The sequence below is a fragment of the Ursus maritimus genome, unplaced genomic scaffold (genome assembly GCF_017311325.1).
Source record: "Ursus maritimus isolate PB19 unplaced genomic scaffold, ASM1731132v1 scaffold_7, whole genome shotgun sequence".
Lineage (NCBI taxonomy): Eukaryota > Metazoa > Chordata > Mammalia > Carnivora > Ursidae > Ursus > Ursus maritimus.
The window spans coordinates 40,457,108-40,566,673 of record NW_024426885.1 but is presented as its reverse complement, the minus strand read 5'-3'; the positions used below and the strand labels follow the sequence as shown (position 1 = coordinate 40,566,673).

General features: G+C 47.4%; 1 protein-coding gene across 1 annotated transcript; it reads right to left on the bottom strand.

Annotated features, from left to right (window-relative positions):
* Positions 1–13,532: 13,532 nt before the first annotated feature.
* Positions 13,533–90,545, bottom strand: FRMPD2 (FERM and PDZ domain containing 2). Its single transcript, XM_040623772.1, has 28 exons — positions 90,076–90,545; positions 88,375–88,532; positions 86,063–86,128; positions 83,494–83,685; positions 81,444–81,576; positions 80,567–80,654; positions 78,892–79,027; positions 76,590–76,661; positions 74,321–74,495; positions 71,212–71,362; positions 70,421–70,559; positions 64,303–64,458; positions 59,153–59,338; positions 52,814–52,961; positions 47,201–47,417; positions 43,271–43,371; positions 42,060–42,152; positions 40,373–40,480; positions 40,170–40,286; positions 36,955–37,160; positions 33,331–33,435; positions 32,432–32,525; positions 31,468–31,553; positions 29,474–29,621; positions 27,770–27,984; positions 25,256–25,354; positions 18,730–19,073; positions 13,533–13,688 (listed from the first exon to the last, which is right to left on the bottom strand). The coding sequence occupies exons 1-28, from the start codon at positions 90,248–90,250 to the stop codon at positions 13,640–13,642; spliced, it is 3,957 nt and encodes a 1,318-aa protein (XP_040479706.1). The 5' UTR covers positions 90,251–90,545; the 3' UTR covers positions 13,533–13,639.
* Positions 90,546–109,566: the final 19,021 nt, after the last annotated feature.

The window sequence follows — 109,566 nt, the reverse complement described above, 5'->3', positions numbered from 1 at the left end:
CCCACAGACACCACCTTCCAATGGCCTCCTGTGGGGACCAGTGACCAGCCCAGAGATATAACGCTGATTCTGCAATCTCAGTCTGCCTCCCCACCCCTGGTCTGGGTCTGGGCATCAAGGTTCCCTCCTGGATGGACCAGAGGGCCAGGCAAATACCTGTTCTCTGCTGAGGTGGGGTCCGTCTGCTTCTTTCAAGTGCAAGAATTTACTGTCAAAATGGCCCCTCATCCCAAGGCATGGGTCTCCAGACACAATCAGAGAGAAACCATGAGGGGCTTCCAGACCCCACTGAACAGCTCGCACCCAGGACCTTGCCACCCAAAGTCATGTTTTCACAGTCCACAAGGTCCATGCTCAAGTTCAGAGTTTTCTAAACCTGGCTGGAACCAGGGAAGAACACATAATGAAGAATAAGAAACACTGACATAAAAAGAGAATCATTTCAGCAACACTACCTTCCCTAGGATCCATGATGGTACAGGCCTCTGCTTGGCAGCCTGATTTATTTTTAGATGATGTTCTTCACACCCAGCACCACCAAGTGTGAGTCGATGGGGATCGTGAGCTTGGAAGAAGCCGTAGGGCCTTCCTGTGTGTTTCTTTCTCTCTACTTAGCTTTGAGACACTGCACATAAAAGGCTCTATAAAAATAAATTGTGGAAAGTACAATGCCAATAAAAATCCCAGTGGAAGCCGAAAACTATTTTATTTAAAGAGCAGAAGGACATGCACTTACCTCATTGTGAATTCCCAGCTGCCTAGTCCCCGAGCCCAGCACATGGCAGATGCCCAATAAATATTAATTGATTGATCTATTAGTCAGTTGCTCATCTGTTTGCAGAGCTTCAACCAGCCCATCGCTCTGCCTATACACCCCGCAAGGAGAGAGAATCCTTAGGCTCTGACAGGAGAGCTGCTAAGTTAGCAGGCGAGCCTGCCGCAGACTCTTGTACATGAATGCCCTGCATTCCGCTTCCAACTCTACTTTTCGCGGTAAAATAATGATGTGGCAGAAAGGGAACTGCAAACACTGCCAAATTCTAACAGAGGAGCTGGATGCGCACCTGTCAAACCTCATGTATGACCCCTTGGTCTGTGCCAAGCCCTGGGCTTTCCAGCAAGAATACAGATGTCATCATCTTATTGCATCTTATTAACTAGACAGAATAGGGTGCACACAGAAGGCAACGTCTTGGTTTCTCTTCAAAGGCATTCAAGCTCAAGGTCCAGATGCATTTTTTCCTGGGTCCTTACATATAAAATCTTGGGCAGGTCCATAACTTTGAGCACCCAGAGCAGTCCCATTTCAGTGTAAGATTCCCTCTACCTTCCTACCCGTTAGGCTCTCTCGACCCTTGAGGCCAGGACTGTTTTGGACTGCAAACAGGCATGGGAAAATGGGCACATCCATTTCTCCTTCCTCACCAGGCTGCACACCCACCTCCCCCTTTCCAGACTCAGCGTCTGATACCTCTGCAACGGGAATCCAGCACCAGGCCCTCCAGGCTCTGCAGGGATTTTAGCCGGCTGTCTGTCCTGAGAGAGAACCTTGTGGTTTTTCCCTACGAATTCCCCCTGCAGGGTGTCTCCGAGGGCATCTCCACTGCCTGGGTGATGTTGTCTCTGGCCGGCTGTGGACAATGCCCTCCCTCTGCTCTGCCCGCTCCAGACTACCAAGGAGTTTATGTAGTCTGTGCTGTGAGCAAAGGCGTCAGACAAATGGGTAAGTGGAGGCCAAAATGCAGACTTGGTTTAGTGCCCCAATGAGGGACTTCTCAAAGGGAGAAAAGGCCACTTTTGTATCATTTATCAGCCACAGAGGGGTGTCTTTTTATGATTCTCACTAATATACCCTCCGTGAGCTGAGGCTCTGACTCTTTGGCTGGGCCCAGGTCATGACTTATTTTACAAGGGCTCCAGGCTGTTCCCCACCTGTAGGGCTACGTGGCTATAAGAAAGGCTACTGCATCCATACCCTACCAAGGGTATGACAATTTATTCCCGGGCAGTCCTTTTTCTCTTTACTCTCCCACCAGGCTAGTTATTTCTGCCATCACCTGTCACCTTTAGAGTCCTCAGGCTTGGATAAGACACCAAGCCCTTTGTATGGTATGTTCTGGATAGCTAGCTTGGGCAAGCACACCCTGAACGTCCCTGGTAATCACTACCTTGAGAATGTAGAGATCCCATCCTCTTTTGTAGTCCCATCAGGCAGAATACACGGAAGAACGTGTTGTTCAGCACTCGAGGTCTGGGGCTCTGGGGATAACCAACCTGGAGTGTCTCCCTTGTAAAGAAGAATGTCCAGAGAGCAGGTCTTCATCTCCCTGAAATCCTGGCCACGCAAGGAGGGAGAGGCTACAGATAGTTGCTGGGCCAGCAACTTGTTTTGTGTAGGTCCCAGCAGCAGTTCCTTTGTCCAGCCAATCACTTCTGGACTCCCCGTACATAAGTTGCACCAGTCACCCCAAGTCTTGACCTCTGTGCCTGACTCTTTTCTTTGGCCTCACCAGACCATCACCCACCCCTGGCTCAGAGTCTGCTGGGGTACAGCTACACGCCCTTGTGCCCCCCCACCACCACCAACTGCAGGAAACCCATATCAAGTCTTATAAATTATTCTCTTATGCCAGGGGAAGCACTGCTCTCCCTCACAGGCATAGAAGCAGAAATGTCATAGCATTCCAACATCTGTTTCCAGAGGGATTGTCCATTCCTGGCCTCCTTATCCTTTAAACCCTTACAGGCTATGGGTGGGTGATCACCAGTGCTGCTGGCTTGCCAGACGAAGCGACTCTTGAGTCATTAACTGAATGAAGAAGGGGGCGTGTACTACACGAGGGTGTCCCTTCTGCTGCTGCTCCTTCATACGTTAGAGCTTTGTAGCGCGGTTACCTTTGGCGTCTGTTCTAGAGAATCTCTTGCAGATAAAACCATGCCGTAGCATTGCCTTGAGCCCTCAGTAATGGTACCTCTTGCTGTGAAATTCATGTTAGTGAATCTATCCCTCTGGGGTACCTCATATCCAGAGATAGCTCAAATTCAGAATGCACAAAAACAAACTGATTGTTAAATATGATATTTCTTGATCATCCTCCATCTCAGTTGATGGGCCCCCCATTCCTTCTGCTCTGGAATCAGCAGTGGTTTCCAAAGTGATCTGATTACTGCTTGTCTCTCCCACACCAATTCTTCCTTCATCCTACAAACCAGACTAATTTTTCTGATTAGAGTTCTGATTATAACAAACGCTGCTGAAAAGCCAACCGTAGTTCATAATCTGTCCACACCCCATGTCCTGGCTCCTCTCCTACCTCTCAGCCCCCCTGGTCACTGTTTGTATGCTGCATCCCCATGCCCTTCAAGGCTTAGACCTCTCCTCTTAGAGGAACATCTTGCTACCCCATCCCTGGCCCTTCCCTCAGGCAGGACTGATACTCCCTTCTGGGAAAAATCCCTTTTCTCTGTACAACATGTTTTTCTAGACCCTCATTCTAGCATTATTCCCATTGATTATGGTAATGTGTTTGTATTTTATCTCCTTCACAAGACACAAGCTCCCAGGGAGTAATCAGCATCCACAGTCACCTCTATCCCCCCAGCCACACCCAGAGCCTGCTATATAGTAAGCACTCAGTGAATGTCTGTCAAGCCGAAGATGGGGCAGAAACATGTAAAGCTGTTCCAAAAGTCTTCCTGTTTCTTTTTCTCTAGGATTGCTTGACACCGAAGCTGAGTCCCTTATTCTGCAGCAGAGATTTGTGTAGCTGAAGGATGGAACGGTAATTTATGAAAAAAAAAAAAATAGTGCAAGTGCCACGAAGATAGCAAAACGTAGATGTGCTGTGTGAGAGTCGTGTGCGCTGGGGACACAGCCGGGCAGCAGAGGCCAAGAGCCCTCACTCTTGGTCAACAGATCTGTAACTTTCTGTGCCCTGCCAGTACACGGAGCAGCCATGCCATGGTTAAAGCAGAGTGGGGAAGACCATATTTTTTATTAAACTTTTTTCATTTTGAGATAATTATAGATTCACATGAAGTTGTAAGATACAATACAGATGATCCCCTGCACCCTTTACTCAGGTTGCCCTAAGGGTAACATGTTACAAAACTATCACAGCCAGGATATTGACGTTCATCCATCTCTCTTATTTAGATTCCTTTCATTTTACTTGTGTTGGGTGTGTCTGTGTGTTAAGTTCTATACGATTTTGTCGTATCGGTAGGTTCACATATCCAACACCACAGTCAAGATATAGAACAGTTCCATGACCATCAGGGTCCCTCCTGCTGCCCTTTTAGGCTCACACTCACATACCTGCCCCCTCTTCCCCTCCTCCCTCCTTAACCTAAGGTAACCACGAACCTGTTCTCCATTTCTAGAACTTTGTCACTTCAAGAATGTTATATAAATGGAATCACACTGCACACCCTTTTGTGACTGGCTTCTTCTTGGTGTAATTTTCCAGAGTTCCACCCAAACACGCATAATTCACATTTTGGATATTCGTGGATCATGGTTTGTACAGCCATTCACGTGGTTGAAGGGCATCCAGATTGTTTCGAAACTGCTGCTATGAACATTCATGTACAGATTTTTGTGTGAATATGTTTCCATTTCTCTGAGATAAATGCTTAATATGCAGCTGCCGAGTCTTATGGTAACTGCATATTTACTTTTTTTAATAAGAAACTGCCACACTGTTTTCCACAGTGACTACAGCATTTTACAGTCCTGCTGGCAATGTGTAAGTGACCCAGTTTATCCACATCTTCACCAGCATCTGGTATTGTCACTCTTTCTTATTTACCATTCTGATATGTGTATAGAGGTATCTTTATTGTGGATTGATTTTTGCATTTCCCTAATAGCTAATGAGGTTGAACACCTTTTCATGTGCTTACTTGTCATCTGGATATAATCCTCGGGGAAATACCTCTTCATGTCTTTTGCCTATTTCCTAATTGAATTTTTGGCTTTTTACTGTTGAGTTTTGAGAGTTCTTTATATATATGCAAACTAGTCTTTGTTGTATATGTGGTTTGCAAATATTTCCTCCCACTTTGCAGTTGTCTTTTTATCCTCGTATTAGAATTTTTCACAGAGCAAAAGACCAATTTATCCATTTTTCCTTTGAGGTGTCATGCTTTTGATGTAAAGTCTAAGAATGCTTTGCCTGGCCCTGGATCCCAATGCTTTCCTGGGTTAGGTGTTTCGTTTTGTCTTTTTTTTTTTTTTCCCCTAAAAGGCCCATAGTTTTATATTTACAGTTAAGTCTGTGATCCATTTTGAGTTCATTTTTGTATGAGGTGTGAAGTTTGGGTCAGTTCTCTCTCTCTCTCTCTCTCTCTTTCATCTATGGCTGGCCAATTGTTTCAGCACCATTTACTGAAAGGCCATTATTTCCCCCATTAAATTTCTTCTGCACCCTTGTCAAAAATCAGTTGGAAATACTTGTGTGGGTTTATTTCTGGGTTCTTTATTCTATTCCATTGCTCTGCATGTCTACCGCTCTGCCCTACCACACTGTCTTACTTACGGCAGCTATATAGTAAGCCTTAATGTTGGACACTTCCACTTGACTCTACTTTTTCAAGATTATTTTAGTTTATTCTAGGGCCTGTGCCTTTTCAGAACATATTTTTTATTTATATAAATTATATTTAAAATATAAAATAAAATTTATAAAGTTTAGAATAAGCATGTGTGTATCTACAAAATACCTTGGTGGGCATTTGATAGGCATCCCATTACACCTCTAAATTAAACTTTGTGGAGGAGCATTCACATTTTCACTACGCCGAGTTGGGAAGCCCACCTTAGCTCTACAATGGAGTGGTGAACGTGTCTGTGTTTGAGCAACCTTATACAAATGGTGTGCTGGCACATAACAGAAGCTTAATAGATATTTACTGACGAGTTTGCATCAGTGGTTCCCAAATCTGGCCATACATACAATCCTCTGCTGAGCTTGAAAGAAGGACAGATTTCTGGGCTTTACCCCAGCCTTGCTGATTCAGAGTCTCCAGGGCTGAAGCCAATGAAGCTGTATTTTTTTTTTATTTTAATGTTTTTTTATTATATTACGTTAGGCACCATATAGTACATCCCTGGTTTCTGATGTAAAGTTCGATGATTCATTAGTTGCGTATAACACCCAGTGCACCATGCAATACGTGCCCTCCTTACTACCCATCACCAGCCTATCCCGTTCCCCCACCCCCTCCCCTCTGAGGCCCTCAGTTTGTTTCTCAGAGTCCATAGTCTCTCCTGCTTCATTCCCCCTTCTGATTACCCCCCTTTCTTTAGCCCTTTCTTCCCCTACCGACCTTCCTAGTTCTTATGTTTCATAGATGAGAGAAATCATATAATTGTCTTTCTCTGCTTGACTTATTTCACTTAGCATTATCTCCTCCAGTGCCGTCCATGTTGCAGCAAATGTTGAGAATTCGTTCTTTCTGATAGCTGAGTAATATTCCATTGTATAGATGGACCACAACTTCTTAATCCAGTCATCTGTTGAAGGGCATCTCGGTTCCTTCCACGATTTAGCTATTGTGGACAATGCTGCTATGAACATTGGGGTGCATATGGCCCTTCTCTTCACTACGTCTGTATCTTTGGGGTAAATACTCAGTAGTGCAATGGCTGGATCATAGGGTAGCTCAATTTTTAACTTTTTAAGGGACCTCCACACTGTTTTCCAGAGTGGCTGTACCAACTTGCATTCCCACCAACAATGTAGGAGGGATCCCCTTTCTCCACATCCTCTCCAGCAATTGTTGTTTCTTGCCTTGTCAATGTTTGCCATTCTAACTGGCGTAAGGTGGTATCTCAGTGTGGTTTTGATTTGAATTTCCCTGGTGGCTAATGATTTTGAAGCTGTATTTTTAACACCCTCTATAGTAGAGTCCTAGGTTCAGCCGGGTTTGAGGATGTATAATGCAGAAGCCAGACTTGGAAGCAGTTTGCAGGCAATGGGCAGAGTCCCTTAGGACTGCACTGTCCTTTCTGACTTTTGCCCTGAAACAAAGCAAGTAGCAGCTACAATCAAGCCCGCCTAAGGCAAATTAACATTTTCTTCAAGAGCTAGGGCTCCAAAGGAGTAAACAGACCTGGGGCGTGGGGGGAGGAGGAGTTCCTCTCCTATAAGCAGGAGGACTAGATTCATTTGGGACCTACAGGCATCCATTTCTTTTCCAAAGAGGATACAAGCAACTAGGGTTCAGCAGAGTGTGAGCAGTTCCAAAATTGTAAATACTGTTATTTATTCACTTCGTTGCATCCTTGATGAATCCCCTAAACTTGAGGCCAAGGAAACTGTGTAACAGTCCTGAAGGGAGCTGGCTCGGCCCTGAGCGCATTTAAACAAGACTGTTCAGATGCCTGGACATTTCTTTTCATTAATAGCAAAACCGCCCAAATGACCTGGAAGACTTCTCTCACAAAGAGAACAAGAAATCAGAAATAAAATCACATAGAGAAGTGTTCATAAATTAAATTTTAGACGGCTTTTTAAACCTCTGTCTTTATTTCTTCTGTTGTCTTTTTTTTTTTTTCCTGTTTTGGTCTCTTTCTTTTCAACTTAAAATTCATGATACAATTAATAAGTATAGAAGAGTAAAGGGATTTTTAACAAAATATATTCTCTTAATCTATCACCCAAACGCTGGGTGATTTCTCTTCCGTCACTATACTTGTCTGTGTGTACTCATAGACGCCCTTCTGTGGATGTCACCAGTGTGCCATTCCAAATGCAATTTGGAATTATATATCAAACACTTTTTAAAAAAAGATGTATTTATTTATTTGAGAGAGTGTGTGAGTGGGGGGAGGGGCAAAGGGAGAGAGAGGGAATCTCAGGCGAACTCCCCTCTGAGCACAGAGCCCGACGCGGCTCGACCTCACCATCCATGAGATCGTGACCTGAGCCAAAATCAAGAATCAAACACGGAACAGACTGAGCCACCCAGGTGCCCCATATATCAAACACTTTTCTAAATTGTGACCTTTTGTACTTGTTTTATTGTCTTCTTGGCTACATAATATCCCATGATGTTACTATACCATAATTGTCCTTTTTCTTTTACCATTCTGTCTTTAATATTACCATATTTTATTGTTGCCATTTCTATGCTATTCATTTTTTTCACCACACTGACATAACTGTCTTCAATATTACTACATTCTAACGCGTTTTCATCTTTTTCAAGTTGATTTTATCGAGAACACTGCAATGAACATCTTAAACAGATTTTTTTCTTATTCTGAATTATTCCTTTGGGATAAATTCTCAGGACTAGCATTGCTAGGTACTAGGCATATGCATTTTTATGGCCTTTAATATTTCTGAGCATACCAATTTCATTCAAATTTTGCCAATATTGGATAGTATTTTTTTTAATTTTGCAAATGTAGTGAACACAAATTAATCCATTGACATTATTTTGATTAGAATATGTATCTTTCCACCATTGCATTTTTATTGTGTCCATTGTCTACTGAAATCCTTTATTAATGTATTATAAACCATCATGGGCTTTCTAAATATTATAGATATTCATCTTTATTCACAATATGTAAATGCTTCCCAATCCATTGCTCCTATTTTTACATCAATTTTGGCATTTTTGCTGTGCAGAAGTTTTAACTCTTTCAATATTGTCAACTTAGTAGTTCCTCTTTGTTATGCCTTGTTAGTGCTGTAAGCCGGAAGTGTTTTATTCCTCTGTAGAGCTGATAAAACTAGAGTCCGCTTTCTACAGCTATTCTGTTTTTTTTCCTAAATCAACCCATCTGTAATTTTAATAGATGAAATGAGCTTTGAATCTAAACCCTCTTTTCCAGCTACCCCAGTTCTCTCTGTGAAGGTGGCTTCCTTCCCCCAAGTTGAAATGCCGACTGCCACGTATCCATCATCATGTCATGCCAAGTGTGTTCCTTGGCTCCCACTGTGGTCCACCAGCTCTATTTCTTTTGTGCATCTGCTAATCCCACATGGTTTTAGTTTCTTGTTATGGCGGAGGCTGTGTGTCATAAATTCTGGCAATGCTGGATCTACCACTTCTCTCTTTCTTTTTTCATTAGATGTCCCCATCTTATTTTTCCTTCATATCGTCTTCAGGATCAGGTTGCTGAGTTCAAAAGGAAAATGCTTTTAAAAGAATTTATAACCATATGGAGTTGCATAGGAAGAACACAGAAAGATGTGAAAACACATTACTCCCATGGCCTTGAGCCAAGTCTCTCAGTAGATTCCCTTGAGGGAACTGACAGCACCTTGAAATCTGTGGAAACGCCCTCAATCAATGGAGAACTAAAAAGTACAAACTGGAACATCGCATCTGTCCCAGAAACTGTGTCCGAGCGCAGCAGTGAGACCTCATCCTGCGCTGGCTTATCTTGATGTCAGTGGTTGGTTCTCAAATCCTTTCACAAGAGGGAAGCCCCCCGTGAGTACATGTGCGTGCACGCATGCCCATGCGCGCGCGCGCACACACACACACACACACACACACACACAGAGCTTTAAGAGGGAAGCCCCCCGTGAGTACGTGTGCGTGCACGCGCGCCCACGCGCGCGCACACACACACACACACACAGCTTTATTCAACATAAACCCCAGAATGGGAGAGAGGTCATGATCGCTATTCAAAATGAGTCTCAGAAGTGACAGACATGATCGCTTTAAAGTTAGTTCTTAACTAGGCCAGACCCTCCATTCCCTGCGGCTTCCTCAGGGACCCACAGGCTTCTTCCCCCGTTGTTGAGCTCGTATGTACATTCTCTGGACCAAGGACATCTGAGGGCTTTTCCATGTGATCACCGTCAAAAGGGTGTCCAAGCAGAATCCTCAGGGTTCTGCCTCAGGCGACTCTCAGTCTTTCTCTGCTCACCTAAAACAATAGGCAGCTTTCACTGGCTTGCCTTGCCATTTGGCCAGCAGCCTTCACTAAAGAGAACAGTTCAGTTGCCTTCTCAATCCCACCAGACAACAGGGATTGTTCTAGCCTCCTAAGAGAGAAATATTTTGTGAGAGAAATAGTAAGACTCATGACACGTGATGGAAAGACATATGTGTCACACAAGTCCACGTGGAAAACACATTCTAGGGGAAATGCAAAAATGCACCAAAAGTTGAATCAGACAGATGCACTGTGAATCTGCCCCTGCTACCTTTACGATCTTGGACAAATTAAATAAACCTTCCCAGTCCCATTTATAAGAGAGGAATAAGAATGCCATTCAAAGTTGATATGAGGACTAAATGAAATTATTTATGGAAACTACCTATGTACCATTATTATTTCATTGTCTAAAAGGACCAAAGAAAATAATTTGTTATACAGTTTAAAAAGAGGCACAACTCCATCCATAAGTAAAGTCCTCTTTATAACTTTTAAAATTTCTCCCCACTTCCAGGATAAAAGAGAGAATATATACAACAGATAGCCTTAATCTTTTGGGGATTATGGACCACTTAGAGAATTTAAAGTATGTTGAGAGTTGCTTTTAAAAAGGGGGGGTGCTTTTTCCAAAAGAAGCATGGAAGTCAATATTCTAACTGTAGAGAAGCCCATCTGTGGGCTGCTCCACGGAGCCCAGGCTGTGAACTCACACGCTGAGCGGTAACCTGCAGGCCTGCCTTCGATCAGCACAGTAGAAGCGACTGCGGCAGGCCTAGACCTAATTACATCCCAAGCCATTGTCCATAGCTGAGGGCTGGTCAGTCCACCCGCATTCAGACACTCTTGCCATGACCCAGTACTTCTCCCCAACCCACCCCTCACATTAGAGCACAAGTCTGACAAAGTTACCTAGTTCCTTTGCCTACGTGGAAAAAAACTCAACAGGGTTGAATACATTCATAGGGTTGCTTCATCTCACTGAAGTACTGTCCTCCTTTATGATTTATGACTAAAATGAACTAACACTTTTTAAGTCCTTACTATGCACCAGGCAGTGTGCTATACCCCTGATATGCACTGTCATCTCTCACAGTAACAGTACGAGGTGGCTTCTGCTATCCCCATTTGGTAGTCAGCTGAGTCTTCGGTGGTTTAAAAGTCATCTGCTACAGGTCACCCAGTAAGTGGCAGAGGCAGGCTTGGAGGCTGGGCCTCTCCAACCAAAAAGCCCTCTTGTCACTACACTGCTCTCTGCTCCCATCCCTGGGGGAACTGCAGATCTCCTGGGACATCTCATGAAACTTGGGGGTCCTAAGTTGCTTCCCGGTGTGTCCCCAAAGCATTGCTTACCCCATCTTCTTTTAGCTCCCCAGCCCTGAGGAGCCCACTCCAGAAAGATTGCCCTCCACATAGAAGCCACTCTCTGCCTGTACCACACTTCTGTGAATCCATCATGCATCATCCCCAAAGCTGTCAGTGTCCAACTTCCCCATGAATGGTGGGCATGGTCTTCAAAGCCTCCATGTCCTCCCCTCTATTAACCTGTTGCTTCCTATTTCAGATCAGAACCAGTTCTTTTGTCATATTTGAGTTTCAATTATCCACCCACCTTCTCAGCTTGCCTGCCACTGTCCTCTAAGAATCCAGGTCAATCATTTGCAGTGAAAACGTAGCTAGGACACAGTGGGATGAAGGTGAACAAGACTGTTTCAGTCACACCCAAATCTTCATGAGCCAAGGCCTCAGTAAGTTTCAGTGTGCCTTAAAAATGTGTTTATGTGAAAGTTCCTTGAACATTTAGCATTTCAAAAACACTGGAACAACATATGCTGTAAGCACTTTAACAGAATATTGGGTGGTTGACCAACCTGTCAAGAGTTTAATCCACTCTGCTCCCCATCTGACAGTTTTTGTTACACTTACTCTTCCCTTGTCTTCATCGGTGCCATCTGACCCCAGCTCTCTGACCCAGTCCCGACTTCTGGTAGCATCTTCTGTTAACAGATTGACTTTCTTGATCAAGAAAAAGCTCACTGTGTTGAGACACAGTGGTGTTGAGAAGGGCCACATTACATGAGACCACGGCTCTTCTCTGAAATATATTGAGCCCGAGGCCAGGCAGGAGCACACAAAATAGGAGTCAGCACCTCACAAGCAGCCCACCAAGAGAGACGGTGCACCCTGCCACACGCTGGCGGCAGCAGGGAGAGCACTGAACACATGGTCTGAGGAGTGGGAGAGCCAGGGATGAATTCTGACTCTGTCACTTACCCACTGTGTGACCTTGGGAAAGTCCCAAATGCGTCATCTGTAAAATGGGAATGACAATAACCTTATTTTATAGGGTGGTTGTCATGGAACACAGTCCATGGTAAGTGCCATGAGGAGGTGTGACCCCCTGAGGAGACGTAAGGGGAACGAGGAGATGCCCATGGGCGGTCACCCAGCCAAAGTGGACTGAAACACTGAGCCCCACTAGAAGAACTCAGACCAGCCTCAGTCTACCCAGAGTGATACCAACCTGAGGGTGCCCTCATCCGGGTCCACAGCCTCCTCTAGGTCTTCCCACTCACTCTCACTGTCACACGCCTCTTCCGCAGGCAAAGACTCCGAGAGAGCACGCCAAGAACAGAACTGCGGCAAGGGAATGGTCCCCGAATCTGCCTCCAAACATTCTTCACAGAGTAGCTGGCCTTCCGATGTAGAGCTGATGGTAAGATAGGCTTCATTTTCCACAGTGGGGGAAGGGGCTTCGAGTAGATGACCTGTGTCTCCTTCCTCATCATCTGTATCCAGCTCAGGACTAGAAAACAAAAACCCACGTGTCTTCCAGCATTGATAAGAAATTCCTCTCCCCACCTTTCTTTCCCTCAGGATGCTGACACAGCACAGGAGAGCCAGCCAGGGTCCAAACAGCTCCTGCCAGAGACTGCTCTAAACAGTGAGTAAGGTGTGGCCCCTGTCCTTGAGGGTCCCCTGATTTAATGAGACGAGCAAGCGGTGAACAACTGTTACAATCCAGAGAGAGAGAGTGCTATGGTAGAGGCAGCACAGAGCATTATGGGAGCAGGGAGAGCTCCTGACTGAGCCCAGGAGGCCACAGAGGACTTGCCGGAGGACATGGCATTGAAAACAGAGCCACGACTCTGCTCTAGGACTGACTCTTCATATGGGGAGTGTCAGGGAGACCTCAGGCAAGTTTACTAACTTCTCTGGGACCTCGGTTTGTTCATCTGAAAATGGGAAGGTCGAAAAATTTATAAGATTGCTGGGATGCTTAGACTACATAATTCTGAAGCGTCCGCCTGTGGCTCCGGGTACAGGGTGAGTCCTCAGTAAATGGGAGGGGCTGTCATCGAGAGGATTAGGACTAGGATTTCAACAGAGGCGTTAGAGGGAAAGGGCCAAAGCAGGAGGCTGGGAGCAACTCAAGCAGGTGAGCTTCGAAGCACTTCGTGCACGTATGGAGGCCTTTTCGGAGTGCTGAGAGAGGGCCTATTTGGAGAGGCAGCCAGCTGGAGTGACATTCAGTCCCCGTGTGACGCAGGAGGCAGATGAGCGGTGAGTGAGGCGCGCTGTCTGGCGGTGAAGACGCAGAGACACAACAGCCGAAGGACAGGCTTTCCAGGGGCCGCCCAAGGGTCGCCCCAGAGGCTCTCTGATTAGAAAAAGCAGTCCCGACAGACGGCAGAGCGCTTTGAACAGCGCTTCAAGCATGCAGAGAACTGCTCAGAAAATATCTGTCGAAAGCCCAGCTAGAGAGGATGAGGAGGAAAATCTAAAAGAAATGCACGCAGATTTAGCTTTTCATCAAACACGCAAATCCCCATTTGTCAGCCTCCTTCCCCACACCCGATGCAATGACTTGGCTTTATTACGTGCCCCTGCCCTCCCCACCCTGCCCTTTCCCCAAATGCCCCTTCTAAGCTCAGCTCTGGTGCCTCCCAAGAGCTCCAAGCCCCCAAGCACCCAGAGGGTTGGTCCCCCTCCCCAGCAGAACTGGAGTGTCTGTCCCCACCTGAGTCTCACTGTCAAAAAGACAGTATTTCTGCTCGTGAGGCCTGCAGCGTATATGTAAATACGTGTTTCATGTGAGCAGAGCGCACTCCTGTGCAGAGGAAGGAGACTGTGTGCTACCAGGACTGAAGAGAACACTAACGTTAAGAAAGTAATATTTTAAAATCGCCAAGCACTTTGAGGGAAAATCGGTTTAAAACCTTAAAGCACTTGACCAAATTGCATAGAAAATGCATTTTCTTATAAACGTGGAAGGAATCACTGTGGAAGTTTTGTCAAAGCACGGGAAATCCAGCCTCTTGCCCAGGCCCACCCCACACCCTGCCGCACCCCACCCCTGTCCTCAGCAGGGGCCTGCTCGCTCCCTCCCTCCCTCCCTCTCTCAGGGTGAAGAAGAAGCACAGCCAGGCTACCTCAGTACCCGACTGCTCATACCTGACCTCCTGACACCGTCCTCCTCCAACCTCTCTAATAAGCTTCCTGCAGGAGGCGAGGTGTCAGAGTGTCTGGAGGGGGCGTGGTGACCCCAAGGGTGAACCTGCAGTGTCTAAGACAGCAAAGAGGGAAGGCCAGTGGACTGCGGAATTTGAAGCTCACGTGACAATCCTGAGATGAAGATCAGTGTTTAGAAGTTCCTCGAGTGGTGTGGCTGGCCATGTGTGGTTGGGGAGGGGGCTGGGGAGCGCCCCTCCGGAGCCCCTGAGTGTGCAGGGTAGAAGCTTGCTGACGCAGCACCAGGCCCCAGTCTCACTGTCGGCCCCAGCTCTGCTCTTAGACGATAGCCATTCCCGGCCAGGCACCTGCCTCATTCGCTTCCCTCAGGCACGCTCCGACCTCACAGGGGTCCCCTGTGCCCTCCTATCCAACCGACAGCCCCCTCGCCCAGCAGCCTCCAGCCTCGGCTAGCTACACTGATGTCACAGAGGGCACGACAGCTGCTGCTGAGTTAGACCTGTAGTCTCCTACTCATCCTTTGCTAATCCAGGAACAGCTCCCGCCCCAGAAGGCAGACAGTAATTTTAGGTTCATCTCATTTTGCATTCTGGCTTCGTTTTGCATTCTTAATGACCATGAAGACTTACAACATCACTTTCATTACGTGACACTTGTTCAAACTACATGCATTTGATTTACCTGAATTTAACTATATGTTCTAGGCAAGAGAGAGAGAGAGAGAGAAATAAGCATATACCAATCCTGCTACGACCAGCCTTCCACTCCATGAGCGGAAGCCTGGGAATGAACACGCGTGGAAGCCTGGACTCTGCCACCCCCATTCATTCCGATGAGCCCAGCATGTAAAGATAAGCATTGGCATCCAGCGAGGCCCTTCCCCCAAAGCTCCACCAAAGAACAAGTGATCTGTTCCCACACCAGGGGAGCAAAGAACACCATGCCTTTCAAAGTAGTGTTCAAGTGCAACGTGACTTGATCGGATTTTCGCTACAGGCCCCAACTTTAGAAACCAACCTCGCGTAAGATGCGACTGCAGCCAAGGGCCAAGCCCTCCCTCTGGCAGGCACGCAGTTCTAACCCTCCTCCATGAAAATGTACGGTACTGCCTTATGAGCCTGCTTTACAAGCGTCTCCTGTGACAAGGCCGAGCCTCTAGCTGGACATTCGTAAAAGAGAAGAACAAGGAAGGAAAGTAAAATGTCATCTCCTCCATGAACACTCTGGTTGGCTGGGGTGCTGGCAGCCACCTGGCTTTTTTAGCCCCTGGCAGCTGGTAAATTCTGGCCATCCGCTGGGCACTGTAGTTCACGGGACCTGTTCTTCAGCTGGCAAGAAAGGCAAAGAAAGTGGCTTGTGTTAAGGTCCCGCGGGGCGCCAGGCAGCACTCAGCAGGTGTGCTTTCTTTTGACCTGCACAGTGTCCGGCTCTTTGTTGACATTTGAGAAGCCTCGAGCTCAGAGGCGTCAACAGTCCAGGCACACTGAGTACATGGTAAAGCTGAAACCAAGGCTATATGTTCGAGAAGTCCAGGCTCTTTTGGTTCCAAACTGCAGCAAGAGAGCTTGACTCACAGATGCCAGAAACAAAGAGGTAGTTGCCGGGGACAGCCACCTCGGAACTGAGGAACTTCTAAGAAGAGCCTGCAAAGAGCCACAATCCCACCGGGAGCTGGGGGGATGTGTTCAGGGACTGCTGGGCACGTGCCAGGCTTTTCTTCCTCTAGGGGACAGTCACTATGTATGCAGCTAGAGCAAGCTAACGTCTTGTTAGAGTTAGAGGAGAAGCTAATAGGGTTTGAGTCCTTCCTTCAGAGAGAAAGAAAGGTTCCTGAGTTGGGGGAAGAAAACACAGCAAAAATGAAGCCAGGAAATGTGAGGAGGCAGAGCACTGTCATGACCAGGACCACCACCACAGGGAGGCCAAGTATAAGGGGGAGGTGTTGGCCATGGAGGGAGCCACCATAGAGAAACAGTAAGGCTGCCCGCCTGTGGCTCCATGGACCACAATGGCCTGGGTAACAAGCATGTGGCAGCAACCATGACCAAATGAATACCAGAAGGTCCACCAGAATATTCCGGAAAAGCCCTCAGGATTCTTGTGTAACTCTAGCAGAGGCAACCCCCTCCAAAAATGGCATCTTTTGGACATCAAGAATACCCTTTCACAAAGAAACATGAAGCCAAATTTAATTTGATTCAGACAAATAAAATAATGTGATGTTTCCTGCAAAAATAATGACGAAAAGATGGGAGGAAGTAGGCGTTAAAGCAGATTTCACCTTGATATAAGGAAGCACTTTCTGATGAACAACCGCATGGTGATAAAATGGGCCACTTCGAGAGGTAGCAAGTTCTGCACCCCTGGAGGTATTCGGTCGAAAGCAGGCCCCTTACTTCGGGGATGCTGCAGAACAGATTCGGCATGGGGATGAGGTTGGATTCGACCATTTCTATACTGAACAACCTTGACATTCTGTGACCCCATGAATGAAACAGCAACTAAACGTATAATTAGTAAAAAAACAAAAAAACAAAAAAAACCCTATTGTTAATGACTGGTAACTATATTAGATTAAAGGCACATGGCAAATCAAACTCCAGGCTTGTACCTAAACCCAGAGTCACTTTATAATCCATTAATCCAATGCTCAGGGTTTCTGTCCATCATCCTGAACTATCTGGCAGTAAAACCTTTAAAAATCCAAAAACCTTCAAAAATCTATAAGGAAGTACAGGTCCTTTTATATTTCCTATAAGATCACACTGATAGTTGTCCTTGGATAAACCTCTGGAAGGGCTTTCCTTTATCACGTGACCAAGTATATCAATTACTGCCTAGAACACAATTGTAAGAAACTATAAATACACTTTTATTTATGCATTTTCAGACAATGAAAATGAATACCACTGATGAATGTGCTTGCCCACTCTGCTCTACTCTGCACACGAGTTAGTTTTCGTTTGGCTGGTATGGTATTCTTATAAAGATTGTACGTGAATCCATTTATTTATTTATTTATTTATTCATTTATTTATTCATTTATTTATTTATTTTGAAAGAGAGACAGAGAGAGAGCGCGCGCAGGGGAGGGGCAGAAGTAGAGGGGAGAGAGAATCTCAATCTGCTGAGCCCAGAGCTGGATGTGGGGCTCGATCTGACCTGACATCATGACCTGGGCTTTAATCAAGAGTCAAATGCCTAACCGACGGAGCCCCCCAGGCACCCCCGAACCCTTTTAGAGAATGCACACCTGGCTCTTATTAGTCACAGATCTCACCTTGCCTAATTACATCACACGGCTGCTTCATATTTCATGTCACCGACCAGTCCCTCTAGATCTGCCCTGTGCAGCCCTCTAGGATGAGCAACAAAGAAGAGCCATTTCACAGCAGCGAGTTTATCCAGTGTCACGCACAGCCGCCGTTCCGCACTATGTTCTGCACTAGATGCTGGCGCATCTAGCTAGCAGGTGCCTTGCAGCAGTATCACACCCTTTCTCAGTATTTGCACCCTTCTCACTGCTCCTAACAGGTTCCCATGCACCTTCAGTCTTTGTGATAAGTACTGTCAAACTGAATCAAAGAGAATATTCTCTATCAGCACAGGATGGGAGACTGGAAATACTTGTGGGGGATGGGCACAAAATGAAGGCTAAGTTAAACATGGCTATTAATATGAGCATTTCAGTCTGAGGTTCAAAGACATCGATTTTTTTTTAAAGCTGCTGTTGACTGTCAAGTATTATTTTGCAATAAAAATGGTGATGCATACAACGGAACTTCTTTCTTACCGTAATACTTTAAAAGGCCATGCAGGGGGGTGGGGGGCACCCAGGTGGCTCAGTCTATTAAGCTTCCAACTCTTGATTTTGGCTCAGGTCATGGTCTCAGGGTCGTGGGACTGAGCCCCATGTGGGGAATCTGTGCTCTGCGGGGAGTCTGTTTGAGAATGCTCTCTCTTTCTCTGCCCCTCCCTCCCCTTCTCTCTCTCTTTCTCTGTCAAATAAATAAATAAATCTTAAAAAAAAAAAAAAGCCACGCAGGATGTAGCACAAAGGTTCATATGCTGGGAGAAGCACCTGAGGCCCGCCATCTGTACGCTCTAAGGGCACTGGAGGACCCCTGGGCGGGATTCGCTTTCCCAAAATCTCACAAACTGTGGTTGCAGCAGCTCCAGACCTTATGCTTCTCTTTTTTCTGCCACACCCCCCCATCGCCCCTGCCGAATGACTAGAACAGTGCTGGGCCTAGTAAGCATCTGAACACAGTTATGAACTGCTTGATTGTAATTTCTAGCAATGAAATGCATACCATTTACAAAATATCTGCAAACGTAGTGATCCTTACCTTTCAAGTCTCCTGATATCACAAACTGAATAGCAGTTTTGCCTCATATCCTTCTCCAAAGAGGTGGCCCATGTTGATGCATCCATTTCCTGCTGAAGTCTGCACAAATGAGGGGGGGAGTCCTGACGATGCATCAGGGAAGTGGCCCAGGGTCTCTCTAGGTCTTGGTCCCACTGTGCCTCCCCGGTGGCTTTTTGGAAAGACTCTGGCCTAAGACCCAGGCTTTCCCCTGCATCTGGGGAGGCACTGTCCCTCCGGCTGTCCTCTTGATCCAGACTAGGGCTCTGCTCTGAGTCAGTGCAAGCTGCCCTGGTGAATTCTTTGTCTGATGAGAGCACGGGCGTCTATTAAAAGAAATGCTAAGGGTTATTGGATTCATCATGCACACGAAGCAAAATCTAAAAGTGCTTCTTTAAAAGAATAATTGTGTTTTGTTTTATTTTGTTTCATGTGATTGTGGGGCAAAGCAGTTAAGAGATGGGCTCTGGGGTCAGTCTTCCTTTGTCAGGACCCCAGCTCCCCCCGGGCCCTAGGTGACACAAGTAATCATCTCTGGACCCCTTAGCTTGGAGCATTGGAAAAATAACGTAAGCATTATTTTTTTAAAATATTTTGAAAACTTAGAAAAATCAAACTCAATACCCAAAGAACAAATAATGCAGTCAAGAAATGAAAAAAAAAGAATAGGGGATAAAGAAGTGGAGATAGTAATACTGTATTGCATATTTGAAAGTTGCTAAGAGTAAATCTTGAAATTTCTCATCACAAAAAAAAAAAAAAAAGAAAGAAATGGGCTGAAGACATGAATAGACACTTTTCCAAAAAAGACATCCAGATGGCTGACAGACACATGAAAAGATGCTCAACATCACTCATCATCAGGGAAATACACATCAAAACCACAAGGAGATACCATCTCGCACCTGTCAGGATGGCTAAAACCAACAACACAAGAAACAACTGGTTGGAGAGGATGCGGAGAAAGGGGAACCCTCTTGCACTGTTGGTGGGAAGGCAAACTGGTGCAGCCACTCTGGAGAACAGTATGGAGGTTCCTCAAAATGTTAAAAATAGAACTACCCTACGACCCAGCAATGGCACTGCTAGGTATTTAACCAATGGATAAAAAAAATACAGATTCGAAGGGATACATGCACCCCGATGTTTATAGCAACATTATCAACAATAGTGAAATTATGGAGAGAGCCCAAATGAATGGATAAAGAAGATATGGGATATATATATATATATACATATATATATATATACATAAATATATATATATACATATACACACACACACACACACACACACACACACACACACACATATACACACAGTGGATATTACTCAGCCATCAAAAAGAATGGCATCCTGCCATTTGCAACGACATGGATGGAGCTAGACTGTATTATGCTAAGTGAAATAAGTCTATTGAAGAAAGACAAATACAGTATGATCTGACTCATATGTGGAATTTAAGGAAGAAAACAGACGAACATACGGAAAGGGGGGGGATGGAAAGAAGGAAACAAGCCATAAGAGACTCTTGATGATAGAAAACAAACTGAAGGTTGATGGAGAGAGGTGAGTGGGGAAGGGGCTAGATAGGTGATGGGTATAAAAAGGGCACTTGTTGTGATGAGCATTGGGTGTTATATGTAAGTGATGAATCACTGAATTCTACTCCAGAAACCAATATTGCCCTGTATGTTAACTACCTAAAGTTTAAATTTAAAACATAAAAATACTAAGATAAATAAATAAAATTTTACAAAGAAATTACTTAAAAAGAAAGAAAACTTAAAAAATACTGAAACAAAAGTAACAATGACTCTTTGTTCCACTTTCCAATAAGAAATGAGCTTCGTAAACTCTTGTCTTCATCTGCCCTCATCCATGATGGCTCATTCTCACAGCCCCGTCCCCCTTCCCATCCTGATTCCCTGCCCTGGGTCTCCTCCTCGCTTCTCAAAACATTACTGGATTCCCAACGACTGCTTATGTCCCTGTTGGGCCTTTTAGGTTCTGATTTTGATGACACGCTGTGGCACACTAACACTGTAGGGAGAAACTTTCTGTAGGAAAAAAAAATTTATACTTCAGTAGAAACTATGGTTTGTTTATAGAACAACTTTCTGGGTTATCTGATTGCATGTATTCTTCACCTGGAGCTATTTCATAACTCTCTATAAACAAATACGTTGTTTTTTGAACAAATTTTAATATCTGCCTGGTTCCCTCGCTGAATGAGTTAGATAAAATCATATATTCCTTTTTACATCTATGTGCGAGTCATGAGTTTACTTTTTCCTGAAAATTATCTTTTAGCACTTCCGTCCCATGACCCACACGTCTGACGTTATAAGAGCACATGGACTTTGGAGACAGACAGGGCTGGGCCCCCATCCCTGCCCTCACCGCAGCAGAGAAACTGCTACTCTGCCACTCACCCCGGGGGGCACCTCCCCTTGCTGACTGCCCATTCCCCAAAATGAGGGGGGATATGCTTCCATATATGCACTTTTATTTAATTAAGATCATAAACTCTTATGACTTTACTGATACACAATGTAAATTATAGAGGACATACCAAAAATTTAAATTTGAAGTGGATGAAATTAAAAATAAATAGTAAAAGCAGTTATATTTTCTCCCGTACCCCTAGGGAGACCTCCAAAATCTCATTTTCAACCATTCCTCGCCCTCCACCTCCTCAGCCCCAGTTCTCACTCTACAGCGATCCTTCACCCTCTTCAAGGGTTCCGGTCAATGGTGCCCTGTCACCACCAAGTCCCCCACCCCCACCCTCTTCCTCTGCTAAGAGTCCATGCTACTGCCCCATAAACACACCTTAAAAATAAAGAACACTCTGAGCTCACATCTGCGTTACGCGCCTCCATTCTGTGTGACATGCAGGGGCCATATGTGAACTCCAATCCCTAGTGACACCCTATGTGGGTCCGCACCTGCTTCTGAGCCACGGACTAATGTCAAGCGTATGAGCACTGGTGTCAAACGGGCACTCAAGACTTCCAGATAATCTTTCTTTACTTCCTTAGTGAAATCAGTTTCCCACTCTCTCTACCTTCTACCTTATTTCTCATCTCGCTCCTCAACCACCCCCCTGAACTTGCCTCTTGCTTCACAGTGAAAACGGCCACATTCAGATGAGAACGCTTCATCTCCCCACGGCAAAGCCCACCAGCCGGCCTGCATCCCTCTCCCAACCTCCTCCAACTACCAGCCACTCAATTCTCGGCTCCTCCTATTTCTGTCTGCGTCTCCCCGCTTCTCCTGTATCCTCTCCGCCCAGGCTCTGTCCCCATCATTCAACCCATCAAGGTCTCCAGTGACCTAAAGCCAAAGGACAATTTTCTGTCCTCTTTCTAAAGCCAAAGGACAATTTTCTGTCCTCACCTCATTCTACCTCTCAGCAGAATGCAACATAATATTTTCCTGCTCCTTTTTACAAGTGTCTTTTATTCACTCTACTTGAATGTGCTCACTCTGAACTCTGCCCTTCCCTGGTTTCCCCCCACCTCCCAGGCCCCTACTGCCATGTCATTTCTTGGAACTGGACCTTCAATGTTGGGGGGTCCCATGGCTTACTTCTCTGCACTCTTCCCCAAGGTGATCTCATCCATTCCATGGCTTGCAATAATGTTATTTGCTGACAATTCCCACATCCACCTTTTCCAGCCCTGATATCATGTCAATTCTCCACAAACACCTGCCTAACTGACATGTCCACTGACTGTTCCATAGACATTTCAGTGTTGCGTGCTACCAAGGACTACTGCTTCTCTTCCACATACTTTAAATTGCACTCTCCATGCACTCCCTATCTTGGCAAGTGGTATCACCATTCAACCAGTTGTTCAAGCCAGACTTTGTTCTCTTTCCATGTGACCATATCTAAGCCAAAAGTAATCCTCTGGGCTCTACCTCCTACATCTGACTACTTCTTACCAACTATTCAGCTACAACCTGAGTCCAAGCCACAGTAGCTTATTTGAATGACTGCTGGCTTATCTGCTCCGGTCCATCTCCAGCTCAGTGTCTTTCTTTTTTCTTTTTTTTTAATATAATAGGTAAAGATTTATTGTCTAAATTTAAATAAATAAGGTGCTTATTTTTTATAATAATATTTTTTTATTATATTACGTTAGTCATCATACAGTACATCCCTGGTTTTTGATGTAAAGTTCGATGATTCATTACTTGCGTATAACACCCAGTGCACCACGCAATACGTGCCCTCCTTACTACTCATCACCAGCCATCCCATTGCCCCACCCCCCGCCCCTCTGAAGCCCTGTGTCTTTCTAAAGTATAGACCAGATGAGGGTATGCTCCTGCCTAACCCTTCACACTCCCACCAGTCCCAGCCCAGTGGCTTCCCATTGCCACCAAGATGGAATCAGCACACTGCCAAGACCTACAAGGCCCTACAGGTGTGGCCCCTGCCTCCCTCTACAGCTTCTGCCCTACCACGCCTGTTACGTTTCTGTCCCTCGAACATCAGGTTCATTCCTGTCTCGAAGGCTTCATACTTGCTATGCCTTCTGCCTCGAATGACCTTACTGCAGATGTTTGTACGGCTGCCTCCTTTCCATGACTACTTTATTCTAGTTAGGAATTAAAGCCTCACTTCCTTGGTCTTCTGCTTGGCCTCTGAAGCCACATGAATGAATGAAAATTCTTCTTCCACTTGTCCCTTAAGTATAAGGAGAGAGAAAGCAGGCCACCATGCCTCACTCCAAGCTCTCCCACTGGCCTTTTCTGGGCCCTCCGAAGTGGAGTTATTCGCCAGAACAGAACCACTTTTTCCTGGCATTTCCTAGAGATCTCAACAAAAGCACAGGGCACAAGCCCCATGGCCTGATCTCTGCGCATGTGAAGCTTGATCTTCTCGCACGCTCGTCAGTTGTTCAACACGACTGCCATATCTACCTTCTTTTCCAAACTGGCAGCTTTCTAATTTCCTTTCCCTGGCAATTTTCTCACCAGAGTCTGTATCAAATGACTTCTTGGAGTCCAAGAATCAGAAGGATCTGGGTCACAAAATCCCATGATGTCTCTAGTGACTGTCACCCTCAGTGATGAGCACTCAATTTTTATCCACGTCTTATAAGTGAGGAATTATGAGGCCTAGAGAGGTCAGGCATTGCCCAAGTTCCAAGCAGCCACTGCATGGAAGAGCAGGTGCAGATGATTACGGGGTACCCACACATACACCTCCCAGGATGAAGGCCCTCATCCCCCAGCTGCCGGAAGAGCTGGTTACTGACAGCTTACACTAGCCCCTCCCAAGACTCGTGCTCAGCTCAAGGGAACTGTCTCAGGCAAGTCAGGTCCCCTCCCTTGGGACAGCCCACACCGCAGTGCTCATTGATACAAAGTCAAAGGCACAGCTCTGAGGGGCCATCCAGCTCCAAAGCTCCCTGTGGCATAAGCAGAGACCCGTTACAGCCGCACCACATTAACTTCTCCTTCCACCCAGCCCTGCCTCCCTCACCCTCGCAGGGGTTGTTCCCAAGGCCCTGTAAACCTCCTGCACTCAAATCTCCGCAGCAGCATCTGTGTCCTGGGACCTGACAGGTGGCATTATGACGATTAATTTTATCTGTCAACTTGGCGAGGCCACGGTACCCAGATGTGTGGTCAAACACTAGTCTAGATGTTTCTGTGAAGGCATTTTTTTTAGGCATTTTTGCATTGAGATCAGCAGACTTTAAGTAAAGCAGATGACCCTCCATGATGTGGGTGGGCCACATTCAATCAGTTGAGGGCCTTAGGAGAAAAAGACTGAGATCCCCAAGGAAGAAGGAATTCTGCCTCCAGTCTGCCTTGGGACACACGCTGCAACATGGACCCCTCCCTAAGTTTCCAGCCTGCCAGCCTACTCTGCAGAATTTAGACTGGCCAGCCCCCACAATCATGTGAGCCCATTCCCTAACCTCCCCTCCCACCCACATACCTCTACACATACACACCCTATTGACTCTATTTCCCTGGACACCCTAATATAAGTATCAAAGTAAGAATTCTGAATTTTCCCAATCTCATCGCCCCTTTTTTACACGACACCATACATGTCTAATTCATGCTTTAGGAAGGTGGACACACATCCTGTTCTCCATTTCATTCCTCAGAATGGAAATTCTTATCTTTCCTCAGTCTGGTTTTGTATTTATTATTCTTGCTCCTGGTTTCCCCTCTCTGATGCTTGGGCCACCAGAAGGCCTCAGTCTGGAAGTTTCACAGACAAGACCTAAACATATAACTACCTACAGGAAGATGCAAACATTGGAGCGGCAGAGCAGGGAGAGCAAGGAGAAGACAGACCTAGGATCTCATGAACTTGTCACAGACTAACAGAGGTTTGGAGGCCAGCTATTTCCCTGCCCCAGTGGAAGAAGATGGCATTGAACCCTACCTAAAACAAAGCTGAGTTTCTCAGGACCCACCAGACAAGAAAAGGGGGGGTGCTTGAAGGCACCAGAGGGCACCGCAGCTTACCTGCCATCCTTGGTCTACCTCAGGCAGTGCGCCTGGAGGGGGTCGGCAAAGTAGGAGCGTGACTTCCTGTGAGGCCCCTCGCAGTAAATGGAGCACCTCCTGTGAGAAACCAGAATCTGTGGTTCGATGTGGACGTGGCATGGCTGTGGGATTTCCTCCCATGTGCTCCCCCACTATCTCTCTGGCACTGTCTCTTTGATCTGTTTCTCGGCTCCCAGAGAACTCTGGAGAACACTGCTATGGGCCTGACTTCCTAAAGTGAGAGATGCCAAAACCACCAGCCTGAGGTTCCCATGAAGGCAATGCACCCATGCTGGGCTAGAAGTGGCCAGGGTCTGCCCAGGGCCTTTTCATGGCAGCACCTGCCAATACTGATGCCTGCTCTTCACTCAAATAGTTATTCAGCATCTCAACCTTCCTCTCCTCCCAGCAGCCCCCCATCTCAGGGGCCATCAGTCATGTACTTTCCACCACCCCAATCTCTAAAGCTTGACCCTTGGCCCTGAGCTTTCCTCCACTGCTCAGCTCGGGCACTTGGAACCTCTCACCTGTGAAATTGCATGCCCTCCTCTCTGCTCCCTGCCTCTTCCGGTGTCACCCACCTCCCCTCCTCCACAGTGTTCAAGAGTGCCCTTTCCACAATGCGGATATAACCAGGTCCTTCTCCCACTGAACTTCCTCTGTGGCTCATCTCACACTCAGCAAGCTCTGTAGTGCTGCACGCAGGACCTCTTCGCACCTGCCACTGTCTCTCAGCCCACCCCCTCTCTCCCACCTGCTCCCGCTGCTCCCGCCATCCTAAGCTCTGGCTATGCTCAGCCTCTTCCGCCAGCCCGCTCTCTCAGAGCCCAGGACTTCAAGGTGCCTTGATAGTTCCTATTTCCTCTCTAGGCCGGGATTTCTCAGCCTCTCGTTAGTACTGACATTTCAGGCTGGGTAACTCCCTGGTGTGGGGACTGTCCTGTTCATTGTAGAATGTTGAGCAGCATCTCTGGTCTTTGCCCACTTGATCCCAGTGGCACCTGCCACTTGTGACAACCACAAATGTATCTGAACTTTGCCAAATGTCCCCTGAAAGGCAGTATCATTCCAACTCGAGAACCGCTGATCTGGACGCCACTTAATACCCGCCCTTAGCGGCAACGGACTTCCACAGAACGTGCTTCCTTCCCCAGTTTCCTGGGGCAAGCACTTCTGTCTCTCATGACACTTGTTTTCCAGTCGGTTCTGTTTTGTTGTTTGTCCCACCCCACTACGGGCTCTGAGAACATATGAACTGCCTCTGCGTCGTTAGCTCCTCACAGAGCTGCTGAGCCAGCACTGGTTCTCAGAAAACAGTTCCTGGCTCACAAACTAGATACATGAAGGTATTGCCACCCAAGCATACGCTGCCCTGGGGATTCGCCACCCCTCACCACTCAGTCCAGAGCCACTCTCCACCTTGCTCTGTGTTCCGGAAGTCAGCCTACGCAGACTGCAGAGAGGCTTCCTATTGGGCTCAGCCAATGGGAGCATGGGTGGAATCAGAGACAGGAGAGAGGGAGGTGCTTCCTGTTGGGCTCAGCCAATGGGAATATGGGTAGGGATCAGAGCTGGGAGGAGAGGGGGGGGGTATTTGTTTTCCCGCCTTCCTCCGCATGGGGTTGTCACAGAGTGGTTGGGTCCCCCAGCTAATGTCACAGTTCACGTCATCAGGTCCACTTCACCAGCGCTCTCAGTTTCCCAGGTTGTATAATTTCTCCTTCCCATATGCCTTTGGACTTGGGAGGGGTGGGTGGATAATTGCACCCACTGTTCTCAGCCCCAGGGCTCTACACGTTCCCTTGAGCTTCCCACCAACCAGCTCACACCTTTATTAAACTCTCCTCAAATGACTCTATTTCCAGCCAGGACCCTGACCGATATGTACAATATTCCATTGAGACATTATGCTATAAGCGTTGAGAAGTGTCCACATTTTTTTTTTTTTAAGTGGGCTCCACATGGGTGTGGAGCCCAGTGCAGGACTTCAACTCACAACCCTGAGATCAAGACCTGAGCTGAGATCAAGAGTCAGTTGCTTAAACGACCGAGCCACCCAGGCACTGGGAGAACTGTCCACTTTTTACTCTCTTCTTTAAATCACATTTTTAATATATTCAGGACAACTAATGCAACACTGCATGTCAACATCTGTAAATTTAATAGAGAAATGGGAAGACGGGCAGAAAGGGACCCACTGTAGTCTCTTCAGCCCACACACCCACCTCCTAGAATGTTAGGAGAGCTTTAGCCAGCACAGAGTTTTATCTTCAGTTTCATTATAAACCTAATTAGAAGCAAGGCTTACTCAAGGTCAGATATTCAAGAACTGAGACAGAAAATTAAATGTGAGAACGTTCCACCAATTGCTCTCTTCGTATAAGCCAGGTTCCAGGTGTGCCTCTCAAGAGCCCAGAGTATTCCTTACGGTGGGTAGGCCTGAAAGAAGCATGGTTGATGTCTGTGTGCACACAGGGCTGCATGGTCTCCTACCTGGAAGACGAGGCCTTCTGTGGGCCTTCCATTCACGGCCAGGATAATGTCACCAGCTGCAATGGCCCCGTTCTCCTCAGCTGGCTGCCCCGGGAAGAGTCGCTTAATTCTCACAAGATCATTCTTGAGATGGCTGCAGCTCTCTCTCTCCATCTGTATGAAGCTGAATCCCAAACCACTGGCATTTTTCTTCAGAGTGACTTCAAACTTAGGCCCTGTATTGTGGGATGTGGACAAGATAAATCCCTTAGTAGATTCTGAATGAAATTGACTGGCCTTAAAATGTAAACTGTCAAGTAGATGAATTATTTCTGTTTTACACAAAAAGATTTCTTCTTGCTAATTTTTATGACAGAGTCCATTATATCTACATATCAGTGCTATCCAACAGAAATAAAAGGTGAACTGCAAATACAAAAAACATGTGTAATTTCAGTTCTCAAATAGCTACATTTTCAAAAGTAAGTGGAAACGAGTAAAACAAACTTAATTGTATAGGGTATGTAACCCAATATATCTACAATATGACCATTTCAACATGCAGTCAATATAAAAAAGTGTTAATGAGCTATTTTGTATCCTTCTTATTAACTAAATCTTCAAAAATCAAATATGTATTATATCAATTTAGATTGGCTATATTTCAAGTACTCAATAGCTGCATGTAGCAAGTAGCTACTGTATTAGACAAAGCAATTATAGATAATCAGCATGGTTTATATGTAAATCTATAGTTTATAGACATACACACTGTGCCTATATCATTTAATAAAACTTATAGCATATGTATTCCTACTACTCCTTTAGAACCTCAATCATTTTTAGTATATTTGAAACAAAATTTTACATCATTAGACTCTGGAGAAAATTCTGGTAAATTCTATGGAAATGTGTTAGCTGCTGTTTTGTTTAGCCGCGTGCATGGACCATAAGACAGAACAGCTGCCTCTGGGCAGCAAAGATGGACACAGCTCCCGGAACCTCACTAGTCTCACAGCCAAAGAGGCCTTTGGGTCTCTCCTAGTCTGCCCTCCACTCAGTTGGCAATGAATCAATAGGACAGAGCACTGACTCGTAAACCTTAATTTGAGACAAGAATGAAAGCATCCAAAGCATTTGGTTGCCGGTGTATCATACGACCAATTTCACCATCACTGCCATCAGAGCCCTCACCTCATTGGATAGCGAGGCTGTCGAAGGGCCTCACTGGAGTGAGCAGAGGAGCAGAGGAAGCTGTGCCATGAGGGCCCCGCAAACTGACGGATGTTTACCGTTTTACGTGATGCTGATAACAACGCTAGATTTCAGAGCACCTTTCCCTCCCAGCCTGCCTCATCACACCCCACATCTTTTATTATGAATATTTTGGCTGGAAGGTGGAGATTCGGTCAGAAAATGTCTGACCCTTTTATTCCGATCTCATTCCTAAAGATTTATACACAAGCATTCAGGCACCTGATTGAGAAGCCTGAGAAGGCACGGGGGAGAATTACACCTGGCAATCATTTTGAAACAATGCATTTTTTTTTTCCGGAGACACATTCTATTCAATCGGCTTCCATCGCATCCGAATACCAGCTGCATCATGCTCGCTATCTTTTGAGAACCCAGAGGAAGCCTTCCTACCTTCCCTTTTGAGTTGAGAATTCAAAAGCAGCACAGGATGACATGACAATAGTAACACTCAATTCTCTCTCCTCTCACCATCTGTCGCTGAGACACAGCCTGAGGGCCTGCCGGGCAAGGCTGTTGCCAAGGAAACAGCCATGCATTCATCTCCTGTCCTGTCCTTAGCAGAAGGACACTGCCGCGTGGTCCTGGGGCCTCTTCTCTCTAAGACCAGTCTTGCAACCTAGAAGATGATTGGACAAACTCCATTTGCACTTCATATGGCAACCAGGCAGCCCTTCCTTCACCCTGCAAATGCTTCTTAATTTTCTGCTACTTCCAATAGCTGCTTCTCTGAATCTCAAATTAAAATCTCCAATCCAGCCCACTTGTTGGGACCCAGAGCCATATTTTCAACTGCCTGTCGGACAGATGTTTCTGGAGGTAACACATGTACCTTCATTTCAGTGCATTCAAGGCCAAATTCATCTTCTTCCTCTCTCTTACCTTCACCGCCTCCTCGTTCTGCCGAAAACATCCCTCCCCTTGTATCTGCTCTCTCCGAACATGGAATCAACCCTCAACTAACCTCCTAGGGGCCACACCTGCAGGGATCCAGCTTACCCCCTTCTGCCCTCCAAATGCCCATCTGGTTTCTAAGACTTTCCTGTTCACCATCAGAAACATCTCCCCCAGGGCTCCCCCTCCTGCACTCCATCTCCTGCTGTCGGTGTCCAGCTGGACTGTGGCAAGCTCCAGCTAACTTGGCTCCCTGGACCCTATCTTCTCCTCCTCAGGTCATGCCCCCCATGGCTACCCGTGGGTTGATCTAAGACACAAACTGCACGTGCAACAATTTTGATCAAAAGTCTCTAATGTTTCCCATCACCTTGAGTCCAAACCCCTAGCAGGTATCCCAGACCTATACCAATCTGGCCTCCCCCTTTCTTTTGGTTTGATTTTCCATTCTTCTTCCCCACACTCTATATCTTGTTACACAAAGCATAGTTCAGGTACCGGTGGCTAGATATCACCTGGAAGCTTTCTAGAGATGTCAACGTTCCATTGAGGGGACTCAGGCCTGCTAACATCCTTCTGCTGCCATTGTCATTCAGCACCAAGCCCGTGATCCCAGAGTGACAATTCCTACCTGTCATCACTGCCAGCAAACGGCTGGCAACAAGCAAGAAGTAAGCTTCTCTAACCACGTGCATTAGCAAATGTCTAAAGAACCGAGAGTACTAATAAATTATGACTCTGTTCTCAAGATAGGTCAACCAAGGTAGCCAGCATAAGTAAATTTCACTGCAAACCATTAGACTGCTTCGGTAAAGGAAGCAAACAGGGGCCCTTCTGTTCCCTCAGTTTGCCAGAAGGGCCCATAGGAGTCCTTTCTGTCTCTGCCAACTCCCCACTTACCTAGAAGGCAATGCCAGCTCAGAGGCTTAAGACCCTGAGGCACGAAAAGGCTCCCCTCCTCAGGCAGAGGACTGAACACAGCATGGTAACATCCAGATGCTGCCTGGGCACCGCATAGAATAAGGAGCCCATAATGGGTCAATGCCTTCGGGTCTGGGTGTCTGGAATTTCTACTTCCCTGTAATAAGAATCCCAGGACACGTGGCCTGAATTTGCCCAGGGTGATGGGAATAGCATGCACTGGGGAGAGGGTGTCAGCAAGTCCAAAGGTCAGCTGGTGACAGGGCCTGAGGCAGATGGAAGCATTGGCCAGTTTGGAATGGAGCAGAGAGTGTGAGGGGGGCAGCCAGAGCCAAAACCAGGCGGGAGAAGTCTCTCCACATCAGCCCTGTTTAGCTGTCTGATTCCAGAATCAAGACAAGTGAGAGGCCAGCTTTTCACAGGTCTTTGCAGGGGGTGAGGTATTCTGCTTGGGAAATCTGTCTGCTTCCTCCTGGCTTTCACATCACCATACAAAAGTGAAAATGTGAAAGAGAAAATAAGACAAAGAAGAAAGTCTTGTTTTGTTTCCTGCCTGTCCGCCTCCCACCGAGAGGCAACCACAGCTTCTGATGTTATCCGGGAAAGCTCTAGCAGGTGGAAGGACAGCTCCCTGCTAATGGGGCACTCACCTGCCCAGAACCTTTGAGGCACTGCACAGCCTGCTTGTGGGTGAGGCCACACAGACTCACTCCATCCACCTGCAGGAGCCGGTCACCTGCGAGGGGGACAGAGGTCATGTCTCTGAGCTCCCAAGGCTGCAAGAATGACTGTTGCTGGAGGCCCCTGCCCAGCACCCTTCACGCAGCCTCAAGGAGGGTCAGGAAGCCGAGCTGTAAGAAGCCCCGAAAGGGCCTGGCTGCCAGCCACCTCTCTGATACCTTTATAAATCAATGATACAGACAGCTTTCTATTATTGGCTCACAGAGGGGTCGAGCCAACTCTGTATAACCATATTCTTTCTCCTGTTTTCCTGTGAAACCATTTTTGAAAGTACTTTCAAGTCACTTAGAGGTAATATTTATATCTCCAGGATTTTTTTTTATTATTATTATTTCAAAACACGTCAGAAAGACCTGGTTGATGCCAGGGACAGGGGAATTCTCGGAAAATAGAGGTAGCTAAGATCCTGGGTGCCCTTTCTAGCTCAACTTGCCATTTTGGAGAGCAAAAAAATCCCCCCTCTCTTGCTTCAGAGCAGTGGACATGAGCAGAGGAAGGGCAGAGAGGAGGCTTGCCACTGTCCTCTCTGGTTACTAAAGTGGGGGTCACCAATGCGCACTCTTTCCTCTAGAGGAAGCACCACTTTCTCCCATGAAGGCCAAACAGCAATGAGCTTATTTAAAATCTCCTATTTTAAAATCACCTTATGCTTCCCAACGCACCACTACAAACACTTCCTCCCCTTGTTAACTTATCATGGAGGTGGGCCAGGTTGACTCAGCCCCTTTCCCCGGGGAGGAACCCAGGACCTGGAGAGGCAATCGTTTGCACAAAGTCTAGGGTGGGAGTGGGGCCAGGCCTGGAGGCTGTAGCTCCCAGGCCAGGGCTCCTCACACCACCAAACGCAGTTCCCAACATGACTCTGTCCCTCACCCCTCAGGATCTGCCCTTCCTTGGCAGCTGGCCCTCCAGGAACAATGGCTTTCACGTAGATACCGCCATCGAGCACGCTTGTGTTAATGCCACCCTGGAAAACACAATGAAAGATTCGCCATCATAAGCAGCAAGCAGCACTGGGGGACGCAGCCACGGGCCCGGAGGCCGGCCGCGCATGTCCCATTGCTTGAGTCTTGGTGTGTAGGTACAGACCCAGAATTAACTACGCCACGCTCTGTAACCGACTTTGTTTTTCCTAACGTGATGCCAGATTGTGGGCATCCCTCGGGTTACTAGATAAAGATCTAATTTTATCTTTTCTTCTGGTTTCTTCGTGCTTGTATCTGCACACATGTACGGGCTTTTACATCAGTGGGACTGTATCATTCTTGTACAGTTTTTTCCCTCCCTCCTCCAGGGTCTATAGCTAGAGCTCAGAAACCAATGCAAAGTGGCCATCCTGAACTCTGGTCTGGCCAAGGTGACTCTATTCTGACCTTGGAAGTGGGAACACGAGGCTCCACTGTGACCGTCCTCCGGATGACCGTGGGTCACCTCACTCCCCTTTGGTTTATGTCCTTGCAGTCCCACTCTGCTTCCCTTTCTTTGATGTGTGGCATAACCACAGAGTCAGGACCCATCACCCAGTGCCACACACACTGCTTGGAGTGCCCGATCATCCCAAGTCTGCCCTGCATCTCCTGGCTTGTCTTTGAGTCCTCTCACCCACCCCCACAGAGTTCCCACTGACTTTCTTGGCTCATCACTTCCCATGTGCTGCTTGTCCACAAGGAGCACATTATCAAAGGTTGCCCTATGAATGGAAATGCCCACCAAGGCTCCAGATGAACATCTTTTCAACTGTGTACTTCCCAAGCTTGCCTAATAATTCTTACGGTCACACTGAATCCAAGTGTCCCATCTTCTTTGACCAGGTCCACAAAGTAGATTTCACTGGCATTGATTTCTGAAGGTGGTGGAGAACAAGAAGAATCGGCACCCTGTCCCCAAAACACAAATGAAAATAAAGAAGGCATGAAGACACTTGCCCTACAGTAGTGATAACACCTCTTAGCTCTTGCCAGTATTGCACTAGAAAAGGAACATGAATTTCAGGGCTCAACAGGGATCATTCCCAGCTTTATCAGCTCCTCCCTATGTGACCTTGGACCAGTCCTTGGTCTCTCCAGCCTTGGTTTCCCAATCCATGGAACTGGAATGAGAGATTCCCTTCTCAATGTAACTGCGAATCATACCCAGCACATAGCAGGGCTCAATAAATGTAGGTTTCCTCCTGTTTCCACTCAGGATGCAAATATCATTTGGAGAACTAAAGCCATCCAGGCACTTCCTGGTAGCTTCACACATGACACCAGCTAAGTGATGTTGGATTCCACATACACAGCAGCTTCTTGAGAAGAAAACAACCCCGGGAGGAATTTCAATCATCCCCAGCAAGAGTAGCTGCATTGGGGCTCTACTTAACAGTGGCTGAATGCCTGGGGGAAGGACAGAAGACAATTATCTACCATGTGGCAGGAATTTAGCTCAGTACTATGACAATAACCATGGGTGGTTTGCTTATTCATTCACCCAATCATGCAACAACATTGATTGAGTACCTGTTACATGTCAGGCATTGTGCAAGTTGAGGGGACAGCGCTGGTAAGACAGACCTGCCCCTATTGAACTACTGTTTAGTAGGGGGGAAGCTTTTAATGAACTGTGCCCAGAAGATGGAGCCACGGGTACTCCCAGCCTTTTGTCCTATCTGCCTCCTCTGCTTAGCTGCTTCCTGGTTCGCCATATTGGAAAATACCATTAATGCAATAGGAAAATAAACAGGCTGAAGTAAGCTAGAAAATTATCAATCCAACAGAAGAGGTTCCAAACCAACTGGTATAGAACAGACGAAACTCCAGTTCTTTCAGAGACACTCCAGACTGTGTAGTCTGGCAAGGTGTTTTGCCCAAACTTTAAAATTCAAAGAGTAAAGCAACCCCTGAGGTTGAAGTCCAAAGCGCGAGTGTGAACTCAGCTATGCCACAGAAAGCTACCTGCCCACAAAGCTGGCCCCGTGACCCAGAAGAACCTGGCTTGTACAGCTTCTACTGCCTGTGGTCAGCTGTGGTCATGGAACACCACCACTCCCTTCAACTGCTCACCAAAACCAGCCCACAGGTTTACGGCCTCGGAGACCCCAACTTGAATCTCTCTTGACCCTGCTTCCTGTGAAGGGGCGGCCTTCTGAAGCACAGCCCCGGGGTGATGGCTTCTGCTCTGGAGCCCCACTTCTTGGATTCAAATCCCAGCTCTGCCTCGGACTCCCTGAGAGACCTTGGGCACATTCCTTTCCCCTCTGCGCCTCAGGTACCCCACCTACAGAAAGGGTTGGTGATGAAAAGTATCTCACGGGCCTGCAATGACGCTTATGTGATAGAACACATGTAGGTGCTCGGGGTGCTGCCTGACACATGCCTACTCACTCTATAAAGGTCCACTCTTAGGAGTATTCTCTTGTTGACCCCTCATCCTGCGCTTCGTGGGGTGCACCGTCCAGCTGAGCACCATGGCCAAGTAGGAAGGAGCTAACATTCCTGGAGCCCTACTGCGAGGCCCTTCTGTCTCCACGGCTCTGCGGACCGACATTACCTCTACTCATCAAGGATAGAAACGAGATGGAGAGAGCTGGGATAACTTGCCTGTTCCAACCAGAGTCCCAGCAAGAAAGCAAAGGTGTATAGGCTCAACCTGGGCCACGGAGGAGAGCTTATACGAGGCCTGCTTTCAGAGATGCTGGCATTTAAAGAAACCAATAAGGAGGGCCAGACACCCTGGGGCTAGAAATGGTAGGTGCTATTCCCTTTCTGAGCCTGAGGAGTGAGAGGAGGGCATGGTCGAAGGAAACTAGAGAGTAGTTCTATGGCGAGGAGCACGTGATAGGAGCTGTGCTTTCAGGAGAGGGACAGCCCACCTGAGCACAGACAGAGAGTGACAATACTGTCCTTGCTCACCCCCAGATGCTGGCTGCCACCATGGTATGAAATAATAGCAAATATATATATTGGCCTCTCCTCGCTTCCCTCTACCCTTGTCATTTCCTAATTCTTAAGAAACTAGGAGCATGTCTTGTTCTAATAACTGGTCTTTGGCTCTAGTTCCTGGCACAGAGCTCTCAAATCTCTTGGAATTTCTTGGGTGATAGCCTTTTGTTCAAAAGAGGCAGCTCTTGGTGGGTTTCTGGATAGATTTAGGGTGGGGGCTAGTAACCAGAAAGACCAAGCCATGATTCAAAGCTTGGAACTTGCCACCTCACCCCACTCCCCATCCGCTGGGGAGGAGAGAGGAACTGGAGATTGAGTTGATGATCCTTCATGCCTATGTGATGAAGTCTCCATAACGATACCAAAAGCTTGGGGTCCAGAGAGCTTCTGGGTTGGTGAACACATATATGTGCTGGGAGGATGGCACGTCGACTCCACAGGGACAGAAGGTCCTGTACTCGGGACCCTTCCAGGCCTTGCCCTATGCATCTCTGCACTGGCTGCTCACTTGTACCCCTTAAAACTCCTTTGTAATAAATTGGCAGTAATAAGAAAACTGTTTTCCTGGGTTCTATTAGCTGCTCTAGGAAATTATCAGATCTAAGGAGGGGACAGGGAAACCTCCAATTCGTAGCCAACTTCAGACAAGTGTAGGTAACTTGGGGACCTACTACATGTGATTGGCATCTCAGATGGAGGCAGTCTTGTGGGACTGAGTCTAGTCCCACAAAACTATTCAGTTACTGTCAGAATTGCTTCTGGGACGAAAAACCACAACAGTGTCAGAAGTGTTGTGGGTGGGGTCCTAGAGTGAGAGTAAAGAAAGTGGAGAGCTTTTCCTAGACACGGGGCCTCTCCTGGGCAGAGCCAACCAGAAGACAGAAGTCTAACAGGGTCTGTGAACATCAGCTTCATGGGGCCCAGAGCAGAAGGGAGAAAGTTCTAGAGGGCAAAAGGAGACCTTTCCAGCCAGTGTCCAAGGAGACACAGCTTGAGGCGATGGCCCTGGGGCTGAAGTACATAGCCTTCTGTATCCCAAAGCTGGCCTTGTCTTCTTCTTCCCTGGCGTTGTCAAGAGCAAAGCCATAGAGTTGCAGTTCGAGGACCAACTAGAGGCCAAGGATATATGGGACGTCTGTCCGTACATTGCCCTCGGTGGCAGCCAATGTTATTACCGGTACCAAGTCTAATGAGGGACCGAGGACACTGGAGGAGCAAACGCTGAGCCCCGTGGCCCAGGCGCTGCACCGGGAGCTTTGCCTTTTCACCTTTACGTTCTTCTCAACAACCATGCAGGGCAGGTACTTATTTCCATTTTGCAGATGGGGAAGCTGAGGATCAGATGGATTAAGTAAATTCTATCTAGCTGACATGGCAAAAAGAGAGCAAAGAAGGACTTTGGAGCCGGGACTGTTGGGCTCCCCAGCCTGTTCTCTTTCCTCCAAATTCTCGAGAGTGAACCAAGGGGATGATTACCTTTAATGGCAGAGGGGAAAGCTGAGGTCTCACGCTGGGCTGTAAGCTCTGAGTCTGAGCTGCTTCAAGTGCTTCAGTATTTTTCTCCTGGTCTTGCGTGTGTGATGAAAAACTTCCCTGGTGCCCGTTGCTCGGGCTGTCTGTAGAGAAGACCCCAGAATTGGCCATGCTATTCTTTTCCTCACTTGGGGTATTTCCACAGATACCTATAAAAACAAGCCAAGAAGTCAACAGCTTGGAAAGGCTGGCATTTCAGTGGAATCATGCTACATGGGGAACAGGATTTTCCTCCAATGACAGAGAGACCTTTTATAGCTGCTGGGAACGATGTGAGTTTAGCACCTCGGGAAGGATGATGCATTTAGAATAGAGAAAGGGAAGATTCTGGGTGTGATTTAAAAACCTAACTAGAGGGTTGTGACTCAACTATGAAAATACTAGTAGCAACTGGAGAGTTAATAATGCCAGCTCCGTCTTCCTAATTTCTCGCCATGTGATGGGCAATACGCAAACATAAACACACACACTCACACACAAACACACATATTTTATATGTATATATCTTTCCATCTTTTCAACACATCCACCAGGAGGGAGTTATCCCACTTGAAATATGAGAAAGTGGAGTCAAAAGAATTAAGTAGCTTGCCCAGGATCCCACAGCCAGCATGTGGTGGTACCCTTAAACTCAACCTCTTCCAGAAATCCCACTGAGCACGCCTATAATCAACACATGATCCAAAGACCAACATGTTAGGTCTTTGGGGGAGGACTTGGTCATAACAAAATGGTGGCCTCCATGTGGGCGAAGGCTGGGCCACTGATTCCTGTTTACCCCCTGTCTGACCCTTGACCTGGCACAGAAACAGGGAAAAGAATGTGAGGTCGGGAATCAATAGGTAAAAACCGTGGGCAAGGCACTTAACATTTCTGGACTTCAATTTCCTTCTAATTAAAGTAGAGATAATATCAACTACATTTTAGGGTTGGTAGGGCTTAGAAATTATATAGGGAGAGAGATTTTACATATGTAGAGAGAGAGATGAAGAGAAATTAGTTTATACATGGTAGAGCCTCAATAAAGATATTTACTATTAATATGTTAATGTTAGCTGTTCAGCAATATGTGGGAGGAAGGCAGAATAGTCTAATTTTCTTTAGATGTGGATATAGAAACATACAAGTAGGTTTCCTTTAGATACAGACTCATGAGCACTTAAGGAAGTACCCAAACTCACACACTCAATGAACTGTAATTTAATGAATTAGACTGGAAGTTATTCAAACCTAAAGGTAGTCAGGAGGGAATGGTGGGGCCACCGTTCCATAAAGCCTTATTCCTAGCAACCTCATTTGCAGATTCTACTGTCATTGTCCTTCTGGCAATGTTGGAAGCATCTGCTCATTTTCTTCCACACCCTTCCATGAGAGATGAGGATGGAACGTGTGATTGAATTAAAAAGTAAAGCTGTACCATGTGAGCCTGCCTCACGGAAATACAAGCTAGGAGACCTTCTGCAGGGAATGAAAACTCAGTCTGTTGTAGAGAGTGATGGCTGCCCTTGATGGGAATGTTATCTGTCTTGTCCCTGACCTTCAGTCTAGAGCGCCTGCCCCATCAGCAAGCTAACCAGATAGAAATTCACAGCAGTCAAGCCTCCGCAGCTGTGTAAGGAACCCCAATTATGGTAGGCAGAGTTACCAACAGGGGACTGGGGCCCTAGGGTGGAAAGACATGTAATTCACAGGCACTATGGGAAACCTGCTGTCCAAAGTTCTAGGGTGAAACTGGTTTGAGCCTCACAGACTTTGGGTGCCCATTTTTTACACCTCCCATCCCAACGGCCAGCCTTGAACAACACTGAATCATTCCCAACTCAGCTGCATTGGTTCCTGACCAAAAAGGATGGCTCGATTCCTCCTCTCTGTCCTAGTCCTGTGCAAAATGTGGAGGGAAATGCAAAGAAAGATAAAATATTATGGGAAGAACACTTGAGAAATCCAACAGAGACTGTGAACTGGGGCTGGTGTTTCTTAAGAGCCGGGCAAAGCCCCTGGGTCCACTCCCACCACAGCATGGAAGGCACACACTGAGGCTCCGGCTTTGCCCCCTCCCATCCCCTGTTCTTGGAGCAGCTGTGGACCTGGGAAAACCATCAGGCCACAGCGTAAATGTGTGCAAGTGTGAGAGAATGCACGTGGTTCTCAGAGGGCAAGGCAAAGAAATTGTCCAGACACCCCGGAGTGTGAGAGAGAAATCCAGAAGCCTGGGTGCACAGGCAGTCTGTGGTTAAATTACAGGATCATTCAACCAAAACTCAGTGGTGATTCCAGGTAACCAGGAGGGAAGGGAATGTTAACATCCCCCATTACTTCCTCTTTTTTTTTTTTTTAAGATTTATTTATTTATTTGAGAGAGAGAGCCAGTGGGGGTGGGGGGTACAGAGGGAGATGGAGAGAGAAAATCCCAAGCAGACTCTGCCCTGAGCGCAGAGCCCAACTCAGGGCTCGATCTCACGACCCTGAGATCACAACCTGAGTGGAAACGAAGAGTCAGATGTTCAACCGACTGCACCATCCAGGGGCCCCGCACCCCCATTACTTCTACCCACCTTCCCAAACCCACTCCAAATAAACATAATAATATTATTCTTTGATAGGGGCAACAGTTGCTCTCTCATACTTACCTAAAGGATAAATAAAAGTGTCTTTTAAAAGAACTTTACTGTTTTGGATGATCTCCAACAGGCCAAGTCTTAACCAGGTAAGACCAGCATGTCCGCTGTGCGAACTCACCTTCAAACACAGCTCTCCAGTCTCCTCCCCAGCCCATTGCCACATCCAAGCCCCAGCTATGTAGAAACTCTGGAGCAGCCACTTTCCATAAGGCCTTGGGTGACAAAACGAATGTCCTCCCCATCATGCAAGAAAAGTGGGCAGAACACCATGCAACGGCCAGACGGGCCATATCTGATGAAGAATTGGAGCGGGGCACTCCCATCGGGCAGAGCAAGCAACAGTAAAGCCCAGTCTGCCTGTAAGCCTGCCAAGTTTATTGATTTGTGTCACAACAGTGCTCCTCTGCAAGCCACCACCACGAGAAAAGCAACGTCAAGCCTACGTCAACGTAAATATCTGCATTCAGAAGCGGGGGAACCTCCTCTATTTTCAGCAGTTCTTGGTTACGGTGCTTCTGAATGCAGGCGAAGACGTACCTTTTGACTGAGCAATGATTAATTCTATGCTGTCGGGAGAATTCTGAATCATTCTAACAGCCATGTCGAACGTGAAGCCCTCCAGACTGATGTGATTCAAGGCTAGGATCTGCCCTCCTAGAAAAATAACACATCTTAATACCATCAAGGAAAGAAAGAGCAGTTCCTTAAGGCAATGTCTCTGGCAATTTAAAAAGACGTACCTGGCTTGATCTTTTTAGCTTTCTCAGCTGGTCCCCCAGGTATAATAGAAGATATAAAAATGCCAGGGTCAGCTTTGCCAACGCCTTCACCCTCGTTCATAACAAAGCCTGTAATCCAATGATATTTAATAAGATGATACTAAATGATTTTGCAGCCCAAAGAGGTTCGGTCATTTGTGTGAGGTCGCACAGCTACCAAGGGGCACTGCTGATATTTCTAGCTAAGTCCTCTGAGTCTCAAACAGCTCTTTCCACTCTGTGAGACACGTGGAGAAAAGTTGATTGCCCCCCCCCCATCAGTAAGCACAGCAGAAGCTAGGAACACAACCCATCAGATTTTGCCCCGGTAGATAATCAGAAATAGGAAAGAGATTGTGTTTTTATTTGAGTATAGTTGAAACACAATGTTACATTAGTTTCGGGTGGACAGTACAGTGATTCAACAAGTTCATACATTGTGCTGTGCTCACCCCAGTGTAGCTCCCCTCTGTCCCCGTGCACCTGTTACAATATCGTTAACTGTCTTCCTTACGCTGTGCCTCTCATTCCCATGACTTACCTATACCATAACTGGAAACTGTATCTCCCACTCCTCTTCACCCATTTTGCCCACCCCCCACATCCCTCCCCTTGGAATCATCAGTTTGTTCTCTCTCTTTATGGGTCGGATTCTCCTTTTTGTTCATTCATTGTTTTTTTAGATCCCACATATAAGTGAAATCATATGGTATTTGTGTTTCTATGTCTGACTTACTTCACTTAGCATAATACCCTCTAGGTCAACCCACATTGTCTCAAATGGAATGATCTTATCCAGAAAGAGACGATTCTTAATAGAGTGTCTTGTCTCAGTGTTTTGTTTCTTGTGCGGTTTCTCAGGGCCTTTAAATGTAATAAACAATAAAGATGTGAAAAAGATTAACTATTCCTTACCATCACTAAGAATCTAAGTATACTGCAGAAAGGTTGTCACATGGTATTAGGATAAAAAGTCTCTCTTTTTTTTTTAGAGAGAAAAAGAAAGAGCAGCAGAGGGGCAGAGGGAGAGAGAAAAAAAAGAATCCTAAGCAGGCTCTGTGCCCAGCACGGGTCCCAACGCAGAACTCAATCTCATCACCCCGAGCACATGACCAGAGCTGAAATCAAGAGTCAACCATGAGAGACTATGGACTCTGAGAAACAAACTGAGGGCTTCAGAGGGGAAGGGGGTGGGGGAATGGGATAGGCTGGTGATGGGTATTAAGGAGGGCACGTATTGCATGGTGCACTGGGTGTTATACACAACTAATGAATCATCGAGCCTTACATCAAAAACTAGGGATGTACTGTATGGTGACTAACATAATATAATAAGAAATTATTATAAAAAAATAAATAAATAAATAAAATAGCTCACTTAACTAAGTGAGCCACTCAGGCACCCCTAAAAAGTCTCTTTCTATCTTGTACTTAAATTCTCAAGATACGAACCCCCAAATCTTATCAGGCTTAAAAGGAAAACTTTGCCCCCAAAGTCCCATTATTTGTTAGGGACACTTAAAGTGAAGAAAAAGAAGTGATCACTGAAAAAGGCACACTGGGAGAGAGTCAAGAGAGGGGAGTAGAAAAGTCAAAAGGGGAAATGGCACACGCCTCCCTTCTGCCCAGAGGGAGAGACTGGGTCTCACCTACCAGAAGCCTCTCTTACCAAAACCACGACGTGGATCCCGGGTCAGTGTCACGTGCACGATTTCTTGTTCCGGTTCAGCTATAAAGCCCTTTCTCCTGTTATTTTGTGGCCCTAGAGGTGGAAACAAAGTCACATAGTGCTTTTTCCCCAAACCATCGGAAACCACATACAAAAGGGGTCAACAGTATTTTACACACACGCGTGCTCAGGCCCACACAATACCGGGAATGGATCACTGAATACACACTTCCAATCCCCTCTCTGGGTCAGTGTTGTCTCATCAAGAGCAGAGGCAAGAGTGGGGGCAGGGGACATGGGGCTCGTTTTCTATACAACTTACTATAGCTATTTTTTCCTGCATTGGTCTTGGGACAAGACAGAATTTGAGCAGCGATGTATTGTGGGCAGTGAAAAGTAAAACTAAGGTTAGAGCACAGAGATGGGATAGCGAAGCCTTCGCTTCCTGGGTCTCTAATAATCAGAGGCAACATGGCCCCACAGATCAGCAAGGGCACCCTGCACAGTTTCCCCCTGAGCTTGGGTCTTGGAGGGGACCCAAAGCAGGGCCCTGAGGTCATTCTGGACAAGCCGGAGTCCTGGGGTGGAGCGCGCCAATGCTGACCACAGAGCACATGGGCAAATCCCCCAGTGTGACCCACCACCCCATGCTCTCCACATCTCTCCCCCGACCTCCAATCCCGGGGACCACAGCAGAGCCTGGCGACAGTTCATGGTAAAGAGCTGCCCAGTGGTGTTCCAGAGTCAATCCCCAGGCTTAAGTTTAGTCAAGTCTAAATATTTTCTCTAGTTCTGGAATCTTTCTTTCCTTTCCCTGGGGTCTTCCCCAGAGGATGTACGACAGAGGAGAACACTGTCTCCCCTGTCTATGTTTTCTGGTGAAGAGTGAGAGGTGATAATCTGGGTCCATGAAGATTGGAACTGAAGTGGACAGCGCATTTCTGACTCCACAGCAGGTGCCCCTCAGGCTGGACCAGAGCGCTGAGGACCTTCACTGGCACTAACACATTTCAGATCCACCTGCCCAGCCCAGGCCGAAGGGGGACTGCAAGGGCTCTTCCTGACCATAAGTAGTTTTGAAATTAATTTAAAAAACAAAAAGATTGTGACTGTTACTGGGAAGGAAAAAGGAAGTACCAGCAACAGCTTCCAAGCAAGGTCACGTGCAAGGTTTCCTTTCTCCCAAACTTGGCCCACACCCCGGCGCATACCCCTGTGCACATTCTCGACAGACGGCCCGGAGGTAGGGTCACACGTCCTTGGCTTCTGGATCAAACAGATGGTCTCCAGCTGCTCCCGACCCGCACAAGGGCTGCAGGGAAAGGCCACAAGATGAGAAACGGCAACTCTAAGAGGCACCTTCCTGGCATTTCTGCGTCTGGGTGGCGGCCTGCGGAAGGCAGCCAGGTGACCCATTGACAGACCCCATCACGGGCTGACCTGGTTGTCAGAAGTGTACTGGGAAGAGTAGCTTTGGGGCCTTTCTGTCTCAGAGGGGACCCTAGGGTCCCCTCAGCCTCCTGTAAGCCTCCTGCTGTCCCAACTTTGAGTTGGGTATGTGCCCTTCAAAACCTCCTTTTCCTTAACCAGAAAATAGGAATAATATTCTTGTTCCCCATGCTTGTGAAATGATCATACACCATTGGCTCCAAAACAAGGTAGTAAGTATGGAGCTTAGTGGGTCCCAAGGTCATTTGCTTCTGTCTTGAGTCGGGCTGGGCGCGCTCCAGTGCCCCCACGATGAGTGGCCCTGCGGCCTCCACACAGTAACTTACCTGCTTGATCCCTGCAGGCACTGGGGTCGGCCTCCCCCTCATCACACCAAGCTTAGAACAAGACCCTTTCATGCAGGCACGCAGCTGGCCTTGGCTGAGTCAGTATTCTAGTAAACAAAGAGGACACTATGCCCTAGGAGAATAATGAATTCAGGGGTGACATGCCCCGCCCCCAGGGTCAGCTGTGCACGAGAAAAGCTGCACGGAGGGATGAGCAGAGTAGAGAGGGCACAGCCACTGGGGCTCAGAGCCCTGGAAAAAGCCAGCGCTGGGCCTCCTCGGAAGAAGGGAAGGCCAGGAAAGTCGACCACCTGACAGATTTGGCCCTTCATCACCCCAACCGGCCCCGAGCTCTGGGAGCTCACGCCAGCCCCACTGCTTCAGGCCGCAGGACGCGGGCAGGGCTGCAGCGCGGGCAGCTTCCCACTGAGCCTCTCCCTGTCCCCTCCGATCTGTGGTGCCAGGTGCTCTTGGCATGCAGCCTGGCACTGTTCAGAGGGGCCAGGGCTCGAAAGGGAAGAACAGTAGTGAAGGGGGAGAGAAGGCGGGTGCAGGGGCGAGGGGCAAGCACAGAGCCATTCTTCAGAGATTAGAAATGAGGCCTCAGCCTGGGCTCCTGTTGATACTATGCATTTCAGCAAGTTCGACCCTAGCTGACGGAGCACCTACCAGGCGTCAGGCCCTGGCGTGGCAAGGTGGATCTGACAGGGGCTCTGCCTTCCGGGGGTCCCAGCCCACTGCATGATGTGGGGCAGGTGCATTCCCTGCCAGGTAGAGCTGACCAACATGCCCAGCAGGAGGCACAGGCTTTAGAGGAAGGCAACACAGTCCTGGAGCAGCCGAGAGAGGCTATGAGGACAAGGTGGCATTCGGGAGGGCCTTTGGAGAAAGGGAAGGACTGTTATGCCCCAGGTTTCTGTGGCCTACCTGATCTGGCCACAGGTGCCCTCACTGCTTAAGAAGGCCCAGGACTGGCACTTACTGCCAGTCAGCCATAGAAGGACAAACTGTGATTCCACTCACATGAGGCAGTGAGAAGAGTCAAAGTCACAGGGGCAGAAGGTAGAATGGTGGTTCCAGGGACTCAGAGGGGAGGATGAGGATTGTTGTTTAATGCATATAGTTTCAGTTGTGCAAGATGAAAAGAGTTCTGGCACCCTCCCCCCCACTATCCCCACCTTGCCTAAATGTGCGAGAGAGTTAATGCCTCCCACAGATCACATTTCAGCAGAGGGGGTAGGAGCCAGTATGTAAGCCTGTCCCTCAGACAGACAGTTCGGGGAGGTATTCTGCATACTTCTCATTGGAATGCAGGCCTGGTTGCCCACACCAGCTGCTTTGATGACACTGTCCTCAGTGTCAGAGGGAGAGGGAGAGGGACAAGCAGACTCCAGGCTGAGCACAGAGCCCATCGTGGGGCTCAATCCCACGACCCTGAGATCATAATCTGAGCCAAAACCAAGAGTCAGACACCTAACCGACTGAGCCACCCAGGCGTCCCTGCCCTCCTTTTTTGGATTTTCCCTCCCTGTCTCACTCTCTGCACTCACTCTTCCACAAAACCAGCTGCCCCCAGTCATTGTCTCAAGCTGTGCTTCTGGGGACCGTCCAGCTGGCCGAGGACCCAATTTCCCTTTCCATTTTACCAGTAACCCCCACAGTGAGTTATGAAGGGTCCTGAAAATGTGGCATTTGTAAACTGAAACGAGAGCAGTGGCAGGGTTTACTGAGGCCTCTGACTCAGCTTTCTATGGAGAAGGCTGGCTCCACGCAGTGCTGTGAAGGCCCTACTGTGCGCACCCACTGGCAGACCCCTGGAAGCCCGCCGTCCTCGGGAAGGAGCCTTTGCAGTCCACACCTTCTCAAAGTGGCCTTGAGTCCGTCACGGCTTCTTCAGGCTTCTCATCTAGAATGTGTTGCTGAGTCCTATCAATCGAGTGACAGATGAAAAATGGCCAAGCACTCTTGGACGCTCCCACATCAAGAGGTGGTCTCTTTCTGCAACCCTTGAATCTGTGCTGACCTGGGAGTACGTTGACCAAAAGAGGCTGGCAGAAGTGACACTGTGTCAGCGCCAGGCCCAGCCTCTAAGAAGACTGGCAGCGTCGCCTTGGGCCTGTGCAGCCGTGAGCTGCCAGCAGGAGCCTGAGTACCTGGCTGGAGGCACCATGTGGGGAGGTCCTGAGGCCGCATGGGGAGCGACAGGTGCCCGGCGAGCTCAGTGTCCCAGCCATCCCTACCAAGGGGCCACACATGTAAGTACAGCCATCTCGGAGCCTCCAGACCAGTCCTGCTAAGCGCCAGCAATGACCCCAGGCCGTGCCACCTGAAGAGGAAGAGTCACCCAGCTAAGGCCTGCCTGAACTTCTATCCCACAAAACTGTGGAAGAGAATAACAAAAGAGTTGATGTTCTAATTAAGCCACGGTGCTCTAGAGTCCTCTGCTACACAACAGCCCGGACACCAACGGTCTGCCTCCATCATGACTGATTCCGTTCACGCCCCATGGTGATGCATATTTGCATCAACAGAATTGGAGGCAATCTCCTAAGAATTACTTTGAGATATATAATACTTTTACACATAAAAGAATTGCAGGTGGACAGCTAGAGACAGACAGACACCAGAGTTCAGACGAATCATCCATCTCTTGCTGAAGCAAACGTACAACTCATTCCAAAGAGCAGCTCCTCCAGCAACCTTCATTGGTCACGTGCTGCCTGTGAATCTCTGCTATTTCTAGAACTTGCAATGTAAGTATAATCCAACTTCTAGGCTATTTTTAAGTTTATGGATCCGTGTGTTATAATGTAAAGTCGTGTTTAGAAGCTCATTATTTTCACTTATGAATTAAATGACAAGCCATCCATCAGCCGAGAAAGCAGCACAGCGGAGAGGTTAGGAGTCTCCACTCCAGGGCCGGCGGCATGTGCTTGAATCCCAAACTCTCCATTTCTTCCCCAGGAACAACCGGGATAATGATAGAAACTACTCCACAGGGTGGTGAGGGTAAAATCAGGTGACGTGTGCAAGGGCTTGGAACAGTCCCTGGCTCATGATAAGACCAAAGAAGCTTTTACGACTCGTTTATTTTGTTCTCTTAGGTTTTGTCTCACCACCTAGTACTTTCTCTACCAAAACATAGAGCAACCCCATGGGGGATGGGATGTCTGCCCTGCAGACTTCAGCAGAGACTTTGCCCAGGGCCCGCCTTCAGGAAATGTCTACGGAATTAGTTTGTAGTTGAATGAATGGATATTTCCCTTACACATCTAACATCCCTTAACAATTCCTTCAGGTACAAAATGCTCTGGAGTGCCAAGTACAAGACGGTTTGGGCTCAGAGAACAGATGTGTCAAACCCACCTGCCTCGGTTTCCCTGTGCCGCAGTCTCCTTGCTGGTTTCCAGAGGGTAGTTATCCAGCGACGTGGGCAGCAGGACCCCTGCAGCAGCCTCCAGCCTGGGCGCGGGTGGGAACAGCGCATTTTCTGAGCTCGACAATCTCTGAACCCAAGTGAGAGGCTTGGACTGGACCAGGTGTGCAAGACTCACATTGGGCATTTGCACACGTTTATCACGGTCTGAAATTTGGGAGAAAAACATGAGCAACACAAATACACACAAGCACGACGCTGGACGTATCACTCTTGGGGCAACAACGCATCCCGGGTTCTAGTGCTGCCTTTCTTTCTGTGCAGTCTGTCCTCAGGCTGACTCGGGGTTCTTGTGGTTAGTCCCGAGGATGCCAAGCCTTCCTAATTAGCATTTGCTAATGAAAGCAACCTCAGAAACACAGGAAGGGAAAGGAGATGCTCTCCCTCCCCCTGTCGCTGATGGGCCCCCAGCCAAGGTTCTGATGGGTGTGAACATTCACGGCAATGTCACAATAAAACTGGCAGAAAGAGCCTGATATAAAATTTACTGCCGCCACCCATTCTGCTTGCTGCCTTTACAAAACCGTCCCCACAAACGTTGTAACAAATGGGTCTTCAAATTACCTGGACTCCCAGATTAGGCTCTGGCCTGTGGAATAGAAATTAACCTCCACACAGTTTAGCTTCCCTGGTAATATTAAGATCCAGTATTCTGAAATATGAATACATATCAGATGTATTGAGTCTCCCAGCCTTGAACTTCCCTTCCTCCTTCATGCAGGAAGAGGTAACAAATGGCTCTAATGAAGTCCTTAACTCGAGAGCACGCATGTAATGTACTCTCACAACTATTCATGTCATTCATAAGAAATCGAGATTTGATTGATGGAGCCCTTAAATTAGCCAGGCTTTATAAAGCCCAGTTTGTATTGTGAAAAAGGAAAATGATGACTAAATTCTGGCCATCTGCTCCCTGCTGAAACAGAAGGAAAAAACGCTCAGGCACATGGCGCCTCTGTGGCTCTGGGTTTGTCTCTGTGTGTGTGTGTGTGTGTGTGTGTGTGTGTGTGTACGCATGTGCAAAGCACGGTGAAGGACTTCCACGTTCAGGGGGTCTGTGAGCATGTACTTTCTCAAGCAGAATCCCCCCTTCTCTACAATGGTGTCTGGTCCCTGGCCAGGGCTGTGCCCACTGAAAAAGGTAGCCTTTCAAAAATACTTCTTGAGAACTTTCTGTGTCCGTGGGGCATTTGGGACTCTCACTCACACAGTGGGCAAGAGAGAACAAAGGACTGTAAGCAACTTGAATAGGACCTGCCGCTTTTGCACGAGTTGTATGGTATCTTACCCCAGAGCTCGGGCACATTCAGACACAAAGCAACTACGGTAACGTCAACACCAACGACTCATGTCTGCCGAACGCTTACATGTGCTAGGCACAGCCGTAAGCACGTTATCTCTATGGTCTCCTTCAAGCTTTACACTAACCCTGTTGGGGTAGATACTGTTATACCCATTTTATAGAGGAGGAACTGGAGGCTAAGAGAGCTAATAATTTGCTCAAAGTCCCAGGGCTTGTAAGTGGTAGAGCAGGACCTACACTTGAGTCGGCCACCTCCACAGTCCACACTAGAAATGGAGGAGCCCAGGATACGGAGACAAAAACAGTAGCAGAGGGGATTCATCCGAGACATGCCCAGCCTTCTGATCACCAGGGCCCAGAGGGACAGTCATCTCAGGCTTAATTATGGATCTGAGACCTCTTTGTGTGTTCAGCGGCCTGCAAGACAGCACGCAGTGTAGCTGGAGAACAAAGTGGAGGACTCAGGGCAAGACCTATGTCAGGGTTCAGGCCAGGTTGGGGAGAGTCTGACTTGCCTCTCACAGGACAATGGGATTGTCCCTGCAGACAGCAGAAATCCCCTGCACATTTTCAGTGTGGAAGAACATAATCATATCGGCGCTTTGAAAAGGCTGAGAGCAAGACAATTAGAGGGACATGACTGCCAGTGGCAAGTCCCTTCAAGAGCACTCGGTGAGAGGTGGGATGTGACAAGAGGATGCAGGTTCAGACCCCCACCCACCCACCCAGTTTCTTGCACAGTGGGGGGGTGGTCTCAGTTGAACAAGACAAAGATTGTGGTGGTGAGAGTTTATGGAAGGATGAGATCAACTGCAGACTCGCTGGGTCTAGAGGACCACACGGGGCCATAGATGGACATGGCCAGTTCTTAGCTGGATGCAATCACTGAGCATGGCGTCTGCAGAAAGAGTTTCTACTACAAAGACACTTTTTTAAAGGCAAAGAAAAATTATCTAATTTTTCCAAAGAAGACATACAAATGGCCCACAGGCCAATGAAAAGGTGCTCAGTATCACCAATCATCAGAGGAATGCAAATCAAAACTACAGTGAGATGTCTCACCTGTCCAAATGGCTACTGTCAAGAAGACAAGAGACAACAACTGTTAACGAGGATGTGGAGAAACGGGACCCCTCGTGCACTGTTAGTGGGAAGGTAAACTGGTACAACCACTACGGAAAACAGGATGGAGGTGCCTCAAAAAATCAAAAATAGAACTCCCATATGATCCAGCAATTCCACTTCTGGGTATATACCTGAAAGAAATCAAAACACTACCTCGAAGAGATCTCTGCACCCCCATGTTCAACTGAAGCATTATTTATAACAGCCAAGATATGGAAACCACCGAAGCATCCATCAACACATGAGCAGCAGAAGAAATGCGCATATGTATACAGCATATATATGATATTTTTCCGCCATAAAAGAGGAAATCCTGCCATTGGAGACAACACGGAAGGACTCTGAGGGTATTCTTCTAAGTGAAATAAGTCAGACAAACAAATATTGTCCATTCTCACTATATGCAGAATCTAAAAAGCTGAACGCATAAAAGCAGAGGAGACTGGTAGTTGCCACAAGCCGGGGGGTGAAATGGGGAGACGTTGGTCAAGGAGTACAAACTCCAAGCTGTACGATGAGTAAGTTCTGGAGATCTGATGTACGGCATGGAGAGTAGAGTTAACGATATTGTATTATATCCTTGGAAGTTGTTAAGGGAGTAGCTCTTAAATGTTATCACCGCAAAAAAAAAAAAAATTGTAATTATGGGAGGGAATGGAGGTGATAGCCATCTTATTGTGGTAATCATTTTGCAACAGATAGGCATATCAAACCATCCCATTGTACATCTTAAACTTACATATTTATGTCACTAATAATTCAATAAAGCTAGAAAAAATAGAAGAAAATAGCATCACATGGACCTGGCCCAAAAAAAGAAAAAATCGTCTGAAATAATTCTTTTAATGCAAATGTTAAATACTGAAAACTCTTACGATGGTAGAATTTGGAGTTTGAGAGAACAGTGCATTATGAGTAAAGCAAGCGTAGAAGGACTAGTTTCACAAGTGAGCCTGTGGACCTTTATAAATATTTTACATTCACTGACATCAGGCAATAGAACAATATTGATGACGTTTCACATGGCATCTCAGCAACAGCAGGTAAAATAAAGTTACTTTACATTCATTCTCTCCAGCTCCCTGCAAACACGCTAAAACTGCCGCTCCGCACCTTCAATGAAGTATTTATGGTTGATTTGGGTTTGCTGCTAATCCCATGTCCCCTTTATTGTCTGTTTGGTTCTGCATCCCAATGCTCAGCGAGGTTGTTTCCTGATTGATCCCGTGTCCCAGGCCCCCAGAACCCAGTATTCACTGTCCCCCTGGGAACCAGCCAGCACAGAACCAAACCCCCATAAGCAGAAGCTACTGTTAGTACTCGTGAGAGCAATGAACACGGGACCCGGAGCGAGAAACGTCACACATACTGTCCCTCTAAAGCCTCCCAGACACTAGGGGCCTCACCCGAGGACACTGAAGCTCAGAGAAGGCAAGCGAGTGGCCCCAAGGCACACAGCTAGTAAGTGTCACTGCCCTGAGTCCGCTGGGCTCCAGGGGCCATATTCCAAGTCAGGGCTTCTCAAACTTTTCTGTGCATCCAAATCCCCTGGGCTCCTTTTCAAATGCAGACATATTCAGTAGGTCTGTATAGGGCCTGAGATTCCGCATTCCTGGCAAGCTCCTGGGTGATACGCGCACGCAGAGACCACTGTATGAATATGAAGGCTGAAACTGCTATATTAAATGGTTCTTTTTTCCAGCTAAAGAAGAAATAGTGCTTAGAGATCAACAGCAAATGTGCTCCATCCGACGCTCAACGCCAAACCTCTCTAGTCCTAAGGTCCCCGTCCTGGCAGGATGCGAGAGGCGTTACTGACCAAGTGGAGAGCATAGGCACCAGGCCTCAGGGAGCCACAGGTTCAAACCTCAGCCCCGGCACCACCCGGCTGGCCCATGACTTCACTTCTCCGAGCTTCGGACCACTTCCATCACTAATGCTGGTGCCTACCTCGTAAGGCTGCCTGATAATTGCAGTTTCGGGAAACAGTGTATTATGAGCATAAACGAGATAATTCATGGAAGGGTTTAGCGTACCGCCTGGGAAAGTACTCATAACAATAATAAATAGTTCCTTAGCCCTTCCTAAATACTCAGTAAGTATTAACTAGTCTTCTATGATGTGTGGCCTCATTTCACCTAATAGTCTTTCTCCTAATTAAAACCATTCTACATGCACATTGTTGAAAGTTTGGAAAACCCTGAAAAACACACAAAAAAGAAAACAATCATGCCCGTGTGCCGGACCCACAAAGGTAGTAATAACCCATGAAGTACTCTGGTGCAGTTCGTTTCCATACTCTTTCTTTCTTGTTCCAGAACGTGTTAAAACCAACCAAGTTACTATCCTGGTGGTTAGGCCGGTGCTTTCCAGGGCAGTAGGCCCAGGTGGCCATTCACGTTTAAACATGTCAGTTAAAATGAAAGAAAACAAACCAAAAAAATGTAGTTCCTCGGTTCTGTGTGCCACCTTTCCAGTGTCAGTAGGTACACACTGGTAGTGACCCCAGAACAAACAGTGTGCAAATTTCCATCATTGCAGAAAGTTCTATTGGCGCGAGATATGACTTCGTATTTCGCGTTTCCTCACTTAGCGCCAAATTGTGCACATTTTCACGTGTCGTCATTCTCCAAAAACTGACTTTTAATGTCTAAATTATAGAGCTGTGCTCTGATTTATTTCACTAGTTTTTGGAGACTTGGGTTGCTTCCAAATGGGCACTGTTATAAATAGCGTCTAGTGAACGTTCTGGTGAACACCCATGAGCGTAAACGTCTGTGTACTTTTATATTTATCACCTTTGGGTAAATATCTGTCTGCAAGTGAAATTGCAGGGCTCACAGACATGAGCTTTTTAAAGGCTTTTGATATATACTCCCAATTGCACTTCGAAAGGATTGTATCCATTCAGCCTACCCCCCCGCCGTGTTATTTATTTTAGCATTTACCAGTGGAAGAAAAAAAAACGTATTTCACCTTAATGGTATCTCTTGAGTCATTAGAGAGATCTAAAACTTTCTGGAGGTTTCTGGGTCAACTGTAGATATTTATACATATATTTCTATGAAATAACAAACTTTCTAAACTGGAGGTTGAGAATATAGTGTCTACTCACCAGCTGCAACGGGCAGGGAGCTGGACTGAGCATTAAACCCATGCTGAGCAGAGCAGAGTCCCAGTAAATATTTACAGGTCTTGGCTGAATCAGTGACAAACGTGTGCTTTTTCCCAGTGATGCTGCTTGTGATGGTGAATTTCTTTCGCTGAAGGAAGCAAAGACAGGTTTTCATGTGTTGGTTATGTTTACCAGCCGTTGAAGCATAACTATCCAGAGTTATCAAATGCTGGAGCCCTCAGTTCGAGATCAATGTACTAGGCATCCAGAAGTGTATGACAGATGTCTGACCATGGCCCAGTATTGTTTCTTAGATTACAGAAAACTCCTCTTTTAATTTTTTTGTCTTCATTCACAAAGCAAAAGTGTGTTCATCGGAGATACCACCTTACGCCAGTTAGAATGGCAAAAATGGACAAGGCAGGAAACAACAAATGTTGGAGAGGATGTGGAGAAAGGGGATCCCTCTTACACTGTTGGTGGGAATGGAAGTTGGTACAGCCACTCTGGAAAACAGTGTGGAGGTCCCTTAAAAAGTTAAAAATTGAGCTACCCTATTACCCAGCAATTGCACTACTGGGTATTTACCCCAAAGATACAGACGTAGTGAAGAGAAGGGCCATATGCACCCCAATGTTCATAGCAGCATTGTCCACAATAGCTAAATCGTGGAAGGAGCCGAGATGCCCTTCAACAGATGACTGGATTAAGAAGATGTGGTCCATATATACAATGGAATATTACTCAGCTATCAGAAAGAATGAGTTCTCAACATTTGCTGCAACATGGACGGGACTGGAGGAGATAATGCTAAGCGAAATAAGTCAAGCAGAGAAAGACAATTATATGGTTTCACTCATTTATGGAACATAAGAAATAGGAAGATCAGTAGGAGAAGAAAGGGAAGAAGAAAGGGGGGGTAAACAGAAGAGGGAATGAACCATGAGAGACTATGGACTCTGGGAAACAAACTGAGGGTGTCAGAGGGGAGGGAGGTGGGGGAATGGGAAAGGCTGATGATGGGTATTAAGGAGGGCACATATTGCATGGTGCACTGGGTGTTATACACAAGTAATGAATCATGGAACATTACACCAAAAACAAGGGATGTACTGCATGGTGACTAACATAACATAATAAAAAAATTATTATAGGGCGCCTGGGTGGCACAGCGGTTAAGCGTCTGCCTTCGGCTCAGGGCGTGATCCCGGCGTTATGGGATCGAGCCCCACATCAGGCTCCTCCGCTATGAGCCTGCTTCTTCCTCTCCCACTCCCCCTGCTTGTGTTCCCTCTCTCGCTGGCTGTCTCTATCTCTGTCAAATAAATAAATTTAAAAAAATTATTATAAAAAAAAAGTGTGTTCATCGGGCAATTGCTAACTGCCAAGAAGCGCACTAGGTGAAAAGCATATGAAATGACTCAGGTACAAGTTGGCCCTCAGCAAAGAGTGAACATAACCCTCAGTGTGCATTTCGAAAGTCCATAAAATACACCTATAGTTCTCATTGCACAAACTCCCAGAAGTTGCAGACAAAATTTCAGCTAGCAGGTTTATAGAAAAGATCGCTGTATGCGTTCTCATATTCTTGCTGTTATGGGAAAGGCTCTGTTCTAAGTGCTTTCTGGATATTAATTCATTTCATCCTCAAAGCTACGGAATGACAGAGGTCATACAATTGTCCTTATCCTACAGATGAGGAAACACACCAAGAGTCCTCAGAATGTAACAGAATTCAGGTCACATCACCAGGAAATGCTTCCCCACGTTTATACCTTCAGGGCCCACATACAAAGTGATAATATTGTACAGCTCAGTGGGATGAACTGGAGAGGATTATCTATATGGGATTGTCTATATGGAGCTTTGGGGAAAAAAATCCGTGACTATTTTCAATACATAATATTAATAAAAACAATAAAATGCAAAGTAATAGAGATGATATTAAATATGAATTTATATATAACTTCTAAATAAAATCTCTAGTCTAGATATTCTAGATATTTCTATAAGAGCTTTGAGCTTGCTCTTAGAAAGATAATTTCTATAAATACAGGGCTTATGCTTGAAAGGATTCCCTGGAACCCCTGATCCTTATTAATGCTAATCCCTTTTAATTCATAAGAGTCGCCATCCACAGGGTCAAATATTAACAAAAGGCAGATAATTATTCATTACTTTTCCTCTGAGAAACTGTTTTTACCCATAACCTAATTTTAAAAAACTTGAGCATTTTCTAAATATTCTTTCACTTTATTGACATATGTAATGTTGAAACTCCGGCTACTGATGCAAGTGAATTGGAGCCCCACTGAACTAGCCTCTCCCCAGTATTTTTTAAAATAATGTCTTTTCTCAAGCACTCATAGACGTTGCCCTGCTAGCCTTAATGATTTTTTCTTAGTATTCAAATTATAATGACGCCTGAACTCCAGCGGTTGAATATTTGCTTTTCCACACTTGAATATTTGCTTGGAATTCATCCCTTTTGTCAGTACACGTTGATACGCTCTCATATGGTCTTGACGATTTTCTAGTAAGCGCACTCAGCTATTAAAAAATTTTAGGTGAGCGTGTCGTTTTTTTAAAAAAAATCTAAGAACTGTTCTTTAACAAATCTGAGAAAAGAGAATCATTCACACACACACACACACACACACACACACACCCCAATCTTTCTTTCAACTCATAAACTCTTGGCAAAACTCTCCTTTTAGACACTAAAGCTTTAAGTACCACAGTAGGTGGAATTTCTAGGCATAAAGCTGAAAAACAGTCTCAACTGTCATAGTTTGGATTTCTTCTCCATTTTGATAACATCATCTAATGAAAATGCGTGTGTGCAAGCAAACTTTTACAGAGACGAGCTGCTCTGTGAACAAGAGGATGTCAAACTTGAATCTCCGAGTTTTCAGTACAAACACAAAAAAACTGGCGCCTCTGTTGTTGCAGTACAAACACATTCGGTGCTTCCATAACATCACCTTCGTTTCAAAGCCGTGTTTTGCCATTTCGAACATTTCATCCCCTGTAGTTTTATCGTTACTGCTGCTCGTTCGCCCACTAGTGTGTGTGTGTCTGGTCTGCTATCTCTTTGCAGAACGGTGATGCTCTTCCAGACGGAGGCAGACCTGCCACGGAGCTAACGAAGCTGAGGGGCCGGCAAGGGCTCTGGCCAGGTCCTCGCGTGTTCTCGTGAAGTGTGGAAAGCAAGCTCGGAAATGTTCAGAGCTAGAGGCCGGTGTGACAGAAATCTCTTTCAGTTGTCAGGAATGAAAACTGGGACTTAATTCTCAAAAACACCCCGATCAAGCGGCAGTTCTGTCCTCTCGGGGACATACTTTAGAACTGTAGGTACTGCGTTCTCAACAGATCACGTGATGTTTTTCCTTTTTTTGAGGGAGAATCACACGAAGTAGAGCGTATTCGATTGCCTGCCCTTGTAGCCCAGAAGCCTGAGGCGGCACTGCAAACAGCGAGTGTGTCTCTGTGCAAAGTGTCAGGCTTTCTGCATCTTCTCAAAAAGAAAAATAACTTTCAGTCAGCGATGCTGGAGGAAAGTCTACATTAGACTTCTGGTGCCTCTAGAGAAGCTATTGCGAAAGTGTCAGGATATGGAAACACCATCAGAGTGCACGCCACTACCATTTGAAAGAAAAAAGGACTTACAGTTGATCGGGGAGTGAATTAATACCAGTAATCGTTTTAGGCTTGACGGTTTGGCATAGTTGTTCCCATTTTTAAATTCACAAGTTGTGGCGATTTCTTTTCTCACTCTAAAGGAATATTCACTTTCATTTCATAGTTTGCATTCAGAACTTTGTATTCTTTTTCTTAAAGGGAGCCCTACAAAGCCCGTAGCCTCCCCTGCTCTCTGCGTTCCTCTTCAGGCTTTCGAACCACCGCGAATAACCCAGAATGGTTACCAACACCGGTAGGGTCATCATTCCACAGCGAACCCTTTCTCGAATGGATAATCTTCTGAACTAACGTTGTTGTCTCTGTCCCAGACAGGCTGCCACCATGTCTACGATCACAGTCCAAAATGGCATTTTCCTCTAACTCTCTCACTATTTCCCTGCAGGCGGGCAAGAGCAATGGTCTGCAATTGCCTGAAGCGTCTTGGCGTCTGCTATTAATTAGGCAAATCTCAAACCTACTTCCTGAGCTCATTCTTGTATTGTTCACAGAGTTCGCTTATTGTGCTCACAGAAGCATGAAGAGTGATAGTCACTTTTTCTCAAGATGCCTCATTTGTCGCAATCAATTGGTGACGTCATTTCACAGGATGACCTTTCCATAAAAAAGGTATTTGTGCCGAGGAAGAGGAGGGTCATCAAGGCATGGAAATCCTAATTAGCAGCAAGGCTGTTTATTTTTTTTTAAGCTACTAAGTTTGTGTTGTGAACCTGATGACTTTCCGGCTTTAGTCAAGAGATTGTCCCTGGTCATGGGAAAATAAATGTTTATAAATATTAAACCAACTTAAATATAAAGCATTAACTTAAGGGGCTTGTTAAACTTTATAACTTCGAAAATTCTATTTTTCAAAATTACGTTTTAGGTTATCTGCATTTTTACAAATGTCCTAAACAGATCACATCGAAAAATTTAAACGGTTAACCATGACGTAAAGAAAATAGGAAGCAACACAATAGTATTGAATTAATTCCATAATTAAAACTCCTCAAATCATCTTTCAATTGAATTAAAGTAAGTTGAGTCATTAAAATTATTTTTAAAAACTTACAAATATAAATTTTGTTTACTTTTAGATATAGTCAAAAATATTTGGGGTAAAGTTTCCCAATGGTGTATTATAAGCCACTTTAAAGAACTCAGTTAAATTCTGTTCAGTTATTTACTTTTAGATATAAGCTTTTTTTCCAAAGACAAACTAATTTATCATGAAACACTATCAAGAGGGCACCTGGGTGGCTCAGTTGGTTAAGTATCTGTCTTTGGCTCAGATCATGATCTCGGGGTCCTGGCATGGAGTCCCACGTGGGGCCCTGCGTCCAGCGGGGAGTCTGCTTCTCCCTCTCCCTTTGCCCCTCCCCCTGCTTGTGCTCTCACTCTCTCTCTCAAATAAATAAATAAAATCTTAAAAAAAAAAAAAAGAAAAACTATCAAGAATCATGCTTCAACAGTATGTCAACCTCAACGGCCAAGATGGAAAACACAAAGGAAACATTAAGAAAATGAATTAAACCAAGTATGCTCTACTTAGGAAACTCTAACATCAGATAATGAGCATAAAAACAGCAATCTAGCCAGGAGAAAAATTCTTAAAACCCTAAAAGATTATTAAATGGAAAGAAAGAGCTGATTTTTTTTTCCATGGGCCAAAAGGCAAAGACCTTCACAATTGATAAGGAAATCACCACCAAAGGAAATGGCGCGCTGGCTGGGGTGACCGACCAGGCAAGCAGGCAGGTTAGGCACCAGAGCAATCTGGGGGGGCATCCATAATGATTTTGGTGGCAAATTTATTGTAACTAAATTCAGGAAGTATATAAATACTCATGCAAATGACACTGAAATATTTCAAATGTGATATGTTTAATAGGGATTTTTTGTTTCTAAAAAATGGCTTTTAATGGGGCGCCTGGGTGGCACAGCGGTTGAGCGTCTGCCTTCAGCTCAGGGCGTGATCCCGGCGTTCTGGGATCGAGCCCCACATCAGGCTCCTCTGCTATGAGCCTGCTTCTTTCTCTCCCACTCCCCCTGCCTGTGTTCCCTCTCTCGCTGGTTGTCTCTATCTCTGTCGAATAAATAAATAAAATCTTTAAAAAAATAAAAATAAAAAAAATAAAAATAAAAATAAAAAACGGCTTTTAAATGTTCCATGGGCATCAACGATCCGCAGTCCCCAGTGTCCTACAGCACACCTGTAGTTCATGGGAGACAGGCCAGATGCCTCAGGACACTGTGTGCACGGGGAAAATTTAAAGCACAAGAGAAATGTTTCAAAACCTGGCAGATTTCACTCCACCTACAGTAAGCTTTCCTCTCCCATCTCCCAACACCAACCTTGCTCTCAGCATCGGTGGATTCTCCAAATTAAGAGAACTCTACCCAGAGGGAAGGTGTAGACTTTTTGGCTGATGGCTATTCGTGGGGGTGCAGAGAAGACCGGGCAAGAGACGGGGAGGAGACGGCCTCCTGGGGACTGACTCTCCGATCCCCAGGTAGGCTTCTTCCAAACATGCCACAGTGCATCGGAGTAACTGGTTGTGGGTTTACCTGGTCAGGGGGAGATCGCGCGACCCCGCTGCTCCTTTCAAGGGGCAACAGGACAAAGGACAATGAAGCAGTTATCCACTGAGGTACACTCACACAAGTCGAAATCTTCCTGATTTCTCTCCACTGAAACCGCAAAGTCGCAATCCTGCTGTTGTTTTTCACTTCGTGTACTATGACACCCTTGGCACAGATCCCCAAGGCCATCTCCCCTTCGCCCCTGGTCTTCTCTGGGAGAACTCGATGAACCAGCACACCGTATTCCGGGAGCTGCTGAGTGACCTGGAGCAAGAAAAAGGCCAATTTAGAAGAGATGGTCCCACTAATCTCAAATAATGGGCTTCAAGCCAGTTCACGAGAAGCATTTTAACAGATGTGCCGAAAACAAAAAGAGTAGGACTGCCGAATAAGTTTAGGAAAACACTGAGCTAACCGCATCTCCTTGCTATAGAATTTCTCATCTCTAATATGATAGCATTTCCTATTTTATTAACTCTAGGACTCCTTTATCATGGAGTTCCTTAAACAACACCTGGAAAGCAGTTACTATGAAAATGATACAACAGAGTAAGACTATTCTGAACAAGTGTTTAGCATTCAGACTCTTCTGCGTCACCTCAGGGTAAGGGATTCCTTTTCCCAGTGGTGTCTATCAAGTTGTTGAAATATTGAAATATCCTCTGCTACAACCCCTTCATTTTACGAATGGAAAAACCAAGGCCCAGGCGTAGAAAGCAACCTTCCAGGTGGTGAGCGCCACTGTGAAAGCAAGACAAGCCATGGACATCTTGCAGAGCAAATGGCCTATCAGTGGCATCTCTCACCATGTCCCAGGTGGGGTCACAGCCCAAGGTCGTTCCTCAGTTTACCAGGTCATGAGACTGAATTTGGTCAGAGCCCTGAGGGTCGATCAGGGGTGGCGACTGCATCAGGCCCATCGAATTCTTAAGAGATTGGAGTATCAGCCTGATGCAAATGCTTTTACGTCTGAATGGTAATCACGACTCTATGCTGGATCTACCGTCTGCATCGTCACCTGCGACGTTCCAGGCCTCATCAGAAGGCTGAGGCACCTGGGCTCGCAGCAGCGACTTCTTGCTCCAGAAACTGGAAACGCCCTCGGCAGGGCTCCGTCGGTGAGATCTGGTATCCCATCTCTACCCATCAGCAGAGAGGACTCTGTCCCGGCCAATGTCTCCCACCCCCACACGGGGTAATAACAATAGGGACAAATTATGACTGTTGAGAGCTCCTTCCGCAGGATCCTTGCTGTGCTCTTTTCCTTCCGTGAATGATCTCTGCAGACAGATTATGCTGCCGGCAGAGCCTACAGCTCTTCCCGTGATGCTGATTAAGTCTCTGGGCCTGGAGCCTGCTCGTGTTCTAACTCCGGAGACACGGTTCCTCACCATCCCTGTCATCCGCGGTAGCCTCCGAAACACTATTTATTGAGCTTTCGGTGCTGAGATATTCAACAGCCGGACTAGGCGTGTGCTTAAGGTACTGATTAGGGCCGTCCCAAAACAAAAAGGTAAATTCCTTTAAATAATTGGATGTGATATTTCCAAAAAATAATTTAAAGCCTTCAAATAGTCTTCACTAGACTAAAGACTTTGCCTTTTACTAGACTTGCCTGCATGCTTTAATCGTTTAGTATTTAATTTTAGTTTTTATTTTATTTTTTAAGTATATAGAGGAGCACGTGATCCTGAAGTACTTGGAGTGACAGAATTTATAAACGGCAAAGCGCCAGAACGCCTGGGGGGCTCAGTGGGTTAAGTGCCTGACTCTTGATTTCTGCACAGGTCATGATCTCAGGGTCCTGAGATCAAGGCCCCATAGGGCTCTGCTCTGGGCACGGAGCCTGCTGAAGAGTTTCTGCCCCTCCCCCGCCTCTCTCTTAAAAAAAATAAAAAATAAAAAAATAAAATGGCAAAGCACCATTGTAAACATTTCTCATGCATTATGCTGTTTAATCTTCACAGCCATCACAACAGAGAGGTGTAGCTATCTTTATTCTTTTTTTTTTTATTATGTTCAGTTAGCCATCATTAGTTTGTGATGTAGTGCTCAATGAGAAAGCAGAGGTACACTTAGGAGCCAGAAACAGAAGTGTAAGTCTGTTTCTGAGACCTCAGTCTCAGCAACTAAAATGCAGAGTTCCCATAATGGTTGGGAACATGGGTGAATATACATAAGATCCTCAGGGGCATTTCAATCTGTAAAAAAATAAATAATAATATCTCTTTCTCCATGCTCTACTAGAGAATCTTCTGGAGCACCTCTCCTGGTCATTCTGTATTGCGGTTGCTAATTGTCCTCTTAGAGGGCCACTTTATCTCCATGTGCTTACGGGCATCTCACTATTTTCTCCTCCCTACAGAGGCAGCCAGGTTTAGACTGGACCCAGACTCTCCTGGCTCCCAGCCTTTGCAGCATCCTTGCTGTATTGAAAACTGTTGGAACAAATGGACTGCTTTGTCAAGAGAGTCGTACCAACTCATACCCTTTGACCCTATAATTCCATTCCTGGGAATCTGTCCTAAGAAAGTGTACTGAAATAATCCAGACAAACCCTTCTCATAGTGACATTCGGTGCAGAGTAGCAGGCTTGGGTTGGGGAACCAGCTCCCAGAGATAAATATTTCCTAAAGTACCGCCTTCAAAAGGATCATTAGGTAGCCTTTAGAAAAGATATTTACAAAGCATTTGTAACTATCTGGGGCATGCATATGTTATGTGCTAAATGGGGTAAGACACAGGATATAACCAGTATGATTTCAACAGCTAAAAAAAAAAAAAAAAGGAATGTGTTTATAGTATATAGAAACTCTTTGTTTACGTGAAAAAAATGATTCCCTGGTTGAAGAAGTTTGGAAAACATTGAGTTAACCTTGAACAGGTTGTTCTGGGATTAATATGCTAATTTGGTTGTGAATCTTCCAGACAGAGTATGTTATCAGCTTTACCCACACTGGATTTCTGCCAAAGCTTCTTCCAGTGTGAGATGAGGAACTAGCAGAATCAGTCATCGGTGAACCGGAGGCCAAGAGGCCCCATCTGATAATGGAAGAGAGGAGCCCCGAGGAGCTGTAATTAAATAATCCAGTGTCTGTTTAGGGAGTGATTGAGCTCTGAGGATTCAGGGCCCTGACATTTACAACCTAGTAGGGAGGACAAGAAATGTATAGAAAGGACTGCAATGAAGAATGTCTTAGCAATATATAGCAACAATGTTTCAAATGTTCACAACCTGAGACCCTATAATTCCACTCATGAGATTCTATCCCTAAGGAATTAAGCACAAATGCAGCTAAAGGCTTAATGTAGCAAAAGCGTTAATCTCAGGATTGTTTAAAATAGTCCCATATTTAAAACAAAGCGTGTGCCAAACAACAGAGTATTGAGAAAAAATTTAGGGTGCACCATGTGTTGATTTAAAATAAAGTTTCAAAATGTTGGTGAGATGGGGTTATAAAAATACACAAATCTGCATATATAATATAAACCCAATTTTAAATGTGTATGTGTATACACATGTGAATGCACAGAACAGAAAGAGGAATGAGTACAACAAAATATAATTGTGCTGTCTCCAGGGGGCAGAATTATGAGCGAATTGTTACTTTTATAATTACGGGGGGAAGATTTTGCTTAGCTAACACTCACCCAAACGAGGAGGGTCCTGATGTGCTATGGGGTCACAAAGCCCTCAGGGGTCTCACGCAGCAGGGGCGGTACACAGCCCTCGCATGCCCAACCAGCCAGCACGCGGACCTAAACCCCAGCGTTCCTTGAAACTGATAAGATGGCATGCAAATGAGGTCAAATCTCTTCGCTGTTTTCCATCAATGACTGAAACAAAGCCTTCCTGTATTTCTGCCTAGGAGACGGAGGATTCCTTCACAATCAATTTTCATCATTCAAGGAGGGACACAGAGAGCAGGACGAACAAAGCTGGAGCCTGGGGAGGGGCGAGCAGGTGGGCATTCTTGGTCCTACAGAGGCCTCCGCAGACCCGAGCCCTTGGCCTGCCTACTGGTTCTGTGGTTCAGCCGCCACCCTCCCTCAGATGCCTGCTGATGGCTTTGACGTGCCCGCTTGTCCCTCATCAAAGGAAGGCCGCTTTGTCTTGACAAGGAACGTGCCCGGAGCCTGGATGGTAGAAAGCAGTGAGCTCCTTCCCACCGGGGATTCTCACATGAAGTGCTTATGGGTCTACATGTGCGAGGTCTTGCAGACAGGCTGCTCAGTGACCAAAAAGAAAAGGCCAGATCTCGCCTGGGCAGCTCTGCTTTCAAATGTCCATCTTTACTAAAGGCAAGCAACATGGACACGCTTCCTATCCATCTGGGGAGACTTGTACAGAGAAATGTACAAATCCGGAGCTTCTTTTGAAACTCCTCTTCAGCTCTAAAGGCCAGCCAGGTATCCTGAGGACCTGGGGAAGCCGAGCTGGGGTAGGGTGAGGGGGTTCCTCCCACATGCCCCCTCCCCCCAGCTCCATCTGCACAGGCAAGAGCAGCCACTCCCTGACTCCTCGTTATTGTTCTCATCACACAGCACCCTGTGCCCGTCTCTAGGTACCTGTCTGTCCTCCCTGTGAGACTTGGGATTCCCTGGGGGCAAGGAGCACGTCTTTTCTGTCTCCATTCCACGCAGCGCCTGACCCACAACAAGTAAGTCGTGGAGTGTACAAAGGCTCTTCATCCTAGGCCCCGTGTGTGCCCACAGATATGGGGGACTCAAATGCCACTGCTTTTGCTTGAGGGCTGAAGAGAGTGTGCACCAGAGCTCTACCCGTATGCATGCACCACACCATCTGTGCTGTGCTGAGGACGGTTGCCTGGAAGGCTGGAAACTTGAGGTCTTCCAGTGGCTTTGCTTTTGTTCCATACCCCAGTTTGGCACTTTAGTTGTCCCATGTGTCTCTGTGCGAGATGTGGTCTCCTCACTCATAGAAAAGTGACTGTGAGCTTTATGGTTAAAGAAAGGCCCTGCCCTATCCACCCAGCCTACTAAATCCTACCCATTTGGGGGGAATCATTCCCAAAGCACCTGCCTCCTGAAGCTTCTCCTTGCCCTGCAGAATGTTAGAGTTTCCTCCCTCCCAATGTCTCAAGTCCCTTGTTCATACCTCCATGTGGGTCTGAGCACATCCGCCCCCCCAGAGAAAGCTCCAGAGGAAAGGGCTGGCTGTATGCCCTTGAACACCAGAACCCCCTCCAGAGGTACAGAGGCCTCACCCTCAAGAACTCCAGCTCGGCATCCTCTCCCCAGAGCACAGGACTGAGACGGTGCATCTCTGAGACTTCAACTTGGACCCGGACAGCAGTCATCCTCTCAATCAGACTTGCTGGGATGTAGTCTTCAACCCGAAAATAGGCTTTACCCTCTATCTGCTGGAAAGATGCAGAAGAAAAGGGGCATAACCAAGATGCCTTCTATGGAACTCTGAGCACAACAGAAGCCTGTCTGCAATCCAAACCCCAGGTAGGGCCCCAGGCCAAGGACCCTCCCTTGAAGTGCCACCTAGGGTAGCATTTTCTGCTGAATTAGAAGTTGGCCTAATTCAAATGACATGAATAGAAGGGAGAGAAGAAAGGAGCCACCTGTCTTTAAGACCCTTCTGTACACCAGGTGGTCCTCAGAACACATCAGCTCCTTCGATCCCACAGTAATCCTACAAGGATGATATTATTAGTGCCACTGGCAAGATGAACAAAACGAACAAGGGAGGAAGGCATTCAATAGGGCCAAGATCACGCCACTTAGTGACAGAAACAAGATTCCGTCACCCAAAGTCCTCACACCCTCCATGATGCCAAGCCACTTCCCGAAAGGCACAGCAAAACCCTGGCCCTAAAACTTTGTTTCTTTTATTCATTTAGCATTTATGTGTTGAAGTCTCAGAGATGCACCATCTCCGTTCTGTGCTGTGGACTCGGAATCCTCAGCTGAGAGCTAGCCTACACCAGTTCTGGGCTCAGCTCAGAGACACAAACGGAAAGAAACTGACGAGCAACCTGCTCCCTAAAGCAAGCCTTCGGGATGCTATTAACATGGCCCAGATCCGGAGCACTGACAGCAGCAAGTGCTGGTGAGAGGTGGAGGCACAGGAACTCTCCCCTGAAGCCAGTGGGAACGCAAAACGGCCCGGCCGCTTTGGAAGACAATGCATCTTCCAAACATAGTCCTACCATATGATTCGGGAATCATGCTTCTTGCTATTTTCCCAAAGGAGTTGAAAACTTATGTCCACACAGAAGCCTGCACGCGGGTGTTTATAGCAACTTCATTCATAATTGCCAAAACTTGGAAACAAAAGATGTCCTTCAGGAGGTGAATGGATAAATCAAGTGCGGGACATCCAGACAACAGAACATTATTCAGCACTAAAAGGAAACAAACCACCAAGTCATGAAAAGACAAAAGACATGAGGGAAACTTGAACACCTATCAAGTGAAAGAAGTCAATCTGAAAAGACCACGGACTATATGATTCCAACCACATGGCATTCTAGAAAAGGCAAAACTATGGAGAGGTAAAAAGATCAGTAATTGCCAGGGGATGGTTGGGGAGTGGGGTGGAGAAGAAGGAACACATATATGGAGCATAGAAGATTTTTAGGGCAGTGAAACAACTGTATGAAACTCTACTAATGAATATATGTCATTAGAAATTTGTTCAGACCCATAGAATGTACAACACCAAAAGGGAACGTGAATGTAAATGATGAATTCTGGGGGACAGTGATGTTTCGATGTAGGTCCATCAGCTGGAATCCATGAACGGTTTTGATGGGGGGGCATTGATGATGGGCCAGTCCATGCATGTGTGGGGGCAAAGGAGTACATGAGATATCTCCATATCTTCCGCTCAATTTCACTGTGAACCTGAAAGTACTAAGGACCTTTGACCCAGCTAGGACTATGACCAAGAGAAGAAGTCAATATGGACCTAAAAAAGCCCTAACATAAAAAAGCCCCGAACATTGATTTCTATGTCATTCATACAAAAGGAAGACGGGAAGCAACGGGAACAATAATAGCAGTATTACCCCTTCCATGGCCCTTCCAGGTGCCGCCCAACCGTGAGGGGATGGGGAGGGGAGCAAAGGTCCCCCCCGATGTGGCGTGCCACATAACCATCCTGAATGGTCATTAAGAAGGTCACGGGAAGACATCTGCCATCAAGGGGGAAAGCACAATGCAACTCGGACGTGGCACGGTTTGCACCGGTATGAAGTCCCCGCAGGTCATCAAAGGCTACAAGGGAACGCACCCGAGGAAAGCTGTTCTGCCGCAATGAAGTGATTAAGGAGATTTATTTTTATACCAAAATGTCTTTGTCTCCCTTTTTAAAATGCAAATGTAATCATGTCACTTCCCTGCTTAGAATTCTTCAGTGGCTCCCAGTCTTTCACTGCAGTGGTTTCCGAATTAATTTTGTCCCCAGCACCAGAACCATTTATCAAACAAAATAGAAGTCCCTTCGGAGGGTACAGGACGTTCGTCCCCCAGCCCCCCCAAGCCTCCCGGCCGTTTCAGCTAAAACCGCAGTGACAGAGCAGGAGCCCTCCCCTCAGGCCCCCTCAGTGACACAGACACAGGGACAGGCCCTCCTGTCTGAGTCTCCCCGACACCCTCTGATGTGCCCACCCCAACGCCAGGCACACAGCGAAGCAAGGCCCTGGAAGTGAGTCCCGGCTGGGCTCTCACTAGCTTCCCCAGCCTCACAGAAGTGCCATCTTTCTCAGTCACGGGTGGAAATGACACGGGCTTTGCAGGGTTGACAGAGGGCTTGGAGGATACCGAGGACGGAGCAGGCCCTCCATACATGAGGACTGAGGGAGTGGGGGCCCAAAAGAGTGGGTGTGTGTCATCTGTCGCCTTTACACATGCAAGGGAAAAGGAAAAGGTGTGCCTTTGGGGGCACACGGGGACAGCAGAGAGCGTCTTGGGACCGCTCTGGGGCACCGCAGTGAGAGAGGTCGAGGTTCCACAGGGGCTGGGGAAGGAGCTGGAGGTGGAGGGTGGCTGATCCTAAGTACGAGCACCGTGCCAGGCGGCGGTAACGCTGGGAAGAAAAACGCAGCAGGCTGAGGGCGTGAAGAGGACCTTGGAAGACTCTGGACGTGGCAGTAGCTTCTGTACCGGGAGGAGAGCAAAATGGTTCTGGTATAGTCTAAATACGGTTTTTCAAACGGCAGCTTGTAACACATTAGTGAGCTAATGATTGATAGCTCATACCCAGCATTTTAAAAACGAACTTGAACAGACGAGGCAATCCCAGGGCACAGCACATAAAGAAAGGGTGCATCTTATTTCCTAAACTTTCGCTTCGATTCTGTTCCACGTACATGTGCGTGTGGGTTGGGTTATCGTGTCTATTTGTTGTTGTTTTGTCAGGGGTCATGGCACAGAACACTTGAAAGCCACTGTTCTCGAGAACCATTTTAGCGTTTGAGTTTGTCCTTGCTCTTACACCCAGTTACTGAGGCGAAGCAGGCAAGCTGGGACGAAGGTCACACACCCTTGCGCTCCCCACGCCGTGCTGTGTGAGGACAAAGACCACAGTTCTCTGCGCGGCGTCCACACTGGGTGGTGGCTGGAGCTTCTCCTTCTCAGACTCCAGGTGTGTTCGTTGGCAGGGCTGTCATAACAAATACCACAGGCTGGGTGCCTTAAATGACGGCAATTTATTCTCTCACAGTTCTGGAAGCTAGAAATCCAAGATCAAGGTGTCGGCAGGGTTGGTTTCTTCTGAAGCCTCTCACCTTGGCTCAGAGATGGCCGTCTTCTCCCTGTGTTTCCATATGGTCTCTCCCCTGTGCTCCTGCATCGTGGTGTCTCTCTCTGTGTCCTAATCTCTTCTTATAAGGACTCCAGTCAGATTGGAGTAAGACCCAACCAGAAAGCCTCATTTTGACATAACCACCTCTTTGAAGACCCCATCTCCAAATACAGTCATATTCTGAATACTAGGGGTTAGAGCTTCAACATACAAATTTTGAAGGAACAGAACATACTTCAGCCCATAACATGAGGTCAGACCAAATGACCCCAGCAGACTCAGAACTTTAGCCAAACACAGCTCCTTTGGTCACCAAAGAGGTAGCATGGCTGACCACTAAGTGCTCAATGGTGGTAGACATATTTTTAGCCATGTGCAACTGCTCCCCCTCTTTCCGGAAATGGAAGCCATCTCTCCTCCCTCTCAGTCCATGCCTTTGCATAGTGTGAACTCTACTCTGGTTCTCAGGGTTGCCATGTAACTCAAGTCTAACAAATCAGAGCGTGACATCTCCTGCCACAGTGACTGGCTTGAGTGGACACATGACCTTATCAGAACCAATGAGAGAGAACTGCAGGATTTCTACAGTATTGCTGAGAGAGAGGGAGACAGAGAAAGAGGGAGAGAGAGGAAGCCCCTCCCTTTGGTGCAAGGTTGCAACTTGGAGGGTAGACTCTAGAAGCCGCTGAACACAGACCTGTGGAGGAGAGCACAGCCCAGAGACGCAGGAAGCCCGAGGCCTGCTGATGTCCTTTGAGTCCCTACACCCAGCAAGCCCTAGGCATGGTTAAGCCCCCAGCCCTGGAGGCTAAAAGGAGAGAAGAAGGAGCTACCAGGTACGCCATAAAAGGACTAGAGAAGCCTGTCAAAAAGGTAGGGAGGACCTGGTCTTGCAGGATAATAAATTACACGTTTTATTCAAGCCAATCTGAGCTTGATTTTCTGTCACTTGCTATCAGGACAGCACTGAATCATCACTTATCCTGGCCAAGAGGTGGGAAGGAGATGTCAAAAAGCACCCAAGGGTGGAGGGGGGGTTCTTCTACTTATAGAGAGGCCAGGAAGTTGTGGAGGGTGGGTAAGGTGGGGATGACGGTGCAGAGGCTGCAGGAAAAGCATGCAAAGGCCCAGGGGTATAGGGATTGGACCTCGTACTTTTCTTCCTTTTGAGCAACGGATTCCTCCTTCACACAGTCCTCAGGTCCTCTCTTGAGTGTATCTTCTCCAAGTTCAACACTTCCTAGAAGCACCCAGCTTTTCTCACATGACAATGGCAATACCCACCAAGATCAAGCCCAGTGGGCTGGTGGGGAGCCCACCTTCCTCGCTCTTCCCTCTCCACCTTCACTGATGCGGACTCCGCATTGGGATGGCATGTCACACCGCTGGGTCACATGACTCAGTTTCAGTTGAGGTCTGTTGCCAAGCCCCTTTGCCCTCATCTGGAACATGGGTGGGGGATTTGGGAACCCAGAGCAAAGTTGCCCGGCTCTCTGTCATAGCTCACCTGGCTGCTCTCTCTTTCCTGCCTGCTGTCCCCATTTTGAATCTTAAATAAGTAAGTGAATGTATTAATATCATCCTTCCCAACTTTGATGTATCTGCAAATTAAATAACCAGTAACCTCTACAAAGTCCCCGAGGACAGTAACACAGGACTATCGCAGGCAAATTCAATCAAAGAAACTTACATGTGGTTCTGCTGCAGGGACAAGGGCTTGGTCAAAAAGATTAGAGACTTTGAGAGGCAGTGTGTCCAGCAGAATCGGCACTGGCCTTGGAGTCAGACACACCTAGGCTCAAATTTAGACTTTACCATTCTCCAGCCACATGAGTCTCAGATTGTTCTTCCCCAACATGAGAGTAATAGCAATGCTGCTGTGAGGACTGAGTGAGTTAACAACTATGGAAAATGTCTAGGTCAACAGTAAGTACAGTGTGATCTCTTAATAAAGGTTGTCTATTACTGGTGGTAATGATGATGATAATGATGGGAACTCAATAAATTACTAAATTATTGTTTTCAGGAGAACCCTTAGATTAGAACTACATTACAATGTATACACTTGACTTGCTCATCTTTGTATCCCCCAGAGCCTAGTGAAGAGCACTCAATGAAAGCTTTTTGGATGTGTGGATGGGTGGATGGGTGGACGGATGGATGGATGGATGGATGGATGGATGGATGGATGGATGGATAGATGGATGGATGGATGGATGGATGGATGGATGGATGGATGGATAGATGGTTAGATGGTTAGATGGTTAGATGGTTAGATGGTTAGATGGTTAGATGGATAGGTGGCTGGGTGGTTGGACATACAGGTGGATGGGTGGATGAATGGGTGGATGGATGGGTGGATACATGGGTGGGTGGAGGGACATATAGGTAGGTACATTGATGGATGGGTGGATGGATAGATGAATGGATACCATTTACCTCAATCTTAGTGATAGACGCTGAAAACACTTCTCAAAGTCTCAGTCTCCATATTTCTAATAGTTCCCCCCTTTCCCATAACTGCTTCTCCAATGACCCCACCATGGGACCCAGGTTTCCACCCCTACCTCCTCGGGGTAATTGCCAAACTCAGCCTGCAAGGCAAGGACCGCCAGTTGCAGCAGTGTCTCATCATTGCAGTAGAGCTTCTCCTCCAGGATGTCTTTCCGAAGCTGCAGATAAAATTGATGCCTTGTCTGGCTGTGCCTGGGAGAGAGATGCAGGAATAAAGGCCACTGGAATGCTGGGGGGGAAGGAGAACACTAAAACCAGAGGGTTTTCACAGTCCGGGAAGCAGGGAAAGACAAAAGATAGGATACAAGCCAACAGAACCCAGAACGCAAAGTCAGTAAGACCAGTGTGGTCTCCTTTGTCCACATCGTGCCTCCTGCCCCGAGTTGAGGACTACTCTGTGCCTGGCACTTGACACAACGCCCATAGAGATGCTTGTTGCTGCGGTTCAAGTGAGAAAACTGATATTCGGATGATGTTTTTAGTAAGCAAAGGAATAAAGAGGCAATGACCCAACTCCACAGTCATACATTAATCTTTCCTCCAACCCTGAACGCTGGGCTGCTGAGGGAGGGTCATGCTGGGGACAAGGGAGAAGTTTGACTTTGGGTGGACCATGTCTGAAACAAAAGGGCAACTTCGTTTTGACCGGGGCCCAAACACTGACTTCCCCCCTTTTTTGTTTAATATTGGAATCTAATCAACGTGATCAACCACAAGGACTGTTGTTCTTTACACGTAATTTACAATTCGCCAAGCACTTGCTACCCATTATCTCTAACTCTGACGTCAGCCAGCACATCCACAGGTCCCTGCAGGAACGAATGAAGAATTTTGGAGCACTCACTGCAGTTGTGCACAGCAGCTGGCAAAGAACTTTATCCTCAGGAAGAGTGTGAAGGTGTCCGAGGGGGTCTTCTTCTGGGGCTGCTCACTCCAGCCTTCAGGGGCTATCTTGCATAACCTGGTTTCGTGGTCCAAGAAAAAGAACTCTTTCCCTGAAATGAAAGTAGAGAGGGAAAAACAGTCAGGCGAGCACCACCCATTCAGACCCACAGCCCTGAGCTCTGCCCAGAAGGGTCAGACAGGAGACCTCAAAGGGCGGGAGAGAGCAGGAAGCAAGTCCTCCGGACACCTGTCACCACAGGACCTTTGCTGGGTCTGCGAGAGGCCAGGAGTCAGAGACAAGGAGGAGAGAGTCAAGGAAGAGGAACTCGGCACCAAGAGGAGAAACGTGATCATTTATTTCAGAGAAGGTATCACTTCATAGCTGCCTTTCAGCTACTGCCCTATGCAGATGGGTGAAAAACAAAGGAATGAGTATTCATTCCACTCCTGCCGTGGGCCAGGCCCTCTGTCTCAACTGGACTAACCCCAAGCTTCCCCAGCCATTGGCACGATACGGACTGAATGCTTTTATCTCCCGAAAGTTCTTACCCCTAATGTAGCGGTGGTAAGGTGGAGCCTCTGGAAGGTAGCTAGGTTTATCGTGGGACCCCCATGATGGGATTCGTGTAGTAAGAGGAAGAGACCAGGGCTCACTCTCTCTGCCATGTAAGGACCCCATGAGAAGGTAGCCATCTGGGAGCCAGGAGCCAAACCCCAAACCTGACCATTGCTCCAACCCTGATCTTGGACTTCCCAGTCTCCAGAACTGTGAGATATAAAGATCTATGGTTTAACCCTCCTAGTCTGCAGTATTTTACTTGAGCAGCCCCAGTAAACCGAGACAGGGCATGAGCGAAGTCACCTTTGCCTTCTGACCTGAATGTGGCCGGCTTAGAAACTCCCATCCAAGCTCAGGACTTCTGCTCCTACGGAGTCTGTCCTCCAGCAGCTCTGCGAGGGAGGCTGAATCAGCCCCAGCCCCTCAGGCACTGCTTCTGTCCCTCTGTTCTCCTCAAGGTGAAGCCTGACAGCCCTCCTCACTCCTTCTGGGACCCCTGCAGGTCTGCCCCAGCCCTGCCCCGCCCTGCCCCACACCCTCCTCCATGCTTCCCCCTCTCAGCCCAGAGGCCACACGATAGCAAGTGGCCTGGGCACAGAAGTTGTGCCAAGCTTTGGAAAGCAGATCTGTTAAGTGGATAACCAACCTTTTCTCTCAAAAGCTGTGCATGCTGGGGAAAGGAAGGGAGGTGTCCAGAGAAGTTCAAATAGCATTCACCATGCTGCGCCCAGACCTTCGTCCCCTCTGCTCTCAGCCCTTGGTGCTGAGTCTGATTCCCCACACCAACTCACCCTTCCCTTAGGGCCACTTCTCTCCAAGCCATACGCAGGTCTCCATTATAGTTTGGCTAGAAAACCCTCCCAAGTGGGTTTATTTCCAAACCCCAGACTGGTGACTTTTGAATGATTTACCCAGGACGCCCCAGGGAAGCAGCTCTAGAATGTCCACAGGGAGGGGTCTGGGAGGCACCTGACTGGGAGGAAGCAATCCGGGATAAGTGCAAGGCTGGACTCAGAGCAAGCGCACTGGGTGCCTGTCCGTTGCATGTTACATATCAATAAAAATACAATGTTTCCTAAAGATTCTTCTATTCACACTTTACAAAAGATCAAGCAAAGGTCAGTCCATCACATCAAAGCATATAGCAGTTGTTCAGTTTTATTTAGGAGAGGGCTCTTCCTGAGGTCTGCGGAGAGCTGTGGGGAGAGGACACCCCCCCCCATGGCACACTGAATAACGCCGCACAAGCTCCCGAGCTCCTCCCATCGGGGCTGGGAGAATAGAAGAACGCCGAGATGTCGACTCCTAAGCAAGACGGATGGCACAGCCGGACTTGAACCTGACAGCGCAAATGATCCCAAGCCCGCCTCTTTCCCATTTTCCCACGCAGTGGTTAAAGAGCTTCACCAACCGCAAAGGTATATTTGCGTAGATGGAAATAGGAGCCCCTTAATGGAAGGGCAGAGATGGGAGGAAGGGAAGAAGGCTTTCCTTCAGGGTCTTCATAATGGATTCTTAACTTACGCTCCTGGGTGGGGTGCCCATTTCCCATCAGTCCTGTATGACTAGATGGAAATTTTTTTTTAATTTTTTATTGTGGTCAAATACACATAATAACAAATTTACCATCTTAACCACAGTTAAATGTACGCTCAGTACTATTAAGTATATTCACACGGTTGTGCAGCCGTCACCACCGTCCAGCTCCAGCATCTTCATGGCGTGGAACTGCAGCTCTAAGCCCATCAAACCATATCGCCCAGTCCGCCTCCGCTCAGCCCCTGGCAACCACCATTCTGCTTTTTGTCTCTACGACTTGGACTATTCTAGGTACTCACACAGGTGGAGTCACACAATATTTGTCTTTTTGCAACTGTTTTACTTCACTTGGCATGACATCCTCCAGGTGCCTCCATGTTGTAGCATATGTCAGAATTTCCTTCCTTTTTAAGGTGGGCTAACATTCCATTATATGTAGACACCACATTTTGCTTACACATTCCTCTGTCAATGGACATGTGGGTTGCCTCCCCATTTTAGCTACTGTGAACAAGTTTCCTACAAACATGGGTGTAAAAATCTCTCTTGAGGACCCTGCTTTCGATTATTTGGGGCACGTGTACAAAAGTGGAATTGCCAGATCACGTGATAAATCTATTTCTCGCTTTTTGAGGAACCACCATTCTGTTTTCCACAGTGGCTGCACCATTTCGTATTCCCACCCACACGGAAATGCTTTCAACCGTCACTTATCTGACCTCAATGCTTTAAGATTGGTCAGCCCGACCCAGCACCTTACAGAAACCCACACTATCTTTCACACACTCTTTCGTTATAGTCTTCTGAGCTTCCTTGACACTTTGCAATGAGCCCTGGAAGCCTTCCCCGTGCTAACAGATGTCTAGACATGCAAGGTGACGCTTCCCAGCCTCAAGCCATTTTTTTTTGAAGGAACGGTGCCCAGGTACCCAGAGATCTGGGTTACATGGGCTGCCCAGGAGCCACTTACCTTTCACGTAAGCCAAGCCAAAGTAGGCGAGCTCTGCAAGGTTGACAAAGGACATGACAGCACCGAAGACGGCTCCCGCTGTAGACATCATGTCACATTTCACCTCCAGACGCTGCCCGCTCAACAGCACCACATAGAGGTCCCTGAGAGCCAAGTAGGATTTCCCTTTTTTGGTCTGAAAACAAATAGTATCAGTTGTAACAATAACCACAAGACATGGAGTCTTTGCTGTGGGCTGGCTACCGTGCTGAGTATTTTATACACATCGTCTCACGTAATGACAAACAACCCTAAGAAATAAGTACGTTAGGGTTCCCATACAGCAGAGGAGAGATGGGTTTCAGAGATAGTAAGGAACTTGTTTGGCAGTAAGGGACAGTACGGATAGCAAGGGACTGTGCCAGAGTTGGTAAGAGGCAGAACGGGGCTCAAATGCACGCTCCCTGCCAGGCTCCACAGGGACCATGAAGGCTGGGAGCGGGTCTAGATGCCTCCCCTTTGTTGAAATCCCAGCTGTCCCATGGGCTCCACTTCCTGGGAGGGCTTAGGCTGCTCAGGGCCCTCATCGCTGGACCAGATGTCCCAGGGGTGTCAAATCTGTCCCTCTGGGACCCTGAATCTGTCCCTCTGGGGACAGCCCAGCAGAGAGACTAGGGGTGGTGGGTATGGATCCAGTGAAAAGGCAGAGGCTATGGGGAGTGCTCTGAATCCAGACATGGGTCAGCAGGGCCACATCCGAAGATGAGCAGCAGTCTGCTTTCTCGCTTCACCCTGCTCAGATTAATTCCAGATTCATCTGCCACCACACCCCACCCTGACCACAGTTGCCACTGCTCAGCCACCCAGAATGCCCCATCATTCTGCCACCGCGTGGGCTTGTCGGCCTGTGTCCTTGCACACAATGCCCTCTGCCCAGAATACTCTTCCTTTCCTTTCCCATAACAGCAAGTTCCTATCAGTCTTTCAGGTCTGATTCAAAACCCTTGTCTGTGTCCTGGAGGGTAGAGCTGCCCACTCCCTACCTTGTGCTCAGAGCCCTGGCCTCCCTAAGGACATAGGCTGAGTATCCCCTGTGTCCCCCAGATCTCCCCCCAGAAAGTCCTCATTAGAGGACAGTCATGGATGGACACTGGCATGTGTGACTTGATGGCCACACCTTATCTCTCATGGCACCCAGGGGCAGCCCCACACTCCAGGGGCCAGTAGAGACCTGAGGACCCTGTGGGAGAGGTTTCCCCTATGATTCTGGGCAGGGCTCATCACACAGTATACTCTGAGACACCCTGGTACAGGGGCTGGGAGAGAGGTGGGGGGGGCACCGCATGTGCTCTGAAGGGCCCTCTGCTTGGGTGTAATGCTCTGCAAGTGCCCTCTTGAAATTCTTAATAACTGTGTCCTTGAACATGTGTTTTCTACGTGAGGTCCCAAGGGACAATGGAGCTGCTCATGAGCTTCCATGTCCCCACCTGCCAGGACGGGTTCTGGCTGCTAATGCCCACTCATGGTGCTCCAGCCCCCTCAACCTGTCCCTCCCACTCACCCTTTCTACTCTCCACCCAGGGGAGCCTATCATTCCCTTCCTCTGCAGGGGACTGGCTCCGGAAGGGTCCGAGAAGCGCACACCACCTCCCCCAAGACATCTTGGAGCAGGGCATGGCGGTGGCTTGTCCCCACTCTGGGCTGGTATCACCAAAGCTCTTTCAGTGGGTCTTAGCAGGGACAAGCCTCTCACCCATCTCCAGTCCAGGTACCAAATGTCTCTCCATACAGAGGTTGAACCTCTCCGGGATCCACAGTCTTCCTGGGACTGGGACAGCAGGGCTAAGGGAAGGAAGACTGACTTTTCCACCTCAGAAACTAGACAAATGCAAATATGCTAGAATGTAAGCTCCACGTGGAAAGGACTCTATTTTGTTCACATGAACGATCTGGGGTCTGGAGTAGTGCCTGGCACCTGCTGGATGCTTAAACAATATTTCCTGACTCATTAAGGGGACCAAGTTGAGCTGAGTCTGGAAAGACAAGGGAGCTGAACCAGAAGTAGCAGAGGGCTCCTGTTCAAGGAGAAGAGGAAGTGTTGAAGGACAGGAAGCAGGAGTGTGACTCGGTGGAGGGCTCTGGCAGGAATCTGGAGGAGCGAGTGAGCACCCCCCAGGGCCCTCCCAGCCTGAGACCCCAGTCAGAGGTCAATCAGCCTCCAGGCCTGCCCAGCAGGGTGGTTCCCTCAGCACCCCCTGCCCCTCCCCAGTTAACCCAGCAGTTAAGTTACCACAATTGAGCCGGGCAGATGCAAAGTCACCGGGGCCTCTCCAGCCAGCAAGACGAACTCTGGTCTAGAGAACTGGGAAAAACACTCAAAGTCACTCATGGTCCAGAAGAGAAGTCACATTCCAGGGGATCTGGCCCCCCAGCTCTGGGACTGGGCTTCCCCAATTCACTCACCTCCCCTCACCCCCTAACCAGCACTCCTTTCCCCAGAGCCAGCAGGAAACAGGCTTTGGGGAAATGGGGCTCAACTGGGCTGAGGCCCCAGCGAGGCTGGGCATCTCAAAGCCAATGTCTTGGCAGTGGGTACTGTGCTCTTAGCAATGTCCTCGCTCTTAAGTTGGGTGTTCACTTCATTGTACATTTCATAATTCATGCATCATTACATAATCTTTTATATGTATCAAAATTATAAAACATGTTTTATAATTCAAATATATATTATATGCTGGAGATTTTCTAAAGCAAAAATACCTTTAGATTTCAATTGAATGAAACATCTTTCTCTGTATGTTGAATCAATAACATGCATGGACAGCTATTTCTAATTTTACATTGTTTGTACCACACTCGTGATGGGGAAATACTTTCATACCTATCTTTAGTCAGACCCAGCCACCATCCTGTGGGGTGCATATTCTCAACCCATCGGGCAGGAAATTGAGGCTCCAAGAGGTTAAGAAACTTGCCCAAATCCAACACCTGAGAGTGATAGGATTGGGTGGGCCTACTAATGTGCCCCCCAAGGGAACCAATCAGACTCCTGTTGCAAAAGCCCAAAGGGCCAACCAGCGCATGACGTGTGTCCTGTGAGAATCTCCAGTAGAAGCGTCCTTGGTGAGTGATCATGGAGAAAAACCAAAGGAGGGGAAGAAGGCCCCCCGACCCTGTCTACATGAGGACGTGAGAGTGGTCTCTGAGGGCAGCAGGGGCCGGCGGGGAGTGTGGGAGTCCAGAGCCATAAGGGAGAGGACGTCCCGAGGCTACGCTAGGCTCAACTCATGTCAAATTGGTTAAGGAGCTCTGAGCAAATCTCTCTGCAACAGATAGGCAGACAGACGAAGGCTTTCTGGGGCATCTGGGTCTGATGTTCCCAAAGGGATGCAGATGGACAGAGAGAATGCCCGGTGAAGGCAGCCTCCTCAGCGAAGAGCCAAGGAGGGGGCCTGTCCCTGCTCCAGCAGACCCTTATCCCTTCGCGCCCACTGAGTGCTTGTGTGGTTACTAAAACAATTTTCAGCTAATGGCAGTGTTGTTCAAGGAAGGGGTGCTTTTCTTCCAAATACCGGAAGTGGCTGTGCTGGCTGATGCCAGGGCTGTTTCTGGCAGAGGGTGCACCCCGAGACCAGCCCTGATCTCATCCTCCAGCACAGGCTTAGCAAGCTGGACCCTCAGTAGAGACCAGCCTGCCTGCAAGCAGACAGGGTCCCCGGAGGCACGAGCACACTGCAGGGGCTGCCAGACATTGTCCCTCCTGTCGGCCTGGACGTCAAGGCCAGGGCGGGCTGGCCTGGCCACTCTGCAGCCTCTGCTCCCCAACTTGCCCAAATCTATTACCCTTTGTACCAAGCAGATTGGAGAACCTCTCTTCCTCTGCCCCTCCCAGACCTTTGCCCCTGCACTTTGCCTGCTCAGAAGGCTCTTTCCAAGTATACTGGGCCCTTTTATCACAAACCTTGTTTTGCTCCCACCCCACATTGATGGCAATCAGCTTCCTGAACGGTGGGACCTGACCCCATCCACCTTCTACCCTACACAGCGTCCACCTCCGCAAGCCCACCCAATAAACACCTATTGCCCCAGCTTGCAAATGTCAAGGGTTTTTTTTAATGTTTTTTTTTATTGTATTATGTTAGTCACCATACAGTACATCCCCGGTTTCCGATGTAAAGCTCGATGATTCATTAGTTGCGTATAACACCCAGTGCACCATGCAATACGTGCCCTCCTTACTACCCATCACCAGCCTATCCCATTCCCCCACCCCCCTCCCCTCTGAAGCCCTCAGTTTGTTTCTCAGAGTCCATAGTCTCTCATGCTTCATTCCCCCTTCTGATTACCCCCCCTTTCTTTATCCCTTTCTTCCCCTACCCATCTTCCTAGTTCTTATGTTCCATAGATGAGAGAAATCGTATGATAATCGTCAAATGTCAAGTTTCAGTCTAATGCTGGAAATCTCAGCCCAGGGAGCCTGCCCCAACCCCAGCCCACAGAGGACCCTGCCCATTTTCCACGACGGTGTCAGCCACACACAACTCGCCACTCAAACCTCTTTGGAGAATGTCCTTCGGTCCTCTTTTGCTCACCTTCCCTTTTCTTTGCGGAAAAGCCCTCTGAGAAGGAGCTGCCGGCTGTGAGCTTTCTGCTGCCACAGAGAGAGCAGCACTGGAGCAGAGCTGCTGTCCGTCGCGAAGCCCTTGGGGAGCTTCTGCTGGAAGAGCGCTGGCCGGTGGGTCAAGAAGGGGAGAGATGATGCAGGATGGAAACAGCCCCCAGCAGTGAAAGCCCACGGCGCGCAGGTGCTCAGCCGTGCGGGGTGTGTCCGCTGCTTTCCCTTCGCCCCACGTCTACGGGGGGAGTTACCATACCCATTTTTTCCGGTGAGGCCGCTGAGGCTACAGTCACAGGAGCGGGGCTGGATAGGAGGTGCAAGGCCCCCGTCCACTTCTTCCCCACCCCACAGCCCTTCTTCAGCTCGCTGTGCCCAGGACAGGCAGGTCCTATGACCCAGCTCCTGAACAGCTTGAAGCCAGTGATGGGCTCACAGGGGGTTCTGACTCTCCTGCTTAGAATTTTATATATCGTTCAAAATGTTTTGGTAAAATAAAAAAAATGCATTGTTTATGGAATCCAAAAAAAAAAAAAAAGCTGTTTTCATTGGGAAAATAGAAAATAGGGTTTTAAATAGCAGGAAAAAAAATCACTGTGAGGTAAACCCTACAGCATCCAGTCAAGGCCCCACCTGTGTATGTGACGTCAATATTGCCACAGCCCTTGGTTGAACCGTGGAAGGACAACAAATCAATATGTAAAGAAATAAACACCCAAGTTTCAAAATTCCTTATGTTCCAGATGTGGGAAGATATGGTCCCCTGTGGGTTTTGAGCAGATTCAAGCATTGTGTTAGATTGATTCCAAAACCAGCCCCTTCTTCTCCCCGACCCATGCCCTTTGCATCTCTCTCCCTTTGTCCCTTCCCCCCTCCCTCCCTCTCTCTCTCTCTCTCAACTCTGCCATTGTCACAAGGACAATCTCAGGCTAGCCTGCTGGTGAAGAACTGGGGCTGCCCCAGACAACAGCCGGCCACCCCCAGAAGTGAAGCTGCCTGGCTGGGCTGTGGCTGATCACAGAGCCCAAGGGCATCCAGCAGAGTCCAGAAGAACCTTCCAGCTGAGCACAGCCTGAATGTCCCAACTCACATAATCGAGAGCTGAACAAACCATTATCTTCTTAAAAGACTGTATTTATTTATTTGAGAGAGAGAGAGAGATTGAGAGCACGAGTGGGGTGGGGGAGAGAGGAAGAGGGGGAGAGAGAAGCAGACTTCCCGCTGAGCAGGGAGCCCAACGTGGGGCTCGATCCTAGGACCCCAAGATCATGACCTGAGCCAAAGGCAGATGCCTAACTGACTGAGCCACCGTAAACCATTATTTTTAAACACTGTGTTTTGTGGTCGTTTGTTATGCCGCCTCGTGGGGCAACAGGTGATCACAACACGGAGGCATGCTGTTGTAACAGAACTGGGCCTGAACTCGATGCCCAGAGGAGACGGGATACCCTGAGAGCCCAGCTGCCACCCGGCCCCTCATCACCACGGCTGCACATCTGCTTAAATGAGGGGTCTGTTTTGTTTTGTTTTTCACCTGCCGTTGGAATAGGATCAGCTTTTTCTGGAGAAGCAAAAGGTTTCGCATCAGTAATCAGTCAAGAAGAAACAGCAGTCCCCACAAACGGCCGACACCTGCACACCTTGCTGCTTACCTGCTAACCGAGAGGCTGTGGTGACTGTGTGCTGAGGTGCTCAGACTGGGCTCCAGGGAGCTCTGGGTCTCTGTGCTTCTCTCTGAAACTAAGCAAACAGCATGGTGGAGGGCACGAGAAGACGCAAAGAGCATGGCTCTCTTGAATCAAGCAGCCTGGAGTGTGGGTATCAGCATCGTGACTTACTGGCTATGTGACTTTGGCAAAATTACTTACCCTCTCTGAGTCTATTTGCTCATGTGAGAAATGGAAATGCCAGTTACAGAGAGTCAGGGGAGCTTATTTTTTTGAGGGGGAGAGACAAAATCTAGTGGCAAAGAGTGCCTTGTTTTATAGAGACAACAAAAATAACATCAATTTTTTTAAATTTTTCATTTAAATTCAATTTAGTTAACATATACTATATTATTAGTTTCAGAGATAGAATTTAGCAATTCATCAGTTGCATATAACAGCCAGTGCTCATTCCATCAGGTGCCCCTCACCCAGTTACCCCTCAGATTCAGTTGAAGAGTAGAGAACAGTAGAAGATTTGAAGATTATTCTAAAAACCGTATCTTTAACACAGCTAGAGCAACAACAAAAGCAGTCTTTTAAAGATTGCTTTTCCTTTTGCTCCACCTAGACATTAATTCATAGAAAATTTTGCTCTTATGTTGTGTATTGAAATTTGTTTTATCAACTCAGACAGTTCAAACTTAATTTTTAAAAAAAGAGTTTATGTTTGATATACATAATATTTCCAAATGAAACTTTCCCAAGGACACAGCCCTCTCTCTTTGGGGGCTCCCTGGAAGAGGGGAGCTTGCACGGGCGGACATCTGGCCCACTGGAGCAGGAAAGGAGAGAACAGGCACGCTCGGGTTGCCATACCCACCTCTGCAGGGGTGCAGGGGCTGCAGGGCCCGTGCTGCTGGGCTCTGGCAGCTCGCCGGAGGCAGCCTGTGCCTGAGGAGGCAGCTTCTGTCCTGCTGCACGGAGGAGCTCTCTTCCACAACTCTCCTCTCCACCTGAAGGTCAAGTGCGTCACACATCCGCATCCCAAAGTCAAGAGGGGACATTTGCTTAGACACATACAGACTGGCTGTCCGATGAAGTCAGTTCGGAAGTGTCTGCCGTACACAGTGAGAGCCTAACAATGCACTCTGGTGACCAGAACGGGCTCCAGACCCCACCACCCACAGGCGCCCTAGAGGTATTTCGCTCCCCTCCCCCACTACCAGTGGACTCCTGCACAACTGTGCCTTTGCTCACACGCTCCCCCTACTGCCTAGGGTCTCCCTGCTAAGCTCCTCTGTGCCTCTAAGACCCAGAGTTGTGTTCTGTCTACTTCCAAACCTCTCCACTTCTGTCCCCAAGGCACCTTACTCACATCTCCCTCTACGGTACAACATTATATCACGTTTCCTTGTGTGTCCATCTCCCCGACCTCACCGTGTGACTTGTGCTTCACTGTAGCTCCTTTGGCTCAAAGAATAGGAGCAGCATGCTCAGATGCCAAGACAGAGGGGTCCAAGAAGGAGGACAAGATGGGAGAGGTATTTTCTAAATGACTAGGGGCCGCATCCACCCCAGCTGTCCCCTCCTCTCCATCCACATGGCTCCTGCATTAGTCTTGGGCTCAGCTCTCCAGCCTGCCCCCTGGACAAGTGCACAGCCATCTGACCATTCTCCAGCCCTGCCGCCCTCTGGTTCCTCTGAAATGCAGACCTCCTTGCATTTGTATCCCAGGCACGTCACTGGCCTCTCCCCAGTCCCGGTACTGCCCCAGCCTCGAAGGGGCCAACGCTGACACAATTCCTGCCCCAGAACCCCCATCCCACCCTCCGTGGGGTCAGGCTGAGGCTGTCTCCACCTGAGACCACCTCCTGGCTGGGCTTAAACTCCTTCCATCATCCCCCCTCTCCTAGGGGCACTTACCAATCAATAATATGCATAGGGGCGCCTGAGTGGTCTAATCCGTTAAGGATCTTGGTTTCTGCTCAGGTCATGATCTCAGGGTCGTGAGATCAAGCCCCACATCAGGCCCTGTGCTTGGTGTGGAGTCTGCTTGAGATTCTCTCTTCCTCTCCCTCTGCCCCTTCCACCCCTGCTCTCTCTCTTTCTCTAAAATAAATAAATAAATCTTTTTTTTTTAAAGATTTTATTTATTTATTTGACAGAGAGAGAGACAGCCAGCGAGAGAGGGAACACAAGCAGGGGGAGTGGGAGAGGAAGAAGCAGGCTCATAGCAGAGGAGCCTGATGTGGGGCTTGATCCCATAACGCCAGGATCACGCCCTGAGCTGAAGGCAGACGCTTAACCGCTGTGCCACCCAGGCGCCCCTAAATAAATAAATCTTTTAAAAAATAACACGCATAAGCATCGCCATTTCTGGCTTTGCTTCAAGGGAACCCAACCTAAACCAAATGCCTACTAGGCGTCAGCCTCTTGCTAGGTGACAGGGAGCACAAGGACGGCAAGCAACATGTGTGACAAGGGGACTCTCTGCAGACACAGGACAGCAGAGGGAGGGAGGAGCCAGGGACTGCAGGCCAGTCAGGGAAGGCTCCTTGCATGAGACCTAGTTGAATTTTGATAGGTGAACGGACTCATGGGTTATAAACACAATTGCTTTTTTATAGAAAGAGGCTCTTTGGAAGATCCCAGGAGTCCCAGCCACATGGGAAATCGGAGCTCGCCCAAAGGCCTCCGGCAGCGCTGCCCAGTGGAACTGCAGTGATGAGATAGTTCTGTATCCGCCCTGGCCTCCCGGCTCATCAGCAGCTACAGGTGGCTCCCAAGCTCTTGAAATGTGGTAGGTGTGATGGAGGAATGGAATATTTTATTTCATTTCATTTCAATAAACCATAATTTCGCTAATTTAAATGTCAACAGCTACCTGAAGCTAGTGTCGCCTGGGCCGGGAAGCGCATATCTACACTGACCTCGGAGATGGTGCCCAGGACCAAGCCGGCCAGCCGGCGGACGTGGAGATTGGCAGAGGCTGGGTAGACAGCCACTTCTTCCCGATGAACCCGACATGCTTCCAGAACCGAATGCAGGGGCAGCCGCCTGCGAGGCTGGTCTTCACACATGGTCAGCAGAATGGAGTGCAAGGGCTCACGGAGCCGCAGAGGCTGGAGAGAAGAGGGGCTGCATGAGAAGTCCGGACGGCTGCTGCAGCTGACCCTAGTGCCTTGTCGGGTGTGCGGCGGGGACTCACGGACACGGATGATCTCATCACCCCTAGACAGAGACCCGCCCCTTCTGGAGAGTGTAGGGACGGACGCAAGATCTATCACCAGGGCCACAAAATGCAGAGCAATGATCTCTGCGCCAATTGTGTGAAGTTGGCTGCTTTCTAGTCTTGAATGTTCTTCGGTGCACAGAGAGCACAGACATGTGCTTGGAATACTTATGAAAAAGTGCTTGACAGAATGGGTTTCCACCTATGCCAAGCACTCAGCTCAAACCAGGGATCAGCCTTCAACTCACACCCACCTGGGCAACCTGTCAAATTATTTCTCGATTACCTCTCCAAGGTAATTACTTCTCAAATTACCTCCTCAATTCCTTTCTGCCAAATTACTTCTTGGATTATTTAGGTGGGTCTCACCGGGGCCTTTCCCCTAGAATGTGAGCTCTGGGAAAGGAAGGACTGTGCCTTTCTTTACTTTGGAATCTCCCGTGGTCAGCACAAGGCCAATAATCATTGGCTGAACTTGATGTCACACGTACCCATCAAGCAAAAGAAAAAAACATTTTATTAAGAAATTCCCTCATGCATTTGAATGGCCACCGTTTATATGGGGAAGTCCTCAAATTCAGACCCAACATCAGGCTTTTTCTCACCCTCCCACATACTGCAAGTCATTTTTGAGATAAGGGCTTCACCACCATTTCTGGCCAGGGAGTACCAGTTGTGAATCCCCATCTCCGTGTGTGAGAGGGATACCGTGTCCTGGGCTCATGCAGCCAATCCGAGCGCCTCTGATGTGCCCGGGGCCCCGCAGCTACTGGCGGTACAAGGGGGCAGACGCTCCCTGCTTTCAAGGACTTCACAGTCTGATGAGAAAGATGGTCAACTCAAGGGACAAGGACTGTGGCCTTGGGAAGCCCGAGACGTGGTAATAACACAGAAGAAAAGATCTAACCCAGCCTGGGGAGGGAGTGGGGACCTGGAGGAAAGAACTTGAACTAAATCTCAGAAAGCACACTGCGGTTAGCCAGGAGAAAAGTGGGGGAGTGAACCATGATAGAGGGAACAGTATATGCTGGGGCGGTGTGTCTGAGAAGAAGGGGGACTATGGGCAGGACAGAGCCCAGGGAAACACGACAATGCAGGGCCCCTTGTTCAAAACTTTCAAGAATTTCAAGCGGGTGACATCAGAGCATTAAGTCAAGCGTGGGCCGCTGTAAGTGCAGGGCACTCTACAATTATGCAGGCCCCACGCCCAGGAAGCCCGCCCAGATGATGGCGGAGCTCCAGAGGAACCAGAGCCCAGGTATAAACCCAGTTTGGGGCTCCAGGTATGCCCTGCTGAGAAGTGGAACCTAACCCCGTGGGTAGTGGGAAGCTGAGAAAGATTTCACATGAAGAGGGGTGAGAACAAAAAGCACCAGGAAACATTGGGATATTGAATTAGAGACTGCAAAGGTGAGAGGGAGGGAGGGAGGGAGGAAGGAAGGAAGGAAGGAAGGAAGGAAGGAAGGAAGGAAGGAAGGAAGGGACAGGGTTCTCCAGATTTTGTTACACTGGTTTCCAAGGAATTCTTACAGTGTCAGATGACAATTTGCACACACACACACAATTTTTGTAGTCAAAATTTTTATACAATGCTGTGATAAAGTTTAAAATTCCCTTTGCTTTAGGCTTTCTCAGAGTCTTTAATAAATTACTCTGCCAAATCTTTGAGAGGAAGATATTGTAGTGAGCATTCTCCCAAATTCACTGAGCACAAAACCGTTTCTCAGGGCAGCATTTCACCTCAGGAAGGGCTGTTTTCTAGGGGCATCTGGGTGGCTCAGTCATTAGGCGTCTGCCTTTGGCTCAGGTCATGATCCCAGCGTTCTGGGATTGAGCCCCATGTCGGAGTCCCTGCTCTGCGGGGAGCCTGCTTCTCCCTCTCCCACTCCCCCTGCTGTGTTCCCTCTCTCGCTGTGTCTCTCTCTGTCAAATAAATAAAATCTTCAAAAGGAAAAAAAAAGGAAGGGCTGTTTTCTACATCTGTATCTTCGCTATCTATAAAACCCTCTAGTTTGCTACTTCCTCTGAGCAGTAAGTCTTGCCAATCCTAGATCGTGCCTGGCTGCATTGCCACGCCGAGCAGCATTCTCGGTGCTCTCTGAACTCAGCAGGACCATCTCTGTGATGGGTCGGCAGTGCCTTCCTAGAACCTAGGAGGACAGAGCAGTGGCACACGGCACAAGACATGTGATCCCCGTCCTGGAGAAGACCGCTAATGAAATCCAAAGACATGACCTGGCGAGACTTGGCGTCTCTTGTTTACAGACCTGATTTTGTGGGACTTGAAAGCCTGCTGACCAGTAGAGGGTCATGCCCAAAGAATACACGTGCGTCTGCACAAGACAAAAAACACCAGGTTAGAGTGCCATCACCTCGGTGATTCCGAAGTCCTGCAAACAAAGCTCCATTCCAGTTCCGTCCATGGCAGACCCTGTTGGCTGGCTGGCCTGACAGCCGTCCGTGACTCCCATAAACCTTCCCGTCTCCCACCTACTCTGGCAGCTTAAAGCCTCAGTGACCATGACACCCCGCTTGGGCAAAAGACGCAGGAGAAGTCCATTAAGGGGTGTTTGAGAAAGCTTTTGCTTTACTGACAATAAGAATGCAGGTAGCTGGCACCCCTCTTTCCTCATTTTGCTTGCCCACTGATGGGATACGTGGAACCCCTGCTGTCATCTTGAGACCATGAGGCAAGACACTAGAGCAAAAAGCCAGCAGCTAAGAAGGGTGGGATGGAAAGACACAGCCCGGATCCTTGATGACATTTACTGAGCTGCTGGCCAATCCCAAGACTTCCTTGGGTTCCAGCCTCTGTATTTTAGGCTCTCTGGTCCGCGTAGCCAAAGCCCTCTGTTCATGACACACTATGGCGCGGTCGCGATGGCAGTTCGAGCGCTGCCCACACCTTGCACCTGCACGGGAATTCACCCTCCAAGCAGTAGGGTACATGAGTTCGTGTGCTGGGGAAAGCTAGATGTTGGCCTGGGGAGAGGAGTCAGGGTACATCCTCCAAAGCTCAGGATGGATCCCAGAGCTGGGGGACGATTGTGAGCACAGCCTCTGCTGAGACCACTTTCCTGATTGCTCACCTCACCTCCCACAGCACCTGAGCCAAGCTGGATGCAGAGAGAAGTCTCTGGAGGCTGGGAGAGAAGAGCAATTAATAGAACTGAGTGCAGGGATGTGGTAAGGGAGACCGTGGCCAGGGACCCTGTCTCCTGGCCTACTAAGCAGCAGTCTGCCATTGGCTGAGGTTCACCCCCCCAGGACACTAAGTCCCCTGAACTTTCGGGGTGCATCAGCACATGCCCTTCTCGTGGTTGCTCAGAAAGCCAGGTCCCACGGCTCCAGCTGTGACATCGCAGCTGCGTCCAGAGTGGAGGACGCACCATCGGAGGAGAAGACCCAAATAGAGAGACCGAGAGGCACCCACGTCTGTGTCTAACACGGGAGTCCAGGGATTCATCCCTGGGATACTATCAGTGTAGGAAAGGGTGTCAGGATCTGGACTGCTGGGTAACCGGCTGTGTGGGGACAGAGTCAGGGCCACTGCCATGGGAAATTTGCTGCTTTCACTGTTGGGATCTGACTTGGAGACATGTGGGCCCGGACAAACCAACCCCGGAGGCCACCGAGGCCCTGTTCTCCAAGCCCAGAGGAAAAGCAGCCCCAGTTCCAGGATGCCTCCTGAGACAGGCGGGACTTCCAGGTTGTCCTCTTCTCAGGAAAGCACGGGAAGGAGAAGCAGAACTCCCTGATGAAGGGCCCGCTGCGCTGCGTGCCTGCCTTACACCGCTCTCGCCTTCGACTTTCTTCTTTTTAAAGTTGCAAATAATGTTTACTAGACTTTGCGCTATTCAGAAGCAAAACACGTCCATGGAAAAGCTGAAATCACCCCTGAGGTTGCTACCCAGAGGGAATCACTGCAGACACCTTGGTATATGTATTTCAGAACGAACTCTCCCATCTCTGTCTCTGTCTCTGTGTCCGCGTGTGCACGCGTGTGTGTATTTATTCAAATAAGGTCGCATCGTACATGCATATATTTAAGTTCTTTTCAAGCCGTTCCATAAGCTCCCACAGCCTCACTTTAATGCTGTCTTATTTACTGGACATTTAGTTTGTTTCCAATTTATCACTAATATCAACAATACAACAATCAACATTGCGGCAGCTAACCTAATCCCTATTCACGCCTCAGGAAAAATTCCTAGTTGAGGATTTTTTTAGGGTTTTGCTACACGCTGCCAAGGATACCAATGTCCCAGACCGTTTAGCCACAACTTTTCCAATGTTTCTTTTTGAATATTTATAATAAGCTGATGGATTAGGTCAAATGAACTCCATTTTACAGATGTAGAAATTGGAGCCCAGAGGAGTTGACCTGTCTTCATCTAAGAGCTAATAGATTGCTGGCAAAAGAGAGAGAGAGAGAGGGAGAGAGAATGAGAAAAGCCTGGGAATAGAATTCTTTAAACCCACTCTGCCTCAGTGTTCCTTGGGGACAGGTCCGAGGTCCTAGGATGAGGCCTTTCCCAGGACAGACCCAGAGGTCCTGCAGAGATGCCGCACCCCTTACCTGAGATGCTTCAGGCTGCTCGTCATCCCTCTGTCCCTGGAGCAGTTCAGGGGCCTTGAAAGGAGCAGCCTCGATGTGAGAAATATGGTCCTGGAAAGAAAGACTTCCGGCTACAGACAGCAGGGCCGACCAGGGACAGACCACATAGTCCGAGGAATCTGAAACCAAGGCCATGATGGGAGGAGTATAGAGATGGGACCACTGTCCGGAGGGCCAGTTGTGAGACTGTGACCAGCAGGTGCCCCTGGGGTGGATTAAGGGCAAGACCCCGGGAAACATAACGTGGAGTAAATTCAACCCTGATACACGCGAGCTCAGGAGCACCTGTCCCCAAGGGTGGCCGCAGTGGTGGCCAGGAAAACTAGCACCTGCATCCCTCAGCGCCGCAAGAGTCTCAAGGTAAGAGGTAAGAAGAGGTCAGGTCCACGTGGAAATAAGCCCTGAGTTCTTTGGAGCCAAGCCTGGGACCAAGGCAGCGGTCTGCCGGGTGCACTGAAGCTCGCTGCTCATCAGTCTCCCCCAGGGCAGGGAACAGGGAGTGAAGAATCACAGGGAAGAGGAAACTGGAGGGACAGGTGCACAGCTTCCTTTATCTCGACACACTGGGACCCGCTACTCATGTGATCTCCCAGGCCTTTGTGACTTCAGAGCTGAATCTGAGTGTGGGTTCTCACTGTTTGGTCCAGTTACCAACGAAATGTCTCGCAGCTCCAAATTCATCTCTCTACACCGGCTCCCTTGAGCATCTGTCCTTTACAGGGAGTGCAACCTGCAGCTTTCTCAGTAGAGGGCGCTGGAGAGACACTGCGGGAGGCGGGGACCCCTCCTGATGTTCCAGGGTTGCGGAGCGCGCGCGAGGACGCCCCGTGTCGCTGTGCCTCGAGACACCACGCACAGGACCCGCGGTCCAGCGGGAACCTTCCGGCCCGGCCTGGCCAAGTGATCCCTCCGTCTACACAGATCCCACGGGCTCGAGACCTCCTGCCCCCGCACTGGCTCACGAAGCTGTGTCTCCCGGCTGCCTGCCTCCACCCAAGGGGTCACCCTCGCTCCTGCTGGCGATTCCTGTGCCTCGTTTGTCCAGTGACTGCTGGCCACTTCTTGCCGGGCAGAGCAGCGGAGTTCGCTGTCATCGGGGCTCCAAGCACAGCAACTCCAGCAGCTCCGAACCCAAGCCGGGGAAGAGGCTTCCCTTCAAAGTTTGCGCCTCACTGGTACTGCCCTCAGCCCTGGGGACCATGTAAAATTTTCTTGTATCTTACAATTAATCTTAAGTCAGAATTTAATAATTCTTTGTATTAAACTTCCTCCCCCTCTTTAGACCACCTAGTGTGGGGGTTCTATCCCCTGATGGGGCACAAGGAGACGCACCACCTGGCAGGGGACAGTCTGGAGGTGTCAGCTGTCCAGGTAGCTGCCCCCTGCCTCCTGTCTCCTTATGCTGCGACTCCAGGTATGGGGAGAGGCCCAGAGAGCTGCAGCCACCGTCTCCCTAGAAACAAGGCCTTTCAACTCTGCTGAGTGCCAGGTCCAAGAGCCAAGCCTGCCCTTCTGGTGAAGCGCCAAAGGTAGGCGTCATTTGCCCACCTGATCTAATACTTCGGGCTGATGACACGTCCGAGAAGCAGCAGCCAGAAATGTGGTTGGGAAGCTTTGCACTCAGCTCCCTGGGATTCAGCGGCGCCAAACACTGTCTCTTACCTTCACGGAGGTCCTCCAGGAGCCGCTCAGCCCCTAAGGACAAGAGGGACCAGATTTCCTCTTCCGACAGAGCTTCGCCCCTGACCTGAAGGGCACTGGCCAGGGTCACAGAGGCCGGGCTCATGCCTGCAAAGACACGTGTGTGGCAGAGTCTCCGCGATGTCTGCAAGCACATCGGGGCCGCACTCACTCACCGCTGCAGCCCGGGCCCAGTCCAGGCCCCTCGGCAGCACGCGGCACCACGCTGGCATCTCCTGTGTGCCTGGGGCCGGGCACACAGGAGAAGCTACAGAAATGCTAACGGGGGTGCTGGCTAGGCTGGCCGGCTGATTCAGTGAACGAGCAAATTCCCAAATGAAGGCTTAAGGATGTGAGGGCGATCTGGCTGCGACATCTGTCACCCCACTGATCGCCAGGGTTGATCCGGCTGATCTGGCTGGCTAGGCAGGTGTCCCCTTCCTCCCTCACCGCTCCATGTGCGTCCCTCCCGAAGCTGCAGGCTGGGTGGAAGAGGACAACCTTCCCTGATAGAGGAGGACCGTTCTTCGGTCAAGGGTATATGAGCAGCTGCAGTCCCCTGCTAGAACCTTCAAACAAGCTCTCAAGGTCCAGATGAAGGCTTAAGGGAATAAATGAGTGAACAAACGAACCCCGAGAACGGCATCTCCCTCTGAGCAGGGCCTGTGCTGTTAGAGAGACCTAGCTACCGGTGCCCAGGCAGCATCCTTTGCCTGCACTCCCCTCTGTCTGGGAAAGTAGGTTAACAACATTTTTTAATCTGCAGTCGTGATTCGTGTCTTCTCCTCTGCCGCATGTAGCATTGGATTTGGTGCCAGCAGCAGCCCTGTCTGTAACGATCCCCGACACCTGCATGAAGAGTGAAAATCACTAGACGGAACAGCGAGCCCTGTGTTTTGAAAAGGTGCAGACTCACAAGAAAGCACAGGGCTGCTTTGCTGAGGAATGAAGAAGGCTGGTCCTCTCTGTCCTCTCTTCTTGGAAGGGCTCCTTTAACCAAAGCTGACATTGACATGTCTGTGCCCCCCCCACCCTCCAACAAAGCTGCCACCCACTAATCTCCAGCCCCAGGTGGGGTGGCAGCAGGAAGAGGCCAGGCAGGCTTTTCCTAATCCATTCACGTCATTGATCTTTTCTAGCCTCAGGGAGGGTGGGAGCGCTGTGTGGGGAGCGGGGTGGAGAGCACATTATGGCATCCTCATCTCTCCATCCAACATGGCTAATCCAAGCTCTCCACTCGCCGGCTGCTCAGCTCCCTGTGTACGCCTGGAAGTCCCACCTCCTCCGGCCTCAGGAAGAGAAATGAATTCCGGGGAGCAAAAGCCTTGCTCTTCTTTCTCTCCCCTGGGGGCCAGAAGTGTGCTGCAGGAAGCTTTATGTGGGAGAGGTTGCTCGCAACAAGGAGTCTGCCAAGAAAGTCTGTGGTTCCCATTGACAGGCAGGAAGGCGGTCCAAGGTCACCCAGGTAAAAAGTAATAGATTTCAAGCTAAAGGGCAGGCCCTCTCTTGTCTTTCTTTTTTCTTCCTCCTACTTCTTTATCTAAACTTTGCTTGAGACAGAAGCACGAGGCACTCCCATTCCGCCGTGTTTCTAGCTCTCTGCAGCCACAATGGAAGGCTACTTATTAGAGAAAAAGAACAAACGAGACTATGATTCTCAAATAGGAAATTTCTGAATCTCAAAATATCTCATGAAATCCTGAACGTGTTTTCTTTTTTTTTTTTCCCCAATCACTTTATGACTAGGAAAAAATTGCATTCAAAGTATTTTAGGCTGGTGTGGTAGGGTGAGTGAAGACCTTCATTTCAATGTAGTTACTCAATAAAGGAAGGGCAGCTTTTTCAAAAAAAGTGCTGGATCCATCATGAAAAAAAAAACTCAGATCTTTTATAAAAATTAACTCAAAATGAATCATAGCTCTAATATAGAACATAAAACTATACTTTTTAAGAAAATAACACATCAGAGGAAATATACAGGATCGAGGACTAGGCAGAGTTCTTAGATTTGCTACCAACCCCATAGCTTAGCCTCACCTACCTTACCTGTGCTCAGAACGCTTAGATTAGCCGATAGTTGGGCAAAATCATCTAACACAAAGCCTATTTTATAATAAAGTGTTGACTATCTTGCATAATTTATTGAATAGTGTACTGCAAGCAATAAACAGAATGGTTGTAAGTGCATCAGTCGTTTACCCCGCTGACCCTGTGGCTGGCTGGGAGCTGAGGCTCACTTCCACTGCCCTCATCACAAGAGAGGAATGTCGTGCGTATCACTAGCTCAGAAAGAGATCAGAATTCAAAGTTTGAAGTATGGTTTCTACTGAATGTGTGTGGCTTTTGCACCATCATAAAGTCAAAACACTGTAGCTCAAACTGTTATAAGTCAGGGATCGTCTCTGTATAAAGAACTCCCACAATCTAAGGTAAAAAGACAACCCAATTTTAAAATGGCCAGAGATGTCAACTATACCTCAATAATAAATAAGTTAAAAGTACAGTAAAAAAAATAATTACAATAGGCAAAACTGAGAGTGTCATAGGCAATTTGGAATGTATGGTCACCCAATTTTTTTTAAATGGGCAAAGACTATGAATAGACATTTTCCCAATGATGTTCAAATAACCAATAAGCACACGAAAAGCTGCTCAACATAATTAGTCATTAGGTAAACGCACATCAAGAGCCCAAGGTGATACCATTTCAGGTCTATAACGATGGCTATAACCAAAAAGACGAACAATAGTAAGTGTTGACAAAAATGTGGAGAAGTTGGAACTGTCCTATATTGCTGGTGGGAATGTAAAATAATGTAGCCACTCTGGAAAACAGTTCAGCAATTCTTCAAAGAGTTCATCATAGAGTTAGCACAGGACTCGGCAATTCCACTCCTAGGTATATACCCAAGACAAATGAAAACATGTCACACCAATACTTGGGCATGAATATTCATAGCTGCATCCTTGGTAATATCCAAAAAGTGGAAACAACACAAATGTTTAACTAATGAATCTGCAAAATGGTATACACATCCGATGGAAGACCATTTCGCCATGAAAAGGAACAGAGTACTGCTGCATGGTACAAGGTGTGTGAATCTTTCTTCTTCAGCCCCTGTATTAAGTTGTAATTGACATACAAAACACTGTACATGTCTAATGTATACAACTTGATAAGCCTAGAGATAAGCATAGAGCCATGGAACCATCCCTACAATCTATGCCAAACAAGATTGCTGAACCTTGAAGACAATATGTCAAGTAAAGGAAGCCAGTCACTAAAGATCACATGTCATGTGATTTCCTTCATATGAAATATCCAGAATATGCATATCAGTAGAAAACAGAAAGGAGATTAGTGGTTGGCAAGGGTTTGGGGGAGGGGAAGTGGGGAGTGCCTGCAAGTGGGTACAGATAGGGCACAATGACAATATTCTGGAATGCATCGTGTCGGTTACACGACTTTGTGAATATACCAAAAACTTCTGAATTTTACACATTAAACAGATGAATTTTATGGTATGTAAATTACACCTCACTAACTTTTTAAGAGGAAAAAAGGGGATAGGGAGGAAACTATAATTAAGAGATGTACCAAATTGATTTAAATGAGTAAACATAGGATCTAGGAATGCATATGGGAGGGATAAAACTATAAAGAAACAAAAGGACATGGTGACTGTAAAAGTCTGGATAATAGTTGGGGGTTAAGGGGACTATGATTGAGATGGAGAATATTGAGGGGTTTCTGGAATGGGTTGCAAAGTCCTCTTTCGGAGCCTCAGTGATGGTTACAAAGGTGTTTGAATGACCCATTAAGCAACACATTTGTTGTAATGGTTCTGTGTGTCTGTTCTTTAACAATAAAAGTTTAAAACAATTTCAAGCATTGCCCTGCTGAAAATATTTTTAGGCAAATCCCCCCCAAAAAACCACTCCACTTCCACCTCCTTTCTTGAAATATAAATCCAACAATTTTCATCAGTTATGTTAAACTTGTCTGAAGAGAATTATCCTGAAATCCTGCCAACAAATGCTAACCAGCTAAAAGGCCAATCGTTCTTTCCATCTCAGGGAACATCCCACGTCTAGAAGAGCGCATATCTGATCAGGTTGGCCAGTCAAACACCCCTCTCGGTTGTGAGAGATTAGAGTTCCTTGAGGCTTGAAGTTGCCATTCTCATTGCTGGAAGTGTCAGGGATTACAGCTTCCACATCAAAGGCAACCCCAAACACAGGAGGTAATGCCAGCAAACTAGTCATCATCCTCTCCCTTAAAACAAAGCAAAACAAAAGATAACAGTCCGCCTTGTTCCAATGCACGTGCACGAGCCCACTGCAGAAAGAAACATCTACGTTCCGCATCTCTGTACAAACTCTGTCTGAGCCCAGGGTCACAGGTGAACATTACATTCTGTCCACAGGGGTAAGGGGATGCCTGGAGGGAGTGCCAACACTTGGGAAGCATTGGTGGCTCTGGATTTCCGTGGCAGCCCTAACCATATTCCTCCACTCTGATAGGGAGCACCCTGTTTGGGGACACTTCAGGGACTCCATTCCAGTTCCGCCAGCCCTCAGGGAGCAACTCAAATTTATATTAACATTGTAATCTCTGTAATGTCGCAAGTTCCGTTTCAGAGCCAGCCGAGACTGACAGTACAAGGAGACGGTCCGGGGCGCTAACTGTTCGCCAGACACTGTTTCAACTGCCTGATGTGCATCAGTCCCGGCCTATGAGACAGCTGCCATCAGCCTGTCCCAGCATGCTGGGGTGCCCCTGGGCTTGCCTCCGAGTGTTTCTACACAGTCTGCTCTACCGTGAACTAAAAAGGGGCCATTAACTATCTAGAAGATGGAGCGATCCCACCCCACAGATGAACCCTGTCTTCCTGCCAGTGAGGAAGCTCGGGGAAAGTGTCCAGCCCATGGGCGTGTTTTTGAGAAGCAGCTCTGTTGTCACACCCTCACATCTCCTTCCCTTCCCAGGCTCCCATCCGTGGGCCAAGTCCTTCGTGTCGACTCGATTCTCTGAAGGCTCCTGCGGTCATCTGGTAACCCCAGAGTCTCCTCCATCTGAAGCCTCAGTTGCCATTCAGGCGTCTCCTCGGGCTCCCTTCCGTAAGTTCCCGTGCTATGCTACATCCTGTCTCCAGACTCTCCTCCAGTGGCCTCTGGCTTCCAGTAGCCCCTCCTGTCTGCTCTGGCTCAGCCTAGAAGCCCCGCCCATGCACTTGACATCCTGGCCTCGGCCATCCCTCTATTTAACAAACACTTACCAAGGAGTTAGTATATTTTGAGCTACAAATGGAAAGGTGAAAATAGAACACCCTGCCCTTACAGGTCTTACGTTCTAGTGGGGATGGACAGAGAGGTGATGGACAGGGAGGTGAGCAAGGAGGCACAGAGGTTGAGGGGCAGTCGCAGAGCTGGCCGGGTGCCCCTCCACCTCACCTCTCAGGCTAAGGAAAGGAGTCCGCGCGTTTGTCTAGGAGCAGAAGGAAACTCGGCTGCCGGCTAGCCTGCAGAAGCGCAGGGCCCAGCAGAAGCCTTTCGGACCCAGTCAGGCTGCTGACTGTTGACCAGAGCAGGGAGGGAAGTAACAGAGCCTGAGCGCCAGCCACCTGCTCCTTGGCTCGTTTAACGCCTCGCCAGCGCTGGACGTGGGGATGACTTGTATCAGGGCTAAGGCTCACGTCTACTTCCTGCCCACCTCAGGAAGAACTGTGTCCGAGCCCCCTGGACAGCTGCTCAGTGACGGTCACCGAGTAGCAGCTGGTGGATCAAGCCGCCCCCCCTGAGGGCACGCCTTTGCTGCCATACTTGATGGTGTTGGTAAAGTGCTGGCCTCTGAAGAGCTGAAGAGCTCTGCTAATCCTTACCTCCGGGCTGGCTGTGTCGTGGCTAGGAAAGGCCTCCAAGGCCCTTCTCAGCTCAGGAGTTCCAGGTGCCACTGCCCAGGCATAGAAGTCATAGGCGTGGAATCGAGGGAAGTGGAGGGGACAAGGCATACTCCCTCTGGTCTCACGGGGACAGGTGAGTGGAGGACCGCTCTCTCCTGGAAACACTCCTTGTTGCTTCAGATCCCAGGTTCCCCGACTTTCTCAGGATGTTTTCTCCCTCTCGCTGTCCCTGGAATGTCGTTCCTCAGGGGTCTAGCTCGAGCCCTGTGTTAGTCTGCTGTGGCTCCTGGAACACACTACCCCAAACTTGGTGGCGTAAAGCAATAGAAATTTACTATTTCAGAGAAATCAGTTTCACTGGGCTGACATCAGGCTGCGGAAAGGGCCACACTCCTTCCAGAAGCTCTAAGGGAGGATCCACTCCTTGTCTCTTTCAGTTTCCGGTGGCTGCCAGCATTTCTTGGCTTGTGGCCGTATCATTCCAATGTCCTGCCTCCACGGTCTCATCACCTTCTCCCCTTCTATTTTAAATCTCCTTCTCTCTGCCTTTTACGAGGGTACTTGTGATGGCACCTAGGGCCTACCTAGATAATCCAGGATAATCTCCCCATCTCAAGACCCTTTCACTTAACCACATCTGCAGTCTTGCCATTTCAGATAGTATTCATGGATTCCATAGATCAAGATGTGTTTATCTTTTTGGGGGTTGGGGGGGAAGAATTGTTCAATCTACCACCCGCCATTTTTCATTCAACACTCTACCTGTTGGCTCAAAAAAGACGTGAGCTCTGGGAGGTTGCATCTCCAGCTCCCTAACTCCCTGGCTGTGTGAGCTTGGGCATAGAGCATATATATGCTCAACCTCTCGGAGCCTCAGTCTTGTCAGCTGGGAAACAGGGCTAATCATAGAAACTACCTCATGTAACTGTTAGGAGCTTATACTAAAGGGCTCGTATGTCAAAGGTGATGAACACATCTTATTTCCCTTCTCTTTCCATCTCTGCTCCAACTACCCAGAAAGGGATTTTAAGCCTCAGAGCAGCTGAGAAGTTTCCAAGTATGAGATTCTTAAGATATGGTGCTAATTGTTTCCATCTGTCTGCCAGGATTGAGGTGCTATAAACATCCCATTTTAAACCTTAGCAAAATGCCTAAAATATCTCAATGTCCCCAAAATAGACACCCCAGGGAGGAACCAGGAAAGGATGCGGGGCTCCCAAGGAATCAAAGCTCTCAGAGTGATCCTTTTCCCCTCCTCCTTTTGGTCCTTATATCTCCCTTCATTCCTTCTCCCTTTGGACATTCATTAAAAACCATCAGCCTGAACTCAGACCAAAATTTGAGCAAAACTGTCCAGGAGGCAAATGGCATCCTCCCCCCAAGAGGAAAAGACAGCTTCTGCCTTACCTGGGCTCTGTTTAAGAGCTAAAGATGTCAGGGCTCTTAACTTCCAGAACTCTCCTACAGTGAGTTCCTTGAAACTTGATCTCAAGTGGGTAATAGATGAAATTGTGTCACTACTGTATTCTTCATGCAGACCCTGCCCTACTCTCTGATATCAATACTGGCTGTCACACCAACATGGTATGACCTTGAACAAGTAACCTCTCAACATCTCTTTCCTCTACTATAAAATGGAGATGATACTTCCCACTTACATGGTGGTTGTGAGAAACAGAACAGGCTAACGAAAAAATGGCAACTAGCAGATGTCTTACCTTTCTTCAGTCTTCCAAGACGGAACCTTGCATTTCTAGATAAGAGAACCGAGACTGAAGTACAGAAAAACATTCAGAGTATTTTAGAATAGTGTTTCTCGGGGCGCCTGGGTGGCACAGCAGTTAAGCATCTGCCTTCGGCTCAGGGCGTGATCCCGGCGTTCTGGGATCGAGCCCCACATCAGGCTCCTCTGCTAGGAACCTGCTTCTTCCTCTCCCACTCCCCCTGCTTGTGTTCCCTCTCTCGTTGGCTGTCTCTTTCTCTGTCAAATAAATAAATAAAATATTTTAAAAAGTAAAAAAAAATTTAAAAAAAAACAAAAAAAACAAAAAACAAACAAAAAAAAGAATAGTGTTTGTCCCATCATCCATCTTTTACATAACATTTTCCCAATATTTGCTATATTACCTGTGCTCATAAAGCAAGTTTTTTATTTACGTGCATTTATTTTAAAGGGAAACTCTATGTTGTTATAGGAAATGGAAAATTAGTATTATTGGATATAAATAGATGGTAATTATAACTATTTTTTTAGATTGTTGAATTCTTGCCAGATAATATTGCCTCCCAGTGAGACCAAAGCCTGGTCTTTCATTGTGAAAGGAGCAATTAGTTTGAGAAATGGGAAGGCCTATGGTTCTGGACAGACTTTCTTCTTGACATAATCTGAAGAATTTAAGCAAAATGTCAAAAACATAACTCAATATGGTTAATGCACTTTGTGTTCCACCTGTGTCCTGTGGTCCTGCCTGTCCCTTGGGAAGCCCTGTGTCATCCTTTTTGTAACGTCTCCGGGCCGGTTTTAATGTCATCTGTACTCAGAGTGGATTGATTGAGTCCTTACCAATTTTACTTTAAGGTAATGCCTCTTAAGGAGAATGGTCCTTTGCAGCTTATCGAGTTTGCAGACATTTTTGTGATTCCCACAAAAATCCTTCAAAGGATTCCTTCAAAGGCAAGGCAAAATGATCTCCATATCCAGATGAAGAAACTGAGAAGAAGTTAACTGACCTAAGATCCCAAAATTCTGGCTAGTAAGTGTTATTTAAGTTTCTAAAGTAGGGGAGGGTGAGGTTGTAAGCTAATAAGACTGATTAAGCTACATATGATTAAATTATTATTCAATGTGTTAAAGTTGTATATTTTAGACAAGAATCAATCTTGTTAGGTCGATGAAAATGGTCTGGTATGGGGCGCCTGGGTGGTTCAGTCTTTAAGTGTCTGCCTTCAGCTCAGGGCATGATCCCAGGGTGCTGGGATTGAGCCCCACATCAGGCTCCATGCTCCCCTGGGAGCCTGCTTCTTCCTCTCCCACTCCCCCTGCTTGTGCTCCCTCTCTCGCTGGCTCTCTCTCTTTGTCAAATAAATAAATAAAATCTTTAAAAAAAATGGTCTGGTAATTTCAGGGTAGGTGCCTTTGGACTCTAAGCAGGATGGAAAAAAAAATAATAAAATAAATTTGTGAATTTTAATAGTTACTGTCTTGTCTTGAGCCTTTAAATTCAGCTTTAAAGTGTTAAGATCCATTTGTCTGGGGGCGCCTGAGTGGCTCATTGGTTAAGCGTCTGACTCTTGATTTCAGCTCAGGTCATGATCTGATAGTCATGAGATCGAGCCCCACATCAGGCTCCTCACTGAGCACAGAGTCTGCTTAGGATTCTCCTCTCTCCCTCTGCCCCTCCTCCTGCTCACACACTCGTGGGTGCACTCTCTGCCTAGAAAAAAATATCCATTCATCTGAGATTTATATATAAAAAGAGCTACTTAACGTATTTGATTAATGTTCCACTAATTCATAATATAACTGTGCCAGCAGTTCTGCAGAGAACCATTTTATTTATATATATTAATTTGCATATATTTATTTTTGCATTTATTTCTTTAAATCGGCTTACATGACGGTGGGGCTGGCCAAGTCTGAAATCCATAGGACAGACTAGCAGGCTAGAAACTTGGGAAGGAGTTGATGCTGTAGTCTTGAGGTAGAATTTATTCTCCTCTGGGGGAATTTCAGTTTTGCTTTTAAGGGTTTTCAACTGATTGGCTGAGGCCCACCCACATTGTCAAGGATATAATCCTTAATTTAATGTCAACTGATTTTAGATGTTAATCGCATCTTAAAACACTTTTATAGCAAGAGTCTTACCACTGCCCCAATCCAATCTCCATCTTACAGAGCTCTCTTCCTAAACACATTTGCCCATGTGACTCATCCACATTAAATCCCCCACTGGCTATTTCCCCTGGACTCATTTCCGTTTCCCACCTCCTGAACAAGGCTTACAGGACCTCCCGTCCTCCCTCCAGAATGAGCTCCAGCCACTTCCCCCTGCCTCCACAGCCTCTTCAGCTCCAGATGCATCATGGCCCTCTCATCTCCTGTCCTTCCCAGCAAAGTCCATGTGGGGACACTCCTGCCTGGAGTCCCTTCTTCCCCATAGGCTGAATGACCGAGAAAATCAATGAATAAGTAGGGAGCTGCCTGTACTCTATGGACCAGCATCACACAGAAAAGATACCAATAGAAGAAATAAATGAGGTACTTAGGTGACACTTTCTTTACACGTCCAACACATTTCCTGCCTCGCCAGACACTTCGCCACACCTCTTCAACCTAGGAAGAAGTAAGTTCTTTCTTTTTTTAAGATTTTTTAATTTATTTGAGAGCGAGAGAGCTCGAGGGCATGAGCAGGGGGAGGGGCAGAGAGAGAGGAAGAAGCAGGCTCTCCACTGAGCGGGGAGTCTGATCCCAGGACCCCAAGATCATGATCTGAGCTGAAGGCAGACGCTTAACCGACTGAGCCACCCAGGCGCCCGTGGAGAAGTAAGCTCTGACAGCTTAGCCTCGAAATCTACCACTTGACTGGCGACAGCCCACCCTGAACTGATCCTTTTCCATCATTCTATAGATCTCCTTCCTGCTTTCCTTCACTACCTACTCTATTTCCAATGATGTTGGGCTATTATAACCATTTGAACTCAAGGAATTACAGGGGGAAGGAAGTAGAGCAGTAGAACTAGGTAAGAAAAAAAAGGGGGGGCAGTTAGAAATAGAGCTGCCAGTGACCAAGAATAAAAGGAAGACCAGGTCCGGGGAAGGGGAGTTAGCCAGACAATCCCAGACACGAGAGGTCAGGGAGGAAAACAGCTAAAAACACTGACCTCAGGGCCAGTAAATACAGAGAGAAAAATGGAAATAGCAAAATATAGTGGCTGCGAGGTTCCGAGGTCAGAGTAGGCCTGAGCCCGTCTACCCTGGGTAACTTATTTTTTTCCTCTTTATCATCTATAACATGAGTTATTACATCTGACACATGGTAGCTTCTCAATAAACGCTAGCTGTTCATAGATGAATGTTGAATATACGGCGAGGGCAGGGGGTAGGGTAAGGACAAGCCCACAGAACCGGGGCTTTCGAGAGCAGGAATGGCTTCACCCCCGGGCCTGCAGTGGCACTGACTCCAGTCACAGTGTGATCCCTCAGACCAGCCCTAACGGCATCACCTGGGAACTTGGGAGAAACGCAGTCTCAGGCCTTCCCTGGGCCCTCTTTGTCAGAATCTACATTTTGACAAGATCACCGATGGTTCATCTGCTCAGTATAAGTGACAGATGGCACTGCCCTGGGTCCCACTGCTTATTTGGAAGAACCAGGTACAGGTGGGCAATGGCTGCAGCCAGCTAAGACTTGGAAGTAGAATTACTGTGTTAAGTAGCCAGGAAGACCCCTACCTAGGGCTTGTCAGTGCTGCAGGGTGCGTGGGTAACTACTCTCTTAGACTGAAGGGGAGGAATTTGGTGGAGGACTTATGAACTGAGGCCATGAAACTGGGTCAGCTGCACAGTATCCAGGGGGCCTGTGTGGCCTGAACACAGAAGCTGTGAGTGGAGGGGACCTGTAAAAGGGGACACTAAGTGGGAGAGGGATGGTTACCAGGGCCAGAGACTAGGGAGATTGAGAGGGGGAGAGATGGTCCACAGGAATGTTTTTATATGTGCTCCCTTACAGGCTGTGCCCCTGCCCCCTGCTTCCCTGCCCCACCAAGAGTTCTCCCTTGCTCCAGCCAGACCCTCTGAGCATGGCCTGTCCTTCCTCCATAGCCTCAAGTCCATTGAGCGGGACTGATGGAGAGGCAGCATGGGCAAGGGGCAGCACCCAAGAAGGTTCATATCGCTTTTCAGATATTCCTGAAGACTTAAAACACAGTTTGAAGAGAGGAGCATTACGTTCACTTTCTAGAAAGGCAAAGTAAACATTGCCTTCAAGATAAAAGGATGAATGCAGACCAACTTAGCCAAAATAAATTCCATCGAGCACTGATATGCCAGGCCTGGGGATTTCCATGCTGGGAATTCAAAGTATAGGACCCACTCCTCCTCCATAGGGGCTCGCTGGCAGGGGAATGAGCACGGGTTCTGCTGGCATCTGAAAAAGTCCAGTCACTTCTCTTCAAGACTGCAAGTAGTGAGGCTCCTGGGTGGCTCAGTGGGTTGAACGTCTGCCTTTGGCTCAGGTCATGGTCTCGGGGTCCTGGGATCGAGCTCCTCGTTGGGCTCCCTGCTCAGCTGGGAGTCTGCTTCTCCCTCTCCCTCTCCCTCTGCCCGCTCCTGCTCCTGCTTGCTTTCTCTCTCTCAAATAAATGAATAAAATCTAAAAAAAAAAAAAAAATATGCAAATAACCTCAACCTTCTCCACTCTTTATTTAAAGCCAAGGTTATCTTTCTATGTTGGTCTCTTCAAAGACTCTAACATTGCTTTGTACCCCTGAATCACTCTTGCATTTCTTTATTTTGACGAGTGGTATGTTTGTCCATAGAGAGAAGCACATATTCTTCTTAATTCCTTTCTTGGTCCCTGCTTCTCCCATTCCTGATACTCATATTCCCACCCCCATGGGTTCTGCCTCTTTAAAACTCTCTTAGACCCGTGCTGTGCTGAAGAAGGCTCCCACTGACCGGTGAGAGCCAATAATTAAATCTCCAGGAATTTTGCAAGCTGGTTGTTAAACATAGCCATTGTAAAAAAAAATAAATAAATAAGTTCTATAAACTTCCAATTAAATAAATTGTATTCATAATATATTAAAAACCCACCATTTCCTCATTATTTTACTACATCTTATTATTGTCGATGCTCTTCAGCTCCTTTAAATCAATTGCATTTGCGTGGCGGAAAGTCTGTGTAGTGATGTGCTAGGACATATCTCTCCAAACTGTGTTCAGTGATTGTATCTTGGGAGCTTGGAATTGACCACAGAGGGAGTGTTCACACCACAGAAACTGGAAAAAGCTACAAGCTTTGGTTTGTTGTTTCATTGATTATCTAGACTTAAGAAAGTGATGGAGAAAATGTTAATAATTCAGATTAAAAGTGTGCATGTATGGAGCCGTTATATTGTGAATAGCACGAAAATTGAGGATATGGTCTTCCAGAATTCAAAAACTGTTATCCAATTCAGAAGTCACTCATGTCTTTGACAAACGAGTGAAGTTAAAACATTCACCCTCATTGCTTAACTTTCTTCTTCCTTGTCCATGTAAACAAAATAGCAGCCAACATTCATGTTGCAACTATACCCATTGGTCAATTGCAAACATAGACTGACTGAGGATGTGAGAGTTCAGCAAAATCAATGTATGCAGTCGGTGTGAATAGACCGGCTATACGGAATTTGCAATAAAGAGTCATAAATTTTACTGCTTATCAATTGTGCAATATGCACATCCTTCATATAAATAAAATTTATAATAAACTTATACATATGTATATGTATGCATGTTTGTTTATCTTTCTTTTTGCAGTGCTGGCAGCCCCTGCTTGGAGGGTCTATACATCCCTACTGCTGTTTCCTGAGGTTAGTCTGTCTGTCCTCATCCCGGGCTTCATCCCTTCCAACCCCACATGTATATTACTACCAGAATAATCTTTCTAATATTTAAAGGCAATCATGACATCTCCTCATTAAAATTATCAATGGTTTTCCAGAACTTTCTGAACAGAATGCAAGCCATAGAAGGTTTTCCTTGCTCTGCCCTGTTCACCTCTATAGTCTCCTTTCCTCTCAGATGCCCACACTCACACTTTGTGAGAGTCACGCCACACTGCTTGCTATTCCCAGAACACACTTTACTTATTCATACCACAGGGCTCTTGCACATGCTTTCCTCTGTCTCAGATAGCTTGCCCCAACTCCTCTCCTCCCACATCCTACTAGTTCCCACCGCTCACACACCATCTCTTCCAGGAGCCTGCACCACTTTGGTACTCGCTACTGCTGCAGGTTGTCATGCAGGCTCCCCTCGTTAGCTCCTACGCTCACCTGGAAGATTCTCCGAGCAGAGACAGGTGTCCCCAGCACCTAGCACTTGGCTTGGCAGCCCGGAGATACTTTGCTGAATTGATTAATTCATTGGTTTCAGCTATAACTCACAGCAAATAACAGGATGTAGCCAGGAGAAATAAGCACACCTCATCTCTGAATTCAATTGTTACTTAAAAAACAAAAGTCAGATGAATCATTGACACTTTTCTCCCCATTGTTTTCTGGAAGTCAATTAGAGAAAGCCTGAGACTCGACTCTAAAGCATTGACCTTCTTTAAACATAACTAAAATACCCATTTCTGAAAGACAGTGACAATTATCATATATTGGGCTACTCCCCTGCTTCAAGCATGTGCTAAGTGCCTGAAATATGTCACCTCATGTATCCTTAGTAACCCTACAATGTAGGTACTATCATCCCCATTTTACAGATGAGGAAGCTGAGTCTTGGGAAAATTAAAACATTTGCTTTGAATTTGAATTTGCTAACAGAGGCTGAGTCGCAAAGCAATGATTCACACAAGGGTTGGTCTACCTCTAAACCCCGCGTTTTCTCTCCTGAGCCCATTCTTTACTGCTTTGAAGCAAATTCACCTTTTGAATCCGGCCCCACTAGTAGCCTAGAACACAATATTCCAAATAATACAGCAGAGTCACTCACACAGGGCTTAGTCCAGTTGTGTTATCCTTACTCCCAATTCCCAAAGCTAGTGAATGGATCTGCCCTTCCCCTGACCCAGATTTATGGAAGAAAAGTGAACAGCACTGAGAATACCTGTGTCCTGAGTCAGAGGCTGCTTCCAAAGTCTCTGTGATCGCGATCAGGGCTAGGCCTTCATCACGGACAATTTTCCAACAACAAGCAGGAATCTCTTGCTCGTCTCTCTACTGAGCCGTCCCTGCCACTGGAGCGGCTGCCTCTGTTTACTGTTTGTTACTAAGCGCTTGGCTGCCCAGCGAGGGAGTCAACAAAGGGCCTTCCCTTTTCTGCCACTTGCTTTCTTGCCCCGAGCCCTGGGCAGTCTCTGGCCTGTTCGCAGACAGAGCCACCCCACTATAACTGCGTCCCCAAGGCCAGTGACCTGAGACAGAGCTTGTAAGAGCTCAGTGGATTAGGTGCCCCTGAAGACAATAGGATTGTGGCTCAGTGGGGGTTCTAGACGGATGTCACTTTATTTCCTGGTCCAATCAAAAGAAAGAGCCCTCAGGGAACCAGGGGCCCCCCAAGAGCCGAGTCTTAGTTTCATTTATTCAACAGCCCTCCGTGCCCTTTATCAGAGTCAGACTTTGGACTTGCACCCAATGGGGCCAAGTCACATGCAGGATCCTGATGAGGAACGATGACCTGGAACCGCCAGTGGGAGGGCAAGAGGAATGTGGTTGTGATGACTATACACACACAAAACTAATAATTACAATCATATAAATAACTCAATACACAAAGAGGGCAGGAGGAAACTTTCGGAGGTGACGGATATGTTTATGGCATAGATCGTAGGGCTGCTTTCACGGGTGGATACGTATCCCCAAACTCATCCCGTTCAATAAATACATTAAATATACACAGCTCTTTGTACGTCAATCATGCCTCAATAAGATGTTTTGTTTTGTGTTGTGTTTAAAAGCAGAATGTGGGGCGCCTGGGTAGCGCAGTCGTTAAGCATCTGCCTTCGGCTCAGGGCGTGATCCCGGAGTTCAGGGATCGAGTCCCACATCAGGCTCCTCTACTGGGAGCCTGCTTCTTCCTCTCCCACTCCCCTGCTGTGTTCCCTCTCACGCTGGCTGTCTCTCTGTCGAATAAATAAATAAAATCTTTAAAATAAATAAATAAATAAAAGCAGAATGTGGTCAGAGAAGGAGGAAAAGGAATTCTCATGCTCTCTGGTACTTGGATTCAGAAAGTAGCCAGCAGAAGAGAACGGCAACAACTAGACCCCAGCTCTGCAGAGGTGGGTCTGAAAGAACAGGTCTTCGGAGGCCCCTAAATTGACAGCAATATCAAAACTGAGTTTTAAAAGAAAATAGGCATTTTCCTTCATATATGGACCAAAACATAAAATAATGACATTTGATGAACTCCAGTGCTTGAGGGCATGGTGGACAGAGTCCCGTGTCGGTAGCGGGAATGTAGACGAGCACACGCTCTCGGTGGGGCATTTGGTAATGTTCGTGAAAACTATAAATGGACAGATCATTTGCAGACCCAGTTGTGGGGAACGGACCCCATGAACATTCTTGCAAATGTTCACTCAAGCATATAAAAAAGGACATTTATCGCAGTATTTTTTTTTATTGTTATGGTGAAAAGCTGGAAGCCACCAAAATGTCCGTCAGTAGTGGACAGAGAAGCAAATTGTTGTTCGCACACAGTGGAAATCCAGCTACGCAGCTCTGCAAAGGAGGGGTGTAGGTCTGCGCGTGTCGGCGTTCAACACTTGCTCAGAAAATCTTCTAAAAACCAGAAATGTGGATTCACCCCGTATGATTCCTCTTAGTGTGAATAGATATATAAGTATATATACATAATATGTTCTCTATATATAATCTACATTATATTACATATTAAATTATATGTATTAGATATTCAGATATATTCTTTAGCAGGAATCACTAGAAACTTAATAGTGATTATTTTGTGGAGTGACTTTTAAATGTTGTTAATTAGTCATTAGTTATTATTTAATTTGGAAAATTATTGTCCATTTTTGGGCCTTTCCCCTGTAGTTTTATGTTCTCTAGGTTTTTTTTAAGCAATAAACATTATACAATATCTTACAAAATTTATTTTTTCCTGTTTAACATGATTTGCTTTCCATATTGGCTAGTAAAGGATTTTTTTTGCAATAATTGCAACCATCTTGCGGTGTTTCTCCCAGATTTGTCTATTCATCAGATTCGGAATGGACCTTCGTAGAAGGTAAATTCCCAGCAGCACCCTAGGCCTGCTGAACCTGACTCTGGGAGAGAGCAGGGGAATCTACATTTTAATAAGTGCCCGGGTAGTTTTTATTTAGTAATTTGTTTAAGCCAACCATGTATAACTGAAGAAACTGAGTCCCAGAGGGAGAAAGTGAACGTTTCCAAGCATGGGGCTGGTTCCTAGGAGGACAGAGAGCAACCTCTAAGTCATTGACACCCAGGGACATGCTGGTCTGCTTAAAGTCCCCACTGCCGTCACCTTTTTTGTTACAAATATTAGCACTCGGCAGCAGTTTCCTTCTGTACTTATCTCTGCTAAGATTTCATTCATTCAAATTAAAGTGAGGAAAAAATCCTAATTCAGTATTGAGATTTTTGAATTTGCATATTTTTAGAAAATCCTATTGCTTCACTTTTAAGAACCATGTTTATTCATATTTAAATACAGCTCTTTAAAGTAGGATATAGAATCAAGTAGAATTTAATACTAAAGCCAATTCCCAGTAATGCCCCCTTGCTACCAGCAATGTGTCCAATGTCTATACTGTCCTGTATTGCAAATTAGTTGCATCTAGAATAATAAAGTTTTATTATTCTAAACAGAATCCAAGACCTCTCATACATTGCTGATGAGAATATAAAAATGGCACAGCTATCCTGGAAAATAGTTTGGCAGTTTCTTAAAAAATGAAACATGTTTTTGCCAGTAATTGAACCCCTGCATTTTTCCCAAAGAAATGAAAGCTTCTGTCCACCCCAAAATTTGTACATGATTGTTTATCAGCTTTATTTACAGCAGTCAAAAGCCGTTTACAATCAAAATGTAGGTGAATGGTTAAACAAACTGGGGAACATTCATACCACAGAATCCTACTCAGCAACAAAAATGAATGAACCGTTGACACATGCAACACTTAGGTGAATCTCAAGGGCATTAAGTCGAGTGGAAAAGCCAATTTCAAATTGTCACATACTGTATGGTTCTATTTATACGACATCCTTGCAATGACAAAATTATAGAGGTGGAGAACAGGTTCGTGGTTGCCAGAGGTTAGAGACGGTGGAGGGAGGGGTGGTAATAAGGGGCTAGCACAGGGCAACCTCTGTGGTGATGGGAGAGTTCTACGTCATGCCTGAGCCGGTGGTGACGCACAGGGTACACAGCTCTGTCCATTCCCGAACCCCTCACGTGGCTCTGTCTCCTGTAGCCTTGGCTCACCTGGCTGCCTCCATAGAGGCCAGGTGTCTTCCTTGCTCCTCTAACCGCTTCTCTGACATCCTGCCCCTTCTCTGAGACACGTGACCAGATGCCCTACTATCCCTTCTGCCATCATCTACTGACTCCTAAGAAGTCTGCCACTGAGACCATGGCACGAAGGCCCGCTTCACCCCCATCTGAAGGTCCCTCTTCCCAGTGGGTGAGAAGTCCGTGGGCCAAGGGTTGACCCAGCTCCTGTGTCCGTTTCCTGGGCTTTGTTCAAGGTGCCCTGCCCAACCCGCACTGAGCCTGCTTTCAGGGCTTGTGCAGGTTTCTGCTGGTGTAAGTAGGGCTATAGCTTGGATGTGAAGACCAAAAGCCCCTCACAACGTGTGGCAGAGCCTGGGACTAGAAGTCCAAGGCAGCTGTTCTTGTAAAACCCAGAGGCTCAGAACATTCATGTCGAATGTAGTCTTGCAGGAAGTTATAAAGGTACATTTGTCAGGGTAACAGGACAGACATATTTTATTTAAAGTCTGGTGGCTTAATCTATACCTTTTAAATATTTAGACCTAAGGTATGTGGGCCTCCATTTATACCCTTTCCCTGGACCCTGCAACAGTTAGTGAGGGGCCGCCCCTATTCACTGACATGTCAGTTCTAGGCTTTCCACGGTCTTTCCTACCATGTTTTTTATGACCTCAACAGGTCCTTGACCATGTCACTTCACCTTTCTCACCCCACCTTAGCCATCCACTCCTGTGTTCACACGTAGTCTTTGTCATTACAAGTAACTGCATCACCTCCAAAACTTACATTTCCAATATCCTAAGCTCAGATAACCCACTGACACTTATGTTTCCAGCTTATTTATTTGCAGTTACCTCAACTCCGACAAATTTTTGTGCCCGTGAAGACCTGTCATCGTGGGCCCTACCACCTTTTCACTAATCATCACTTACCCCCTGTACTTTCTTCCCTCATTATGCGGTTTTGAGTCCATGTCTGTGTGGCAGAAATTCCTGCTAGCCATCCATCAAAATTTGTTCTCCCCTTCCTCCTGGGCATACATCCAGACTACACTTCCCAGCCTCCTTTGTGGCTAGGTGGAGCCATATGACAGAGTCCCAGCCAATGGAAAGTTGGCCAATGGAAAGGATGTGTGTACCAACCCCCACAGCAGGGGGTGCTGGAATGGCAGTGAAGATGACCTCAGGGACCTCGGAAGTCATGGATTATAGATGGCAGAGTCCCCTTCAACCTGGGACCCCAACTTCCCCCCACCTAGAAGATTTTCCCTGGAGTGTTAAGAAAGAAAAAAATATGTTGTCCAGGTCACTGGGTTTTGTCCCATCAATTACATTAGTGTAGCCTGTCACTAAAATCATTCCCCCACAGGTAAGTGGGAGCA

Bases quoted from the DNA above. Each gene is read 5' to 3' on its own strand.
- FRMPD2 (XM_040623772.1), bottom strand. From the start codon at position 90,250: ATGTGCTTGCAGACATCGCGGAGACTCTGCCACACACGTGTCTTTGCA. The intron at 83,686-86,062 runs GTCTGTAAACAA...TCTTCTCTCCAG, and splicing joins TTCAAGTCCCACAAAATCAG to CCTCTGCGGCTCCGTGAGCC. The intron at 27,985-29,473 runs GTGAGAGGAGAG...CCCACAATACAG, and splicing joins CTGTGTCTCAGCGACAGATG to GGCCTAAGTTTGAAGTCACT.